At 39.3% G+C, this 121,896-nt stretch overlaps 6 protein-coding genes, 1 non-coding gene and 4 pseudogenes across 8 annotated transcripts; 2 read left to right on the top strand and 9 right to left on the bottom strand.

The window, feature by feature from the left end:
- Positions 1 to 1,412: 1,412 nt before the first annotated feature.
- Positions 1,413 to 10,868, bottom strand: LOC137728291 (disease resistance-like protein DSC1). Its single transcript, XM_068467121.1, has 6 exons — positions 10,375 to 10,868; positions 9,249 to 10,246; positions 4,172 to 4,275; positions 3,771 to 4,079; positions 2,184 to 3,671; positions 1,413 to 2,051 (listed from the first exon to the last, which is right to left on the bottom strand). The coding sequence occupies exons 1-6, from the start codon at positions 10,866 to 10,868 to the stop codon at positions 1,413 to 1,415; spliced, it is 4,032 nt and encodes a 1,343-aa protein (XP_068323222.1).
- A 9,401-nt stretch (positions 10,869 to 20,269) lies between these two features.
- On the bottom strand, positions 20,270 to 22,201 carry LOC137728290 (uncharacterized). Its single transcript, XM_068467120.1, has 5 exons — positions 21,983 to 22,201; positions 21,370 to 21,472; positions 21,099 to 21,177; positions 20,910 to 20,985; positions 20,270 to 20,722 (listed from the first exon to the last, which is right to left on the bottom strand). The coding sequence occupies exons 1-5, from the start codon at positions 22,199 to 22,201 to the stop codon at positions 20,270 to 20,272; spliced, it is 930 nt and encodes a 309-aa protein (XP_068323221.1).
- Positions 22,202 to 41,861: 19,660 nt separating this feature from the next.
- On the bottom strand, positions 41,862 to 44,236 carry LOC137728809 (disease resistance protein RPP2B-like; annotated as a pseudogene).
- A 137-nt stretch (positions 44,237 to 44,373) lies between these two features.
- Positions 44,374 to 52,133, bottom strand: LOC137728808 (disease resistance-like protein DSC1). 2 transcript variants are annotated; one of them, XM_068467579.1, is made up of 6 exons: positions 52,039 to 52,133; positions 51,188 to 51,690; positions 49,994 to 51,092; positions 49,529 to 49,834; positions 45,929 to 49,434; positions 44,374 to 45,820 (listed from the first exon to the last, which is right to left on the bottom strand). In XM_068467579.1, exons 2-5 carry the CDS (start codon positions 51,685 to 51,687, stop codon positions 47,443 to 47,445), a joined length of 3,897 nt encoding a protein of 1,298 aa, XP_068323680.1. In that variant the 5' UTR covers positions 51,688 to 51,690; positions 52,039 to 52,133; the 3' UTR covers positions 44,374 to 45,820; positions 45,929 to 47,442. The 2 variants fall into 2 exon arrangements, with proteins under 2 accessions (XP_068323680.1, XP_068323681.1); XM_068467580.1 differs by lacking the exon at positions 52,039 to 52,133 and having other exon boundaries at positions 51,188 to 51,703.
- Positions 44,505 to 46,424, bottom strand: LOC137728287 (disease resistance protein RUN1-like). The gene is made up of 6 exons (XM_068467119.1): positions 46,346 to 46,424; positions 45,929 to 46,274; positions 45,736 to 45,820; positions 45,562 to 45,659; positions 44,789 to 45,347; positions 44,505 to 44,588 (listed from the first exon to the last, which is right to left on the bottom strand). Exons 1-6 carry the CDS (start codon positions 46,422 to 46,424, stop codon positions 44,505 to 44,507), a joined length of 1,251 nt encoding a protein of 416 aa, XP_068323220.1.
- Positions 52,134 to 55,538: 3,405 nt separating the features above from the next.
- On the top strand, positions 55,539 to 62,988 carry LOC137728286 (protein HIGH CHLOROPHYLL FLUORESCENCE PHENOTYPE 244, chloroplastic-like; annotated as a pseudogene).
- Positions 62,989 to 63,573: 585 nt separating this feature from the next.
- Positions 63,574 to 64,647, bottom strand: LOC137728285 (disease resistance-like protein DSC1). Its single transcript, XM_068467118.1, has 2 exons — positions 64,215 to 64,647; positions 63,574 to 64,154 (listed from the first exon to the last, which is right to left on the bottom strand). The coding sequence occupies exons 1-2, from the start codon at positions 64,645 to 64,647 to the stop codon at positions 63,574 to 63,576; spliced, it is 1,014 nt and encodes a 337-aa protein (XP_068323219.1).
- A 19,915-nt stretch (positions 64,648 to 84,562) lies between these two features.
- On the bottom strand, positions 84,563 to 101,761 carry LOC137728284 (uncharacterized; the record flags this gene model as incomplete). Its single annotated transcript, XM_068467117.1, has 6 exons — positions 101,304 to 101,761; positions 101,098 to 101,212; positions 95,524 to 95,575; positions 95,274 to 95,339; positions 85,576 to 87,786; positions 84,563 to 85,071 (listed from the first exon to the last, which is right to left on the bottom strand). Coding segments are annotated over exons 1-6 (3,411 nt in total), but the record flags the coding sequence as incomplete, so codon positions are not given.
- Positions 89,166 to 89,276, top strand: LOC137730376 (small nucleolar RNA R71). The gene has a single exon (XR_011068137.1). It is a non-coding gene; the product is annotated as a small nucleolar RNA R71 (small nucleolar RNA).
- Positions 101,762 to 102,411: 650 nt separating the features above from the next.
- Positions 102,412 to 106,217, bottom strand: LOC137729348 (disease resistance-like protein DSC1; annotated as a pseudogene).
- A 13,585-nt stretch (positions 106,218 to 119,802) lies between these two features.
- LOC137728283 (auxin-responsive protein IAA27-like) lies at positions 119,803 to 121,360 on the bottom strand (annotated as a pseudogene).
- Positions 121,361 to 121,896: the final 536 nt, after the last annotated feature.

Here is a 121,896-nt window from a genome sequence, read left to right as displayed (position 1 = left end):
ATTAAAAGTTTGTTTTAATTCACAATTGATTAGAAAGAGTTTTAATCGCCCACTGCTTAGATAAAAGGAACCTAATGGATCCCATACCGTGTAAAGTAATAATTGAAGAAAATAACAAAGATGAGTTAGGACAATTAAATAGCTTAATTGTATATGAAAATGACTAATTAATATGTTAATTAATCATACAAAAGGTTTGTAACGGCCTTAAGTTAGTTTGGGTTTCAGGGCCCAAAATGGTTTTGGTCCACAAGGCTCATTAAGTTTAAGTTGTGTTACAAATAAAATAAATGGGCAATTAACCCACTAAAATAAGGGAGGCTAGGCTTGCTAAGAGAATGAGTGGTTTTAGACTTATTACTAGTTTGCCACACAAATGAAGGGAGGTATAAAAGCAACTTTATAACCTTTGCTTCATTAGAGTTTCTTTGAAGAAAGATGAAAGAATACAAGTTCTCACTTTCCCTTTAGGAGGCCGGCCATGTAGGAGGGGTATACTAGTATCTTCCTCATTCTACATCACTCATCTTCCCTCAATCTTTCCTTGGTGTCAGAACTTAGAGGCCCTCTACTTTGGGGGCTTTTGGAGAATCCATTCATCCATCCAAATCCAATATGACATGGAGTCAAGAAGTAAAGTTCCTCCTTCCACATTCATGGAACCAAAAAGCATGGAGACAAACGAATGAAGGCCCTCTCATGTGTGATTAACCTTTGCTAAGCAAAGAGCTGCTTCAAAGGTATAATAGTTTCTCAACTCTCTTTGTGTTTAGAGTTGAGTCTTGGTTCATCACCACTAGTAGGGTTTGAATTTCATGGTTTTAGTTTTGTTTTAAAGTGTATACAAGCATGCTTCTGCCATTTAATTATTAAATGCATATAATATGTTGCTTAATAAACTTAGTTTCTCAAATATTTTCCTTCACCTTGTTCAATTAATAAAATATTATTCGTAATTTATAATCTGCTTCTTCGTCGCGTACTTTGATTTTTCACGACAAGAACCAAATCACAATCAACTCATTCAACATTCAGATCTGTACAATGACCTCAGTATATAAACTGAGTTTGCAAGCTGAACCGCCTAATTGAAACCAATCTCTCAAAAACAAGAGATTAGGATCACAATACAATAAACTAAAATAAATAATTTATCTATAGAAGAAGACAAGATTGATGGCACAAAAGATTCTACACTCAATAGAACTAACAATAAAAATGAACTATATGCATGTGAGTAGAGAACTATATGCTGGGTGGATTAAATGAATGATTTATTTAAGTAATAAATAAATCCTGCAGGTATTATAATGTTAACTGAATGTAATTGATCTATGGTAATCAATCCAACAAAGGCGACTGGCGAATTCCATAACATCCATGCAATCGTGCAACCTGAATATGCAGTGTATCTAACAATCTGCACCTCCATTTTTTCTCTTTCTAGTTATTTGAGGAAGTAGTTCATCTTTTTGGTCCTCAAAAGAGCTAAAGCTATCACTTCCCCAAGCTTCAGTTTCATCACGACGCCTCTTGCTTATAGTATCTTCTCCTACTATTATTTTCTCAGCCACTCGGGTATACAACAGGCAGATCCCACACTTTTTCACCATCAGACTGGAATAGTTAACGGGTCTACCAGAATGATCCTGTTGGTAGAAGTGAACAGAGGCCTCAGTGACATTGTAAAGAGTAGCGGAGCATTTTGCTCCCTCTACAAGCTCAAGGGCATTATACCACACAAACACGTGATCGGAATGAAAATTGTAGTTGCCTCCATCCCAATCTGAGCCAGACACCCTACAGTTGAATTCGTGGCTTTCACCATTATTGGTTTTGAACATGGATTTAAACCCAAACCTCAACTTTTCAATATTGTAGTTGTCGAAAGTAACAACTAGAGATAGAGCGAAACCCAAGAAATCAGTACCAAACCAATTTGGAGGAAGCTTGATATTTAGTGAACATCCTTCATTTTGATAGCTGAACCAATTTGGAATCTCATTCCCAGGACATACAATGATAACAGAACATCCTTCCTCCCCATAATTCTGTACCACACAATCTTCTTCCGAATATTCCTGTACCATGGACGAGAAACCTAGTTAATTGATTGACCAACAAAAATGTGTGTCTGTGAGAGAGAGAGAGAGAGAGAGAGAGAGAGAGAGAGAGATACGTACAGAATCTTCTTCTTCTATAAAGTTAGATGTTGCAGTTGCCATTCGCATAATTCTAATCAGCGCATCATCCATTAGGTTGCTCCATGAATTCTGACTTAAATTTGGGCAATTAGAAAATTTAAATTCCTCGCAAATCCCTGGAAAATATTCATATTCATCCCAACCTTGGGAGAGTGCAGTCTTTGAACTTGAGATTGTCTTCAGTGATATGCAGCCATGTGCATGAAGACGACTAAGTATTGGGAGCTCAGGTAATGAATGAATGCGACTGCAATTGATTAGGTACAGGTGACGCAGTTGAAGGGCTTGTTTGATGCTTGCAGGGATGCTGTCAATCATGGTTCCGCATAGATATAGAGACCGTAATGAGGCTAAGCAAAAGATGGAACCAGTGATCTCTAATATACTGCAGTAACTGAGGTTTAGTTCTACTAAAGAGCACAAACCGACTGAGAAGGGAGGCAATTTTTGCAGTTTCAAACAGCCATCAAAGCTGAGATATTTCAGACAGTTCAAATTGTAGATGCCATTTGGAACAAACTCAAGGTTCTTGCAGTGACCGAGATATAATGTTTCTAGCCCCACTAAACTTCCAATCGACAATGGTAGTTTTTTAACAGCTGTTCTTTCTAAACTAAGATACTTCAGATGTTCAATAGGCTCCAAGATTTCTGGGAAGTACTCAAATTCCAAACAACCATTGAGACTAAGGCGGTAAATTGATTTCAATTTACAAATGCTCGTTGGGAGACTTGCAAGCCTTTTGCAATTTTCCAGTTCAATTTTAATGAGACTAATAAGACACCCAATTGAAGAGGGCAGCTCTTTAATCGCTGTCCCTTCTAAACCAAGAAAAGTCAGACATCCCATGGCCTCCAAGATTTCTGGGAAGTGTTCAAATTTAGAGCATCCACTCAGATCAAGTCGCTCAAGGGATTTCAACTTACAAATGCTCGTTGGGAGACTTACCAGCCTCTGGCAATCTTTTAGCTCAAGTTTTGTGAGACCAAAAAAGCGTTCGATTGATGAGGGAAAAACTTCTATTGTTGTTCCAGTCATATCTAACACAGTTATATTATTGGGAATCTTCGAAAAATTTCCAAGAGATGAGCTGATCATTGGACAAAAACCACCGCAGGAGAATTTCAGCTGACAGTTGCTGCTTGCACATTTCTTAAGCTTTTTCGAAAGGGAAAGGATCAAGCAAGGAGAGCTTTCGTTGGACCCAAATGATAAAGGCAATTCCTCCATTGCACTGCTAACTAAACTTAAGAATTCAATATTGCCTGGCGAAATATTGAGACTCCAGCAGGATCCAAGGTTAAGATAAGTAAGCTTGCCAAGATATCGAAAAACTGAAGGAATTAAAACCAAACTTGTACAGCCATAGAGATTCATAGACTCCAGATTTTGACTCTTCGAGAGATCTGGAAGTTCAGTCAGATGAGTGGAATAACTAAGATCAATAACTTTTAAGTTCCCAAGATTCTGTAACAAATTAAAGAAAAAAGACATGAATCAATAACCAAGCTGGAATTATACTTTCTGCACTGTATTTCATTCAAGTATTAAAATAACCATATATACCTGCTCTTTAGTCCAAAGTTGCTCAACCTTGCTGTACGGCATTCGAAGCTCAACAAGATTTTCTGGAGAAAACTTAGATGGCAAAGATTTCAAAGGATATCCATCCCAGCGAAGCAAACTAAGAGTACCGGGAAGAAACTCAAGACCTTGAGAAAGGTATAATTTGCAGTACTTATCATCATAGATATATTTTGTATCATAAATCTGCAATACTCTTAAATTGTACATCTTTTCGAAGGCTGAAGGACTCATGTCTAGTTCTCTAGCTTCAAGCGTGTTAAAGGATATGCCTTGAACTTTTGCAGTTCCCTGGCAATCAGAAAGATAAATAAATGTGAATAACTCAAAATTTAGCAAAACTACATTTATTAAATAAGAATGTGAATGCATTTGGATCTTACTGTATTATTTTTCAGTACATGGTACGCATCCTCAGCAATGCACAACCTATTGCGTTTTCCAGGCTCTTCAATACATTGTTCACGAACAATTGACCGACCAATTTCTGTTGGAAATTCAAATCAAAACAGGTTGCTGCTAGCTATTGTTGAAAATCAATGTCAAAGTTAGGCATGGAAAGTTAGGCAATGTTAGGTATGGTTGAATAAAAATTATTAGGTGCAATTAATGTGTTTTGTGTGGTAATAAATAATCTTAGTTTAATCATTTGGTTTGCTATAAATACCCAAGTTCTCAAGCATTGTAAATCATCCCATCCGAATCCCACTTCCAATTGTGAAGAAGCTTGTAAGCTTTCTTATTCCAACAGTTTGTAAACCTTTTTCATATATCAAAGTCCAAGTGTTTTGCCAAAGCTTGTTGCTTCCCTCCTTTCTCTATTTCTTTCTTTGTCCGATTTTATTTGAGAGTGCAAAGTGAAAGAGGTGTGATAGAGTTTGTAAACTTATCACCCACATATTTTGGTATTGAGTTAGTAAACTGTAAAATACCAACAATTGGTATCAGAGCCAGAATACCATTCTGGCAGGTGCAGCAGTTATGGCGTCCAACTTAGTGCAACTCCAAGTTCCCACATTGAAGAAAGAAAATTATGAAAGATGGTGCATCCAATTCAAAGCATTGTTTGGATCACAGGAGCTATGGGAAGTTGTCAGTAGTGGGTATGTTGTACCCACTGCCGAGCAAGAAGCCGTATATACTGCGGATCAAAGGAACACTCTCAAGGACTTACGAAAGAAGGACCAAAAGGCGCTGTATCTTCTATACCAGGGTTTGGAAGATTCAACGTTCGAGAAGGTTGCAGAAGCAACAACGAGCAAGCAAGTATGGGATACACTCAGTACAATCTACAAAGGAGTAGATCGAGTCAAGAAAGTGAGGTTACAATCACTTCGAGCAGATTTTGAAACTGCTCATATGAATGAAGGGGAGAGCATCTCCGACTATCACTCAAGGCTCATTGTGATAGTAAATCAGATGAGGAGAAATGGCGAGAGACTCGATGAAGTACGAGTTGTGGAGAAGATACTCCGGTCACTCACATCTAAGTTTGAGCATGTGGTGACTGTCATTGAGGAATCCAAGGATTTGGAGGTGATGAGCGCAGAAGAGCTACTAGGATCCCTCCTAGTTCACGAGCAACGCATTCAGAAGAATGCAAGCCCCACAACGCTAGAGCAAGCTTTGGAGTCAAAGTTGAATATTGACAAACCAAATAAAGGTCGTGGGCAGTGGAACTCACGTCGTGGGAGCTCATCCAACCGTAGCCGAGGACGAGCCCGAGGAAGAGGTCGAGGCTATGCACAAAATCAAGGTCAGTCTCAGGAGTGGAGATCTACTCGAGGAAAGGCGCATATCCAGTGTCACAACTGTAAGCAATATGGACATTATGCCAATGAATGTTCACATAAAAATGGTGAGCATGTCAACATGGCAGAATCAAGTGGAAATACTGATGAAGAAATTACAGTCTTACTAGCACACCATGATTCCAGTAGCCAACAAGATGTTTGGTATTTGGACTCTGGTGCAAGCAATCACATGTGTGGAAAGAAGGAGTTTTTTGCCGAACTCAAAAAAGGGGCCTATGGATCTGTAAGTCTTGGTGACTCCTCAAAGTTGCCAGTTGAAGGCAAAGGGAAGATCAAGATCATCCAGAAGGATGGAAGAGAAGAATACATCTCCGATACCTACTACATACCAGGTATGAAGAGCAACATTCTGAGCATTGGTCAACTGCTCCAGAAAGGGTACATTATACATATGGAGAACATGCTTCTCACTCTCAGGAATGCAAGGAGAAAGCTTATTGCACGTGTTCGAATGTCAAAGAACCGGATGTTTCCGTTGAATTTGAACACAAAGATTGGAAGCTGCAACATCGGTGTAATGGAAGATGAGTCATGGAAATGGCATCTTCGATTTGGCCATCTTAATTTCAATGGCCTAAAGTTGCTGTCAAGTGGAGGAATGGTTCGTGGTCTACCCCAGATTGAAGCCACACGCCAAGTATGTGAAGGTTGTGTGCTTGGCAAGCAAGCACGACTATCGTTCCCTGTTGGTGATACATGGAGAGCAAAGGCACCACTGCAGTTGGTGCACACAGATATATGTGGTCCATTGGATCCCATGTCTTATAGAGGTAATAGGTATTTTATTACCTTCATTGATGATTTCAGTAGAAAGACTTGGGTCTATTTTCTCAAGGAGAAGTCAGCTGCCCTAAAAATTTTCAAGGAGTTCAAGGCACTCACAGAGGCAGAAAGTAACCACAAGCTTGTGGCTGTGAGATCAGATAGAGGTGGAGAGTACACCTCCAATGCTTTCCAAGCATACTGCAAGGAGCAAGGAATTAGGCATCAACTTACTGCTGCCTATACCCCACAGCAAAATGGGATAGCCGAAAGAAAGAATAGAATCATCCTTGACATGACAAGGTCCATGCTTAAGGAGAAGAATTTTCCAAAAGAGTTATGGGCAGAAGCTGTAGCTTGTTCGATTTATTTGTTGAATCGATGTCCAACAAAGAGTGTCAAGAGGATGACACCACAAGAGGCTTGGAGTGGATACAAGCCGAATGTTACACACCTAAGAATTTTTGGGTGTGTTGCATATGCTCAAGTTCCAGAAGCCAAGAGGAGGAAACTTGATGATAGAGGTGAGAAGTGTGTGTTTGTGGGCTATAGTGAAGAGTCCAAGGCATACAAGCTCTACAACCCACTAACTGGCAAACTAGTGGTTAGTAGAGATGTCATCTTCAGTGAGGAAGAGACATGGACGTGGAACAACAAAGAAGTCAGTAAAGAGAAGATCGTCTCCACTGATTTTGAAGAACCAGAAGTTGTACCACCGATTGAGCAACAGCCTGCTCAAACAATCACAACAACTCCAGTGCACAGAATTGCAAGGAGTGGTCCTACATCTAGTGAGGAAAGCAGCTCCTCAACTCCAGTGAGGTTAAGGAGTCTCACAGAGATTTATGGACAAGAAGAAGAAGAAGAAACCAACCTTTTCTGCTTGTATGCAGACAACGAGCCTTTCTCATTCAATGAAGCTGTGGAAGAAGATTGTTGGAAGAAAGCCATGGAAGAAGAGATCCATGCCATCGAGAAGAATGACACTTGGGAGCTGACAAAGCTCCCACCAAATCAGAAGGCTATTGGTGTCAAGTGGGTTTACAAGATCAAACGCACTGCAGATGGGAGTGTGGATCGATACAAATCAAGGCTTGTAGCAAAGGGCTACAAACAGAAGTATGGAGTGGACTATGATGAAGTCTATGCTCCAGTTGCGAGACTTGACACAGTAAGATTGCTAATCTCTCTTGCCGCACATCATAAATGGAAAATTTATCAACTAGATGTCAAGTCAGCCTTCCTTAATGGAGTACTTGAGGAAGAAGTGTACGTGGAACAACCGGAAGGCTTCCAAGTACAAGGAGAAGAAGATAAGGTGTATCGTTTGAAGAAGGCTTTGTACGGCCTCAAGCAAGCACCACGAGCTTGGAACTCAAGGATCGACAACTACCTTCACCAAAATGGATTTCAGAAATGTCTATACGAGCATTCAGTTTACATGAAGAATGGTGAAAAAGGGGAGTTCTTAATTATTTGTCTCTATGTAGATGATTTATTGTTTACAGGAAACAATGAGGCAATGTTCCATGAGTTCAAGCAATCCATGTTCAGTGAATTCGAGATGACTGACAATGGATTAATGTCATACTTTCTTGGCATAGAAGTGAAGCAAGAAAGTGATGGTATCTACATCTCTCAACAAAGGTACATGAGAGACATATTGAAGAAGTTCAATATGGACAAGTGCAACACTGTCAATACCCCAGTTGCAACTGGATTGAAGCTGTCCAAAGGAGGAGAGGGTGAGTTTGTAAACTCAACAGTGTACAAAAGCCTCGTTGGAAGCCTAAGGTACCTTACAATCACAAGACCTGATATAGTTTATGGTGTTGGACTCGTGAGTCGATACATGGAAACACCAAGGGAGTCTCATTGGCTGGCCGCCAAGAGAATTTTGAGGTACATAAGAGGTACTCTAAACTATGGTCTATTTTATAATTTTGGTGAAGATGCAAAATTATTTGGTTATTCAGATAGTGATTGGGGAGGTGACCAAGATGAAAGGAAAAGCACAACTGGCTATGTGTTTTTTCTAGGATCAACAGCTTTCTCATGGACTTCAAAGAAGCAATCAATTGTTGCTTTGTCATCATGTGAAGCCGAGTATGTTGCTGTAGCCTCAACCGTGTGTGAGGCAATTTGGTTAAGAAATCTGTTGAAGTCAGTGTGTCATCCACAAGTGGAATCGACTGTGATTCACGTAGATAACGTGTCTGCAATCAAACTTGCAAAGAATCCTGTTCAACATGGAAGGAGCAAGCACATTGATACCAGGTTCCATTTTCTAAGGGACCATGTGAAGCAAAAGACAATTGAACTTGTCTACTGTCACACCAAGGAACAAGTGGCAGACATCTTCACAAAGCCATTGCCAATTGAAACATTCCGGCTACTGCGTGAAATGCTAGGAATGAAGGCGTTTTGATTTGAGGAGGTGTGTTGGAAATTCAAATCAAAACAGGTTGCTGCTAGCTATTGTTGAAAATCAATGTCAAAGTTAGGCATGGAAAGTTAGGCAATGTTAGGTATGGTTGAATAAAAATTATTAGGTGCAATTAATGTGTTTTGTGTGGTAATAAATAATCTTAGTTTAATCATTTGGTTTGCTATAAATACCCAAGTTCTCAAGCATTGTAAATCATCCCATCCGAATCCCACTTCCAATTGTGAAGAAGCTTGTAAGCTTTCTTATTCCAACAGTTTGTAAACCTTTTTCATATATCAAAGTCCAAGTGTTTTGCCAAAGCTTGTTGCTTCCCTCCTTTCTCTATTTCTTTCTTTGTCCGATTTTATTTGAGAGTGCAAAGTGAAAGAGGTGTGATAGAGTTTGTAAACTTATCACCCACATATTTTGGTATTGAGTTAGTAAACTGTAAAATACCAACAATTTCTTGTAGCAAATCATGCATCTCTAGGCAGTTTCGACTTGAAATTTTTATGAGAGACATATCAACCAGAACTCCAATTCCAGCAGCAAAGAGACCACGAGAATCTGACATTCTTTTAACAAAATCTATATTTGATCCTCTATAAAAGCAAGCTATATCAAGAAATATCTCTTTCTCATTTTCTTCTAATCCATCGTAACTTAGTCTCAACACATTGTGAATTTTTTGGCTGGGAAACTTTTTCAATTTGTTCAATTCAGCTTCCCAGTCTTCTTTGCTCTTGCAGTGAAGGAATGATGAACCCAAAATTTTAAGAGCTAATGGCATTCCCTCTGCATAATCTACCACCATCCCTAACAACTCAGCATAATCCGTCCCAGGAGAATTATTTTTGAAAGCCTTCAGATGAAAGAGCTGAAGAGCTTCTTCACGTGTCAATCCCTTGACCTCATAAATTTTATCGACTTTTTCCTTAAGTATGCGCCTGTCTCTAGTTGTAATAATGATTCTACTTCCGGGGCCAAACTGAACCTGATCTCCAACTAGAAGTTCTAATTGGCCTGAATCATTCACATCATCAAGAACAATGAGGACCTTTGTATTCAGAAGCCTTCTTTTAACAAGTTCTGATCCTATAGATGGTGTGTCGATATTTAGTTTGTCATCATTTAATATCTTTCGAAGAAGTTTATTTCGCAAGTGATTTGGTTCATGCTTTTCTGATTCCTTCCTCATGTTTGCAAGAAAACATGAAGCTTCAAATTTACGAGAGAGTTGGTTAAATACAGCATCAGCAAGAGTGGTCTTACCAATACCACCCATCCCCCAAATACCTACAGTTAAAACATCTAGTGAATGATTGCATAATAACCACTTGATATCATTAATGCGGCTTTCAATTCCAACCAGACCCTTTAAATCATCTGACAATGTTTCGCTCAATTTGGTCAAAATAGCTTCCACAACATTATCAACTAAATCAGCCTCCGTCCTGTCACATATGATTCAATTTGGACAGACAATAGATAGTAAGTATGGCTTAACTAATCTTATTTGCAATATTAGTCGTCAAATCATCACAAGTAGAGAGTAAATACAAACATATACATAGTTACTTACCAAGTTTTGTTTAAATTATCGAACCCAGCTAGATTGGCTGCTTTCGTCAAAGCCGCCCTCCACTTGAGCACCTTGTCAATATTGTCCTGGAAACGTTCTTCAAGTTGAGAAAATGCAGCCCCATATGTGCCCTGCTGATTTCGTACATGTGATGGGTCGATGCTGTAAAAAATGGGAATAACACATTGTCCATATTCCTCCTTGCATCGCAATATATGCACAAGCTCACCCAAACACCATGTGGAAAAAGCATAGTTTTCCGAGAATATGATCACCGAAAGATTTGATTTCGTGATTGCTTCCATAAGCGCAGGTGCAATTTCATCTCCTCTCTCAAGATTGTCATCGATGTAGGTTTTGATTTTCTTCCTACATAAAGCAGCATGAAGATGGCTGGTAAAGGTATTGCGGGTGTCTTCGCCTCGGAAACTAAGAAACACGTCATACTTTTCATGAAGATGGTTGTTAGCAGCAGAAGAAGAAGAAGCAGCCATACTCATAGCCTGCAAAAATGTACCTTGGAGATTGTAGCGTTGTTCTTGCCAGAGAGTTTGGCAACATGCATATCGCATGGGGTAAGTCTCTGATAAGAACAAAGCACATTGTACATAAACGACAGAAGGGCATCAGCAGTTGACGGCAGAATCTCTTTAGTAAGTCTATCAAACATTTTTTTTTTTTTTTGAGTAGTGCTATACTTACCATCTACTTGTACTATTGATTGTGTCATTTCTCTAATAAAGGTAGGGTCTGCCAACGCACGTGGCTCCCATCTCTATCAGAGAGATGATACAAATATCTGGTAAGAATAACATTTTTGTTTTTTGTTTTTTGTTTTATCATGAATAATAGTGTACCTACTGCCACTTAGTATTACGATCTAGTGGTATTCTTCTTCACTTGTAATTGAGAGGTCTTAGATTTGATTATTGCCAAAGGAGAATTTGAACCATATTATTGCTAGCCCATTGTGAGGCTTAGCCTACTCTCCCAATCTTTTAGTGTAGATACTATTGCTTGTTAAAAAAAAAAAAAATAGTCTACCTACTATCAAGGGGTCCTCAAAATAAAAGGACAAGCTAAAAGGCAAACTTTCCGAATTAAGTAGCCACCAGATTGGTGGATATGCGGCCATGACAAGCACGTGACGCAACAAAGGAATGTAACTAGCAGCAGCATTCCAAAGACAAAAGAACTTTTAAGTTTGGAATCAATTGGAAAGGGATCCTCTCCGGACCCCTTCCACCAAAGCGTCCAAACCCACTAATCCGGGCTGATAAAATTTGATCCAACGGTTAGAGTTATTATAACTTTTTAAGGGGTCCCCTATTTGTTGCCGTTGGATCAAATTTCAACGGCCCGGATTAGTGGGTTTGGAGGCTTCGGTGGAAGGGATCCGGAGAGGATCCCTTTCCGAATCACTTCATAACCCACTACAAAAGAGGTTTTCACACAAAACTTCCAACAAAACTAGTTATTAGTGTTGCGGTCATATTTAGAGTAGGAATGTGATTGGGTAAATCCTAGGGAATCTGGGAATGTATTTTATATTCCTATTAGGAGTAGATTACCTATTAAATGTTGTAATCCTATGGAGAAAGATTTTTACCTATCCTACTACTATAAATAAAGGCACAATGAGGTGAATCAAACACACATCACAATTAAATCATTATCTCCTCTCTCTAATTGCCGCCAGCCCTCTTCCTCTCTAAACTCTAAGATCGTTCAATCAAATAGGCCTACAACACGTTATCAGCACGCTCTTGCCAGAAGCTGAGGAACTGACGGATCGTAGGAGAAGGCTATCATCCACAAAATTCAAAGGCTTATAATTGTTTTCTGTTAATCAGGTCCGCTTAAAATAAAAGAAGATATTTGAAACGTCCATGAAGCATGAAAACATTCCCCATGAGGCATGAACCCTTCTATGTTTATATTTTCCTTAAAATATATATATATATATATATATATATATATATATATTATCTGTTTATATTTTTGTCAATATATATATTTGTTTCATGCATCGCACAATTAAATTACTATATGAAATTTGTGAGTCAATGTATATTAAATAAATAAGAAGCAATTAGGGTTTCTCAAACCTTAGTAAAATTCAAAAAAAGAGATAGGAATTATGGAATTATGCTGCAACACTGCTATGGCACTACCGTGTGGGGACCCCCTCTTGAGACAATGTATTGGACTTGTGCCGAAGCCTTTGGGTTTCACTACTTCTGTGGATAACCAAGTCATATGCCTGGTCTGTTTTCTGACCACAGGCCTGCAGTCTTGGCCCACGCCAGTAGTTGTGCTGCTAGGCTTAGACCTTGCTACAGCCTGCGTCTCCCTCAGCCAGCCCATATGGCTGGGCTTCCATGCCTCAACCGACAGGCTACCTTTCGCTGAGCCTTGACCTGCACCCCTTGAAGCCCAAACCAGTAGCTTGGGCTGCTGTTATTTGTCTTCTACCCAGACTCGTGGCCTACAGTCCACTCCCGAGGCCTTTAAGGCCTTGCCTACTCACGACACCCAACCCAAATATTTTTGGGGCTATATTTTTTGACCTGATAATATTATTTAGCTTCTAAAATCGACCCCGTATGGCTCGATTTATTGAATTAATTAAAAGTGACTTGCAGTCCATTAATTTGATAATGAATCCAAAATTATTGACCTAAATATCACTTTTGGATATTAACGATTCAATAATTTTTTTTTATACTTTGAACTATAACATACTTTCATAGTAACGAAGCTCTCACACATAAGTTCTTGAAGAACCTCAAATCCACTGTATTCAAATTAGTATATTGCATTATGTGTTTCTTGCAGGAACCTCTCATTATGAACTAATTGTTCATAAAACTAAATTGAACCTGTAGTTTCAAATTTAGTGTCTTTGAAACCTAAAGTTTTCATTCAAAACTTACCACATGAAACCTGTAGTTTCCATGCATCAATTAAACGAATACATGTCTATAGAACCTGTATGTTCTACGATATATGTCTATGGCTTACCATATGACTAATCACGTTTTTTCCCTCCGTTTTAGGGACATGTCGAACTTGAACAAGCTCGATTTCTCCACTGTAGAAGTCTCTGGAAGAAACTATATGAAGTAGGTTCAAGACGTGAAGCTCCATCTAACTGCAAAGGGTATTAGGGCCACCATCGAGGCACTTATCGCCGACAAACCTGTTGACGAAGCTCAAAAGGCTACTGTAATGATCTTCATTCGAAGACACATCCATGATGCACTGCAGACCAAGTACCTCGCTAAGGAGGACCCATGCACCCTCTGGCTTGCTGTAGTCGACCGTTTCGATCACCAGAAAGACATATACGTGCTTGAAGCAAGACACGACTAGCAGCATCTTCACTTCCAGGACTTTAAGTCCGTGAATTAATACAACTCTGAAGTTTGTAGAATTCGTTCACTGTTGAAATTTTGCAAAGTGGAACTAACTGAATCAGATATTCTGGAGAAGACCTATTCGACCTTCCATGCCACGAATATTGTCTTGCAGCAATAATATAGGGCACAAAAATTCACCAAGTTTTCGGATTTGATCTTTGTTTTACTTCTTGCTGAAAAACAGAACCAACTTTTGATGAAGAATTATCAAGCTCGACCCATTGGCTTGAACGACTTGCCTGAAGCGCATGCGACCAATTCTAAAAGCCATAAATGACGAAAGAATCGTCATGGTCGTGGTAATGGGTGGCAAGCCCCACCATGGGCCCAAGGTCAATAGAGTGCCGCACCTAAGGGAAGAAATGTGACCCAGCAGCATCCACCACTTGCCCCTAAAGACCTAAACTTCAAGAATAAAGGCAAAGCTCTCGTTCAGCCCGTTTCTACTGAACTGGACATGTGCTATCACTATGGATCAATGGATCATTGGTCATGTGTACACCGAGTTTCCCCCGAGGCTATTGCCAAGTATCATTCACGTTGTGAGTTTAACTTTGCACATGTGGATCATCCGGAAGATGCAACTACATCAATGAAGATATCGGATTTTCAGGAGGTGTTAGCTTTTATGGAATAATAAATTAGACATGTTTTTAGGTGTTTACCCTTAGTGGCCGAACCCACTAGGAGTGGCCGGCCCCTACCCCCCCTATTTTTCTAGGTTTATGGTTTAATTTTGAACAATTTTTCTAAGTATTTGGAATAATTTGTTTGGTTTTTATTTGTTTTGAATTATGGATTGTTATTTGAATGGATATTATTTTCTCAAATTGCTTAATTGAAAGAATAGACTTATATTTATGCATGTGACCAATTCAATCAATTTATTTCTAGGTATGTCTAGTGAGGAAGTTAGTTGTTTAGCAGATAGTGCAACCACGCACACCATATTGCGTGAACGACACTATTTTACTAACTTAATACCCAAGAAAGCTCATTTGACAACTCTGTCAGGCCCATCCAACTTGATTGAAAGATACGGAAGGGCACGTATCATGTTGTCTAATGGTACAATCTTGACCATTAAGGAGGCACTCTATTCTCCACATTCCGAAATAACATTGCTGAGTTTTAGAGATATTCGAGCTAATCAATATCATATTGAAACCACTGAAGATAATAGTTCTGAATTTCTTTGTATCACTTCGTACAAATATGGCCAGAAGCATATTCACGAGAAGTTGGAACACCTGCTAAGTGGGTTGTACATCACAACCATTCGCAACATAGAAGCCCACAGTGTGGGCGGCCCTATGCTTGAGTTCCAGGACTCTTTGTTGCTTTGGCATGACCGTTTGGGACATCTTAGACGTGACATGATGCGTCGTATCCTCAAATTTTCAAACGGGCATAAGTTACATCCTTATGTTGGACTCCCGCTATGCAAAGCGTGTTCTTTAAGGAAGTTGAATACTCAACCCTCATATACAAAGATTATTCACGACCCCCCTAAATTTCTTCAGAGGATTCAAGCGGACATTTGTGGACCTATCCAACCAACATGCGTACCATTTAGATACTTCATGGTATTGGTTGATGCATTGACATGATGGTCACATGTTTGCTTGTTGTCCACATGCAACGCTGCGTTTGCTAAACTCCTAACTTAAATCATTAAGCTACAAGTTCACCACCATGATTATATGATTAAGTCGATTCGACTAGATAACGCTGGAGAGTTTACGTCACATACCTTTGACAATTATTGCATGTTAGTAGGGATTGATGTGGAACATCCTGTACACCATGTTCACACCCAAAATGGCCTGGCATAAGCTTTCATAAAGCGCCTTCAATTGATAGCTTGGAATTTAGTTACAAGAACCAAACTGTGGGTATATGCCTGGGGTTATGCAATATTGCACGCAGCTATGTTGGTCCACTTGAGGCCCACCGCTACTCAACCACATTCACTGTTATAGTTGGTCACTGGATACGAGCCTGACGTCTCGCATTTACGAGTGTTTGGGTGTGCCATTTATATGCCAATAGCGCCGCCACTACGTACTAAAATGGGTCCTCAGAGAAAAATACGAATCTATGTCGGTTATGATTCGCCATCAATTGTTCGCTACTTAGAACCCTTGACATGAGATCTCTTTACTGCACGTTTTACGGATTGTCACTTTGATGAGACAGTTTTCCCATTGTTAAGGAGAGATAAGCATGCTAACGTTCCTGTAGAACGCCGCGAATTATCATGGTATGCTCCCACTATGTCTCATTTAGATTTCCACACTGCCCGATCTGAAACTGAGGTGTGATGAATTATAGATCTTCAGAGCATTGCTCAAAGCATGTCGGATGCTTTTAATGATCTAGCAAAGGTGACAAGATCACATATACCCGCTGCAAACGCACCTGCAAGGATAAATGTACCCCACATATGTCAACAACCCACTTGGGAAGGTCGGACCGTCCCCAAAGGTGGGGAGGCCACACCTTCCACGTGGCAAGGTACATTGGCGGCCAGCCAATCATTTGCTCCGACCCTGAAGCGTGGCAGACCCTTTGGTTCAAAGGATTCACAACCCCGGAAGAGGAAAATGACACCAACTAGTGACCCTAGTTTGAATCTGACCATCACTCACTCATCAATTCTAACACATAAGGTTATTCTAAATTACGGTGATGTTTCAGATGAAAAATGCCGGCCTCCTAAGAATCGTGAAATTTCGGTCCACTACGCAGTATTAGATGAGGTTTGGAATAGGAATTAGATGATTGTCAACGATGCATTTGTGTACTCAGTAACTACTGACATCATGCTTAGTGATGACATTGAACCACGTACCATCGATGGACGTTATAATGTTTCGCTACCTTATCAATTTGGTAGTTTCCGAAAAACTGAATATGCAGTTTATGGACGTGGTAACCACGTATCTCTATGAGGATCTAGATACAAAAATATACATGAAAGTTCCAGAAGGACTTCCATTGACTGATTTAAATAGTTCTAGACCATGGATCACTTTCTCAATTAGGTTAATAAGGTCACTTTACGGATTGAAACAATCCGGGCGGATGTGGTATAACCGTCTACATGAATATTTGACAAGTCAGGGTTATGTGAACTACGAACTATGCCCATACGTGTTCTTAAAGAAGTCACATTCTAGATTTACAATCGTTGCAGTTTATGTTGATGACATGAACTTCATCGAGACTCCCACAGAGCTTGAGGAAATTGCTACACACTTGAAATCGGAATTTGAGATGAAGGATCTTGGAAAAACTTGATACTGTCTTGGCCTAGAGATCGAGCATTGTTCAGATAGAATCCTAGTACATCAATCGAACTACACCCAATAGGTGTTGCAATGTTTTAATGAGAATAAAGCGAAGCCTTCGAGTAAACCCATGGTCGTTCGGACTTTAGATGCTAAACGAGATCCCTTCTGTCCAAAGGAGGATGAAGAAGAGATTTTGGAACCCGAAGTTCCTTACCTAAGTGCAATTGGGGCTTTATTGTACTTGGCTCAGTGTACTAAACCCGACATCTCCTTCAATGTTAATCTTTTGGCAAGATACAACAACGTGCCCACACACAGGCACTGAAATGATATTAAAGAGAATTTTCGCTACCTCAAGGGTACTACAGATTTGGGCTTGTTCTATACCCGCGAATCTCCGAGTGTTGCCGCCCCCTAAGGTTTTCAAATTGATTATTGCCTTGTTGGTTACGCATATGTTGGATAACTGTCTGACCCACATAGGGCATGTTCTCAAATGGGCTATGTCTTTACTGTTGAAGACATCGCTATAACTTGGAGGTCTACCAAGCAAATGCTAGTTGTGAGTTCGTCGAACCATGCTGAGATTCTCGCCCTGCATGAAGCATCGCGTGAATGCTTTTGGCTGAGATAAGTTATGGAACACATTCAAAGCACTAGTGGTCTTACATCAGTCGTTGACTTTCCTACGACGACCTTTGAAAACAATGCAACATGCATCGAGCAATTGAAGAAGGGATGCACAAAGGGAGACAACACCAAACACATAACGACGAAGTTCTTTTACTCACGCTAGCAGCAGCAGCATTAAAACATTGAAGTCAAGCAAATCCGTTCCCAGGACAACCTGGCCTATCTCTTCACCAAGTCATTACCCAAGTCTACATTTCAGAAGCTCGTCCAAGGAATCGGTATGCGTAAATTATCTAAGTTGAATCGCTAGTAGTTCTCTTATTTAGAAGTTATGTCTAACTTAGGGGGAGTATCTAGAAGCATACTCACATTATCTTAATGTACTCTTTTTCCTACGATTATAAGCATTTTTCCCACTGGGTTTTTGCTACCTAACGAGGTTTTAATGAGGCACTCATCCTGAGATGATCATACTCCGTTAAGTTCACTACTGTCGTCCTATTTGACGTTTGTTTTAGACATTATACATACTTCTCACTTTTCTCCTTAATCTATGGGTTTTCCCTATGCCTTGGGTTTTATTATAGCGAGGTTTTGCGAGTTTTACTACAAATGCATACTTCACTTAAATTTGAGACTCACGATCACCCATTGTGCCAATGACTTCATCAACTATTTTACCTTATCTACTGAAGATATGATGAGATGGTTTGTTGAGTATTTACACACTCAAGGGAGAGTGTTGCAATCGTATTTAGAATAGGAATGTGATTGTGTAAATCCTAGGGAATCTAGGAATGTATCTTATATTCCTATTAGGAGTAGATTACCTATTAAATGTTGTAATCCTAAAGGGAAAAGTTTTTACCTATTCTACTACTATAAATAAAGGCACAATGGGGTGAATCAAACACACCTCACAATTAAATCACTCTCTCTTCTCTCTAATTGTCGCCGGCCCCCTTCCTCTCTAAACCCTAAGATCGTTCAACCAAATAGGCCTACAACAATTAGGAATATTTTAAAATTACGAATTAGAATTTTTTTTTCTATTTAAGCCTAACTTAAAGAGTTGAATTTTGTAATCTTTCTTATTATTCAATCAATAAACTTTGAGGTTTTCTCATATTGCTAATTCTAGCTTAGGGTATTTCACTCGATTTCCATGTTACTATATTACGATTCGTCAGTTGGTATGAAAACATGTTTTCCCTGCTCCAAGGTGTCCTCAAATTTCAAAAGGTGTACCCTTATGGCATCCAGAAGGGCATGTGTCATCTATGTAGATAATATCACTCATCGCAAATGTGTTATCTATGTGGGTTTCAATTTTCTTCTGGTGCAAAGCATCACGAAGATTATAGTTAAGAAACACATATCGTACTTTTCCTCAGCGGGAATAGCAAAAGCAAAGAACCAGCTGTATCCATTACCTAAGAAAACCGACAAGTCGCAATATGCAAATGCTCTTAGCATAGATTATAGCTATGATGTATCTATGTATAATTCATAACCTGCAAATCCACATAGCACACACAAAAGAACATGTAAACTAACAACACTAGCTAGTGACAAAATATGCAAGTGTACTTTCATTTCTTTATTCAACGCTGTTTGAGCTTACTGAGTCCTAGACATCAAATGAGGCTCAAGAAAGTAAGATTGTATGGCAAGGTCATAAATGTGGTACTTATGTAAAATTGTACCCACAAAACAATTAAACATCTTTGATCAAAGACCAAAGCCACGCGTGAGGCCTTTTTTTTTTTTTTTTTTTTGGAGGGGGGGTGAATTGGCTAATGGATCTCCAATTTCTAAGTCTGTTTCTCTGAAAAGAAAGATTTTAGGGCTTGGTTGCGCAACAAAAGCTTATTGAAAATTGGTATAGAATAAGGTAGTTATAGAGCATAGGGCTGAGCACATGTGTAGAGTTTTCCATGCCATCTGTAGACATTTAGTTGGCCAAGGAGAATTATCCTGAAGGTATTGTTTAAGAGATTATCTTGTGGTATCCTTGATTAGATTTTATTGTGATTCCTTGCTTGATTTAGTTGGTCTTCAATAAGGAAAGCTTAGAGATATAGATTAGTTATTAATCCTATCTTTAATTCCTATGTCTTTTCTCCTTGCCATGAGTAGAGGAGCTTGGCGAAGTTGTAGTCAGCAGCTCAGGCCTTCTCAAGGGTTGAACTGCACGTGGAACGAATGTGAGCCTTTCTAATTTAATGAGGGCTTTTCTGTTTTTTTTTTTATGGGTAAAAGTCCACTTGTCAGTTCTAGGATTTTTTGGATTATTTCTGGCTCATAAATGAGCCCACACTTCCTCTGTTGCTCGCAGGAGGTGTAAAAGATAGAATTTTAGGTTTTGGTGAATATTGTTATGATATTATTCTTCTCACATAGAGGAATATATAAACTTATACAATTTCCTACAAACTAGGAAACAAGTATCTCAAATCTACAAGGATATCAATTACATAATTCTATACCCAAACTAACTCTACATTCCTTATTCCCCAAGGTTGACTCATGCAACATTCCCCCTCAAGTTGGTGCGTATATATCACCTAGGCCCAACTTGTTAAGTAAGTCCCGAAGCACTCTTGTCGCCACTGCATGAGTTAACACGTCAGCTAACTGATCTTCAAACTTTCCGTAAGGAATATCAAGTAACTTAAAATCCAACTTCTCTTTGATAAAATGTCTATCCACCTCAACATGTTTTATATGATCATGTTGAACTGGATTATTAGCTATTTCTCTCACAACTTGATTATCACAATATAATAGCATAGCTCCACATGGTTTGAACCTAATTTCTGTAGGAAGAATCCTCAGCCATAATAACTCGCAAATTCCATGTGTCTTGCCACGGTATTCGGCCTCTGTTGTGGACCTAGCAACCAAATTATGTTTCTTGCTCCTCCAAGTCACAAGATTTCCTCCAACAAATGTAAAGTACCCTGATGTAGAGTGTCTATCAGTAATGTTCCCAACCTAATCAGCATCAGTGTACCCTTTGAAAATCAATCATTTTCCAGGTGCACCTTTCAAATTACTCATTATTCACATTACTGCAGCCATGTGATCCTCACTGGGAGAGTGCATAAAGTGACTTACTACACTAACAGCATATGCAATATCTAGTCTTGTGAGAGACAAGTAAATTAACCTTCCTACTAACCTCTGGTATCTTTCCCTGTTCGCTAGAACTTGGTCCAGGTAGATCGCCAAATGATGATTTTGAACTATAGGTGTTTCTGTTGGTTTACATGCCAACATCCCTGTCACAGACAACAGATCCAGAACGTAATTCCGTTGAGATAAGTAAATACCATCATGGGAACAAGCAACTTCAATTCCCAAGAAGTACTTCAAACCTCCTAAATCTTTCATCTCAAACTCCGAACAAAGATACACCTGTAGTCTCTCTATCTCTTCTTTATTATCACCTGTGACCACCATATCATCCACATATATTATCAACAAGGTGACCTTACCTTCCCTGCGTTTGATAAACAAAGTGTGATCTGCATTTCCTTGTCAGTAACCATATCTCTTCATTGCATCAGTGAATCTTCCAAACCATGCTCTAGGCGATTGTTTGAGTCCATAAAAAGCATGTCGCAATCTACATACTTTGCCTGCTCGATTCTGTATTTCATACCCAGGTGGAAGCTCCATGTATACTTCTTCTTCCAAGTTTCCATGTAGAAAAGCATTTTTTACATCAAATTGTTTCAACGACTAATCAAAGTTAGCGGCTAAAGACAAAAGAACTCTTATAGTATTCAATTTTGCAACTGGGGCAAATTTTTCCTGATAATCTACTCCGAAAGTGTGTGTGTACCCCTTATTAACCAACTTGCCTTGTATCTATCAATGATTCCATCTGCTTTGTGTTTGATAGTGAACACCCATTTGCATCCCATTGGTTTTTTTCCTTATGGTAGTGACTCCACGCTCCAAGTTCCCTTTTTTTGCCTTCATTTCGACCTCAATTGCTTCTGCCCATTGAGGATCCTACAAAGCTTCTTCCACTTTTGTTGGAATTTTGACTCCATCCATTGTATTCACCAAGGCTTGGCACTCAAGAGATAGTTGATGCGTATAGACATACTTTGCAATAACATATCTAACTTTTTCATCCAGAGAATACCTGTCAAGAGGTTTCCCACGATTTTGTCTAGGAGACAATACATAAGTACTTTCAATGTTAGTCAAATTATGAGCATCATCAGATTGAGATAAACTTACCTCATGGATATGCTCGGGCACATGAATGGATACCACCAGATGAGGGTTATTTCTTGAAGTGCTTGGGCTGTCAGGATTTTGAGTTAAAGGTTGCAACTCGCTGCTACACTGCCTACTAGGCTGTGAGGTGTTTTGCATGCTGGGCTGAGAGACTCCTTCAGGCCCACCTGCTATTTCTCTACTTTCCAAGTTCAGCAAGCCCAAATTAGGCTCAACCATGCTATTGAGCTCACAGTCACTCAAACCCAGATTGGGCTCACCATGTTGTTGGGCTTACGGTCACTTAAACCCACTGCTGCTGGATCGCTAAAACTCACGGTTGGCTAGTAGATGCTACCACAGTAGGTGTCACACTCACGTGGCCATCCACCTGCCCAGTTGGAAGATCAATCCAACTATAATCTTTATGTGTGCTTATCTCCCCCTTAAGATTATAGTAGGTTTGTTTAGTGAGGAAAAAAATCTCGTGCTCATAAAATGTAACATCCATGGTGATGTACATATGCTTGGTTTGTGGGTGATAACACCAGTACCCTTTTTGTTGACCATTAAATCCTAGAAAAATACATCGAACTGCACATGGATCCAACTTACTGGCTGATTTTTGTGAAGGTGCACATAGGCCACACAACCAAAGATACGTGGTGACAAATAAAGGGAAGATGGTAACGTCACATGATCAGCAAAAACTTCCATATGAGTGCGAAAATTATGCACTCGGAGGGGGGGAGAGGGGCATTTGGTTCATTAGATAAACGGAGTATCTGAAGGCATCCGCCGGTCTCATGAAGAGTGTCATGCTCCTGGAAAAATTGAGAAAGTTCGATATTGAGATATTCTCCGCCATTATCTAACCTGAGAACCTTAAGGGGAAAAGAGTATTGATTTTTAACCATGCAGTAAAACTGTTGAAAAATTTGTCCAACATCACTTTTATGTTTCATAGTATAAAGCCATATCATTTTGGTGCAATCATCCACAAAGATAATAAACCAACGAACCCTGTGATTAATAGCTACCAGAGAAAGCCCCTCACACATCAGAATGAACTAACTAAAAAGCAACTGTTCTTTTATTGAAACTCAAATGATAAGAAGTACGATGACTTTTTGCAAGAATGCAATCATTACACTGGAAATCAGAGTCTGAAATGCCATGAAATAAAGATGTAAACAATTTTTTCAAATAAGCAAAAGACACATGCCCTAATCGACAATGCCATAACCAGATTGTCTTATTCTTGTTTGGGTGACTACTGCGCACTTGATTTACTCTACTTACCAACACATCATCCACATAACATAACCCTCTTCTCTTAGTATCATACCCAATTATCGCCCAAGTCTGGATATCCTGAAGTAGGCAAAAAGTGGGAAACATTAACACAACACAATCTAATTGCTTAGTAACTTGACCAACATAAAGTAGATGATTGGATAATGACGGAACAAGTAGTGCGTTATGAATAAACAGAGATGAAGTAAGGGAAATAGAACCTGCTCCCGTTACAAGCGCAACATCACCGTTAGCTGTAATGACATCTTCTTTAGACGATAAAGTCATATGATAAAATAATGATGCATCGTAAGTCATATGGTCTATAGCTCCAGAGTCAATTATTCAACTAGTATCTCTTTTGGTGGATGTGATTAAAACAATATCGATTTTACCTAAATCTCTCGAGTTGTCATCCATTGAAATTTGATTGATTAAGGATAAAAGTGGACCGATCTCATTATCTTTGGACGATGCCTTTGAGGTCTGCTTTGTATATTAGGATGCTGTTATTTGGTTGGGCAGATTGGGCCCGGGCTGCCTCGCTGCAATAGTAGTAACCCATCTACCCTCATCAGCTTTCTCGTGTGGGCCCACTTTGGCCCTCTGCTGCAGTTGACAATGTTCCTAGTCCAGCAACTGCCACTTGAGCTTATCCCGTCCGTTTGTTCCCTCGTGCCTTTAACTTCTTCTTCCTCTCCCAGTACCATTATAGGTAACTATGAATTTCAAAGCAGGTCTCCTCAGTGTGTCTCGTTCCATTACAGTGATTGCAATGGAGTTTGTCTTTGTCGATATCTTCCTGGGTACAGAATAATTGAGAGTTTCCATTATACAGTGGACGAGAACTAGGTGCCTTAGTTGCCATAGCCATTGAGGGCCTTGCCATTGTAGTCTTTGTTCCCATCATAGTGGCCTGCCTTTGGGATTCACATCGTACCAAATTGAAATATTCTTCGATTATGGAGATAGGCTTCATCCTTAGAATCTTACTCCGAACTTAGTCGAAACAACTATCTGACCTATCAAGGAAATCATACACCCCATCTTTTGCAAGTTCCTCTTTACGATTTTTCAAGTCCACTCCATACACCATATGAAGAAGACATCTCTTCTCAAGGTCCTACCACACACCCTTTAGTTCGATGAAACACAAATTAATTGGACGACCGTCTTGTCTTGTTTATATAGCCTTGCACCAAAGTTCATATTATTGTGACTCGTCAGAACCATCATAGAACATTTGGGTGACACTCTCCTAGATATCTTTGGCCGTGGGCAAGTCTATAAAGAGGCCAAGTAAGTGTGGTTCCATGGTTTTTAGCAACCACCCTCTCACAATGACATCTTCAGTTGACCACTTTGCACATCCTGGATCATCTTCATTGACTGTCGGGATTTTTCCCGTTAGATAGCCTTGCTTACCGAGATCTGAAGGGTGAACCTTCATCATCTTCGACCAAACCTTGAAGTTCGAGTCGCTGATAGGAGCATTTTTATGCGACTTAATTGGCTTGTTCTCATGCATTTATGTTGTTTTTCCTTAGTTAGTTTAGTGTTTAAAGTCATTTTCGTGCAATTTCAGGTTTTAGTGTCAAAGTATGCAAAAAGAAGCAATTTGGAGCATTCTAGAGCATTTTTGGGCCAAGATTGGATAGTGCAAGCATGGAGGCATAAGGATGGACGAATTTGAAGGCTTGAATTCAGTTAGGGAGCTGCAAGGGGGCCTAAAAAACCTTATTTCTAGAAGGCTTTATCTAATCACACATGGTGCCTAATTTCTAGCTTGTCTCCTAGCCGTCCTAGCTTGTCTCCTAGCCGTCCTACCTTGTCTCCTAGCCGTCCTACCTTGTCTCCTAGCCGTCCTAGCTTGTCTCCTAGCCGTCCTAGCTTGTCACTAGCCGTCCTAGCTTGTTACTAGCCGTCCTAGCTTGTCTCCTAGCCGTCCTAGCTTGTCTCCTAGCCGTCCTACCTTGTCTCCTAGCCGTCCTACCTTGTCTCCTACCTTGTCCAAGCTACACACATATATCCTTTAAGTGTTTCAACTAAGTTCAAAAACCTTTCCTAGCCCTATAAATAAGGCTTTGCAGCAAGGCACTTGGGGGGATCACTCATTCACCCAATTTTCGTCCATTCATCTAGCCACACCACTCTATACATCCTAAAATCCTAAAAACACAATTCTAGCCAAACACTACACCTTGCCGTGCCTATCCTCCATCCAATTCCATAATCCCTGATCCTAAAACACATCCCAACCATCCCATCCACCTTTGTGCCGTAGCAAGGAGAAAGAAGGAAAGACTCTTGGATGCTCAAGCTTCGTCGTTGGTGCATTCTAGGTGTAATTCGTTTTATGATTTCAATGTTTAATTTATTTTCCTTTCATTTTGCTATGAACATGAGTGGCTAAACCCCTATTGGTTAGGGGTGATTTCGAAGCCATAACTATGTGTGCAAGTTGATTTGATAAATTCCAGTTATGAGTTCTTGAATCGTGAATGCAATTGGCTTAACTGTGAGAGTAATAACGTATTTGTGTTTGTTAATTAGGGGTCGACACTTAATTGGCTTGCATGAATATGATGCTAGAATATAAGTTTGTTTCACATAATTGTCACACACTTATATTCACAAGTAGTGAAGGTTGCTAGTCACAATCGCGTTAAGTTCAATTCCTAGCATAAGTGTCATGATGTCATAGTCACAAGTGCTTTGTCAATGCTTATAGTTTTCATTGAACGTAATGATCTTTGATTGTATCTTTATTATGATGTCATGTAAGGAACTTTTGAAGAATGCTTTGGGTTGTCGTATGATGTCATCCAATTCAATAACACAAGGAAAACTTGAGAATTAACTAGTGATGTCATGGTTAATTTGGGGCATTGTCATTCATAATTCTATGAAGGAATAACTGGAAATCGAGTCATTTGCATACTTGTCATGTGTGGAGAAGGAACCCCTAACTAGTCCATCATCCATTAAAAACCCCAAAAACGTTTCAAAATCAGTTTTACTTTGCAATCTGTTTTCTCAACTTTAATTTCGTCCAAATCAAATCCCCCTTTACTTTGAAGTCTCAATTTAGTTAGAAATTGTTTTGGTTCATGTTTTTAAGTGTTTTGAGTCAAGTTTTCAACCAATTTCGTCCAAATTAGTGTAGGTGCTCAAAACTGCCCAGAAAGTGGTTTTTAGGCAGTTTTGAGTCTTCTAGTTGCTGTTTTGAGTTTTTGTTTTGTTTTAGTGTTTTAACTTTGGTTTTTCATTCTTTGAGTCCAAATTAGTGTTTTTAACTTTGTTTTGGAGTTCTTAGGTCAGTTTTCAAGAGTTTAGCAATCCCTCCTAATCCCCGGTTTTGAACGATCCCTACTTACATACTTTGCTACAATTGTCAGAAGAGGGTTTAATTTGTGTGCTTAATATATTTCGCATCAAATTTTTGGCGCCGTTGCCGGGGATTAGCAACTTTGCTAAATCCCTTGGATTGTTTTTGTTTCATTTATTTCACTTTGTTTCTGATTTTGTTTTAGTTTCTGACCTATTTTTGTTTCTTGTTTTTTAGGTACTAGTGCATGACGCGGAGTTCTCAAACTGTGCATGCACATATCTTAGACTTTAACGACGATTTTGAACGTGATTTGAGAAGAAAGAGGAGGCATCCCGAACGTAGTGAACCTAGTTCAAGTTCAGAGGCCGAATCTGAGTTTGAAGAAGTGGAAGAAGAAGTTATGGCAGCAGACAATCGGACCATTAAAGAGCTTTCGGCCTCAGGGTTGGCCAATGCCGCACCATTATGCATTCAATACCCCGCGGCTGCCCAAGGCAAGACCGATGAATTCGAGTTGAAGTCAAGCCTGTTGCACCACATTCCTAAATACCATGGGCTTTCCATGGAAGATCCAAACAAGCATCTTAAAGAGTTTGAAGTAGTTTGTTCAAGCATGACTCCCGTCAATGTTGACGGAAGTATTTTGAAGATGAAAGCTTTTCCGTTCTCTTTAATGGATAAAGCTAAGGATTGGTTATACGAGTTGGCTCCTGGCACTGTCACTTCATGGGAGAGTATGAAAAGAGCGTTTTTGGAGAAGTTTTTCCCAACTTCTCGCATCATTCTTCTTCGTAAAAAAATAAGTGGAATTCAACAAGATGAAGGTGAGTCTTTTCCTGCATACTATGAACGTTTTAAATCACTTGTTGCTTCTTGTCCACAGCATCAGATGAAGGAGGAGCTACTTTTGCAATACTTCTACGAGGGCCTCCTACCATTAGAACGTCAAATGCTCGATGCCTCGGCAGGTGGAGCATTAGTGGACAAAACACCTATGGCTGCCAAGACCTTGATTTCTAATCGAGCGTTGAACGATCAACAATACGAAGGAGTAGGCCAAAGAGGACCCCCACGGCAACATGTTCATGAGGTAAGTTCTACTTCCGACATTAATTCACAATTGGCTAATCTTACTTCTATTGTGTCTCAGTTGGCCGAGGGCATGAAGATGCAAGGACCAATTGTATGTGGCGTATGTTCTATGCATGGACATGCCTCTGAAAAATGTCCACAGTTGATTGAAAATGGTGGATGGGAAAGCGCCAATGCAATTGGGTTTCAAGGCCAAAACCAACCAAGGAACGATCCTTATTCCAACACATATAATCCCGGTTGGAGAGACCACCCAAATTTCAAATGGAGGGAGCCCCAACAATCTCAAAACCAAGGAGGCTTTAGGCAACAACCCCCTGGGTTCTTTCCCAAAACCTACGGCCCACCCCAAAATCAAGCCCAATCCGGCCCAAGTGCCTCAGGTACGTCTCTTGACAATGATGCACTTCTTAAGATACTAACTAAGTTGTCTAATGGGCAGGACGATCAAGCTAAGGCTATGCAAAACCAAGACAAAAGGGTGGATCAATTGGAGAAACAAATGGGGCAAATTGCCGAGTTTATGGGGCAGTTTCGTGAACAAGGAAAGCTCCCTAGTTCCACCGTTCCAAATCCAAAGGGAAGCTTCGAAAGTGCAAAAGCCATAACCTTGAGAAGTGAAAAAGAGATTGGGGCAGATCCTACACCATCACAATCAGGTCCCAAAGGTGATGAAAACTTGCAAATTGAAGAGGAAGAATCAAGCAAACCCATGACAAAGGTGGGAGAGTCTTTGCCGCAAGTTCCTAGTGCCCCAAAACTGTCTAATTCGGCCAAAAAGGGTAAGAATGTGTCAAATTCGGTTTCTACTAATGCTTTTCCTTCGAATGCTCCTTTTCCTAGTAGGTTTATGCAACCAAGGAAGGAAGAAGCTGAAAAGGACATCCTTGAGACATTTAGGAAAGTTCAAGTGAACATACCCTTGTTGGATGCAATCAAGCAAGTCCCTAGATACGCCAAGTTTTTGAAGGAGTTGTGCACCACTAGGAAGAGGATGTCGACCAAGGAAGTGGTAAAAGTAGGTGAGAATGTGTCCGCCATCTTGCAACGCAAACTACCTCCCAAATGCAAAGATCCGGGTAGTTTCACCATTCCTTGTGTCATAGGTAACACTAGATTTGAATCTGCCATGCTTGACTTAGGTGCCTCTATAAATGTTATGCCATATTCCATATATGTCTCTATGAACCTAGGATCATTGAAAAAGGATGGTGTTATCATACAATTGGCCGATAGATCTAATGCCTATCCAAAGGGAGTTTTGGAAGATGTTTTGGTGCAGGTTAATCATTTGATCTTTCCGGCGGATTTCTATGTCCTTGAGATGGATGAATCGGATCATGCACCCTCGCTGCCCATTCTACTTGGAAGGCCATTCATGAAAACGGCCCGGACTAAGATTGACGTGTTTAATGGAACTTTGTCCATGGAATTTGATGGGGAAGTTGTTAATTTCAATCTTTCTGATTCTATTAAGTATCCTAGTGAAGATCATTCATGTTTCTCTATTGATACTGTTGACTCTTTGGCGCAGGGATACCTTGAAGATTTGAATGATGATATGCTTGAAAAAGTCATTACAAGTGGTGTAGAAGTCAAAACCAAGGGAGCAACATCCATGCAACCCCACGGCACAAATACACTATCCTATGCCGTGCCTCCTAGTGAGGATTTTCTTGAAGTAGTTGCTGCCCTTGAGTCATCACCAATACATGATGGTAAGTTTCCTAACAAAGAGTCCATTCCCATTTCGACTAACAAGTTGCTTCCATCCATAATTCAGGCACCTATCCTTGAACTCAAACCTTTGCCAAGCCATTTGAAGTACATTTTCTTGGGAAAAAATGAGACACTGCCTGCCATCATATCATCATCCCTCACGGCACAAGAGGAGGAAAAACTCATGCATGTGTTGAAGGAGTACAAATCTGCCCTAGGATGGACATTGGCCGATATCAAAGGTATAAGCCCCACAACTTGTATGCATCACATATTTCTTGAGGAGGGGACCAAACCAACTAGAGAGGCTCAACGCCGTCTTAACCCTCCAATGATGGAAGTTGTGAAAAAGGAGATAATCAAACTTCTTGATTGTGGAGTCATTTATCCTATCTCCGATAGTCGTTGGGTTTCACCTATCCAATGTGTGCCTAAGAAATCCGGAGTGACGGTTGTGGAAAATGCCGAGAATGAGCTTGTACCCATGAGAATCCAAACCGGTTGGCGTGTATGCATCGATTATAGGAAGATAAATGCCACCACAAGGAAGGACCACTTCCCATTGCCGTTCCTAGATCAAATGTTGGAAAGGTTAGCGGGTCATTCTTTTTATTGCTTTCTTGATGGATATTCAGGTTATAATCAAATTGTCATTGCCCCGGATGATCAAGAAAAGACCACTTTTACTTGTCCCTTTGGAACATTTGCATATCGACGCATGCCATTTGGTTTGTGCAATGCCCCTGCCACGTTTCAAAGGTGTATGGTAAGCATATTTTCTGATTATGTTGAAAGGATTATTGAGATATTCATGGATGACTTTAGTGTTTTTGGTGATTCTTTTGATAAATGCTTGGATAATCTCACTTTAATCTTGAAACGTTGTGTTGAAACAAACCTTGTTTTAAATTGGGAAAAATGCCATTTTATGGTTAAACAAGGTATTGTTTTGGGTCATATAATCTCTGAAAAAGGAATTGAAGTTGATAAGTCTAAAGTAGATCTTGTACGCTACTTACCCTCTCCTACTTCGGTTAGAGAGGTTCGTTCTTTTCTTGGTCATGCAGGATTCTATAGACGATTTATCAAGGACTTTTCCAAGATTGCACAACCCCTATGCCGCCTCCTCCAAAAAGATGTGTCTTTTGAGTTCAACGAGGCATGCGAGAAGTCATTCAAGCATCTCAAAGAGCTCCTAACCACGGCACCCATCATAACTCCCCCGGATTGGTCCATTCCATTTGAATTGATGTGTGATGCCTCGGATTATGCACTTGGGGCTGTTTTGGGTCAAAGGAAAAATAAACAGTCACATGTTATTTATTATGCTTCCCGCACTTTAAATGATGCTCAATTGAATTATTCTACAACCGAAAAAGAACTCTTGGCGGTTGTATTTGCTTTAGATAAGTTTAGATCATATCTTATTGCAACTAAAGTAATTGTTTTCACTGACCATGCAGCCTTGAAGTATCTTTTCACCAAAAAGGAGGCCAAACCAAGGCTCATTCGTTGGATGCTCCTACTTCAAGAGTTCGATATTGAAATTAGGGACAAGAAAGGTTGTGAAAACGTGGTGGCTGACCACTTGAGTAGATTGGTGCGTGAAGAAGAATCCCTCCCCATTTCTGAGACGTTTCCGGATGAACAACTTCTGTCCATTGAGGTAAGTACCCCTTGGTATGCCGATTTGGTCAATTTCTTGGTGACTAAGCAAGTTCCTAACACCCTAAGCAAGGTTCAACGTGATAAATTGATACATGATGCAAGATTTTATGTGTGGGATGATCCATATCTATGGAAATATTGCCCAGATCAGATTATTAGAAGATGTGTGCCAACTTCTGATTTTAACTCAATTCTAGCATTTTGTCATTCTTATGCATGTGGAGGCCATTTTGGTACCCAAAGGACAGCTCGTAAAGTGTTAGAATCTGGTTTTTATTGGCCTACATTGTTCAAAGATGCTAGAATGTTTTGCTTAACATGTGATAGATGTCAAAGAACAGGTTCTATTGGTGCAAAAGACCAAATGCCGCAAACACCCATCTTCAATGTTGAAATCTTTGATGTTTGGGGTATTGATTTCATGGGTCCTTTTCCTTCTTCATTTGGTTTCACTTATATTTTGCTTGCGGTTGATTATGTTTCTAAATGGGTAGAAGCAAAAGCTACCCGTACTAACGATTCTAGAGTGGTTTCAGATTTCATCAAGACTAACATTTTCTCTAGATTTGGGATGCCGCGGGTATTTATAAGTGATGGAGGTTCACATTTCTGCAATAGGACCATTGAGGCACTCTTCAAGAAGTACAATGTCAAGCATAAGGTTTCAACACCTTATCACCCACAAACAAGTGGCCAAGCCGAAGTATCAAATAGAGAGGTCAAGCAAATCTTGGAGAAGACCGTGGGGCCTAACCGGAAGGATTGGAGCATGCGTTTAGACGATGCACTATGGGCATATCGCACTGCCTACAAAACACCCCTAGGGATGTCTCCATTTCGGCTAGTTTATGGAAAACCTTGTCACTTACCCGTGGAGCTAGAGCATAAGGCACATTGGGCCATCAAAACGTTCAATTTGGACTTAGATGCTGCTGGAATGCATCGGAAGCTCCAATTGAATGAGCTTGAGGAACTAAGGAATGAAGCCTACGAGAATGCCCGCATTTACAAGGAAAAGACGAAGGCGTTTCATGACAAGATGATTAGGGGCAAAACCTTCACAATTGGGCAGAAAGTTTTACTTTTTAATTCTCGTCTACGTTTATTTCCCGGAAAGTTACGTTCTAAATGGATTGGACCTTTTGTTGTTACTAATGTTTTTCCACATGGTGCAGTTCAAGTCCAAAGCTTAAGGAATGGGGTGGAATTCAAGGTCAACGGACATAGATTGAAGCCATACTATGAGAATGTCGTGGGGCAGGTTGTGGAGGAGATCTCACTCCATGCCGTGGGCACCAATGGTGCCTGAACATGTTCTTCGTCCGGCTGCAAGACGTTAAAGAAAGCGCTACTTGGGAGGCAACCCATGCCATTCAACAAAGGAAGACCTAGAAAGCACTCCAATTCCAGATTTGCGTTCCTAAACCCTTATCTTTGTTGATTCTTTCTAATCTGCCTATTTAGTTGTTTTACTTGCTGTTTGTGTGTTTCTTTGTGTGATTTTATGCTTAAAACATTGAGGACAATGTTTGATTTTAAGTGTGGGGGGGTAACTAAGTGTTTTTCATGCAAATTCGTGGGATTTTATCACCCATTATTTCAAAACTTGTTCCTTGCTGTTTTTAAGTGTTTTTAAGCAGTTTTGGTGTGTTTTAGTATGTTTTGAATAAAAATCCGAAAATCAAAGAAAAATTTGAAAAATTTGTTTTAAAAAACCCAAAAAAGAGTTGTTTTTGTGTGTTTGTTTGTGTCTTAGGGTACCTTCCAACACAATGATGAGGATTTGGTTTTTAAATACATGACTGTTAAAGAGAGTGATTAACATGGATGAAAGTTTGATTTACTCTATGTTTATGCTTGGTTGTGGTTATAACTTATGAATTCACATGCAATCATAAAAGAAAAAAATCAGTTTTTGTAACATGCTTGAAGGAAGGAACTCAAATTAACGCTACAACCTTGTGAGACTTGAACCTAAACGTTTATTTGGAGAGTTAAAATCTGTGCATTCTTTGTTTTCTAAAATCGTTGCATGATCTCATTATTCTTTGCTTGGTTGCTACTTAGAAGGCGTTTCATCATTTAGTTCCAAACACTAGAAGTCATGCCCATTTCATTCAAAGCATGGTATTGATTAGCATAACACATATTCAAGATGAAGTTGTGTAGTGACCACCACTTTAACCAAAAAGCCGTGTGCCCTACTCCATTATATGTTTAGGTGTTAACCCCATTGAGCCTTGTTTAGCCTTTTCTTTGTTAACCCACATTACCTTCACCTAGCCTAGATTAGGACTATCCATACCCTCGTTCTTAAAGTATAGTAAGCATGATTCAAATGGAATTCCTTTATGGCAGAAACCAAGTGTGGGGGAAGTAGAAAGAAAAGAAAAGAAAAATTCGTAAAAAAAAAAAAAAAAAAAAAAAAAAAGTATGAAAAGAGTTGAACAACATGAGAAAAAGAGTTCCAAGGTGTTGTTTGTTGAAGAAAGGGTCCAAAAAGTTGAATTCGGCCCTAAGAAGTTGTTTAAAGTCTTCCCCTTGTGTTTTTAAGTTAATTTCTGCAAACTAAGTGAATTCTAAGTCTTAATTTCATTACTTTGCTTACTAATGCTTGAAGTAACGTTTGTTTTCCCTATCCTTTCTTTGTTAACCAATACCCCAAGCCCCGTTGCAACCCTTAAACTTCTATCTTGAGTGTTATGTGTTTCAATTTGTTGAGTTTGAATTTGGTATGAGCATATGGTGTCACTGGTTCTCGCATCTAAGTAGTAGCATTCCATTCATGAGATCATATCTAAACATGCCTATTAACTCCGGAAATTGCATTCTTTGTGATACATATATGTGAGCATTCGTTTTTATATCTACATCAATTCTCTCACATATAACTAGTATAGGGTGTGTAGTTAGAAAATCTGAGTGAAAATAGAGTGCAAATCTATTAAGGATAGAAGGAATTCTCTAAGGCATGTTACTACATTCAAAACATTGTTTTAATTGGTTAATTGTGAACTAGTAAGTAGTGACTATGATTAAGCATGTGCTTAAGTGTTAAATTGACTCAAATCTGTGGGAATGATAATCTTTAACATGTCATGTGCATTGGAAACCCCTGAGGCAAACGTTGGAAGGTTTAGATTATGTTTGTTTGTTTTGTCTTGTTTTATTTCTTTGTTTTGCTCGAGGACTAGCAAAAGCTAAGTGTGGGGGAATTTGATAGGAGCATTTTTATGCGACTTAATTGGCTTGTTCTCATGCATTTATGTTGTTTTTCCTTAGTTAGTTTAGTGTTTAAAGTCATTTTCGTGCAATTTCAGGTTTTAGTGTCAAAGTATGCAAAAAGAAGCAATTTGGAGCATTCTAGAGCATTTTTGGGCCAAGATTGGATAGTGCAAGCATGGAGGCATAAGGATGGACGAATTTGAAGGCTTGAATTCAGTTAGGGAGCTGCAAGGGGGCCTAAAAAACCTTATTTCTAGAAGGCTTTATCTAATCACACATGGTGCCTAATTTCTAGCTTGTCTCCTAGCCGTCCTAGCTTGTCTCCTAGCCGTCCTACCTTGTCTCCTAGCCGTCCTACCTTGTCTCCTAGCCGTCCTAGCTTGTCTCCTAGCCGTCCTAGCTTGTCACTAGCCGTCCTAGCTTGTTACTAGCCGTCCTAGCTTGTCTCCTAGCCGTCCTAGCTTGTCTCCTAGCCGTCCTACCTTGTCTCCTAGCCGTCCTACCTTGTCTCCTACCTTGTCCAAGCTACACACATATATCCTTTAAGTGTTTCAACTAAGTTCAAAAACCTTTCCTAGCCCTATAAATAAGGCTTTGCAGCAAGGCACTTGGGGGGATCACTCATTCACCCAATTTTCGTCCATTCATCTAGCCACACCACTCTATACATCCTAAAATCCTAAAAACACAATTCTAGCCAAACACTACACCTTGCCGTGCCTATCCTCCATCCAATTCCATAATCCCTGATCCTAAAACACATCCCAACCATCCCATCCACCTTTGTGCCGTAGCAAGGAGAAAGAAGGAAAGACTCTTGGATGCTCAAGCTTCGTCGTTGGTGCATTCTAGGTGTAATTCGTTTTATGATTTCAATGTTTAATTTATTTTCCTTTCATTTTGCTATGAACATGAGTGGCTAAACCCCTATTGGTTAGGGGTGATTTCGAAGCCATAACTATGTGTGCAAGTTGATTTGATAAATTCCAGTTATGAGTTCTTGAATCGTGAATGCAATTGGCTTAACTGTGAGAGTAATAACGTATTTGTGTTTGTTAATTAGGGGTCGACACTTAATTGGCTTGCATGAATATGATGCTAGAATATAAGTTTGTTTCACATAATTGTCACACACTTATATTCACAAGTAGTGAAGGTTGCTAGTCACAATCGCGTTAAGTTCAATTCCTAGCATAAGTGTCATGATGTCATAGTCACAAGTGCTTTGTCAATGCTTATAGTTTTCATTGAACGTAATGATCTTTGATTGTATCTTTATTATGATGTCATGTAAGGAACTTTTGAAGAATGCTTTGGGTTGTCGTATGATGTCATCCAATTCAATAACACAAGGAAAACTTGAGAATTAACTAGTGATGTCATGGTTAATTTGGGGCATTGTCATTCATAATTCTATGAAGGAATAACTGGAAATCGAGTCATTTGCATACTTGTCATGTGTGGAGAAGGAACCCCTAACTAGTCCATCATCCATTAAAAACCCCAAAAACGTTTCAAAATCAGTTTTACTTTGCAATCTGTTTTCTCAACTTTAATTTCGTCCAAATCAAATCCCCCTTTACTTTGAAGTCTCAATTTAGTTAGAAATTGTTTTGGTTCATGTTTTTAAGTGTTTTGAGTCAAGTTTTCAACCAATTTCGTCCAAATTAGTGTAGGTGCTCAAAACTGCCCAGAAAGTGGTTTTTAGGCAGTTTTGAGTCTTCTAGTTGCTGTTTTGAGTTTTTGTTTTGTTTTAGTGTTTTAACTTTGGTTTTTCATTCTTTGAGTCCAAATTAGTGTTTTTAACTTTGTTTTGGAGTTCTTAGGTCAGTTTTCAAGAGTTTAGCAATCCCTCCTAATCCCCGGTTTTGAACGATCCCTACTTACATACTTTGCTACAATTGTCAGAAGAGGGTTTAATTTGTGTGCTTAATATATTTCGCATCAGTCGCTTAACCGAAACCCGAATGGAATGGTGTTGATGTTGGTAGACTCTGCCATTGCATGAACAAATTTGCGGGTTGTTTTGGTTTTGTTGTAGCTTTGTTGATTCCAAAGGCTACGGGGTTTTGATTTTTGGGTTCAAGGTTTGATGAACACCAGAGTTTTGACGACTAGGGTTTTTTCAAGAAGAGACAAGTCGAAACCTGCTCTGGTACCAAGATAGAATTTTAGGCTTCGGTGAATATTGTTATGATATTATTCTTCTCACATAGAGGAATATATAAACTTATACAATCTCCTACAAACTTGGAAACAAGTATCTCAAATCTACAAGGATATTAATTACATAATTCTATACCCAAAATAACTCAACATTCCTTATTCCCCAAGGTTGACTCATGCAATAGTAAAATCCCAAGTTGAGTAGGCTTGCCAAAAATGGGTTCCTTGTAGGGATGGGCAATGGCTATGGCGAACGGGTAACTGCAGTTATTTACCCATAACCGTTTATACTCATACCCGCATAACTGTTTACCCGCTAGGTAATTGCCTAAACGGTTATATCCATACCCATAACCGTTTATAAACGGGTAACCATACTCATAACCTCGTACCCATTTAACTGTAACCATATACCCATTTATCCATACCAGTTTATCCATTTTTTAACCCATTTACCCCTTTTTGCACCTATTTACATCTTTTTTTAACTATAACCATATACAACTCTAATAATTGAAATAATAAAGACGAATGATAGTTTTAATCAATCAAGGTAATATAATATATTTGCTAATAATTGATTTTTTACTAACAAAATACCTCTCATTACTTGAGCAAGCATATTGGAAAGAAAATTCATGTATTTTCAACACATTTTTCTTCTATACCCAAGCAAGTATTCAATTATAACATCGATATGATTACAAAGTAAAGCTTCTAAAAACTCAAGGTAGTCATTATCTTGAATACTAGATGATTCAAAACTCCAAAATATTTCAAAACTAAACATTTTCGAGCACTAATGCTTTAAGCACATTCAATTATAAAGTCTCATTGACTCATTGTCACCAAAAGAAACCTACAAAAGAAATGTATAAATTGAATTAGTATCCCAAAAGAAATGTTTTTAACCAGAGGTGTTGGCATATAGGAGGAAATATGTATGAAGGATCAAAAAGGTATAACTAGTGAATGTGACCTCAGATTATCCATCATATTCATACCACAGGTCCACAACCAGCTCCCATGGCAGCAATTTAAAAGTGAATTAAACATACCAGTCAGATTCATCACCTAACTACTATGATGCACATCACCATTACATGAACAGGTTACAGTCTTACAGATTAGGTTTTTTGTCTTTTTAATTTTATATATCTATTAAAATAAATGGGTAAACGGGTAACCTTTATAACCGCCCATTTAAATTTTATAGGTAAACGGTTATACTCATAACCATTTAATTATCTAAATGGTTACTCATAACCGTAACCGCGAAATTTAAATGGATGGATAACCGTTGTTACCCATAACCGATGGGTATTTACCCATCCCTAGTGCCTTGATTGCATTGGATTCTGAGCTTTGACTTGGAGTTAAAGTCTTTTAGGAGATAAAGTCTAACTGCCTTATAGAATTTATATAACTCACCTTAAGTAGAGGATTAAATAAGCTAGAGAACAATTGTTTTCCAAACCAGAAAAAAAGAAAACCAAAGGAAATTGCGCCCCCTTACCCAATGTTCTTCTTTGCTTGCCCCATGAAGGGTTGATCATTATCGCACCGAAAGGTAAGAAAAAGTTCATCTTTTTTTCTCCATACTGCTGCCACGGGGTAGCTTGGAATGAGTGGTCCGAGGCCTGCGTGAATGACACAGCAGCAACGGCTGCTTATTGGTGGAGATTGGCACGGCTTGGCTAAAAGGGTTGGCACTGTGAGCTAAAGACTGGCGGGGACCAAGTGTTATGCGAGAGTGAGGAACAGACCACGGGGCCTGTTGGGTTCCAATGGTTTTGGGCCTGTGAGCCTGGTGCGCTGAGCTAGGATACGGCCTGGCAGGTGATGGTGGATTCAACTTGGCGCTGGGGCGTTAGGCTGAGTGTGTGAGTGGGTTATGGGGCCTGTTTGGAAGAAAGGCTGGCATCAGCGTGGGCTGCTACTGTAGCTGATGTTGTTGCTGCATAGGCCGAACATGTGGGGAGCTGAGCTGCGAGCGGGAGCTGTGAGGATGGAGTCAACGCAGCTCGGAGCTGCAAGGCTAAATTGGCGCGACTAGGAACTGTGTTATGAATATCACATTTAAGAATGGAAAAACAAACTTGGAAATCAAAAAATAAAATAATCAAGATAAATAACATTAACAATTAATGTGGTTCAGCTATGTGTGCCTACATTCACATAGTAGAAAAAAATAATTTTTCACTATATCAATAATGAGTACAACAAATAATCTTGCCAAACCTCTAACATTAAGACTTGATAAAAAATCTGAAAGAACAAGAACAAGAAATACACTTTTATGTCTTTTCTTTTCTCTCCCGCACGCTTTACCATTCTCTCACTTTGACTCCTTAGTGGTATACAATTTATTGTTTTTCTCCAATTTAAAACTAGTGCAATAGCTCATTTTATATATGCATAATAAGGTCTTCTTCAATAAGAATTACTAATCTAAGTTGTGAATCTTTCTCCAATTGAGAAACCAACTCTATTTGGGAAAATAACTTCAATTGGGTAAACAATTTAAATTGGGTGAACAACTTCAATTGAGAAAACAACTCCAATTGGAAAAACAACTTCAATTGGGTAAACAACTTCCAATGGGGAAACAACTCCAATTAGGATAACAACTCAAATTGGGTAAACAGTTCAATCCTCTAAGACTATAGTTCACAATATAATTAGGGCAACTCGTCATGGACTGAAAAAACCAACAGGTTGCGGGGTTGGAGTGAGCTCGGCTAGGAGTTGCAAAGTTGAATTGGCATGGATGGGAGCTGTGAAGCGAAAGTTGACGTGGCTGAAAGCCTAGGATCAGAAAGCCGACGCGATTAAGAGTGTTGGGAGAGGCGCAGGTTGGAGCCACGAGAGATGCGTGATGCCTCACTAGAAGGTTATCTTGCTTGTTAGACCTTTAGTTGAGAAGAAATCAAAGACTTCCTCTGTTACTTGTGGGAGTTATGCTACTTCAAGAAAGTTTGTTATCGAGCTATCTCCTTTAAAGGACCAAAAAAAAATAAAATAAAATAAATTACTGCTGAGTTTGTTAAATATGTCATTTCAAAAGAGCTAAAGTCTTGCCTGAGAAGATCATTTAACACAAGAGTTCATTAAGAGCTAAAGTCTTAGCTGAGAAGATCGTTCAACGCAAAAGTTCCTTATTGGCCCATTGTCTGGTTTTGGAGGTAGAATGAAGTGTCCACTTGTGGCTAAGTTTGGATCGGCTTCTAAAAGGCTCGCCACTATGAGAAGTGGGAATGAAAGTTTGTCATTTTGGAAAGTGGATTTAGCTGCTTAAGAGGCGTTAAAGTCCTCTCTTTCTGCTGCTAGCTTGTTTGAGCTGCTTACTAAGAATAAAGAAATTGCTCGAGTTTGATTTCTCACTTGCTATAGATAAAGCAGTTGAAGGTGAAGTTGCTGAGACTAAAGCTGCTGAAGATGAAATGATGGAAGTGCGTGTTGTTGAATTTCGATGGTTTTCATGCTAGTTATCAATTTGCTAGAAATTTAATAAACTACTTTCTTCTATTTACTTCATCGTTGTTATTTAATTGACTAGAATGTTCTTGAAACTTGGTTTGCTTGAAGCTTCTTCCAAAACTTTAGCCACAGAAGTGCGAACTATTTGCGTGGCTTTGATAAAAGTAAGCGTCTTTAGCAAGTGTGTCTAGGCTGTGAGTTTTGACTTTCTAGGGTGTTGAACTGCTAAGTTCACTATGTCCTATTGCCCCTCAAGTCATGTGATACTAGGGTTTCCAAGTTGGTTAACTTCATTGCTTGAACGAAAGTCATCTGGAATGAGAACCTAAGTGTGTGATTGAAGCGAGGTTCCATGGACAGTGTATTATGAGCTTATGGGATCTTGTACTTCACAAGACCAAAGCATGTGACATAGAAGGTTGAATAAGTAAGACAGAGATCAAATCGAAAATTTTTGTAACTTCTATGCTCTATATTGTTGGTGTAGGACAATATTGGTGGCATGGAAGGTTGAATAGGTCTTCTCCAATAGATCATGTGAGTCAAGTCCTTTTTACAGAACTTGACAAGTGGTCGGATTCAACAAACCTCATAATTGTATTCATTCACATACTTAAAGTCTTGGAAGCGTAAATGTCACTAGTCGTGTCTTGCTTCAGGCAAGAAGATATCTTTTTACGATCAAAACACTCTTCCAAAGCAAGCCATAAAGCTCTTGGACCCTCCTCAGAGAGGTACTCGGTCTGCAGTGCGTCATGCATATGTCTTCCGATGAAGATCATGGCAGTGACTTTGTTAGTTGTGCGAATCGGGTTATCCATCTCAGCTTCAATGGTAGCCCTAAAGCTTTTTGTAGCGAAGTGGAGCTTTATCTTGAACCCACTTCAGGTAGTTTCTTTCCAAATACTTCCAAAGTGGCAAAGTCAAGTTTGTCAAGATTCGACATGTAACTGCAATGGAGGGAGTAAAATCATGGTCAGTACTATGGATAAAAACATCCATAGTCACAAGTAAAACATTTGGGTTCTATAGACATGTTTGGTTTAAATTTAGTATGAAATACTTTGGGTTTCATCGGTGTATGTTTAATGAAAATTTTGAAAATTTCGGGTTTTCATGGTACTATATTCGGAACTTGAGGTTTGAATTAAAAGTATGAACTTCGAGTTCATAACTCCTACAAACAAAAGCGTATATACAAGGTAATATATGTATAAAGAAATTAAATTAAATGGGTTAACAAAACCCAGGCCCAAATGTTGGGCTACAAAAGGAAAAGTGAAAGCCGAGTCCTGGAAAATAGGGTTTCAGATTTCATATGAGCTAAACGAAATAGGCCCAGAAGAAAATAAATAATTTTCTCACACTCGGATTAGAATGCAAGTCCATTGGGAGAAAATAAGTGAGCTGAAAGCCCAAAACATAACAGGAAGCCAAACTGGGCTTTTGTTTTTTAGGTCTGCAAAAGGGAAAGTTCCAGGCCCAAACAGTGGGCTGGGATTGAGTGTAGGTTGAGCATAGTGAGGCCCAAAGGCCTTGAGTCGGGTTAAGGCCACCCAACGACGCTAGGTGTGTTGCCGTCGAGGAAACCAGGGCAATGACTGTTTGGTCAGGGTTTCTACAGGAATTTACGTCACAACAGTATTCATGATGTTGTATAATATACTACCTTCAGAAACGACAATAGAATACTTTTTCCAATAAAGTCATGATAGACACAATGCTAGTAAATTTCAAATCAGAAACTTATCAAGAAACTAAATCAGAAAATTTCAAAAAAAAATATAATGAAGATGCTTGAAAACTTTGAGTTTTAATGATAAGGACAAAATAAATGATAAAATAAATAGTATCAGGATTGACCTTTTAATGTAAAAATACGATTTTTCGTTAAAATAAACAGTACCGTAGACTTTTCGTTAAAACTCTTAATTTCAAATCCTATAGTTGTGTGAAACAGACCTTAACATTGTGTACTGTGGATTTCACAGTATTTACAATTGGCTCTACAACAAGCATATTATAAACATAACTTTCACCCCAAAACTACAAACATAATTCAAGGAGATGACCCCCCATCAAACTACAGTCGGGTTATTAGATCGAACAATGACTCGACTTGCTACAGGCTCGTCACACTGGCTTCAGGTTCATGACTTCCACTTGCTTCAGACTTGTCATGTCCCGTATCTTCATCTACTTTTACTTTCCATAATCATGACATCAGTTTCAATTTCTTGGCATCTTCGGCATACGACAGGCTGATACCACACTTTTCCACTTCAAATAGGAACTGGGTTGGCAGGAAAGACTCATTGGCCGGAAATGAACAGAGGCCTCCGTAATAAGTCCGTAAAAATCAGTGGAGTATTTAGTATCTTCTTCAAGTTCGAAGGCGTTGTAGGTCACAAACACGTGATGTGGATTGAAATTGGAATCGTACCATCCTAAATAGAAAGAACAACTGATCATTTCATGACTTTCACCATTCTTAGTTATGAATTTGTACTTGCATCCGAACTCCACACCATGTCGAACCTGGCAGTCGTTATAAGTAACAACCACAGATAGAGTAAAACCCAAGAAACCATTGCGAAACCAGTTTGGGGGAAGGTTGATTATTATTGAAGATCCGTCATTTTGATTGCTGAACCAATTTCGAATTTCATGCCCCGGACATACAATGGTAACCAAAGGCCGAAAAGAGTTTTCCTGTAACATTGATGGACAATTGGACTATATATTTTAGATCTGTGAAAAAAGACATTGTATATTTTAGATCAGTGAAAAGTAGCAACAGAGTGGAGAGAGAGACGTACATCATATTTTTCTTCTCTTAACTTCGGTGACACACTTGCGGCTCCCAAGATTCTAAGTTGTGCATCAGCCATTATGTTGCTCCGTGCATTGTGCTCTAAATTTATGCAATAAAAAAAGTTGATTATTTCTTGACAAAACTTATCCCAACCTTGTGTGAGTGTTGTCCTTGAACTTGACACTGTCTTTAGTCATGTGCAACCTTCTGCTTCAAGATATACTAGCACTGGGAGCTCTGGTAAAGACTGAAGCATCTTGCAATTGGTTAACCACAGGCGAGACAGACGAGGTGCTTCTTTGATGCATGCAGGTATGCTCCTAATCAGGGTTTCACTCAGATTTACATCTTTCAATGAAGCTGAGCAAACGAGACTATCAGGGATTTCTGATATACTGCTGCGACAGAGGTTTAGTACTTCCAAAGAGATCAAACTGACAGTGCCGGAAAGTAATTCTTTGAGTTCCTGACAAGCATCAAAGTTGACAGTTACAAGATTTTTTAAATTGTAGATGCTGCTTGGGACAACCTCAAAGTTCCTGCAAAGATGGAGATCTAATGTTTGAAGCCCAATTAGATTATCAATTGAACAAGGAAGCTTTTTAACCGCAGTCCCTTTGAAACAAAGAAACTCCAGATGTTCCATTGGCTCCAATATTTCTGGGAAGTATTCGAGTCTAGAGCAACCAGAGAGATCAAGTCCCACAAGACATTTCAACTTCCAAATGCTCGTTGGGAGACTTTCAAGCCTCTTGCAACCTTTTAATTGAAATGTTTTGAGAACAGGGAGAAACTCGGTCGATGAATGTAGCTCTTTAATAGCTGTTTCTTCTAAACTAAGAAACTCCAAATGTTCCATTGGATCCAAGATGACTGGGAAGCATTCAAATCTAGAGCAACCAGTGAGATCGAGTTCCTTAAGAGATTTCAAATTGCAAATGCCAATTGGGAGACTCTCAAGCTTTTGGCAATCCTTTAGTTTAAATGTAGTGAGACTAAAGAGGTGCGCCATTGATGATATATGCAATAATTTTGTTGATGTCCTAGCCAAATCTAATACACTTATATCCTTGGGATGCTCGGAAAACTCGCCAAGAGATAAGCAGTGATCTAGACTAAAAGTACTGGAGACTTTCAGATTGCAAGTGCTGCTTGGAAGTTTCTCAAGTTCTTTACAATCCTCAATATTAAACTCAGAAATTCTTTCATTAGACCGAACTGATAATGGCAACTCCTTTATACCAGAGCTTCGTAAACTTAAGAATTCAATATTGCCTGGCATCTCCGGGAGATAATTGAGACTCTTGCACCATCCAAGTTGAACTTAGGTAAGCTTGTCTAGAAATTGAAAATACGAAGGGATATCAACCAGACTTGTACAACCAAAAAGATTTATATACTCGATCTTCAAACACTGAGAGAGATTTGGAATTTCAGCCAAATTGCTAGAGTAACTAAGATCAAGCACTTTTAAGCTCAAAAGATTCTGTTACAAATGAAAGAGAAATAGTAAGAATTAATACTTTAGATTGAACAACATTCTGCCCTGCATGTTATAAGAAGTAAAATAAGCATATGTACTTGGCCTTTCTTCCAAAGTTGATCAACAATATTTTCTGGAGAAAATTTTGATGGCAAAGATTTGAAAGGAAAGCCACACCAGTAAAGATAACAAAGAGAATTGGGAAGATGTAGAGAAAAGTTTAATAGGCCAAAGCTAGAATTATGAACATTTAGCAACTTCAGTTGATTCATTTTTTGAAATCTGCACGATTCAATTGTTGTTCTTCAATCTCAGATATGTTAAAGGATACAGCTTCAACAGCTGAAGTTCCCTGTCAATCAAGAGCAAATTATAAATTTGAATACAATACACAACAAAAGTTAACCAGAATTACATTTATAAGAATTTAACTTATTATAAATGAGTTTCTAATAGAAAGTTAATGACATTTTGTAATGTTAATGCATTTGGCTTATACCGTATTATTTTTCAATACATGATAGACATCCTTAGCATTGAACAACCTCTTACCGTCTTCCGTTTTCCAGGCTCTTCAAGGCATTGTTCACGAACAATTGCCCAACCCATTTCCTGAAGCAAATCATGCATCTCTATGGTTTCCCGGGTTGAATCATTTGATATGAGAGATTTGTCAATGAGAACTCCAATTCCAGCTCCCGCAAAGAAACCACGGATGCCTAACATTCTTTTTACATACTCTGTACTCTTCCCTTTGTTAAAACATGCTATATCAAGAAATACCTCCTGCTCATGTATTTCTAATCTATTGTGGCTTAGTCTGAAAGCATTCTGAATTTCCTTGCTAGGAATTTTTTTCAGTTTGTTGAACATATCTTCCCACTCTTCTTTGCTCTCGCATGGAAGGAATAAGGAACCAAATATTTGAAGAGCTAAAGGAATACCTCCAGCATAATCTACTACTCCTGCTGACAACTCTGCATATTCTGAACTAGGACAATTGTTTTTGAAGGCATACAAATGAAATAGCTGCAGACCGTCATCTGGTTTTAATCCCCCAACCTTATATATCTTATCATCTTCAACAGTTTTCTTAAGCACGCTCCGATGTCTACTATTTATAATGATTCTACTAACCTCCAGCTAGATGATCTATTTGCCTTGAATCACTCACATCATCAAAAACAATGAGGACCTTTGTGCAGCTGAGCCGTTCTCAAACAAAAGTTGATCCAATGGACAAATCGTTTCCCATTAGTATGTCCCTAAAAAGTGTTTTTTTCCAAGAGATCTCGTCCATCTGCTTGTTCTGATCTCTCCCTTACATTTTTGAGTAAACAAGCAGTGTCGAATTAGAAGAAAGTCCGTGAAATACAGGCTCAGCAAGGGGTGGTCTTGCCAACACCACCCATACCCCAAATTCCTACAGTGGAAACAACAAGTGAATCATTAAGGCATAATAAAAATTCAACTTCCTCAATATGGCTTTCAATTCCAACCAGGTCGTTCAAACCAAATGACGATTTGCGAATCAATTTGGTCCAAATATCGTCGACAACTGTGTTAACTAGATCGGCCTCAGTCCTGTATATATGATCATCAAGGACATACAATAGTTAGATCCCTAAATGAAACTTGTATGAATCAAATGGTCACAAGTAGAATTGATACAAGTTATACAGAATTAGTTACCCTTTTTTGTTTGAATAATCAAACCCAGAAAGATTGGCTACAGTCATCAAAGCTTTCCTCCACTTGCGCACCTTGTCCATACTGTCCTTGAAACGGTTTTCAAGTTGAGCAAATGCATCTCCATAACTTCCCTTTTGTTTTCGTACATCAGAGCGATTGATGTCGTAGAAAATGGGTATAACCAACTGCCCATATTTTTCCTCACATTCAAGTATATGGCAAAGTTCAATCAAACACCATGAGGAAGACGTATATTTCTTTGAAAGAATGATCACTGAAAGCTTGGACTTCTCAATTGCTTCTGGCAGGGCAGGTTCAATTTCGTCTCCTCTCTCAAGTTTGTAATCTATGTAGGTTTCGATTTTCTTGCGAAGGCATCATGACGATGGCTGGTAAAAGTAAGGCGGGTGTCCTCACCTCTGAAACTAATAAACACATCATACTTCTCGCGATGAGAGGGTCTCGATAAAGGAGGAGAAGAAGAAGATGAAGCCATATCTCCCTATCCACAACCAGCACACCTACAAGTCAAAACATGCAAATTGGCTGTATATGAATGAGAAATGAATGATTTTTCGACAGATAATTTATGCAACAGCAAAAGTCAGTTGGATTACCTCCGGAGTCCAGACCAAGATAGAAGTTGCAAAATATTACGACCAAAACAACCTACTTAAGAAGACGTTGCACTGATCACGAAGAAATTCAGCATGAGAGCTAGAAAGCAGTTGCAGAGATCCCTTTATGTTTTAACAATTGTAGTTGACTATTTGCACAAGAACAATGTAGGAAAATCACCAGACGTTAACAACCAAAAAAATTAAACTTCAAACTAAAATTAAAAAAAATAGAAAGGAAACTTCCAAGGAATTCAAGCCATCCAACTCTTTACTATCTGGTGGCAACTCAACAAAAATGCTCAAATTTAAAATTATCATGACAACATAACGAGGCCCCTTTCACGCAGTTTTCAAACATTTTTCTCTTGTTTTTCTCTTAATCTCCACATAGGCATCATATGTAAAAGAATGTAAAAAAAATTCAAAAGGAGATGTGACCCATGATCATCTTCTTTTAACAAAGAATAAACAAATTGAATTGAAGTGTGAATTGTGAAACGTCTTCTAACAAAAAATCCAATTAATACACTATTTGGTATTTCAACTAATTCCGTGAAATGTTTGATGTAGAATACGTACCTTAAATCGTATTACAATCGAATTTCAGATGGAATTGATTTGTTTTATTTCTTTTGGTACATGGGAGGGCAGAAGGCATAAAACAAGAAATACTACCACAGTTTTTAAGTTAGACTACTAAGTCTACAATAGTTTTTTCTCTACGATCGAGCATAGTTGATCTTGTACCTCAAGTTTAGTTCTCTTTCGGGTACTGGTCATCCCCTTGTTTCTTGTAAGGGCTCAAAGTATCACTTCCGCTTGCTTCAGACTCATCACAACTTCTCAAACTTTTAGTATCTTCTGCTACTCTTAGCTCCGTCAAGCGACATCAGATTACTTAGTATCATCGGCATACAACAGGCGGACTCCACACCTTTTTATCTTCACTGTGTATGAGTTAAGTGGTATGTCATGATGATCTATTGGGTAGAACTCAACAGATGCCTCAGTGACACCATCGTGAAGAGCAGTAGAGCATTGTGCTCCCCCCACAAGGTCAAATGTATTATACCACACAAACACGTGGTCCGAATTGAAATTGTAGCCGTTGCTTTCTTCACCTTGGGTTTCACCCCACAGTCGATCACACAAACAACAGCTATATTCATGGCTTTTACCACTATTCCCTTTGAGTGTGGATTTACATCCGAACTCCAATCCTTGTTCAACATTATAGTTGTCAAATTCAACAAGAAGAGAGAAAACGAAACCCAAGAAGTCTGACCCAAAACAATTCGGAGGAAGACTGATATTTATCGAAGATCCCTCATTTTGAGCTCCGAACTGATTAGGAATTTCATTTCCCGGACATACAATGGTGACTAAAGAATTTCCATCCAATGATTCCACATTGTGTGATGCCGTCATTTGCATAATTCGAAGATGTGCGTCATCCATTATGCTGTTCCACGCATTCTCATCCAATTTCAAGCAACCAGAAAATATAAGTTTATCGGGGATCCTTCCATAAACTCCATGTTCATAATCATCACAACCTTGTACAAGCTGAGTCCTTAAACTTGACACTTTCTCCAGAGAAGTGCAACCATGTGCTTCCAGCCAACGTACCCCTGGGAGCTCAGGTAAAGATTGAAGGCTTTTGCAATTATTTAACAACAGGCAAGACAGCCGAGAAGCTTGTTTGATGCTTGCTGGTATCCACTTAACCATGGTTCCTCTTAGATCTAATCCACGTAATGACGGTAAGCAAACGAGGCGATCAGGGATTTCTAATATACCAGAATAACTGAGAGTTGCTTCTTCCAAATTGTTCAAGCCAAATGAGGATGAAGGCAATTTTTTAAGTTTAGAACAGCCATCAAAACTAAGAGTTCTAAGACAGTTTAAATTGTAGATGCTGCTTGGGACAAACTCAAGCTTCTTGCACAGACGGAGATCTAATGTTTCAAGCCCAATTAGATTTTCGATTGATGAAGGCAGCTCTTTAATTGCTGTCCTTCTTAAACTAAGAAACTCTAGACGTTCCATAGGCTCCAAGATTTCAGGGAAATAGTTGAATCTACAGCACTCTTTCAGGTTGAGCTTCCAAAGGGATTTCAACTTACAAATGCTCTTCGGGAGACTCACCAACCTTTGGCAATTTTTCAAGTCAATGATTAGGAGACGAGAGAGATATTCGATTGATGAAGGTAGCTCTTTAACTGCTGTTCCCTTTAATGAAAGAAACTTCAGATGTTCCATAGGCTCCAAAATTTCTGGGAAGCATTCAAATTTAGAGCAACCAGTGAGATCAAGTCCCTCAAGACATTTCAACTTACATATGCTTGTAGGGAGACTGACGAGACTTTTGCAATCTTTCAGTCCAATTTCAGTAAGACCAAAGAGACACTCAATTGATGAAGGCAATGTTTCTATTGCTGTCCCATTCAAAAATAACTCTTGTATATCCCTAGGAAGCTCCGAAACCTTGCAAAGTGATGAGCAGCCCTCTATACTAAACCGAAAGGGGAATTTCAGCTTGCAACTGCAGCTTGGAAGATTCTCAAGGTCTTTACAAAATTCGATATCCAGGTGAGAAAGATTTTCGTTTGACCAAACTGATGAAGGCAATTCCTTTATTGCAGTCTCTGACAAATATAAGGTTTTAAGGCTGATTGGCAACTCCGGAAGATATTTGAGATTTGAGCATCCTCTCAGCCCAAGAAAACTAAGTTTGTCAAGATATTGAAAATACGAAGGAATTTCAACCAAACTTTTACAGCAACCAAGATTTATATGTTCAATTTTTCGACTCAGAGAGAGATCTGGAATTTCAGTCAGGCGTTTGGAGAAGCTAAAATTGATCACTTTTAAATTCGCAAGTTTCTGTAGAAAGAAAAGAGGAATGACAAAAATGCATAACAAAGCCAAATAATTTCCACACTAAGTTTTTGACAAGAACTAAAATAAGAATATGTACCTGGCCTTTACTCCAAAGCTGTTCGACTTGACTGTGGGCCATTTGAATGTTAACGAGATTTTGTGGAGAAAAATTTGATGGAAAATATTTCAAAGGGTATCCCTCCCAGTGAAGATAACTAAGCGTATCGGGAAGAGACTGAAGACCTTCAGGAAGGTACAATTTGCTGCACTTATTGTCCAAGCTAGAAGAATTATAGATCTCCAGTACTCTCAGATTATACATCTTTTTGAAGGCTGCGGGATTCAAGTGTATCTCTTTAATCTTAGACATATTAAAGAATATGCATTCAACCATTGCAGTTCCCTGACAAACAAAAGACCAGAAGTATAAACGAGGATGCGGTAGACAACAAAATATTCAAGATTTTTAATCATAAATGAATTACTTCTTGGTGTCTTTCATAGAATTCAAGATTTTTTTTTTTATATATAGAAAAAGAAAATGAATGCATTTGGCTCTTACCGTATTATTCTTCAGTACATGAGAGACATCCTCCTCAATGAATAACCTACTGCGTTTTCCGGGCTCCTCAATACATTGCTCACGAACCATTTCCAGTCCCATTTCTTGTAGTAAATCATGCATTTCTAGGCAGTTCATCTCTGAAATTGAAATGAGAGACTTATCAATGAGAACTTTAATACCTCCCGCAAAAAAACCACGAATATCTAACATTTCTTTTGCAAGACATATATCCATCCCTTTGTAAAAACATGCTATATCAAGAAATATCTCCTTTGCATTTTTTTCTAAACCATCGTAACTTAGTCTCAACACATTCTGAATTTTACGGTTGGGAAACTTTTTCAACTCGTTCAATTGATCTTCCCAGTCTTGTTTGCTCTCGCAGTGAAGGAATAAGGAGCCCAAAATTATAAGAGCTAGCGGTATGCCTCCGGCATAATCGACCACCATTCTTGACAACTCTGCATAATATGACCCCATAGAGTCATTTTTAAAAGCGTGCAAATGAAAGAGCTGAAGAGCTTCATCACAGCTTAATCCCTCAACCTTGAATATCTTGTCAGCATCAGCCATTTTCTTAAGTAGTCGTCTGTCTCTAGTTGTTATAATGATTCGACTTCCTCGACCAAACCGAATATCATCACCAACTAGAAGTTCCAATTGGCTTGAATCATTCACATCGTCAAGAACAATGAGTACCGTTGTACGACTGAGCCTTTCTCGAACAAAACTTCGTCCTATAGATGGAGTGTCAATATTTAGATCTTTTTCGTTTAGTATCTCACGAAGAAGTACATTCCGCAAGTGCTTTAGTCCATGTCTTTCTGACTCCTCCCTCACATTTGGAAGAAAACATGAAGCCTCAAATTTAGAAGTGAGTCGGTGAAAAACAGCTTCAGCAAGGGTGGTCTTGCCAATACCACCCATTCCCCAAATACCCACAGTGCAAACATTTGGTGAATCAATGCATAATAATGATTCAATTTGCTCAATTTGGATTTCAATTCCGACCAGGCCCTTTAAGTTGCTTGACGATTTGTGATTCAATTTGATCAAAACATCTTGGGCAACTTTCTCAACAAAACCGGCCTCTGTCCTGGAAAATATGATTGTGCAGCACAAACAGTATGTATTTAGTATGCCTTAACAATTCTTGTAGTAGAAACTGATACAAGTTAGAAAGTTAGTTACCCTGTTTTGTTTGAGGCATCAAACCCAGAGATATCGGCTGCAACCGTCAAAGCAGCCCTCCACTTGAGCACCTTGTCCATACTGTCCTTGAAACGTTGTTCAAGTTGAGCAAATGCATCTCCATAACTCCCCTGCTGTTTTCGTACATGGGATGGATCTATGCCGTAAAAAATGGGCACAACAATCTGTCCGTATCTATCCTTGCACTCTAGTATATGCGCAAGTTCCTCCAAACACCATGTGGAAGAAGCATAGTTTTTTGAGAAAATGACGACCGAAAGCTTTGATTTTTCGATTGCTCCTAGAAGGTTAGGTGCAATTTTATCCCCACTCTCAAGCTTGTAATCAATGTATGTCTCAATTTTCTTCCGAACTAAAGCAGCATAGAGATGGCTGGTGAAAGTATCGCGGGTGTCAACACCTCTGAAACTAAGAAACACATCATATTTTTCTTGACAGGCGACATCCGAATCAGAAGAAGAATCAGCCATCTTATTCATAAACTGCAAACCCACAAGTCAAAGCATCATACTTTCACCATAACCAATCTCATTTTTGCCAAATTCATACATAATACATATTGATTTTACCATTTTTTCTTTTCAATTACTGAAATAAATTACAACGAAGATCCTCTCCGGATCTTAAACCAGAAATTTGCCATCTTCTTTACTATATTAAAGATGCAACAAGAGATTGTGTTGTCATAGAGAACTGTCGGAGGGTAAATAAAAAGTTAAAAATTGCAGGGAGATTAAATGCTAAGTAAGAAACAAATGTAATTAAGGAAGGATGAACTGCACCTCAGCCTCAGGAAATTATTAACAAGTTGAAAGTTGCAGAGGGATTACCTTAATTTCCACTTTCCGGGAAGAGGAATTGTATGCAGAGATTTGACCAGACTTGGAACCAGAAGTCTTGTAGTTTGGATGGCTTGCTCACTCATCCTACACCAAACAACCCGTAACTTGAACGGGTCGGGTCGGGTCGGGTCGGGTCGGGTCCCAACTAAATGATATAGTGAAAAGAGGTTTTTTTTTTTTTTTTTTTTTTTTTAGTTTTTTTTGGAAGAGACAATACTGTAATGTTAAGTGGTATGGTGAAACGGGTTGTGACATGTAGCCAAACTCCATCCTCGTCATCATGCATTACCATCACGGCTTCATTACGTCGTCGTTAAAAGTCTGGAAGCCCCCCTCCCAGATGTTGAGTAATTCTAATTTAGTATTTCTTATCAACTTTATAAATTTATTTTTCACTCTAATTGTTTTCTTGGCCTGTATTTGTTATTTTGGAAGTAGTTTCGAAATGTAATGTATAAGGGCTCGTTTGACAAGTATTTTTAAATAAATGAACGTATTTTGAAAGAAAATATTTTTGGATTCCAAAAGCACTAATTATGTGCTTTTTGATGGAAGTACGCCAAATGTTTTTCCATAATTAACTTGTATTTTTATTAAATATTTGGTTTCAAAATCATTTTATTTAAAAACGTTTTCAATTGCTTAAAAGCTCTTGCCAAACAAGCCCTAAATAACATCCACCCACAACAAAAAAGGGAATTTTTGAAAATAAAATTACGATTTGTTGCTTATCTCTTTCAATCCCCACAAAATGCTAAGATTAGGAGGGGTTAATCCCTTTCATGGCCAATCCCTTGTAATCCCTACAAATGAGAAATTATTTGTCTCCGGCTCTTGGTCTTCCCTCATACCTTGAATTATATGAATTTTGCAATTCAACCGATTCCAATGTATCATACGCACGAAACGAGCAATAAGGAGAGTTTACATTTTAAATGATGAAAATTTGGACAGCATGCATACTAGATATCTAACAGAGAATTGATATCTAGCAATAATGTGCTTCTTGTTGAAAACACTTCAAATGTTTTTCCAGAATTAACTTGTATTTTTACTAAAGCTTGGTTTCAAAAATATTTTATCTAAAAGCGTTTTCAGTCGTTTAAAAGCATTTGTCAAACGAGCCCTAAATAATTTCCACACAAACAAAAAAGAGTGTTTGAAGAAAAAAATCAAGATTTGTGGTTTATCTTTTTCAATCCCCAGAAAATGCTAGGATTAGGAAGGTTAATTTCCTTCATGGCTTCTAATCCCCCTTCAAATGAGAAATCATTTGTCTTGGACTCTCGGTCTTCCCTCATACCTTGAATTATATGAATTCTGCAATTCAACAGATTCCAATGTATCATATGCACGAAACGAGTCATAAGGAGAGACTATACATCTAAACTACTATTAATAGAACCTTGGTTGTCAAAATAGTGTAACAATTTAATACATGCATGCTAGATATGTAACAGGGAATCGAATATCATTTGAGAGGTACATGACCAAATTGGTGTAACAATTTAAGAAAAAGGATCCTCTGACGGATCCTTTTTTTGGGGATTCGAAAATTCCGTGATCATAGTCTTTCATCGTATATTGTGTAGTCAGTTTTCTTAGGTACTATTTATATTTAATTTTAAATTTTAAATTTTAAATGATTTTTGACCGCATGATGTATAATTAACGGACATGGTCCCAGGATCTCCCGGATCCCCAGAAAAAGGATAAAAAATCGGACACTTTCTCTACTTCTTTCTCCTTGACTAGGATGCTCTCCCCTCCTCCTCCTCCTCTCACATTCTCTTATTTTGTCTTTCTCTTGTTATAAAAAATTAATATAAGATGTTAACATAACTTAACCGTGACTGTTCAAATATGAGAGGGAACATAAAGGAAAAAAAGAGGGGAAAGAATCCAACTTCTTTTCTTCCTCCCTCCAACTTGATAACCTCAGCACCTTGGGAGTACAACAAGCAGAACCCACAACTTTTCACCACCCATTCGGAAAACACTAATGCTTTAAATTGATTATATTGTATTGTGAGGATAAATAGTTATAAAATAAAGTTGTTGAGTGTTTGGTAACTTTTTTTTTTTTTTTTTTGTCAAAGTACTTTTAACAAAAATAATAGTATCCGAGTGTTTGGTAAACTTTCATATAAAATTGTTGTAAATGTAAAATGACTAAAAAAGATATGATATTTAATGCGATGTAATAATTGCCAAAGAGAATAATGGAGGAGCAAAGATTGTAATTTTATAAAATATGCCAGGATATACTTGTCATTTGAAAATTTCATTAAATTGACACTATTCACTATGCTTTGATAAAAAAAAAAAAAAAAACACACACATTTTTAGAAGCATGGTAGACATTGCTTCTACTTTTCTATGCTTTTTTACCATCATTAACATCATTTTCTTAAAAAAAAAAAAACACTTATTTTGTTTTATTCAAACACATTTGATGTTCTAAATTTTTAATAAGCTTTTTTTTTTCCTTCAAAAAACACCACAGCCCCAAACCGTCCTAACAAGAGCAGCATTTTATTTGTTTTCTTGGTAAATCAACAATTGAGCATTTAGCTCCCTCTACAAGTTCAAAGGCATTATACCACAAACACATGATGAGAATCTAATATAAGCTTATAGGACCAAAACATTTCGACATCCAAACACGGAACATAGTAAGGTGATAGACAGAGAAAGCTTAGTCCACTTTGGAGAATGACGTGGCAACACTGAGCTCAATCGTTCCATCCCTCTCTCTCTCTGTAAAATGCAAGGGCGGGATATGATCAATCACGCTCAAACTGGAAGGGGGAAAACTCATGGTTTTGGGATTTCCGTATTAAATAAAATTCATAAACACAACGCCACCCACGCCTACATGTATGCGATTTATGTTTGATTGTATATGGTCATGGATGGTGGTCTTTCCAATACTACATGTGCAAACACCTTTCCAATCATTAATACTTAATAACGATTCAACTTGCTTGATAGACAACCGTTCGCAATGCAAGGAATTTAAATTTGATAAAATCAACTCAACTCTTGCAAAGACTCGTTTTCCTCAAATTTTCACATCCTTCCTTTGTCTCGGCTAATTGGGCTTTGTTTGGAAGTCGGCCCAAAGTGACCTTGAATATGCCAGGGTTGGGTCGGGTCGTATGACAAAAATAGCTGCGACAAGTGGCAGAAAATCCTAGTCCACTTTGGAGAATGACGTGGCAACACTGAGCTCAATCGTTCGAGAGATTTTTTAGTGTGACCATCATACGAGGTGGTATACCACATATCTTCATATAAATGGTAGAATATGTATGTTAAAAGGTTAATAACTTAAAAATTAAAATTTTTCTTTACTTACGTAAAAACACGTGGTGTACCATTTATGTTGCTTCCAACTAAAAATTTCTCCAATCGTTCCATCCCTCTCTCTGTGTAAAATGAAAGGGTCTGTCCATACAGAGACAGACAGAGTGAAAGCTTTGAAAATGGCAATGGCTTGGAGGCTTCCCACCCTGGTGGCAACACCAGGAAACCTCCATCACCATGACTCCGAAACGCCATCGTTCCAAGCCTCGCTCTCATGGTGCCGGACTTTAGCTCTAGACCATCTCCTTCCTTCGTCATCTTCTTCCACCTCTACCGCTACTCATTCGTATCCTCCCTTCAACAGGAAAGCTTTCATTTTTCCACTTTTATTCACAAATCCCAAAGAAACCCATATTTTTGTTTACAAACTTGAAAAGAACCCATTATTTGTTTTCAAATTTGAAAAGAACTGCATTTTCAGTTTTTGATTTGTGAGTGCAGGACCAATACGTGGAGTTTCATGAAATATGCGGCCAGGGCGGGAGCTGGGGCTGTGAATCTTGCTCGGGGGACACCGTCAGACCTCCAGCATACTGGTTGTCGGCGCCACCGAGACTCTGGGGTGGCAGATTGTGAGGAGAGCAGTTGATGAGGGATATGTTAGGTGCTTGGTTAGGCCGAGACCAACCCCTGCCGATTTTCTAAGAGATTGGCGTGCTACTGTTGTCAATGTAATTCCAATTCACTACTCTTAAATTTTTTCTAAGAGATTGGAGTGCTACTGTTTGTTGATTTGAGTCTTAATTGCGCCATGGGACGTCCAGAAGATCCCATAAAAAAGGTGATTTTTAATGCCCAACTGTTGAAGCTATCATTGATAAGCAGAACGAGCAGTTCATTCGTTAAATGATCAGTTCGTCCGTTACAAACGTAGATCAAAGCATATCGTGAAGTTATTTTATATTAGAAAAGGTCTGTGGATTGTTCAACCTTTTAAAAAATGCTCCGATTCAATTTAGAGATTCGTGTATCCATCTAAGGTCATGGGGTTATTTTATATGTTGCAGTCAACATTACCGGACTTATCTAACCATTTTTTCCATTTAGGTAGATTGGGAAGGAAAAGTTGCTCTTATACAATGTGCAAAAGCAATGGGAATCCAAAAATTTGTTTTCTATTCCATCCACAACTGTGACAAGCATCCTGAAGTTCCACTTATGGAGATCAAGTATTGCACTGAAAAGTTTCTCCAGGATTCATGCATAAATCACATCATAGTTCGTTTATGTGGATTCATGCAAGTAGGTTTCACTTAAACTTCCTCTCTTACTATCTTGTTACTGGCATATCCGGACTTGTGCTTCACTGTCAGCTTGATGTTTCAAATTAATTTCCGTATCTTCTTATTATTCTTAATTCTCATATGGCACTCCTCCAACCCTCATTCACTTTCTTTATCAGAAACAACAATTAAACCAGACAGAGTTATAAGAATTTGCATGTATAAAAATCATTCAAAACACAGGCATGCATCTAAGCGCGCACTCACCCTGAAAAGGTGCGCATATGCATGGAGAATGATCATACGTTCGGAAAGGAATCTTTCCAAGGACATGATTTCATAAAACAATCAATAATTATGTATGCTAGTTATCCTTCTGTCATTACAGTTTCTTGTGTTTCGTTGTGAGATGGAATATCTATTTTGATGGTAGTACTAGCTACTAAGTGAAAAAGGCTTATCTTTACGTTTTATTCTCAGGGAATTATTGGACGGTATTATTGAAGTATCTATTATTATTGGATGGTAGGGTTTGTCTAGTTGTCATTGTTTAGTTGGTGATGGATAACAACTCATTGTCATCTTACTTTCGGCTAGGGTTAGCTGTTTGTTGTTTACTTTAGGCTTATTTAAGAACAATATTCCCTCATCATGTAAAGCTAGGTATTAGTTTAAGTCTTCACTCATGCTTGCTGAGCTGCCATTCCTGTCCGCACCATTCCTCCACTTTCTTTCTTGTATTCCTCTCCTATTTATGGTTGATCTTGTAAACTATTTTATGATATGAAACATACATACATTTGTCAATATGGTATCAGAGCAGTGATTCCTCTTGGACCTGCTTCTGTGTTCTTCCGAAAAACCCACCAAATCCAAACCAGTTGAGCCATTATGGCCATACCAGCAGAAAAAACCTCAAAAAACGAAACCATGGATACCAATCCAATTCAACGTTTGAGCTCTGTGCTTCTAAACGAATTCAACTACCTGCCTTGGTCACGAGCCATTTCTCTCGCTCTTGGAGGACGTGGAAAGCTCCCATTCATTCAAAAGGATGACATCATCCCCGAAACAACTGCACCGGATTATGCAGCATGGGTATCCCAAGATCAACTTATCATGTCTTGGCTGTTAAACTCTATGGAACCAAAGATGGCTGAGATTTTCAGCTACTCAGTATCATCTCACCAACTTTGGAATTCCGTACGAGACATGTATGGAGATCTAAACAATGCTGCGCGAGTCTTTCAGCTGAAGAAAGATCTTACGGAATTACAACAGGGAAATCTCTCTTTTGTTCAACATCTTGGCAACTTGAAGGCCAAATGGAATGAATTGGATCTCTATAGACCTCATACCACGGACACAACCATTCTTTTAAAGCGTGCTGAAGAAGACAAAGTGTTCCAGTTGCTTGCCAGCATTGGGCCAGATTATGAAGACCTTAGAAGCCATCTCTTAATGACACCTGAACTTCCCACTTTACAGATGGTCTGCAACGTTATTCAACGTGAAGAAGTAAGGAAGAAGGTCATGAACGCAGACATGGTCGTTGGAGAATCAAATTTTATGCCATCAGAAGCAAGAGCCTTCACCTTCTCCAGACCATACAAGGGAAAACGACCAGACTTAAAGTGTTCTCACTGTGTGAAGATAGGTCGTTCAGGTATTGGACACATAAAAGAGAAGTGCTGGATTCTTTATCCTGAACTTAAACCTAAGTTCAATGACGATGGAAGAGCGCCAAGAAACCAAATGAAGCCTGCCTACACTCCTAGAGGAAATCTTGTTTGCGACAATGTCTCCAATAATGTGATAAACTCTTCCTCTAGTCCCATTTCTCTCATAAATGAATTCGCTAACTTCTTGCAACAGAAACAAGGAGCAACAAATCATGAAACTCCTTCAGCCATGCTCGGCAAGTTTGCTGGCTTCCTCGAACAATCAAACTCAGTGTCACAAAATGACATGCCAGGTATTATTGCAACTATCTCCACTGCTTTGGATCTTAGTAGTAGTTGTGATTTTTGGATAGTTGACTCAGGAGCTTCAGATCACATGACTAACGGTGCATCTTTACTAAATGATTTTCAAAACTTTTCCACTCCTTCTTTTGTCTCCGTAGCTAATGGCACCAAAGTTCGTATAGTAGGCAGAGGGAAACTCAAAATCTTCTCGAGTAAAAAAGAATCCCTTGTCATGCATGTCCCTTCTTTTCCTTTCAAACTATTGTCAGTAGGAAAAATAACACATTTGCTAAATTGTCTTGCAATTTTTTCAACTCACTATGTGATTTTCCAGGACCAAGTTTCGAAGGAAACGATTGGTAAAGAGTTCTTCCTCAATGGCCTGTACTATGTCAAATTCTCTTCAAGTTTCCCAAAAAGTGTCTACGTAAACTCAAGCACTGTAAACAAGGAGCAGCTGTGGCACATGAGATTAGCTCACCCTTCTTCACATGTTATGTCTTTTCTTTTTCCTAGTTTCTGTAAAGTGATTCCAGATTGTGAAGTTTGTCAAAAATCTAAGTTCACCAGGTTACCCTTTCCCCACTCTCTCTCTAGAGCTACCAAAGCCTTTGAAATAGTCCATTCTGACATTTGGGGACCTGCCACCTTAGAGTCCTTTGATGGTTACAGATTTTACATATCGTTCATTGATGATTTCTCTAGAACTACTTTTGTGTATTTACTTAAATTCAAGCATGAAGCTTTCCAGTGTTTCAAAAATTTTCATAAATTAATTCAAAATCATTTTAACTCTAAAATTGGCATCTTAAGGTCTGATAATGGGTCTGAGTACACTTCCAAAATCATGACAACTTACTTAAGTGAGCATGGAATTTTGCAACAAACAAGTTGTGTAGGAACGCCACAACAAAATGGCATTTCAGAAAGAAAGAACCGAGATTTGCTTGAAAAAACACGATCACTAATGTTACAAGCAAAAGTTCCAAAGAAGTTCTGGTCTCAAGCTATACAAACCGCTGCATACATCATCAATCGTCTACCTAGTAGAATCTTGAAGTTCAAATCTCCTTACCAAATTCTCAAGGGGAGAGAAATTGACATAAGTCATCTCCGTGTGTTTGGATGTGTATGCTATGTGCACATTCAAACTATTCACCGAGATAAACTTGATCCAAGGGCTATCAAATGTGCATTCGTAGGTTACTCAACTTCCCAAAAGGGATACAAATGCTACGACTCTAAGACCAGAAAGGTATGTGTATCCAGGGATGTGTGTTTTGATGAAACTCACTCCTTCTTTCAAATGCATGATGATGAACCTCAGGGGGAGTGAGTTTCATCAAAACACACATCCCTGGATACACATACCTTTCTGGTCTTAGAGTCGTAGCATTTGTATCCCTTTTGGGAAGTTGAGTAACCTACGAATGCACATTTGACTCATATGAAGTGTTTCCTACCCCTCTCTTCCTTGATGATACAAAGCTGTCAACACCGCAAAATGAAGCTGTTGAGATAGAGCCAGCTCCTGAAAGTATGGAAGCAGATAATGAAGAAGTCATTCTCGAAAGGAGAGAGCCTCAACTTGAACAACCTCCTCCTCCACGAAGGAATCCTGCTCGAAACAGACAACCTCCAGCCAGGCTTGATGATTTTGAAATCTACACGCCTAGACATCCTATTGGACAAATGGTTTTTCATAGCAAGAGCTCTCCATCTCATGCTGTCTTTGTGACCAAGTTATCCCAAAATTCTGAGCCTCGATCCTTCGAAGAGGCACACCAATCTCCTGTATGGAGGCAAGCCATGCTTGAAGAACTGAAGGCACTTGATGAAAATCAAACTTGGAGCATTGTTTCTCTGCCAAAAGGTCAACGTGTGGTTGGGGCAAGATGGATTTACAAGACTAAATTTCACTCAGATGGAAACATAGAGCGGCACAAGGCAAGGTTAGTTGCAAGGGGCTTCACACAAACCTTCGGAGTAGATTACAAAGAAACCTTTGCCTCTGTGGCAAAGATGAACACAGTTAGAGTGCTTCTTTCGGTGGCTATCAATTCAAACTGGTCTCTACATCAAATGGATGTAAAAAATGCCTTCCTACATGGAGAGTTAGAAGAAGAGGTATACATGCGACTACCACCTGGTCATGAACGAGAGAAGGAACAAGGAATAACCTGCAAGCTTCACAAGGCTATTTACGGTCTCAAGCAATCTCCAAGGGCTTGGTACTCAAAACTTAGTTCTGTTCTTATGTCATCCGGCTTTAAACGAAGCAATGCAGATTCTTCAATGTTCACTAGGATTGGTACGCATGGAAGATTGGTGGTACTGGTTTATGTTGATGATCTTATTGTCACGGGAGATAATCCTGAAGAAATAACTGCTCTCAAAGCCACATTACATTCGACCTTCAAAATCAAAGATCTTGGCAGACTTCGATACTTTCTTGGAATCGAAATGGATCAATCTCAAACTGGTTTGTTTCTAAATCAACAAAAGTACGTTCTAGATCTTTTAGAAGAAGCTAATATGATGCATTGCAAGCCTGCCAAAACACCACTACCAACAAATTTCAAGGATGAAACCTCAGGCATCCAGCTTGAAAATGCATCGGAGTATCAAAGGTTGGTAGGAAAACTTATCTATTTGACTATAACCCGACCTGACATTGCTTATGCTGTTAGCTTTGTCAGCCAGTTCATGCATTCTCCCTCATCTCATCATTTACAACTAGTTAAAAGGATCATTCGATACTTGAAAAGCTCAATATCTACTGGGATTTTCATGCAAAACAACGGACACTTCACCATTGAAGGATACACAGACTCTGATTGGGCAGGCAACGTCCTTGATCGCAAATCCACAACTGGTTACTGCACTCTTGTTGGTGGTAACCTCGTTACGTGGAAGAGCAAAAAGCAATCTGTTGTAGCTCGGTCAAGCGCAGAAGCTGAGTACCGTGCAATGGCATCGACTGCATGCGAACTAATTTGGCTAAAGAGGTTGCTACGTGATCTTGAAATCATCTCCTCCAAACCAATTCTTCTTCACTGTGACAATCAAGCAGCAATGCATATTGCTGCCAACCCCGTCTTCCATGAACGCACAAAGCACATCGAGGTTGACTGTCATTTCGTTCGCAACCAAGTTCAGTCCAAGCTATTACAAACTGTATTTGTTCGTTCCAGTGATCAACTTGCCGATGTGTTCACCAAGCTTCTGCCTTCTGCACAACTTGATCGTCTTCTCTTCAAGCTTGGATCCAGAAGAACTCTCGATCCAGCTTGAGGGGGAGTATTGAAGTATCTATTATTATTGGATGGTAGGGTTTGTCTAGTTGTCATTGTTTAGTTGGTGATGGATAACAACTCATTGTCATCTTACTTTCGGCTAGGGTTAGCTGTTTGTTGTTTACTTTAGGCTTATTTAAGAACAATATTCCCTCATCATGTAAAGCTAGGTATTAGTTTAAGTCTTCACTCATGCTTGCTGAGCTGCCATTCCTGTCCGCACCATTCCTCCACTTTCTTTCTTGTATTCCTCTCCTATTTATGGTTGATCTTGTAAACTATTTTATGATATGAAACATACATACATTTGTCAATAGGTATGCAGTATTGCAGTGCCTATATTAGAAGAGAAATCAGTATGGGGAACAGATGCCCCCACAAGCATTGCATACATGGACACCCAGTTTAATCATGCATTGACCGTTTCCCTGGTTGATTTTAGAAATACTTTCTTTTTGTTTACCTCTCGTTATGGTATCTGATTTTTGGTATTAGGATGTAGCTCCTCTGACCTTTATAGGTTTAAGAAATGAGAAAGTCAATGGGAAGCTTCTCACATTTGCTGGCCCTCGCACTTGGACAACCCAAGAGGTGAGCGAGAATGTTTACCACCAGAGGCCCTTCATTGTTCTTTCTTCCTCTAATTTTTACACGCTGCAACTGAACTTAAGGCCAGCTCCTACTGTGCCTCACCGTCAATGTAACCAAGGTCTAGGGTTTTTAAAAGTGCCTTCTTGCTTTCAGGTAATAACATTGTGTGAAAGGTTTGTGGGGCAAAAGGCAAATATAACAAGAGTCCCAGTTTCTGTCTTGAGAGTAACCCGTCAGCTAACAAGGCTTTTTGAGTGCACAAATGATGTTGCTAATAGATTGGCATTTTCAGAGGTAAGTTCTTAAAATGAAAAATGTGAATCTGATCAAAGAAAATCGTATTTCAGAATGTTTTATTTGCACTCATTTGTTTCTTTCTTTTTGTTCGTATGTTTATGAGGAAATTAGAAACAAGCTCAAAGGCCTTGCACTTTTTTCTTTTCTCAATATCTTTGATTCTATATCAAATTTTGTCAGTATAGTTATCAATGACAAAGAAGGCAAGTAATTTTCTCAATATCATTGAATTTTTTTTTTTCCGTAAATGTTGCTTATTATTTTCTTCAACAGGAGTTCCAATGAATTTTATCTTTGTTGTATCTTTTGTCAATGATTTTGTTATGGGCTTCGATTTTTGAATCAACAGAATTCTTTGGTTTGTATAACAATCTTAATTGATAGGTGGTCTATTATGACGCAGGTATTAGTTATATTTGTAGAACTTAATGAATACTTTATATTTCTTAAACAAGGACTGCCTGTTGGTATGAAATTTCTCATCTCTTACTCCTCCCTTAATTAGGATGTAAATAGATTTTAAGATAGATGTAGACAATTCTAATATATGTCACACGTTTAACATAGAATTGTGGTTGAATACTGGATGAACTACTCAATCTTTTATCTTTAAATTATTTTTTACATTGAAGTTTAGGAGAGCCCTAAACACCAACAACAGACTAATCACTTCGACTTGCATCTGGCTCGTCACTTCCACTTGCTTGCTCAGACTCATCTCTTCCACTTGCTTCCTCAGACTTGTTTTCTTTTGCTTCCTCGTTGCTTCCACTTTCTCCCTCAGAGGTCATCGCTTCCACTTGCTTCCTCAGATTCATTGCTTCCACTGGCTTCAAGGTCACCACTCCCACTTGCTGCATGCTCATCTTGTTCTTGTCGCGACATGACATGACATTTTAATTTCTCAGCATCTTCAGCATACAACAGGCACATCCCACACTTTTCCACCGTAAGGAATACCCACTCTTGCCGGAAGTGAACAGAGACCTCAGTGACGCGGTTGTAAAAAGCAGGGGACCATTTTGTTCTCTTTTCATATTCAAGGTCTTTATACAATACGAACACATGCTGTAGATCTGAGCAACGATATTTAACTACATTGCCAATTTCTAAATTGAAATAACAATTGATTTCATGACTTTCCCCCTCTCCAGTTTTGAAATTGTACTTGCATTCAAACTTCACATATGGATCAAAGAGATCGGATGCAACAACAGTGAGAGCGAAACCCAAGAAACCTTCACGAAACCAATTTGCAGGAAGCCTGACATTTATTGAAGCCCCCATATTTTGATGTACGAACCATTTTGGAATTTCATCTCCCGGACATACCATTGTAACTAAGGGTTCATAAACTCTTTCTGCAACAGTAATTCGCATCATGTTACTAAACATTTACACAAAGAGAGAGAGAGAGAGACGTACGTAATCCTCATTTTCTTCTTTTAACTTTGAAGATGCAGTTGCCACTCGCATGATTCTAAGCTGTGAATCAACCATTATGCTGCTCCTTGCATCATAACCCAACCTTCGGCAATTAGAAAAGTTAAGTTGCTCTCGAAGCAATTCATTTCTATTCCAACATTTTGTAATTGCATTCCTTGAACTCGACACTGTCTTCAGTGACTTGCAGCCATTTGCTTGAAGACGACTGAGCATTGGGACCTCTGGTAAGAGCAAGCCCAGCGTGGGCATTTGCTTGGGGGACAGGGGACAGAACAGGGGCCCGAGGCCCCGTGGACCAGCTCCAGCGTGGGCAAGCCCGAGTGAAGGTGGAGGCCCTAGCTCCGGGCCCATGGAGAATTGCCAGCCCGAGAGCCTAAGGCCATGTGACGTCAGCCTGGCGTCAGGCATTATTTAATTTTTTTTGTGTCAGGCGCGTGCACCCCACTCGCGCGTGGGGGCGCGTCGCCGACACAAAATCAGAAAAAAAAAAAAAAAAAAAAAAACTTTTTCAGTTACCGTTGGGAAGCCACGTGGCTTCCCACGGTCCGTTCAATCTCAACGGTTATTTAATTTGGACCGTTTGATCTCAACGGTCAAAAAAATAAAAAAGTCTTATTTAATATCCACCGTTTGATCTGAGATCAACGGTGGATATTAATATGCTTTATAAACAAAAAAATAAAAGCAAAAATAGTTTTAAAATTAAGAAAAGTTACCGTTGTGACACGTGGCACAATCTAGAGTGTTGGAATTCAAATTTTTTTATATCCAATGGCAGAGATTAATTAATTGAATAAAAATTTAAAAAAAATCTGAATTTTTTTTTAAAAAAATTGTTTTTACTTTTCTATAAATACCTTCTCATTATCATCTACCTTACACAACAATTTCATATTTTCTCAACTACTTTCAATCACATTCCTTTCTGTATCTCAAAGTTTGAATCCATTTTTTTTCAACAAAATGACCATTGGTGCAGGTACGAATTGGTCGCTTATTGAAGATGTTGCGTTGTGTACTAGCTGGGTTGAAGTTACTCATAGTTTGCTTACGGGTAATGAGATGCAGTTGCGAGAAATGTGGAGTCTTATTCATACCAATTATCTTGAGAAAATTGGTGGGCAAAGAATCAAAGAATCGATTTTCAGTCGTTGGAAATTACTTAGCCAATCATTTAGTACATGGAGAGACGCCTTGGCACAATCTAGTAGTAATATTCGAAGTGGGAAAAATTACTCGGATCAGGTAACAATATATTATTTATTTGATACCCAAATTTACATTATAATTATTTGTTTGTATTATTTATTTGTTACCTACATAATTTATTATTTATTGTTTGTATTATTTTTTTGTTACCTACTTACATTATAATTATGTTGTTTGTATTATTTATTTGTTACTTATTTTCATTATAATTATTTCTTCTCCCGCATTGTGTAGGAACTTCAAGCACAAGCTTGGTACGCTGCCAAAACCAAAAGCAAAAATAAATCATTCAACCGGTGGGAATGTTGGAATATTGTCAAAGATTGTCCTAAATTTAGAGTTGTGCCAGTCGGTCTAGAAGTGCACATGAACAACACCCCTCTCCACTCTACACCCGATCATGTCTCGCATGTTCATGAAGATGATGCAGAAGAAGTGTCCGAAACGCCCTTCCCTGAATAAGCGTCGGGTTCGACCCGTTATCCAATTAGGCCTCATGGTAAGAAGGCTTCAAAGAGAAAAGAGAGTGCTTCCAAGAATGATTATGCAAAGTTCATGGAAGAACTTACTTGCCAAGGTGAATTGACTTTGGCGAGGGAACTGGCGAAATATGAGGCTGATAAGGTTAGAGAAGATGCAAAAGCTGCAGCTATTGAGAGAGAATTTCAGGCTAATGAGAGAGAAAGAGAGCTACTTAGGCAAGAAAGGGAACATGTTAAAGAAGAAAGACGGGCTCAACGAGATCGTGAGATTATGAACACGCCTTTAGAAGGGAAGTCTTCAAATTCTAAATTTTTTTGGAAGTCTGAGAAAGCGGATGTGGTGCGAAGGAGACGTGCAAGAGAAACGATAGCAAGCCAAGGTGGTCTTAGCACCACAAGAGAAGATCATCCTAGCACCACAAATTGGTTAAGTGATGATGAATAGAGTACTTTTTGTAATCGGAGCCCATAATTTTCCAATCACTTTGGGTTGTAATTTATTATTTATTGTTTGTATTATTTATGTTGTTTCCAATTTATAGAATATTTATTCAAATTAATTTGGTAATTTATTTATACTAAGAGAATATTTATACTAAGAGAATATTTATTGAAATGACAAAAACACACCAAATAAAATTACATAAGCATACGGAATAATTAAAAACTCACTAAAAAAATTACATAAAAATACCAAATAATAAAACACACCAAATAAAATAGCATAAACATACCAAATTCAAAAAAACACACTAAATGAACTTAATTATCTTCAGCTTGTTTCAATGCCCACTGGTGCTCTATCAAGTCAATTTGTCGGGCATTGTGCATGTCTGACATTTGAAATGCAGTATATCGTTGAATGAGCCTTTCATTGTAACGTCCATCTCTTTGTAATGGCTCATGTTGCACGGGCTCATCAGTGGCATCATGAGCACAATATATACATGTTCTTGAATTGTTCATCGTGTCTGGCTCATATTCATCAATGGCTTCATAATCGTACTCATCTTCCACAATCATGTTGTGAAGAATGATGCACGTCATCATGATGGATCGAAGTGACTCTACATCAAACAATCTGGCAGCACCCCTGACGATCGCCCAGCGAGCTTGGAGGATACTGAAACAATGCTCCACATCCTTCCTGCACCCTTCTTGACAGCTTGCAAAGTGTTTTTCCTTTGCACTTCGCGGACGTGGCACTGTTTTGACAAATGTTGACCATCGCGGGTAAATGCTGTCAGCTAGGTAGTATGGCCCCTCGTACATACGTCCGTTGACCTCATACGTGACTTTTGGTGCCTTTCCTTGCAGGACATCGTTGAACACTGGGGATTGGGCAAGGACGTTGATGTCATTTTGAGCTCCCAGGACCCCGAAAAAGGCGTGCCAAATCCATGTATCAAAAGATGCCACCACCTCCAGAATGATACTTTTTGCTCATTTTCTGTCCCCATAAGCGCCTTGCCATGCACTTGGACAGTTTTTCCACGTCCAGTGCATACAATCAATGCTTCCAATCATCCCAGGAAAACCACGCATCTCGGTCTTCTTCAACAGCTGTTCCAAGTCCATGTTTGTAGGTTTGCGGATGTACTCAGCGGTGTAGATTGATTCGATTGCTCCGCAAAACCTCATCAGGGACTCAAGAATGATTGATTTCCCCATCCTCGTTATCTCATCCGCTTGGTCTGCAGATGCTCCATATGCAAGCATCCGCAAGGCAGCAGTAATTTTTTGCTCAGGCAGTAGACCCATAGCACCAAAAGCATCTTTCTTTTGTACAAAGTAAGAATCATGGTTGGAAAGAGAAATCATGATTTTGTTGAACAAATGTTTTTCCATTCTAAAATGACGTCTAAAGTACGTATCAGGGAATGCACTATTAGGAACAAAATAATCATCCAAGAGTTCCATACCTCGTCGTTGCCTGCTTCTATCAAGGTTTTCCGGAACGGCTGGGCCTGCAGATCTGAGCCATAGCTTGGATGACTCGACAGGAATGTGAGGCTCTGCCCATTCTTACTTCGTCATCTCTCCTTCTACGCTCCTCATCCTCTTCCCTCTCATTTTTTGCCCCCTGGTGATTGAACATTGCTTCTGATTGGTTAAACAATTCTTTCTCTTCCTGATCGAGTTCCCACATCATCCTTGAGGAAGAAGAAGACATTGTAAGAAAGAAATAGAAACTATGAATAATGATACAGATTTTTGTGAAGAAGGAAGCAGAAACTATGAATAATGATAGAAATCTTGAGAAAATTGGTGTGAGATTTGTGAGGATGGATGGTGGATTATATGGAGGGTTCAGAAAGGATTAGGTTGTACATAATGCCACGTGGCATGCCGTCATTCGTTACAAATCTGATGGAAATCTATCCTTAAAGATTGTGAACAGATTATGACATGTGGCATGCCGTCATTCATTAAAAATCTGATGGAAATCTATCCTCAAAGATTGTGAACAGATTATGACACGTGGAGCGACGTGATTGGTTAATAATATTATCAGAAATCCATCACCAATAATTGTATTTTCGGATAATGACACGTGGCATAACGAGTACGATTAAAAAATTTATCGGAAATCCATCCCCAATAATTGTCTTTTCGGATTTTATGACAAGTGGTGCAACGACAACGATTAAAAATCTTATCCGAAATTACAAATAAAATTATTTTGTATTATTTAATAATACTTCAGATAATGACACGTAGCGCAACGAGAACGATTAAAAATCTTATCCGATATTACAATTAAAATTATTTTGTATTATTTTATAAAAAAAAAAATATTAATATTTTATTGCCTATTGCCAGGGCTATTGAAGTGTAACGGTGGAGATACAAATGCTATTGCCATGGCTATTACTATTCATTAAGGACAGTTACTGTTCATTAGGTGGATTGAATAGTGCATAGCCTGGGGGGAGGGCTCCAACGCTGGAGTTACTTTAAAGGTCGAAGGCTGTTGCACTCGATTAAGCATAGGCGAGACAGATGAGAAGCTTGTTTAATGCTTGATTCAAACTGATGATGGCAACTCCTTTATGCCACTGCAGCTTAAACTTAAGAATTCAATATTGTCTGGCATCTCTGGAATATACTCGAGATTCCCGCACCATGAAAGATCAAGATAAGTAAGGGCCTATTTGGTACTCTACTTGAATCCAATTTTTTAAACTTAAAAACAATTTTCAAGTTTTAGGAATTAAAAACTTGTTTGGTAAGACTATTTTCAAAAATTGAACTCAAGACTAATTAAAAAAATATAGTCTATTATCTAAAAACATAAAAAGTGAGTTTTTAAATTTAAACACACTCATTTCTTTTCTCTCCCTCCTCCCCTCTCGCTCCAAATCTCTCTCTTTTCTTCTTTCACTCTCTTTTTTTTTTTTTTTTTTCTTTTTCGTCTCCCTTTTAATCCGCTCTTTTCATTCTCTTGATTCTTTCTTTCATTCCTTTTCCTCTCTATTTGATCCGATCCTCTCTCTTATTTTTCTTTCCTTCAATCATCTTTTACTTTTTTTTTTCCTCTTCTCTCATCTTTCTCCTTCTCATGCGACCCCCTCTTTTTAGATCTCATTGTCTAGTTTAAGTCGTAAGATTTAAAATTTTTAAATCGCCAACCAATCTAGTTTTTGAGTCTTAAAGAAAATCATTTTCAAGAAATGTTTTGAGAAATGATAAAAAATTTCAAATAGGATATCAAACAGACCCTTAGTTTCCAAGAATTCCTAAAACAATTAAGCCAAGTCATCAAAGCTAGCTAACTTTAATTTCAAAAATCAATCAAAGTTGTTGAGCAATTGCTTCGAGACAAAGAATTTAGGGTCTGTTTGGTAGTGTACTTGAATCCAACTTTTTAAACTCAAAAACAATTTTCAAGTTTTAGGTCTTAAAAACTTGTTTGGTAAGACTATTTTCAAAAACTGAATTCAAGACTAACTAAAAAATATAGTCTATTTTCTGAAAACATAAAAAGTGAGTTTTTAGAGTTTTTAAGCTTAAACTCACTCTTTTCTTTTCTCTCCCTCATTCCAAATCTATCTCTCTCTTTTCTTCTTTCTCTCTCCTCTTTTTTTTTTTTCTAACCTTTTTCGTCTCTCTTCCAATCCGCTCTCTTTATTTTTTAGGTTCTTTTTCTCACTGATCTTCCTCTTTATCTCGTCTGGTCCTCTCTCTTCTTTCTTTTTCCTTCAATCATCTCTTACTTTCTTTCCTCTTCTCTTTCTACCTCTCTTGCAACCCCCCTCTTTTTAGATCTCTTTGTTCTACTTTAAGTCGTAAGATTTAAAAATTTTAAATTGAAAACCAATCAAGTTTTTGAGTCTTAAAGAAAATTGTTTTCAAGAAATGATAAAAAAATTCAAATAGGATACTAAACAGGCCCTTAGATTTTGGAGACTAACAATCTACTATAAAGCTTTAGGATTTAGAAAGGGCGTTGGTTTTTGGACTTGGTCCACATGGGTGTAGTATGAGTATTAATTGATATGGGTTACGATCTGGTTAGATTAAACGACCTACCAATTGCCTATATTGAGACAGATCCTTGAGTATCTCTCCACAGTCAAGTAGCTTGGTTAATCGGGTTGGGTTGGGGATGGATGGGCAAATGATCAACCCAACTCAACTTAAGCAATGACAGGTTGAAATTGGGTTGGGTTCGGGGTGGGTTATAACTAATAAAAACCTGCTTATTCGGGTTTAAAGTCAAGTTGGACATGTGCGAGTTCGGATTGGCCCAACCCAAGTTGTACCCTTAGAAAGAAGCTAGAAAGAAGACATTGAACATGAAAAGCATCATTTTTTTGGACAAAGTATGGATCATGGTTGCAAATAGTAGTCATGATTTTGTTGAACAAAGATTGTTGCATTCTAAAACAACGTCTAAAAATATAATCAGGAAATAAACTGTTGGGGATAAAATAATCTTCCAAGAGATCTTTACCTTGTCTTTCCCTCTTTCTATCCAAGTTTGTGGCACGTCTGGGTTTGGAGATCTGACCCATAACTTCCATGACACGACGGGAATGTGAGCCTCTTTGCCTTTTATGTTCATCATCCTTGTCCTTTTCCATGAAGAATGCCTCATCTCCATCATCTTCGAGATTGAACAATTCTTCTTGTTTTGCCAACAATTTTTTCTATTGCTCATCGATTTCATACAATCTCATTGAAGAAGACATTGTAGAAACTCAAGATTTAAAAATGATGAAGAAGGATTCTGAGCTAGTTTGAGTTTGATGTATGAAGTAGGATGGATGCAGGGTTTATATGGACAAAAAAAGAAAGGATGAGGTTGTAGATAATGCCACGTGGCACTATGTGATTGGTTGAAAATCTTATTGAAATCTTTTCTAAAGGATTGTAAACAGATAGTGGCACGTGACACGTGACGCGTCGGGATTAGTTCAAAATCTTATTGGAAATCTATCCACAAAATAGTACTTTTGGATAATGACACGTGGCATGACAAGATTGGTTGAAAATCTTATCGTAATCTTGGCTACAGGATTGTAAACAGATAGTTACACATGGCTCATCAGGATTAGTTGAAAATTTTATGGGATCTACCCACAAAGTAGTACTTTCGGATAATGACACATGGCATGACAAGATTGTTTAAAAATCTTATCGGAAATAAAAACTAATTTTTTTTTTGTTATTTATAAAAAAATAATAATATTTAATAGTAATTGACTAGACTTTGTGTCATCGCATTTTTAAGGGGTAGAAATGCATTTGGCCAATTACTGTTGGGGTCAATTACTATTCATTTAAGTGGATTAAATGGGCTGGGTACCAGTGCATTTTTAGGGATTAAATGGGCTGGCTGCCATTAGAATCTAAAAATTCCCAAAGGTAAAATCTCAAAACCTAATGCTGAGGCCCATTAAGGAACATAGAGGAATTACAACCATAACAAATATATTGAAATACGCAAGAAGTCCCTAACACCAAGAAATTAAGATAAAAAGCTCTTAAATCAACCACCAAAGTCAAATCAGCGATTGTTTCCATAAAAGAAGTAAAATTGGATAAAAAGGTACCTGATTTCGTTCAGAAAAGCTTAAACCAAGACCCCTAGAGCAATTGGGGTTGTAATTCAACGTAATAGGATTGCTGCAATATCAATAATTTATCAAAAGAACAGAAATAGAAATCAAATAAATGAATATCTGGGGATTGAGGAAAGGTAAAATCTGAGACCAAAAAAATGAAATTTTATAGAAATATGTTGGTTGTTGTTATTGAAACTCAAGGCTTTCTCTGGAAGCTTTTCTTAGACATTAAGAATTGTTAAATGAAGAATACAACCACTAATATATAGTATTTGATTATTTACACTCTAACTAACCAAAATAAAATACATTACAACAAACATATAACAAACTAATAATAACATTTGTTATGACTTGGCATTGTAGAAACTGAAACCTGTTTTTGGACAAGGACTTCGTATGAATATCAGCATTCTTATCTTGGCTACACACATATTGAACTTTGATTAAATTGGCAAGAACCAATTCCCGGATATAGTGATAATCTTTTTCATCCTAAGCAAGAGATATGGCTAAAATGTTATCACACCAGAGAGCGGGTTTAGCTGACATGGGAAAACCAAAATCTTTCAATACTTTGCATATCCAAGTAATCTCTACTGCAGTTTGAGCCAATGACCTATATTCTGCCTTAGTGGATGAATGAGCCATTGTTGTTTGTTTCTTTGCACACCAGCTAATCAAGTTAGAACCCAAAAATACACAAAAACCACAAGTAGATCTTCTATCAAATGTGCAACCAGCCCAATCTGCATCTGAGTAGGCAGAAAGATGTAAAGAACTTTGTTTAAACATAAGACCCTAAGAGATAGTGCCCTTGAGAAATCTTAAAATTCTCTTTGCTGCTTGCATATGGGTAAGTGTTGGTGCATGCATAAACTGACACACCTGATTTACAGCAAATGAAATATTAGGTCTAGTCCAGGTAAGGTACTGTAGGCCATCAACTATAGGTCGATATTCAGTGGGATTAGGTAACAGTTCACCACTGTGATCCAATTTTGTAGAACTGAGGGGTGTACAACAGGGTTTAACTCCATCCATATTGGTCTTTTGTAAAAGATCAAGCAAATACTTGCCTTGATGAAGAAAAAGACTATATTTGGTTTTGTGAACTTCCAAACCCAAAAATTAGTATAAGGGTCCTAAATCTTTGACTAGAAATAGGGTACTCAACTATTAAATGAGTTGTTTGCAGAGAGAATCATTGGGACCACTGATGAGAATATCATCAACATAAACCAGTACAATGATCAAGGTTGGGACTTTAAGAACAAACAAAGAAGCATCTGAAGTTGATTGAGTAAAGCCAAGAGATTTAAGTGCTTGAAACAACTTATCAAACCAGGCACTAGGGGTTTGTTTAAGACCATATAAATATTTCTTAAGCTTACACACATGATTAGGAAGAGATGGATCTTGAAACCTAAGAGGTTGTACCATGAACACTTTTTCTTCCAAATCCCCTTGAAGAAAGGCATTGCTCATGTCTAACTAATTAAGAAACTAGTTGAATTGAACAACAAAAGTTAACAAGATTTTGATGGTGACAAGTTTAGCTACGTGGCGGAAAGTTTCTTGATAATCCAAACCTTCATTTTGATGAAAGCCTTTGGCAACAAGCCTGGCTTTGTATCTTTCAATGGAGCCATCAGGGTTCTTCCTAAGTCGGAATACCTGTTTACATCCAACAACATTCTGAGAGGATGTAGGAGGGATAATAATCTAAGTACATGTGGATTGAAGTGCATTGAACTCATTTTGCATTGCCAATCTCCAATATGCAAATGTTGAAGCTTGCAAATATGTAATAGGAATCACTTTAATGGAATGATGAAGAGGGTGTTTAGTTGTACTAAGTGCCTTTGGTCTAGAAATACCATTATTAGACCTTGTGATCATGGGATGTACATTTTTAACCTGCTATATATGTGGAACCTGTTGTTCAGAGAAGTGACTGGAGTTTGTTGTCACTTGACAAAATTGAAGCAGATGAGGGGTGTGTAAGACAAACTGAAGTAGTGGTTGAAGTACAAGGTTGAGCAAGAGAGAAAATATATAAGGGTAGAGAAAACTCCAAATCAATATTCTAAGATGAAGGAAAGGGAACAGAAGACACAGGGTAAGGAGAACCATGAAAATGAAATGTAGTCTCATTAAAGACTACATGTCTTGAAATATAAACCCTTTGTGTTTCTATATCCAAATATCTATATCCCTTATGTTGTAAGCTATATCCCAAGAAAAAACAGCTTTTACTTTTTCCATTAAGCTTAGATGACACATAAGGCTTTAACCATGGAAAACACAAACAACCAAAGACCTTGAGCCTGAAGTAATCTCGAACAGTATGAAATAATAACTCCCAAGGTGATTGTGTAAGCCTAGAGATTGACAATCTGTTAATAAGATATAGTGCAGTAGTGAAAGCTTCAACCCAGTATTGATGAGGAACATGTGATTGAACCAATAGAGTTCTAGCTGTCTTAACTAGATGTCGATGTTTCCCTTCTACACAACCATTTTGTTCTGGTGTATATGGACAAATCAATTGATGAAGAATTCCATGAGTATGAAGATAAAATTTAAAAGATGAACTGGTAAACTCACCCCCTGAATTAGAACTTACAATTTTGATTTTATTGCCAGTTGTGTTTTCTGCATAGTTTTGGAAGATCACAAAAGTAGAATACACTTGAGATTTGACCTTTAAAGGAAAGAGCGAACTATACGTGCTAAAATCATCAACTATGAGTAGATAGTACTTAAATCCACTCACTGAAGTTACAGAAGTAGGACCTCATGAATCATAATGTAACAATTCTAAGCTATGAGTAGTTGATGAAATGGAAGAACCAAAGGGTAACTTGTGATTCTTTGCTATAACATAGTCAGAGCAAAAGAAATCCACAGTTGATGTTCCTTTGACTGCAAGTTTATTAGTAGATAGCAGTCTACGAAATATAGAAGAAAAGGGATGGCCTAACTTACTATGCCACAGCCTGAGAGGAGCTTGAACACTCACAAAAGCATGAGAAGAGCTAGAAGATGATAAACCAGGGGGAGAAGAGTTTTGTAAAGGATAAAAATATCCTTAACTAGACCTTGCAAAAACATCTTCCCCGTAGAATGATCCTTTACAATGGATCTATCAGAATCAAGAGTCAATGCACAGTAGTTATCTTTAAGAAACAGATAAGCAGACAACGGATTATGCTTCATTTTTGGAATATGAAGAACATTGGACAATTTAAAGGTAGCATGAGAAGTATGTAATGAAGAAGAACCAATATGGTGTATGGACATATCTTTACCATCACTAATATAGACTTTGTCCTTTCTAGTGTATGGTGTTGGTGAGTTGATGTCGGCAATGTCATTTGTGATGTGAGAAGTGGCGCTAGAATCAATGAGCCAACATAGAGATGGTTTGGAGCTATAATGAGTACACATGGCTGTAAGTTTTGCAGGTGGAATTCTTCTAGAAATGTCAGGATTCATGCGATCGAAGCAATCAATGGCCTCATGACTTGTTGAACCAAAAATCTGATGGATGATATGATTTCCAGAGAAATTAGAACCATGAAACCCTTGATTCTGACCTCAATTTGAAGAATTTCCATGAAAATTGCCCTGAGAACCACAATTGTGATGGAAATGATTGTTGTTGTTGAATTGATATCTTCGATTGTTGTTTCTTCCACCATTAGAGTGAAATCGGGAAGAATTTGGATGTGAGAATTGATTTTGAGTGGCAAATGCTTGAGGTGGTGGAGTGGGAAACAAAGGTGCTTAGGACTCCACAGAAAACGCCTGAAACGGTTCAGTATTGGATGAGATCTTCTTGCGACGAGACATGAAGAGTTCTTTGGTGAGAATAAGTCCATGTAGTTCATCCACAGAAGTGGATGAAAGGCGAATCATGAGTGAATCAACGAACGAATTGAACTTATCTGGTAGACCAGACAGTGTTGCCATCATTAAATTACGATAGGAGATCGGTGCTCCAGTAGCAAAGAGAGAATAAGAGATTTCTTTCAACTGTTCCAGATAATCTAGCATAGATTGAGAGCCTTTTTGTATGGCTTAGAGATGAGATCAAAGCTGGTGAATATGAGCATCAAAAACACCACGAAAATGTTGCTCAAGCTTGATCCAGAGATCTCGAGAAGAAGATACACCAACGGAAAAGGGAATTACATCTTCATAAAGTGTATAATTCAACCAGATCAGAAGATTCTGATTTCTCATACTAGATTTCAAAAGTAGGATTGATGGAGCAATCTGGGAGAAAATGCGGTAGATACAACTCAGTTCCATCAACGTTCCAAGAAGCTTGTAACGATGGAGAATCGGTGCAAATAGTGCATGCCATGGAAGATAATTGGATCATTTGAACTTGATTGGAACCATGCTTCCAGTTCTGAATCGTAAGAGATGCATACGAATTCGACGAATTTGTGAAATTAGGGTTTGGAGAAGAGGAATTTGGTACTTGATTTTGAAGCGATTCATGCTGAGATGATGAATCAGAAGGAGAAGCCATGGCAGTTGAGATGAAATCCTTGAAAACAATCAAGAAATTAGAGATGCGAAGCGAAGACGTTGAGGATTGAGGAGGCCGAAAGGCAAAAGGCAAATGAAACCATAATGTTGTATAAATATCAACAATCAATGATAATTTTGTATACGCTAATATATAATAAATGCGAATTTATTATAATAATTTATTTTAACAAATTTATTATAACAAATGATACCATAATTTTGTATACGCTAATATCAACAATCAATGATAATTTTGGTAATTTCTTTTGTTAAAGCCCGTGTAACAAAAAAAAAAAGGTAGTTATTGTTTAGTAAAATTTTATATAAAATTGTTGTAACTATGTTTTTTTTTTTTTTGGACAAAAAGTTAGAGTTCATTAAAATTTTAACACAAAATACAAAGCCAGCCAACGACCCAAGATAAACAATGGGAGGCCCAAAACCACAACGACAAGGGCCTAAAAATCGAAAATAGATGCCAAAGACAAAACAACCTAAAATCCATCTTGAAGAAGCAGCATGCCGCTGCCAATCTCTCACGAGTAACCACCAGAGTGACAGCCATGTAGGAACCAGAGTGAAGGAGGATCCGCAGAGAGTCAAGCACAACAAAATTAACCAAAACAAAGGAGGAAAATCCACAGCAAAAATCAGATCTCAGAGCGCTAGAATCGACCAAGCTATCTAGATATGTCCTGCCAACCACCACATTTGCAGGAAAAGAACCAAGTTGACATAACATAGGGGTAGGGAGGGCCAAGGGGATGTGTGAAACACCTTTACTATGACAAAGGCTGCATAACACCTCGGCCAAATTTTCCATCATGTCGGTAAAGCAAGGGGCAGTGGCGTAGAGATCTACATCTCAAATCGAGTCCAAAACTCAAATATCTGATTTTTGGTAAGGATAAAAGGGAGGTAATGGAGAGGTCACAGATGGAGGTGTCGGTAAAGGAAAAGGGGGGAGATGGATGCGAGAGGAAAAAGTTGCAAAACTTGGCTTAGATTGTGAAACATGGGCATAAGGAAGGAGGAGAAGAAAAGTAATGCAGCAAAACGGGAAAATCATAGCTAAAGCCAGTTAAAAAAAACGCCCAAATAACGGCGAAAGACACTGAGAATGTGACCTCACAAACTGACAACCATAGGTAGCGGCAGGGAAGGACACAAACAAAAAGACATAAAAGGAGAATAAAAAGAGGGAGAGTGCTTGGCGACCCCAACCAAAGGAAGTTATCGGCGGCAAAAGCAGGGAAAGATGGGTTATGTGCAAGAGAGAATAGAGAGAGCGGCTAGGCTTTGTGAGGAAGACATAGCTTTATTGAACGTGACTCGAAACTTCTTGCATTTGCTTCTTTGAATCCTGCTATAACTATGTTAAATGACTAAAAAATGTATGAGAGTGAATTTAATATAATAATTTATTTTATTTTTTAATTTATAATCTTTAATTGCTGCCTATTTAATATTTTTATCTTCTATATCTCTCACAATTTTCACATTAAAAATCTCCATTCTTTCTCGAGGACCAAACACCTCCAATCCCCAACTTGGCCAATCCAATCTCTGCCCCTCAGGTACGTTGTAGTTTCGGTACATGCACACACTGTCGAAGATGCTTCGCCTTTGCTAGAAAGTTTATGGGTCGTGCAAGTATTAGAATCACAATCCTTAGCTAGAAATCAACCTAAGCTAAGCAGTTATGGTGGCAATGCAATAGAGAAGAAGAAGTTGGAGTTGGGATATTCTTTCTATTAATTCAAATCTAACCGTTACAATGAGTGTTGAGAGATATATATACCACTAGCTAGCAATCCAGTGTGTGATTGCCAGCTGTACAACTTCTACAAACTTATTGAAATAACTCCCTAGCAATCCAGTGTATGATTGCCAGTTGTACAACTTCAACAAACTTATTGAAATAACTCCCTACAATACTTGGCCTATTACAATTAAACCAAGGATTCCAGATCATTACAATTTAGTCCCAAATCTCTTACAATTTAACCTTTTAACTATAGCTAATTATTATTCTTGTGATCAAAGTAATCACAGATATGAAATTCATAACAACACTCCCTCCTTAAGAAAACCTTGTCCGCAAGGTTCAAAGAGAAAATTCAGGAAACTTGGCCTGGAATGCATCGAAGTCCTCCTAAGCAACATTATCCTCCTCTTGATCTTGCCACTTAATTGAGGTTTTCCTTCTTCGTGCTAGAATATGTTTAGTATAATGGCACAAGTAAGGGTGTCGAATCCCCAGGGACTAATTGGATCTATATAATCACTTGTTTTGCAAGAACTTTTTACTAGAGAAATAAAACTAATCAATGTAGGCAGATTTGTTGTTGTAACTTGAAAGCATAAGGAAATGAAGTAAACACAAATAAATGAATCAACAACTAATAAAATGAGATAGTACCAATGGAGATGAAGCTAGGGATTCGATTTTACCATTGCTAACCCAAGGCCATGTTTGTTAAATCAGTTTATACTCAGTCATCTACCTATTTCTTGAGTTTGTTTCACTTAGATATGATCAACCATATGATGTGTGGATTTGATCAAATGTCTTTAATCATGAGCCTAATTGTGATGTGCAACTTTGGTTCCTAATCAAGAATATGTAGTGCACAAGAAACTTTCACAAAACCAAAGGGAACACTCAGCAGGATGTTTGCAAAACATTCCCTTCATTCATTCACATATCCACCAAGATTATGCATGATGTGTGCTTTAATCTTGGCTAAACAACCTGTGGTTAATTCAAATGATGATCAAGCATTAAAATCAACACACTAAGTCACAATTAAATCGGAGAATGAAACAAGAAATAGATAAATTAAATGAGAATTCTGAATTAACTACATGGCAATCTTGCAAGGCTACATCGAATCCCTAGAGAGAGATTAGTTACACTTCATGTTTACAAAAGGTTTGACATAAAAATATATAACATGAGTGAACATAGGATTAAGAAGAAAGAACCCTTGAAGCAAAACTGATGTTGAAATCCCTTAAGAGTTGCTTTCAGTGTTGGTGCTCCAAGTGTGTTGTAAATGAAGGTGGAGCGGCTAAGGTTGAATGGTTTCTGCAAATGGGAGAGTGTATGGAATGGAATGAAGCCGAGAAGAGATTGTGTAGAAATGGAATGGGAGCTTGCGGCAAAGGGGAAGATTGGATGTGTTTGTGGTGTCTTGTGTATGAAAATGAGATGTGATTTTTGTGTATGAATGCATGGGTTTTTATAGGGGGAATGGGAGAATATGTGGGTGATTGTTTAAGAGTGAATGTGGTTGTTATGATTGAGAGTGCATGTGGATGAAATAATGATGGAAAAAGAGCTAGGTTGTTGGTGTGTGAATGCATGTGTTGAATTTGTGATGCAATGATGAAAGAGTAAGTGCATGTGTGTGTGAATGGTGGTGCAATGATGAAATGATGAAGTAGGAAGGTGGAAATGCATGTGGCTAAGGGTTGTTGATTGGGCTAGAGGTTTTGCATGGCTCAAAGGATTGTTTGATTGGGCTAGGCCCTTTGTTTTATGTCCAAAGTGCATACAAGGCTTTCAAATTCGTCCAACACTTTGGCTCCAAGCATATGCTATCCATTCCAAGCCCAATTTTGCTCCAAAATGCTCCAAAATGCATCTTTTTGCTTCCGTAGCCATATGAACCTAAAAACACACGAAAATGGCTTAAACTACTAAAACAACTATGAATTAACAACATAGATGCATGAAAACAAGCTAAGTAAGTCGCCTAAATATGCTCCTATCAAATTCCCCCATACTTAGCTTTTGCTAGTCCTCGAGCAAAACAAAATAATAACAAATAAACAAAACGACACTAAACAAGTAAAACACAACCTAAACCTTCCAACAACCCTCTTAGGGACTTCCAATGCACATGACAAGTTAAAAATCATTATTCTCACAGATTTTAGCCATCTTTACACTTAAGTACATTCTTAATCATAGTCACCACATACTAGTTCACATTTAAGCAATTAAAACACATTTCAAATGTAGTAACATGCTTTAGAGAATTTACTCAATTCCTTACTAGAATGCACTCTATTTTCACACAGATTTTCTGACTACACACCCTACACTAGTTATATGTGAGAGATTGATGTAAACATGAAAGACTAGTATCTCACATATGTTATAACAAAGAAAGCATTTTCTGGATTTACAATAATGACATGAATATGATCTCATGAATGGAATGCTACTACTTAGAATGAGAACCAGTGATTCCATAAGCTCATATCAAATCCAAACTCCACATTATTGAACACATAACGATCAAGATAGAAGTCAAAGGGGTGTAACGGGGCTAGGGTATTGGTTAACAATGAAAGGTGAAGGATAAACAAACATTCTTAAAGCAATAGTGAACAAAGTATTGAATTAGGCACTTAGAATTCCCTTTAGAGCGCGGAAAACAACTTTTAGACTAATAGGGGAAATTCAAACAACTCTTATTTCACTTTTCTTTTTCTTTTTTTTTTTCAATTTTTTTTTTTTTTTTTTTTTTAGCCGTGCCTATGGCACAACAACTCTCATCAATAATCCTTCCCCCACACTTATTTTCTGCAACATATTAATCAAAAAGGAATTCATTTTCCGTCATGCTTACTATGCTTTAAGAACAAAGGCATGGATGGTCCTATTCTAGGCTAGGTAAGGATAACATGGGTTAACAAAGAACATAGGCTAAACAAGGCTCAAAGGGGTTAAAACTTACAACAAATACGAAATATGGGAAGTAAGGCTATTTGGCTATGGTGGCAACTACACAACTTTATCTTGATATATGTTATGCAATTCAATGCTTTGAATGAAATGGATATAAGTTCTAGCATTTAGTTCTAGCATGATACAATTGCATTCTAAGTAGCAACCAAGCAAGGAATAATGAGATCATCCAACAACTTTAGAAAACAAAGAATCACAGAAAATAACTCTCCAAAGAATGTTTAGGCTCAAGTCTCACAAGGTTGTAGCGTTTGTTTGAGTTCCTTCCTTCAAGCATGTTACAAAAACGAATTTTTCTTTTATGATTGCATGTGAAGTCATACATTATAACCATAACCAAGCATATACCAAGAGTAAATCAAACTTTCATCCATGTTTATAACTCTTTTTAACCGTCATGCAATTACAAACCAAATCCTTATCATTGTGTTGGAAGGTACCCTAAGACACAAACACACAAAAACGACTCAAAACACTCTTTTTAGGCTTTTCAAAACATTTTTTTTTCAAATTTTTATGTGATTTTCGGAGTTATAAAACAAAACACACTAAAACACTCTAAAACAATTTAAAAACACCTTAAAACAGCAAGGAACAACATTTGAAGTTATGGGTGATAAAATCCCACGAATTTGCATTAACAACATTAGTTACCCCCCCACACTTAAATCAAACATTGTCCTCAATGTTTTAAGCATAGATTCACACAAAACATAAGTAAACACACAAAAAGCACTTAAACATACTAAACATGGCAAAATGTAATTAACAAAGAGAAGAGTTTAGGGACGCAAATCTGGTTATGGAGTGTAAATTCCCTCTTCTCCTTGGTGATTGCATTGAGGCATTGATCTTGGTGATTCCACAGGCTTTCTCTTGAACTGGTTTCCGCCCATCGTTGATTTTCCTTTGTGCTACATAATCTTGAACTGGGCAGCAGGATTCTTTTGGTCTTCCCCGAAGGTCTGAGCTTACCCCTTTTATCTGTTTCTTTGTTCAATCTTTGCAGGAGTGGTCCCTTCTCTGGAAGTGTATCAACCGTTGAAGATGACTACTCGAGAGCAATGCTAGGTAAGCAATCAGGAATAGATTCCAGGCAGTTGGCTCAAGAACAGAAGACTGACTCCAAGTGCTGGCTGATTGCTTCTTTCACTTTGCCATGCGAGTAAGAACAAGGACAAAGAAAAAGACAGGGAAAGAGCATGATATGAGATACTTTTGCTTTTGACCTTAATGATATGAGATACCTTTGCTTTTGAAGAAGCGGTGAATGAATCAGCACACTTCAATCCGCCGTTTCCTCCTGGGTAATCTGTACTCCAGGCATCCGGTATCATCTTTGGGGAAGAAGAAAGAATTGAGTATTTCGAAAGGCTTTGCTAGGAGTGCGCCCTCAGAGGTGAGGGAGAGTTGGGCATTTTCTTCAGGTTTTCCTTGCCATAAAAGATGAAGGTCGACATATATAGAGATAATAACAAGTGGTGGTACCATTCTTTTACCCTTGTCGACAGACGTTTTGATCCCGCAAATCCGGCTTTTTGAAATATTGGCGCCTCTTCGATTTCTGAGCAGGCGCCCCTTCGATTTCTGAACGACGCCCCTTCGCTTTCTGAATGACACGTGGTAGTGCAGATGCGGCTCCTTTTGACAAAGCTGTACGCGTCTTCTGAAAAGCAGAGAAAGCGTCGCCGGACTTTGCGCCTGTCGGCTAAAGATGTGTAGTTGTGATGATGGCCTCCACGTGTTTTCTGAAAAGAAGAAATCTTTTGACAAAGTTGAACACGTCTTCTGAAAAGCCGAGAAAACGTCGCCAAAATTACGCCTGAAATTCCGGCTTTTTGAATCGGTGGACGCGTCGCCTTGGCTTTTTATAGAGGTATCGATCACCGCCAACAAACACACACTGAAGATTTCCCATTCTTGAAAATCGACTCCGGCCCTTTGAAATTTAACTCCATCCCTTCTCTTTGAACACTTTTGAAAAATGGCAAACCCATCGAACCTTAGCTTGGAATTGAGCCTTAACAGTGATACGGGCGCGCCGCGTCAAGGTAACGTATGACGCCCTTCTTTCTTATCTTCTAACGGTCTTCTTACAGGTGAAGACTCCGTGATGCAGGACGCCACAACAGCTACAATAGTAGCTAGGAACCTCCTCACTCCAAAAGATAGTAGGCTGCTGTCAGGACGGTCCGATGAGTTGGTCGTTCAAGAGTCCCTCGCACTTAGTGTTCAGTGTGCGAGTTCTGTGTCCAACATGGGCCAACGCCTGCTTGCCCGCTCCCGTCAGGTGGAATCATTGATGGCAGAGGTGGAAAGTCTTAAACAAGAGATCCAGCAGCTTAAGTACGAGAATAGAAGTTTGCATGTGCTTGCAAATAACTATTCGTCGGGCATGAAGAGGAAGCTTGATGAGCTGCAAGAATCTGAGGGTTGAATTCACAGTGACCGTCAAAGGCTTGCCGATTATCTCCAGAGGCACCTTTTTCCTGGGTCATCCAGCGCTTGGCCAAGTATTGAGGCCTGGAATGCTCTAGCTCCGATGCCTTCCGCTCCGATGGCTTCCGCTCCGATGCCTCCCGCTTCTATGCCTTCCGCTCCGACGCCTCGTAGTGGGGCTTCACGTAAACAACCTTTGTGAAGCTCCATCTTTCTCCATGTTTATTTTTTATTTATTTATTTATTTATTATTATTTTTTTTAATCAAATCAAACGGCATGGAATTGATCTTTGAATGGAGGGTGATACTTGAAATGATCCGGTAATGGTTTAAATTCTAGAGTGGATGCCTGAATCATTAACAACATATTAGTATAAAAGAAAATTGAAATTCGGGGAGGCGGCTTACCTTTGTGCTCCGACATGAACTTACAAATAAACACCCCCTCGAAAGTTATGACATGTCCCGTGTCATAAAACCCTTTTTCAAAGCAACCCAATAGTTTGTCTACAAACATAGCCCTCATATACATTCGTGTAAGCAAAAACACACTTAACCACAACTAACACAAGGCAAGTAGGCAAAGAATATGGAATGGTGACAACATAAACACAAAATGAGGAAAGAACACAAACCACACTAGGTTGCCTCCTAGTAAGCGCTTTATTTAATGTCTAGGCAAGACATGGTAGCTTGTTCACGGTGTTGTAAACTCAAGAAAATCTACAACTTGATAAACTTGCTCTTCCTCCACTTTCTCCAAATATGGTTTCAATCGCTGCCCATTGACTTTAAAAAAGGTGCCATTCTTCATGTTCTCTATCTCCACAGCTCCGTGGGGAAATGTTTGTAGCACCTTAAATGGTCCCACCCACCTAGACTTCAATTTACCTGGAAAAAGTCTCAAACGTGAGTCATACAACAGTACTTTCATACCTTGGTGAAACTCCTTCCGTAGGATGGCCTTGTCATGATAGAGCTTAGTCCGTTCCTTGTAGATTTTTGCATTCTCATATGCTTCATTTCTGAGTTCTTCCAACTCATTAAGTTGGAGCTTCCTTGCTATTCCAGCATCCTTGTAATCAAAGTTGAACTTCTTGATGGCCCAATATGCACGGTGTTCAAGCTCCATTGGCAAATGACAAGTTTTCCCAAACACAAGGCGATAAGGACTCATGCTAATGGGGGTCTTATATGCTGTTCTATATGCCCATAGTGCATCATTCAACCTCAGTGACCAATCCTTCCTTGTAGGGCTTACGGTCTTCATCAAAATGTTCTTGATCTCCCTATTGCTAATCTCCACTTGTCCTGAGGTTTGAGGATGGTACGGGGTTGCCACTTTGTGGTTGATGTTGTACTTCTTCATCAAGGATTCAAAGGGTTTGTTGCAGAAATGGCTGCCACCATCACTAATAATAGCTCTTGGGGTTCCAAACCTACAAAAAATCACATCTTTAAGAAAATTCAAAACAACCTTATGATCATTAGTTATTGTAGCAATGGCTTCAACCCATTTGGATACATAATCTACTGCCACTAATATGTATAAGTAACCAAAAGAGGATGGAAATGGTCCCATGAAATCGATTCCCCAAACATCAAAGAGCTCCACCACCAAAATGTTGTTCAATGGCATCTCATTTCTTCGGCTAATGTTCCCCATTTTCTGGCACCTATCACACTTAGAACAAAAATCAAAAGCATCTTTGAATAAAGTAGGCCAAAAGAAACCAGATTGTAAAACCTTTAGAGATGTCTTTTTGGCACCAAAATGTCCTCCACATGCCAATGTATGGCTGAACATTAGAATGCTTTGTTGCTCACTCTCTGGGACACACCTCCTAATGATTTGGTCAGGGCAATATTTAAACAAATATGGTTCGTCCCAAACGTAGTGCTTTACCATGGCAAGGAACTTCTTTCTTTCCTGAAAAGAAAGGTCATTTCTAATTATACCACAAACAAGATAATTAACAAAATCAGCATACCATGGTTCTTTTTCTTGAATAACAAGGAGTTGTTCATCTGGAAATGATTCATTTAGAGGCAAAGGTTGTCCAACTCCATGGTTTTCATTGAGCCGTGACAAATGGTCAGCCACAACATTATCACTTCCCTTCTTATCTCGAATTTCCAAGTCAAACTCTTGTAGTAAGAGTATCCATCTAATTAAGCGTGGCTTAGCATCCTTTTTTTTCATCAAGTACCTAAGGGCTGCATGATCAGAAAACACAATAACTTTAGATCCAACAAGATATGACCGAAACTTCTCTAAGGCAAAAACAATAGCAAGCAACTCCTTTTCAGTTGTGGAATAGTTAAGTTGAGCATCATTTAGAGTCCGGCTTGCATAGTAGATCACGTGTGGGAGCTTGTTCACCTTTTGCCCTAAAACTGCACCAATAGCATAGTCAGAGGCATCACACATTAGTTCAAAAGGTAAAGACCAATCTGGTGCCATAATAATAGGGGCCGAGGTTAATTCATGTTTCAAAGTATTGAATGCATCCATACAAGCTTTATCAAAATGAAATACAACATCTTTAGCTAACAGATTGCATAATGGACGAGTGATCATTGAAAAGTTCTTAATGAAACGACGATAAAAACCCGCATGTCCCAAAAAACTTCTTACTCCCTTCACGGTTGTGGGAGCTGCCATATTGGTGATGATGTCAATTTTGGCTTTGTCCACCTCCATTCCTTGGCTAGAGATTACATGCCCCAACACAATTCCTTGTTTCACCATAAATTGGCACTTTTCCCAATTGAGAACCAAATTTGTTTCCTGACATCTTTGAAGTACTAAAGAGAGATGGTTAAGACATTCATCAAAAGAGGAACCAAACACTGAAAAGTCATCCATAAATACCTCAATGAATCTTTCTACCATGTCAGAAAAGATTGCCAACATGCATCTTTGGAATGTTGCTGGAGCATTGCAAAGTCCAAAAGGCATTCTTCTGTATGCAAATGTGCCAAACGGGCAAGTAAAGGTAGTTTTCTCTTGATCCTCCGGAGCAATTGCAATTTGATTGTAACCTGAGTAACCATCAAGAAAACAATAGTGTGAGTAACCTGCCAATCTCTCAAGCATTTGATCTATGAAAGGCATAGGAAAGTAATCTTTTCTAGTGCTAGAATTCAACTTCCTGTAATCGGTGCAAACACGCCAACTAGCCGTGGGTTTTGTGGGCACAAGCTCTTTGTTTTCATTCTTCATCACCGTGATTCCCACCTTCTTAGGTACCACCTGAATAGCACTCACCCATTTGCTATCAGAAATGGGATATATGATCCCCACATCTAACAACTTCAACACTTCATTCCTCACAACTTCCTTCATGTGTGGATTGAGCCTCCTTTGTGGTTCACGGGTTGACTTTGCTCCTTCTTCCAAAAGAATCCTATGCATGCACATGGTAGGGCTTATTCCCTTGATATCTGCAATAGACCAACCAATAACTGATTTGAACTCTTTTAACACCCTAATTAGTTTATCTTCTTCATTTGGGGTGAGGTCAGAAGTTATGATAACTGGAAGAGTTTCAAATTCAGCTAGATATGCATACTTTAGATGTGGTGGAAGTGGTTTAAGTTCAAGTTTTGGTGCCTTAACAGTGGAAGGGGTTAAATGTGACCTCGATGGTTCTAAAGGCTCTAAAAGAGGTAAAATATTCAAAGGATACGGTGCCAATGCTTCCAAGGCAGCTACCTCTTCCATGAGTGCATCTTCTTCATCAAACTCATCTTGAGATTGACTCAAAACAGTTTGTAATGGTTCATTAGATTGTGCCTGCAAGAACTTAGAGAAAACAAGCGAATCAAGCACATCAATGGCATAACAATCAAGAGATGAAGAAGGATGTGAAAGAGACTCAAACACTTTGAATTGAACGGTCTCTCCTAGCACTGTCATAGTGAGGAGTCCATTTTGCACATCAATGATGGTCTTGGCCGTGGCCATAAACGGTCTCCTAAGCAAAATAGGCAATTCTCGGTCATGTATAGGAGCTTCTTCCATGTCCAACACTACAAAATCCACAGGCAAGATTAGTTTATCAATTTGAACTAGAATATCCTCTACTATACCTCTTGGATATTTCACGGATCTGTCCGCAAGTTGTAATGAAATGGTGGTGGCTTTCAATTCCCCCAAACCTAGTTGAAGGTATACGGAATAAGGCATTAAGTTGATGCTAGCACCTAAGTCAAGCATCGCCTTCTCTACCTTCTTGTCTCTTATGGTGATGTTGATAGAAAAACTTCCTGGATCCTTGAGCTTTGGTGGAAGTTTTCTTTGCAACACGGCACTTACATTCTCGGACACCACTACCTTCTCATGTGGTCCATACTTCTTTTTGTAGTTGTTTAACTCTTTGAAGAACTTCCCATAAGCTGGCATGTTCCTAATGACATCAAGCAAAGGTAAGTTAACATTCACCTTACTTAGAATATCAAAAATCTCCTTAAATGACTTATCCTGCTTGCTCTTGGCAAGTCTTCCAGGGAATGGTATTGGTGGAGTGTAAGGTTTCTCGGCCTTGTGAAGATTTGGTGCTTCAAACGAGGGAGTAGCATGGCTTGGTTCCTCATTTGGTTTCTCATTTTCTCCTTGAGTAACCTCTGCATTCACATGATCAGATTCATTAGTAACTTCATTGCCAACTCTATTATTGATAACCTTACCACTTTTAAGTGTAGTGATTGCTTTGGCTTGCTCTTGGTTCCTTTGGAGTATCACAGGTTGGCTTGGAAACTTTCCAACCTCTCTTTGGCTCAAGGCATCTGCAATCTGCCCCAATTGTGTCTCCATTTTGGTTAGAGCCGCCGAATGTTGTTGGAGAGTGCTATTGGTGGTTTGTTGGAATTGCAAGGTATTTTGGGCTAACAATTTAACCGTATCCTCAAGAGTAGGTTTTGGTTGGAAGTTTTGGAATTGATTGTTGTTCTTCCACGAAAGATTGGGATGATCTCTCCAACTTGGGTTATATGTATTGGAATACACATCATTCATTGGCCTTTGATTGTAAGAATTCATGAGGTTCACTTGCTCTTGGACATACTCGGGGTAAGCCTCCCTAGATGGACATTGATGAGTACGGTGGCTTGGTATGTTGCAAATGGCACACACTTCACTTGCTTTTGGCACCATGTTGAGCACGGATTCAAGCTTCTTTTCTAGGTTAGCTACCTGCAAAGAAAGATCATGATTAGAGCTTGTTTCATATACTCCAACTCTCTTACCCCTTACATCTTTGTGTTGAGCATTAGATCCCAACATCTCATAAATGTTATATGACTCTTGAGCATTCTTTTTCTTCAAAGCTCCACCTGCTGCATTATCAACAGTTGATTGACATGTTTGGGTTAGTCCATCGTAGAAAATTTGCATTTGTAAGTGAAGAGGTAACCCATGGTGTGGACATTGCAACAAAAGGCCTTTAAAGCGCTCCCAACACTCATTGAAAGGTTCTCCATCATCTTGTTTGAAGTTGAAGATTTGTCCCCTTAATGTGGCTGTCTTTTGAGTGGAAAAGAACTTTTCCAAAAACTTCTTAGCCACGGCATCCCATGTGGTGAGTGAACCAGGTACTAGAGTCATTAACCAACCCTTGGCCCTATCTTTCAAGGTGTAAGGGAACACTCTCATCCTCAGATTTGCTTCACTTACTCCCTGTAAAGGTAAACCACTCACAACATTGTAAAATTCTTTAATATGAGCTAAAGGATCTTCATTAGGTAAGCCATAAAAAGAAGGAAACATATGGAAATGTGAAGATTTAAGATCATAGTTTCTAGCTTCTGTGGGCAGCAAGATGCATGAAGGTGAATTTGGTATGATTGGTTGAGCAAAATCCTCCAAAGCTCGAAGATCATCTTGGTCGCCCGCCATCTCTTCTTCTCTTTCCCAATTAAAGTGCTCCGATCCTTCACTTGTTGGACTAGACGGTTTCCCTTCCTCTTCTTCACGGACAATGGAGGAACTTGTTGGCACAAAGCTTTCCAAAGTGTTGCCCTTTAACCGTTCAATTCTTTGGCCTAATTCAGCAAGTCTATTTGACATATACTACCTGAAACAAGATAAAACAAGTTTGAATAAAAATCAGAAATCTACTTAAAATGAAAAGAACAAGGTTTAATATCAAAACAAGCAATTATAAGGGACTGAAATCAGTCCCCGGCAACGGCGCCATTTTAATTGAGGTTTTCCTTCTTCGTGCTAGAATATGTTTAGTATAATGGCACAAGTAAGGGTGTCGAATCCACAGGGACTAATTGGACCTATATAATCACTTGTTTTGCAAGAACTTTTTACTAGAGAAATAAAACTAATCAATGTAGGCAGATTTGTTGTTGTAACTTGAAAGCATAAGGAAATGAAGTAAACACAAATAAATGAATCAACAACTAATAAAATGAGATAGTACCAATGGAGATGAAGCTAGGGATTCGATTTTACCATTGCTAACCCAAGGCCATGTTTGTTAAATCAGTTTATACTCAGTCATCTACCTATTTCTTGAGTTTGTTTCACTTAGATATGATCAACCATATGATGTGTGGATTTGATCAAATGTCTTTAATCATGAGCCTAATTGTGATGTGCAACTTTGGTTCCTAATCAAGAATATGTAGTGCACAAGAAACTTTCACAAAACCAAAGGGAACACTCAGCAGGATGTTTGCAAAACATTCCCTTCATTCATTCACATATCCACCAAGATTATGCATGATGTGTGCTTTAATCTTGGCTAAACAACCTGTGGTTAATTCAAATGATGATCAAGCATTAAAATCAACACACTAAGTCACAATTAAATCGGAGAATGAAACAAGAAATAGATAAATTAAATGAGAATTCTAAATTAACTACATGGCAATCTTGCAAGGCTACATCGAATCCCTAGAGAGAGATTAGTTACACTTCATGTTTACAAAAGGTTTGACATAAAAATATATAACATGAGTGAACATAGGATTAAGAAGAAAGAACCTTTGAAGCAAAACTGATGTTGAAATCCCTTAAGAGTTGCCTTCGGTGTTGGTGCTCCAAGTGTGTTGTAAATGAAGGTGGAGCGGCTAAGGTTGAATGGTTTCTGCAAATGGGAGAGTGTATGGAATGGAATGAAGCCGAGAAGAGATTGTGTAGAAATGGAATGGGAGCTTGCGGCAAAGGGGAAGATTGGATGTGTTTGTGGTGTCTTGCGTATGAAAATGAGATGTGATTTTTGTGTATGAATGCATGGGTTTTTATAGGGGGAATGGGAGAATATGTGGGTGATTGTTTAAGAGTGAATGTGGTTGTTATGATTGAGAGTGCATGTGGATGAAATAATGATGGAAACAGAGCTAGGTTGTTGGTGTGTGAATGCATGTGTTGAATTTGTGATGCAATGATGAAAGAGTAAGTGCATGTGTGTGTGAATGGTGGTGCAATGATGAAAGAGTAAGTGCATGTGTGTGTGAATGGTGGTGCAATGATGAAATGATGAAGTAGGAAGGTGGAAATGCATGTGTTGAATTGGTGGTGCAATGATGAAAGAGTAAGTGCATGTGTGTGTGAATGGTGGTGCAATGATGAAAGAGTAAGTGCATGTGTGTGTGAATGGTGGTGCAATGATGAAATGATGAAGTAGGAAGGTGGAAATGCATGTGGCTAAGGGTTGTTGATTGGGCTAGAGGTTTTGCATGGCTCAAAGGATTGTTTGATTGGGCTAGGCCCTTTGTTTTATGTCCAAAGTGCATACAAGGCTTTCAAATTCGTCCAACACTTTGGCTCCAAGCATATGCTATCCATTCCAAGCCCAATTTTGCTCCAAAATGCATCTTTTTGCTTCCTTAGCCATATGAACCTAAAAACACACGAAAATGGCTTAAACTACTAAAACAACTATGAATTAACAACATAGATGCACGAAAACAAGCTAAGTAAGTCGCCTAAATATGCTCCTATCACCACTACACCAAAATTTACACACCTACAGAGGCTCCCTTCTTGTAAATTCTCCTAGCTATCACAGCTTTGGGACTATTTTGAGCCAAGCCATCTTTCATAACCTGAGGCAAAATAGTTTGAGCACTAGTGTGATCACCCAATTGTTTCTTAAGACAACTCACATGAAACACTAGATGTATCTTAGTCCCCAGTGGCAGTTTAAGCTTGTAAGCCACATCACCAATCTTCTCAAGTACTTCATAGGGCCGATAGTACCTAGGTTGTAGATTGTGATAACTGTGAGGTGCTAAGGTTTGCAACTGGTATGGTATCAACTTCAAGTAAACAAAATCACCAATTGTGAAATGTCTCTATGTCCTTTTCTTGTCACTGTACTGTTTCATCATATTATGAGCCAGCTCTAAGTTAGTTTTTAGCACAGATAAGTTCCTATCTCTTTCAAGTAACCTTTGCTCTACTGTATCAACTCTTGTAGTGCCCATCTATAAGGGATTATGTGGGGTGATGGGTATCCATAGACTAGCTCAAATGGAGTATATTTAGAGGAGGTGTGACAAGAAGTATTGAAGCACCATTCAACCTAAAAGAGCCATTAAACCCACTGCTTTGGTTGACCTTTCACAAAGCATCTGAGATAGGTTTCCAGGCATCTATTCATCACCTTAGTCTAGCCATCACTTTGTGGGTGATACTTGAGCTCATGCACAACTTTGAGTTTTGCAATTTAAACAGTTCTTTCCAAAATGCATTAATGAAAATGTGGTCTTTATCACTGACAATAGAATTAGGCATCCTATGCAACTTGAATACGTGATCTACAAATAGATGTGCTACTACAGTGGTAGTGTAGGGGTGTGACAAGGGTACAAAATGAGCATATTTTGAGAGCTTGTCAACCACCACTAATATCACAGTTTTTCCCTTACAATTAGGCAAGCCTACTAGAAAGTCCATGCTAATGTTAGCCTATACCCTATGAGGAAGCAATCCAGGGGGTGAGATAGTTTCAAATTTGTTTTGTTGACAAAGTTAACACTCAACAACAAACTTCTTGATGTCGTTTTGCATTCCTTCCCAATAGAAACTCTTCTTAATTCTCTAGTAAGTTTTTAAGACCCATTGGTGCCCAGATGCAGGAGTTGAATGATGATCCTCAATGATCTTAGTTCTCCAATCAGAGGAAGGACTTAAAACCATTCTTTGTTTGTAGCACAGAAATCCATTGTCAATAGAATACTTGCCCAATGTTGAACTTCCAGAGCCATCTTGGATAGCTTGAATCACTTCTTTCTTTTTCTCAACAATCCACTCATCTTGCTTATTACTCATTCTGAGCTCATCCATCCATCCAAAGTATCAATATGATATAGCAGTACACTCCGTGTCCATGTCTTTTACAAAAATAGAAGATTCATGTAATTGAGGTGTCCTTTGAACTTTAGAGAGTGCATCAGCAACTACATTTTGATGCCCTTGTTTGTATTGGATTTCATAGTCATACCCCAACAGTTTTGACACCCATTTCTGTTGGAAATGAGTATTTGCCCTTTGGTTTAGGAAATATTTAAGACTATTATGATCAGTCTTGATGATAAAGTGTCTTCCCTAGAGATAGTTTTGCCATCTCTTCACAGCATGTATTATGGCAATCAACTCTCTCTCATATGTAGAGAGAGCTTGATTTCTGGGACTTATAGATTGGCTAGTGAAAGCTCTAGGTCTCCGTGATTGATGTAACACAGCACCAATACCACATCCAGATGCATCACATTCTAACTCAAAAGTTTTAGAGAAATCTAAAAGAGTAAGAACCTGTGGTGAAACCATAATAGACTTGAGTTATTCAAAAGCCAATGTAGCATCTGAATTCCACTCAAACTCATCATTCCTTGTTAGTTTGTACAAGGGTTGACATATCTTCCTATATCCTGGCACAAATTTCCTGTAGTAGCCAATGAGTCCCAAAAACCCTCTTAACTCTTTAACATTTTTGGGGGTAGGCTATTCCTAAATTGTTTGCAACTTGGAAGGGTCGACAACTACACCATCACGGGATACAATATTCCCTAAATAATCTATAGAAGCTTGTCCAAATGAACATTTTGATTTCTTGAGATAGAGTTGGTTATCTCTAAGAATTCCCAATATAAGCTGCAAGTGAGTCAAGTGGTATTCCCAAGTCCTGCTATATATCAGAATATCATCAAAGAAAACTAACATAAATTTTCTGAGATATGGCTTGAACAAATCATTCATAAGACTTTGAAAAGTGGCTGGTGCATTGGTGAGCCCAAAAGGCATCACAAGGAACTCATAATGCCCTTCATGAGTTCTAAAAGCTATTTTTTCCACATCTTCTGAGTTCATCAAGATTTGGTGATATCTAGATCTTAGATCTAACTTGGAGGAGTACTGTGCCCCATACAATTCATCTAGGAGGTCATCTATCAAGGGAATGGGGTACTTGTCCTAAGTGAAACAATTTTCTATGGCTTTGTTGGCCTTGAAATCAAAGAATCTCCCCAAAAAACACAGTAGCCAATAGTCAAGCAGTGAGTAATAGGACAACCCGCCTAATTGAAATCACAAATAGTTGTTAACATTATTGGATTGTTAGAACGAAATAATAAGCCTTGACCTGGAGTAGATTTCAAATAACGAACAACACGAAGCGCAACATCCATATGAGGAATTTGTGGGTCATGCATGAAACAACTTAGAACATTTATAGGATAGGTAATATCCGGCCGGGTTATTGTGAGATAAATTAATCGTCTTACTAGACATTGATACTTTTCAAGATCTTTGAGGAGTTCCCATTTGTCGGACAATTTTGTATCATCCATAGGAAATACAATGGGTCTTGCTCCCATAATCCTTGAGAATCTCTAATGCATATATTACGTTGTGAAATGTAAATGCCACTTTTGGATCGAGAAACCTCAATGCCCGGAAAATACTTCAAATCACCAAGATCATTAATCTGGAAGTGATTGGGGAAAGAAGATTTCTTAGAATCAATTACAGCCATGTCATTGCTTCTAATCACAATATCATCCATATAAATGAGCAAAGTTGTGAATAAGTACCTGACTTTTTCGTAAACAGTGAATAGTTAGCTTTGGATTGTTTGAAGCCAGCAAAAAGAAAGGCATAAGAAAATTTGGCAAACCACTGGTGATAAGCCTGCTTGAGACCATAAAGGGATTTGTGGAGGTGACATACAAGGTTCTTCCCCTAACGCCGAAGACCAGGGGGAATAGACATATAAATTTCCCCATTTAAATCACCATGCAAGAAAGCATTATCAACATCTAGTTGATGAAGGGAGCAACATTGACTAAAGGCAAGGGCGAAGAGACAACACACAGTGATCATCTTAGCAGTGAGAGAAAAGGTATCATGGTAACCAATACCTTCAGCCTACGTAAAACCCTTAGCAACCAAACGAGCTTTGTAGCGTTCAATGGAACCATCAAAATTATGCTTCAGTTTGTACACCCACTTACAAGCAATAGGAACTTTTCCCTAGAGGGGCTCGTAGTCAAGGTCCAAGTACGGTTGGCATGTAAAGCACCAAGTTCCTTGTCCATGACACGGTGCCAATTAAGATCACTCACAGCCTCTGCAAAAAAAGATGGCTGAACACACCGACTAACAGAGTAGATATATGAAAGATGGCTCCACACACCAACTGACGGAGTAGATATATGAAAGACGATTGTGAGATAAACAGTAGTAAGAAAGATAGTTACAAATGGGATACCATGTACCTTTTACAAAATAGTAACAAATGGGATACCACGTACTTTTTACTGAATCGGGCTGCGAAGTTAAGGATGGATATGGTGGCAGAGTCACCTGCAAGCAAACATAGTCCTTAATATGATAGAGGGACATAGGGACGGGAAGAGGTATGAGTGGGTTGTAATTGGGCATCTGGTGTTGTGGGTTGTAATGGGGCAACATGTGGTGTATGGGCTAAGTTGGTAGTAGGGAGTAATGAGGCAGTGGTGTGGGGGAAGATTGGCGTGTGGCCTAATTTTTTGTTTAAATTGATTTTTGATAATCAATTTTTTTATAACACGTCATCAAATATGTGGGTCATATATTTGTTACATCGTCACATAACAGTCAAATTAACGATTTAACTAAATGACATATGAAATTGCAACAAAATAAAAGTTTGTGTATAAAATTGAAATATTTTAAAGATATTGTATGAGGTTCAAATCCGAGGGGGTAAAATGTAATTTACCCTTATTTTTTTAAATCAACAAAAAGAAAACATAATTCAAATTTGTCTTTAATTTTCTCTAATTTCTTCCTCCATACACCTTGATTTATTTTCTTTTATCATAGGGCAAAATGAGTAGGGGAAGACTTATGAAAACTTGGAATATTGACTTTAAGAAAAGAGATGGAGAAGTTGGAGCTAACAGAATACTTGATGCAAAATCGAGCGTAGTGACGTTTTAAGATTCATACAGCTGATGTCACTTAATGAGATAAGTATTTGTCATTGTTGCCCATGCTTTTCAATAGCCATGGAACATCAAACGATGGTCCTTTACTTCTCCTTCATTTCTTGCTCCCTCCAAAATTTCAAAATTTTGTATTTGGTTTTCCGTGGAGAAAATTTTCCTCTGCAAACTAATTAGCTCTTCAATATGCGAATTACAAACATAATTTTCACCAAAATTTTTACAAGCATAATTAGATTGAAGCCATTCAACTTCTAACAGAAACCTATCATACTTATCACTCCTATTTCTTTTATTTAAAAGAACAATATCACTTCCACTCCAATATTGCTATCATAGAATTATTGTGAATATATTAAAGAAGAAAAAAAAATATATATATACAATAAGCTAGAGGGGACATGAAATAATACCCTAACAAAAAGGTAAAAAACTATTAGAAACAAAAAACAATTAAGACAACTCCTAAGAGAAATGAAAATTTGGAAGTCCTACAAGATTATAGCAAAACCCATAATTGGACACAATGGACAAGAATCTCACCATTGAACCCCAACATGATCAACACCATAGTTTGCCAAACAAACCACCAGCTGATTTCTTTTTCAACAAATGTGAGAAAATAGAATATGCATGGAAGAGAGAATAATACAACAATTTTTTCTAATCAACCAATAAACGACAAGGCACCCTGAGAAGATCCATTAGAGAGAAGACGCATAGAGAAAATGCATAGAGTAAAATTCTCTATCTTCCTTACCACACCTCTCATTCCTCGCCTCATCTTCCAAACCCTTCCTCGACCGCCTCTTCAATTCCACCCACTCCACCAATTTCCCCTCTTCCAACGTCGCCCTTCTTCTCTGTCGCAGCCATATCAAAGGCTTCTCTCCTCATCCTCCTTCCTCCATATGTAATACTTGGTGGGTCTATTTTCTGAGCCAAGTCAGAGCTTTCTTCAGCAAAATCATCGATTGGTAGCAATGTGATTAAGAATCAGTATTCTAGTAAGGAATCACAACCAAAATTGAAAAGCTTTAGTATTCTTCAGAAAATCTGAGAAAACTAACCCGTGTTTTAAATAAAGTACTTGATGATGATAATTTAGTCCCACTTGGTGATGTATTGCCTCAAGAAATTGGTTCAGGAGCTGATAGTGATTTGTGATAAATTCTATGAATACGCGCATTTGTGTACATTCTGATTATTTCAGTAGTCACTTTGTGTTGACAAGTTTCTGGGCTCTATATGGGGCTAGATGTAGCCTAACTTTTTGCTACCCAAGAATTAAAATTGCTAGTATTTGATAAAATATGATTTCATTTCATAAGGGAATAATGTTACACTTTTAGTATTTATATACAAGTATCTTGTAACTACTAAGGAAAACAAACACAACAAACTAACAGATTTCTTAACCATTATGTAATATCTCTAGATGGTGTAGTTACAATATTGCCCATAATATCCCCCCTCAAACTAAACTGAGGGACTTGAAGTCAAAGTTTATCACGGAGGAACATGAATCTTGACTTGGAAAGAGACTTGGCACAAATGTCAGCCACCTAATCTTAAGTACAAATAAAATGCACATAAATATGTTTTGCCAAGACTTTTTCCCGAATGTGATGATAGTCTATTTCCACATGCTTTGTCCGAGCATGGAAAAATAGGGTTCTTGGCAAGGGATATGGTAGAAATGTTGTCACACCATAGTTGAGGAGAACTAGGCAAGCAATGGCCAATATCAACCAACAGTTTGCATATCTAGGTAATCTCAAACGCAGTGCTGGCAAGAGATCTGTACTCTGCCTTTGTGGAAGATCGTGCTATAGTTGGTTGCTTTTTAGCACTCCAACGAATCAATGAATTTCCCAGAAAAACACAATAAACTCCAGTTGATTTTCTATCTTGAGCACAATTGGCCTAATCAGCATCTAAGAAAGCTGTGATGGTGGGAGTGGTGGAACACTTGGAGGAGAACCATAAACCAAGATCAATAGAACCCTTAAGGTACCTTAGGATTCGCTTAACTGCCTGAAAGTGTGAAATTATCGGGTTATGCATGAATTGGCATACAAGGTTGACTGCAAAACTGAAATCTGGTCATGTCCATGTAAGATATTGAAGAACACCAACTAATGAACGATACTCAGAAATATTTTCAAGTAATGGAGATTCATGATCAAGTTTAGAGATGTTGAGTGGTGTACTGCAAGGTTTGGCCCCAGTCATGTTGGCTTTAGATAACAGGTCCAAGATATATTTGGTCTGAGATATGAATATGCCTGATGATGATCTTTTAACTTCAAGTCCAAGAAAATAATGTAGAGGTCCAAGATCTTTGATTGGAAACATGGAGCTAAGTTGCTGAATCACTTTTTGACAGGTTGCAGAATTGGGACATGTGACCAAAATGTCATAAACATAGAATAGGATGAAAACCACATCTGGAACCTTTTTGATAAATAGAGAACGGTTACTGTTAGAGCCTACAAAGCCAAGAGAGTAAAGAGCACCATAAAGCTTCTCATACCAAGCTCTTGGAGATTGTTTTAAACCGTACAAGGATTTATGCAATTGACAGACATGAAATGGCTTAGTTGAATCTTCAAAACTAGGAGCCTGTTGCATGAAAACTGGTTCAGTAAGTATACCATGTAAAAAGGCATTGCCGACATCGAGTTAGTTTAAAAACCAATCATATTAAGCTACAATAGTGAATAGAAGCTTAATAGTAACTAGTCTAACTATGGGATTGAAGGTTTCAATGTAGTTTAGACCTTCCTGTTGATTGAATCCCTTTACAACTAGCGGGGCTTTGTACCTGTCTGTAGTTCCATCGGGCTTTCTCTTGATTCGAAAACCCATTTGCATCCTATAATATTCTGTGATCAAGACTTAGGGACAAGAGACCATGTGCCAATGTTGATAAGGGCATTGACTTCTTCTTGCATTGCTTGGCTCCAATGAGAGAACTTTGAAGCTTGAAGGTAAGTTGTAGGTATATAATCCACTGAGAGTTGAGAGGGTAGGAGGTGTTTAGTGGCAGTGAGGGCTTTAGGCTTGAAAATGCTAGACTTGGACCTTGTTTACGTTGAATGAGTGTTGATGGGTTGGATAGGGTTGGTGGTGATGGGTTGTGAGATTGCCATTGAAGAGCTTGAAGTTATATTGGTGGAATTGATAGGTGAATTGGTAGGTTGAATAGAGGAGGACGAATGAGGTGAGGTTAAATTGGTATGAACAGGTGCAAGAGAAGAAGTAAATGTATAGGTAAAGATGGATGAAATGGTTGATATTGAACTAGGTTTAAATTTGGAGAAGTAGGTGAAGAGGTTGACATATGGTGAAATAGGAAGCTTGATTCATTGAATAGAACGTGCCCGGAGATATGCATTTTGTTGGTTGCAGGATTAAGGCACTTGTAACCCTTATGATTCAAACTGTAGCCTAAGAATACACATGCCTTACTCTTGGGATCCAACTTTGAGGAAAAAAAATTGTAGTTTGGTGCTCGATGATACAGAGATTCCCAAGGAGATGATCTTGATGCAGTGGACAATTTGTTAATAAGATAGATTGTTATGTGAAATGCCTCAACCCAGTAGATGTGAGGTACTTTAGAAGCTGCCAAAAGAGTGTGAGTAGTTTTAACTAAATGGCGATGCTTGCATTTTGCACACCCATTTTGCTCAGGGGTGTGGGGGCAAGTGAGTTGATGTTGAATACCATGTGTAGCCAAGAAAGTTGAGAAATGAGTACTCAAGTACTCTCTACCAGAATCAGACCTTAGAGGAACAATCTTTGTGCACAGAGAGTTTTCAACTAGAGACTTATATTGCATAAAAGTGGACAGTACATCAGAGTTGCATTTCAAAGGATAGAACCAGCAATATCGAGTATAGTCATCCACAAAAATGACAAAGTACTTAAAACCTTAAGAATAAGCTATAGGTGATGGTCTCCAAACGTCTGTGTGAATGTGTTCTAGAGGCTTGCTAGTTGTACAATTTTCTAAGACAAAAGGAAGCCTAGAACATTTTCCTAATGCACAATCTAAGCAAAATGATTAATTTATATGAGATAAAACTGAAATACAAGATTGAGAGGCAAGCTTATTGATAATCTTGATAGAGGGGTGACCCAATTGTTGGTGCCAAACATCTCTTGAAGCTTTCACTGATGCAGTGAGTGCTTTATGATGACCAATTGTAGAAGTGGAGAAAAGGAATGGATAAAAACTGTGCTAGACAAGTCTTTTAAAACGCATCATCCCCGAATAAAGATCATTCACAGTGAAGTGAGAGAGATAAAGATGCAGATAATATTGATTATCAATCAAAAATTGATTTACAGAGAGAAAATTATGTTTCAAATCAGGCTCATATAGGACTTTATTGAGTTCAAAAGCACTAGTAGAAGTATTCAAAACAGTAGAACCAGAGTGAGTGATGGGCAAACATTTTCCATCACCAATGTACACTTGTTCGGACCAGTTTAAGCTTTCGGATTTTGCAAAGTTGCATAAGAGTTGGTCATGTGTGAGGTGGCATCGGAGTCCATAATCCAAGTAGGATTTGAAGATAAGGCGTTGGCAACCATTGCTGAATGAGAGGGTTTTCCACCATAGGCTGGATTCATGCGATGAGGGCAATCACAAGCCTCATGATCAAATTGATGACATATATTGCAAGAATTTTTCTTGTTGTATGAAGAAAAATTATTTTGACTTTCACGATTATAACGCTAATTGTTGTTGTTCTGGCGATTATAATTGTTTGATCTTTGATTATTATAGGATATGTAATTTCCACAAGTGAAATTGCCACGATTGTAAGTGTGATCCGCTCCACGACCTTGATTGTTGAAGGTAGAAGAAGCCTAAGCAACAAACGCCTGAGGGTTAGAGTTTGGTGCAGGAAGTGGAAGAATACCAACAAAAGTATCGAGAGCCTGAAAAGATGATGATTCAGAGGTGATTTTCTTGTGATTAGCCAACTGGATCTCTTTCCTAAGAAGCAGACCATGTAGTTCATCAATTGTTGTAAATTCGAGTTGAAATTGTATAGCATCAACGAATGAATCATATTCAGGGGAAAAACCTGACAGAGATCAAATCTGAATCTTCAACCGGAGAACCAGCACCATCAAGGGCATCAACAATTGCCTCATTTTGTTGAAGATATTGAGCAGCAATGGAATCACCTTTGTTAACATTACGAAGGTGAGAACAAAGCTCATGGATGCGAGATTGAGAAGCCGTGGCAAGTCTTGATTCCAATTTCGCCCAAAGTTCACGAGTCAAATTCACACCAACTGTATAGGGAATTAGGGATTTAGAGAGTGTGGAGTTGATCCATATGAGAATATTTTGATCATTCTCATACCAAGAGACATAGGCAAGATTGAGGATGCGATTTCCCGAAGAATCAAGAAGAAACTGAGGCGGTGCTGCCATAGATCCATCAATAAGACCGGTAAGATTGTAGCGACGAAAAACTGGAGCAAAGAGAGCACTCCAGGTCAAGTAACTGGTGGTGGTGAGCTTGATTGGCACCATAGATCCAATGTTTTGGATCGTGATTGAGGCAGAGATTGAAGCAATGAGAAATTGTTTATTTTTAAGTTAATTATGTATGAATTACTTGGAAATGTTCATATGAATTTGGTATAAACTTCAATAGAACTTATATCTGCATGTTGAATTTGGTGAAAACAGAACCCAATAATTCCACTTCAGTTGTTATTTCTTAATGAAAGAAACTAATACAATAATTAAGGGTCCCTTTGGGACCCGATTCTGTGCGGGTTAGAATTATTTCCTTAAAACTATAGGTACCAAAATGTTCGGGAGATCTACTAAGAAGAGGAAAGTGAGTGAAATGGGAATGACATGGACGTTGATGATGAGGATGACTACTGTGCAACGAGTCAATCTGAAAGTGAGTGAAATGGGAATGACATCGACGTTGTCTGGAGAAAAGTTTTGCTCCGGACATGCCCAAATAGCTTGGGATGTGGCAAGACCAACAATCTGAGAGAGAACAGGTTCCGTAGAAGTCGCACGAAGTAAAGGTTTGACTTGACCTTCCCATAGAAGGTAGTTGGTATCTATTAGTTTGACAGAAACAAGGGTGGCAATGTTTGGAGTAGGAGGAAGAGAAGAAGAGGAAGAAGCAGCCATGGGGGAAGGCACTAGGGATTCCAAGATCGAAACTTACTCAAATGTACATGAGTACAATATTTATACATGAACTGTCCTCATAACCATCGTAGATTAATTACAACATAAATGACAAATGAATTACATAACGGAAAGTGGTTAAAAAGAACTTGTAACAAAATAAAGTACAAATAAATTGCAGAACGAAAAGTGGTTACAAACAACTCATTCAATAGACGATTAAGAGGGCGACTCCCTCGCAGGTTCCATTTGCTTCCTCTGACTCATCACTTCCACTTTCGTCCTCTGACTCATCGCCTCCACTTGCTTACTCGGATTCATCGCTTCCACTTTCTTCATCAAGAGCCATCTCTTCCACTTGGATTAGTTGTTTCCACTGGCTTCAGGATCAACACTCCCACTTGCTGCAGACTCATCTTGTTCTTGTCGCGAAATGACATCAAATTTTAATTTCTCTGCATCTTCGGCATACAACAGGCATATTCCACAATTTTCCACCTTATAGTTGTACCGGAAAGGCTTCGTTTCGAAGTGAACAGAGACCTCAGTGACACGGCAGTAAAAATCCGAGGACCATTTTGCTCCCTCTTCATATTCAAGGTCTTTATACAATACGAACACGTGCTTTGAATCTAAATTGCAACCATCACTACTTTCACCCTTGCACGGGACAAAGACAGGACAATCGATTCCATGACTTTCACCCTCTTCAGTTTTGAAATTGTACTTGCACTCAAACTGCATACCTGATAGATCTTGACGTCCGGATGCGACAACAGATGGACCGAATCCCAAGAAACCTTTTCCCGATTGATCTTGGTGTCCGGATGCCACAACAGATACAGCGAATCCCAAGAAACCTTTTCGAAACCAGTTTGCAGGAAGCTTGACATTTATTGAAGCCCCCTCATTTTGATGTACGAACTAATTTGGAATTTCGTATCCCAGACATACAATTGTAACTAAGGGCTCAGAAAACTTTTGCTGCAACATTAATTGACATCATGTTACTTAACAGAGAGAGAGAGAGAGAGAGAGAGAGAGAGAGAGAGAGAGAGAGAGACATACGTAATCTTCCTTTTCTTCTTTGAACTTTGAAGACGCAGTTGCCACTCGCATGATTCTAAGCTGTGCATCAACCATTATGCTGCTTCTTGCATCAGCATCATAACCCAACCTTCCGCAATTATAAAAGTGAAGTTGCTCTTGAAGCAATTGATATCTATTCCAACATTGCGTAATTGCAGTCATTGAACTTGACACTGTCATCAGTGACTTGCACCCATCTGCTTGAAGACGATTTAGCACTGGGAGCTCTGGTAAAGATTCAAGGCTCATGCACTCGATTAAGCAGAGGAAACACAGCTGAGAAGCTTGTTTGGTGGTTGAGGGTACGCTCCGAATTTTGGTTCCATTCAGATTAATAGCCAATAATGAGGTTGAGCAAATGAGATCCTCAGGGATTTGTAAAATTCCGCTATGACCGAGGTCTAGTACTTCAAGAGAAAGCAAACCAACTGAGCCAGTCGGTTGAGGAAAATTTTGAAGTTTCCAACAGTCATTAAAGCTGAGAATTTCAAGATTTGTTAAGTTGTAGATGCTACTTGGGACAACTTTAAGTTTCTTGCACCGACCAAGATCTAATGTTTGAAGGCCAACTAGATTTCCAACAGACTGGGGAAGCTCTTCAACTGCTGTCCCTTCTAAACGAAGAAACTCCAGGTGTTCCATTGGCTCCAATATTTCAGGGAATTTGTAAAATCTAGTGTAACCTGTGAGATCAAGTCGCTCAAGAGATTTCAACTTACAAATGCTCGACGGCAACTCCTTTATGCCACTGCCGCTTAAACGTAAGATTTCAATGTTGCCTGGCATGTCTGGAAGATACTCGAGACTCTTGCACCATGAAAGATCAAGATAAGTAAGCTTGTCAAGATCTTTAAAATACGAAGGGATTTCAACCAAACTTTCACATCCACAAAGATCTATGTGCTCAATATTTGGACTCCCCAAGAGGTTTGGAAGTGCAGTTAGACATTTGGAATAACGAAGTTTGATCACTTTTAAGTTCATAAGATTCTGTAACAAATTAAAGAGAAACGGTAAGAATTAACAACTTAGTCTGAATAAGTTCTACACTACTAGTATCGTTCACAAAATCTATAATAAACACATATACCTGGCCTCTATTCCAAAGTTGCGTGACTTGGCTGTCCGGCATATGAAGCTCAACAAGATTTTCAGGAGAAAATTTTGGGGACAAAGTTTTCAAAGGATATCCAAAGTTTTCAAAGGATATCCCTTCCAGGAAAGATAACGAAGAGAATTGGGAAGAGAGAGAGAAAGGTTTAATTTGCAGTACTCTCTAGAACTGTCAGCATTTTGCCACATAGAATCTTTCAAGCACACGCTAGAATTATCAACATTGAGCAATCTCAGATTATACATATTTTCGAAGTCTGCACGATCCAAGTTTTGCTCTCCAATGCTGGACTCGTTAAAGAATATGGCTTGAACCTTTTCCGTACCCTGACAATAAACAACAAAGCATAAATGTGAACACATTAACATGCAACAAAATTTAATCAAAACTACATTTGTAGGAATATGACTTATTTATTGTAATTGAGTTTTCTCTAGTCGTCTTCTCATAGGAAGTACACGGTGTCATATTCATCTCTTTCTTTTCTTTATTGTTTAAAAGCAAAAGTGAATGCACTTGTGGCTCTTACCGTGTCATTTTTCAATACATGATAGACATCCTCAGCAATGAACAGCCTACTCCGTCGTCCAGGCTCTTCAATACATTGTTCGAGAACAATTGCCCGACCCGTTTCTTGTACCAAATCATGCATATCTATGGTTTCCCATTCCGAATTAATCGATATGAGAGACCGATCACGGAGAACTCTAATTCCATCTGCCGCACATAAACCACCATGCATTTGGCCAAAATTTGCCATTTTTTTTACATCTTCAATATGATACCCTTTATAAAAGCATGCTATATCAAGAAATATTTCCTGCTCATGTCTTCCTAATCTATTATAGCTTAATCTGAACGTATTTTGAATTTCTTCATTGGGATAATTTCTCAGTTTTCTCAATACATCTTCGCACTCGTCTATGCTCTCACATGGAAAGAATAAGGAACCCAAAATTTCAAGAGCCAGTGGAATGCCTCCAGCATATTCTACCACCCTTTCCGACAACTCCATATATTCTGCTGTAGGAAGGTTATCGTTGAAAGCATGAAGTTGAAAGAGCCGAAGAGCGTCATCAGTTTTTAATTTCTCAACCTCATATATATATTTTTTTTATCACTAACAGCTTTCAAGAGTACGCTCCATTCTCTACTTGTTACAATGATTCTACTTCCATCGCCGTACTGAAGATTATCTGCAGCTACATCTTTTATTTGCCTTGAGTCAGTAACATCATCAAAAACAATGCGAACCTTTGTACGGCTGAGCCTTTCTTGAACAGAAGTTGAATCTATGGAGAGATTTCTTCCTTTAAGATCTCTTTAAGAAGTGTCTTTTGCAATTGATCGATTCCATCTTTTTGCTCTGATTTCTCCCTAACATTGTAAAGAAAACAACAAGCTTCGAAGTTAGAAGAGAGTATCTTGAACATAGCCTTGGCAAGGGTGGTTTTTCCAATACCTCCCATACCCCAAATGCCTACAGTGCAAACATCTAGCGAATCATTAATGCTTAATAATGATTCAACTTGCTCGATGCGGCTTGTCATTCCAACCAAGCCCTTTAAATCATATGCGGTTTCACGTTTCAATTTAGTTGAATATCTTCCACAACTTCTTCAATGAAATCAGCATGTAAAATATGAATATGAATGACGAGCAATATAGAGTAAGTATTACCTTCACTAGTCTATAAGAATTGTTTAAATCAGATAGTCATAAATAGAAATTAGTTTTTACTAAAACCCAATTTAAAAACAATGTACACGCACAGTGTATTGACGTTTTTGCCTCTGTTTCATAGTTTAACTTTTTTTTAATTTTTCATTTTGCACAGTAAAATTACTAATATGCCCTTTGGCCCCGCTGTTATCAATTTAGCCGACGTGTGGGTCATTTGATATTGCTTTCTTCCAGTGTCGCTCCCTCCTTTGGATAAGAGATTTTTCAGTGCAATCGGTATACAGGGTGGTACACCACGTTTTATTATTCAAATAATGAGATATGTGTGCTAAAAAGTTAATAACTTTAAAAATAAAATTTCTCACCCCTTATATTAAAACACATGATGTACCATTTGTGTTCCGTCGTAACTAAAAATTTCTCCCCTTTGACATCAATGTCTCTTATTTTTGTTCCTTTTTATGTGCTATGGAACCAATTTCAAAACCAAGATTGAGATTAGAAGAATGAGGAATTAGCATGAATATAAGCCGATTCAGTAGCAGCAGCGAAAGCAGTGAATTTTCAATTGTAGATCAAGATTCGTTTATGACGGAAGGAGATTTAGTCCCTCTGCATGCGAACAAGGTAAAACCCACCACTCCACCCTGCTCAATCTCAAAGATTCATGCATTCTTAGCTCAATTCAGCTTTTGGGTCTGTTCATGTCGCTATTAATTGTTCTGGATCTGGGCTAATTTGCACATCCATTTGTTTGGTTACCGAAAAAATTCACATGAATTACAAGTTTTGCTTTAGTTGTGATAAGCTAAACACCTTCTTATGGTCCCTATGCTTTTCTATTGTCGATCAGGGCCCATCAGCCCTTACCACTAAGAGGCAGTCTGTCGGGTCATATGGCCATGTTCACCTAAGGTGGTTTGACCCAACAGCCTTGTAGGGGGTGCAGGCCAAGTATGCTTGTCTAAGGAGATCGACACCTTCTTGTTCATCGTCAAGGGGTTATCAAGGGGGCGACATCGTGACAAAATCCTCATAACCGAGCATGGGTAAAGCATGTGGTTGGGGCATTCTATCTTCAAGTTGGGGTGTATATTCTCAGTATGTAACAAAGTAACTAAATTCTTTCATGAAACAATACCGACTGTTTTGTAGACTCCATTTGCCTGCTATCAGGGCAGGGGCTCGAGAAGCTCTTGGATGAAAAAAAGGAAAACGCTCATCATGAGAGCGACATGCAGCAACTGAGGGATGCTCTGAAGGCCAAAGAGTTTGAGCTCACCTCATCCAGCAAGGCAGTAGATATCATTAAGAAGGAAAATGCTTGGCTGCTGCAAAGGTCTGAGTACTTGGGGAGAGAGCTGGGGAGGATTTTACAAGCCAACTCTGAACTGCTCCTGAGATGGTGGAGCCGAAGACGTTGTCTCATATCCTGCAGGAGGAAAACAAGCACCTGTAAAAGGCCTTCGATGACATTGTGTCCAGCAGCAACTTGGACATGGATGACTTTTTTGCTAAATCCTGCAGGCGCTGAATTCTCTGCTCCATTTCGAGTACAAGAATACAGAGTTTTATAAGAAGGTGAAAGCGGTTTGCCCCGACTGTAATTTGGATGTCGGGAATGAGAGGACTCTAAGCAGGAAAAGCCGGTGGATGAGACCTTGGTGATCGAGGAGCCCACGATTGTTGTTCCTGCAGCCCAACAATTCCATGAGTGCCCTACAGTGTTCATTCCAAAGCATACCCGTGAGCCTCTAGCACCTCGAGCAGCATATCTTTTTAACCTAGACATCTAGATAATTTAAGAGCCTATTCAACCAGCCCCTATGTTTGGGCTACTCTCCATATTGCCAATTGGTTTTATGGTCGAACCTCAACTTTTTCATGGCATCAGAGCAGGTTGTCTCATATGTGAAGTCAAATGGCCACATGCGCTCCATGTCATCCCATTGTGTTGTCCACATGTTAAGCTTGAAAATTCGCCACACGTGAGGAGACGTGTTGAGAATGAGTTCCACATTGATTGGAGGAGGGACCTTGTATGGGCTTATAAGAAGTTAGGCTAAACCCTATATTGCCAATTGGCTTTATGGTGGAACCTCACAATTTTCTTCAAGCTCGTCTAGGTGCTCGATTCGTATTGACTGCCTAATCTCTCCCTCGGACGCTAATGCCAGCCTTGCCAATCTTCTGGTCAAGAATTCTCTGCCATGGGGATCTAGGTAATGGTACACCCCAAGAACTGATTTACTAACACTCTTGCCGCCTCCACGTAGGTGCCATGTTTCCCTCTCGAGATTGGACCGCACCATTTATCTAATTCACCACCAGCTGTGAATGGTTGTTAGAGCTGGACGTGTTTGGCCCCTAGCTTCAGAGCAAGCCATAGTTCCGCCAAAAACGCCTCGTATTCTTCCTTGTTGTTGGATGCTAGGAATCTAAATCTTATAGTATATTCAAACTCTATACGGTTTGAATGAATCTAAACCCTATGCAACGAAAAATGTCGTTTAATTGGTTAATTACTAGTTCGGAATCACTAAGGACGAGGACACGGGCTGCTCTTAAGTCGTGGAGGACGTGAAGGCCGATGATGAGAGCTTCGTACTCGGCCTGATTATTCGTATAGCTGAAATCTAACTTGAGAAAGAAATACCATCGGTAATGGTCGGGGGATTGAATGACGATACCAACAGTAACCGAGGTAGCAGTGCTAGATCCATCAAAGTGCATCGTCCAGTAGTTGTCGCGTGTTTGGACGAAACTGATGTCGGCTTCACTGCCCCTAAAACCATAAGGAGAGGGGTACTGGGCCAAAAAATCGGCTAGGGCTTGACCTTTAACGGAGGGACATACTGCAAACTAAACTCGGATAATGCCATAGTCCATTTCCCAATTTGGCCTTTGATGATAGGCCGACTAAGCATGTAACGAATAACATCTGTTTGGGCGATGACTTGGGTAACTGATGGGAGCATGTAATGTCGAAGTTTGGTCGCGGTGAAAAATAAAGCTAAGCAAAGTTTCTCGACGGGTGAATAATTGATCTCAGGTGAATTCAAATTCCGGCTGCGATAAAAGATAGCTTGTTCGCGCCCAGCATTATTATCTTGCGCGATGAGGCAACCGATGGACTCATCGACTGCCGAAATGTACAGCTTGAGAGGCTTATCGCGACGAGGCGATACTAGTACTGGTGGCATGGCAAAGGAGACCTTGATTTATGTGAAAGCCGCTTGATGTTCTTCGCGCCACTTAAACTTGTCGGAGTCCTTAAATTTTAGGAGTGTAGAGAATGCTTTCATTTTGCCTGCCGAATTAGCTATGAAACGGCGGAGAAAATTTATCTTCCCGAGCAATGATTGGAGTTGCTTCTTGGTCGTCAGGGGTGGAGCGCTAATGATTGCACGAACATTATTTTCGTCGACCTCGATGCCACGATGGTGCACAAGAAAACCCAAAAAATTACCAGCCGATACACTGAAGGCGCATTTGGCCGGGTTCATTTTGAGATTATGTTGACGCATACGAAGGAATGCTTGCTGAAGATCATTCAAGTGCGTTCGACGGCTTTTCGATTTCACAACCACATCATCGATATAAACTTATACGACCGTACCGATCAAATCATGGAATATCGTATTCATAGCTCGTTGGTATGTGGCGTCGGCGTTCTTGAGGTCGAATGGCATGACATCCCATTCGTAGGTGTCAAGTGCCCTGGGCAACGAAATGCGGTCTTGTGAATGTCAGTTTCAGCGATAAAGATCTAGTTGTAACCGGCATGGCCATCCATGAAGGACAACATTTCATGATTGGCTGCGGCATCAATTAGTAAATCCAAGATTGGCATTGTGTATTCATCCTTGGGAGTCGCCAGATTTAAATTACGAAAATCAATGCAGATGTGTAGGCCTCCATTTTTCTTTAACATCGGGACAATATTGGCGAACCATTCGACATACCGAGTGGTCTAAATAAACCCTGCTTTCAAAAGCCGAACTAATTCGTCCTTTATGCCGAGCTGCACTTTTGTCGAGAACTAACGTGGGGGTTGTCGGAAAGGCTTACAACCCTCTTTGATGCGTAACTCATGTTCGACGAGGTTTCGGTCAAGGCCTGGCATCTCATGATAATTCTACGCGAAACAATCTTTAAATTCATGGAGCAGTTTACAAAGCTCGACCTTCATGGGGAGAGGCAACAACGCATTGATAAACAACGGTCGAGGCTCATCGGCTGTGCCAACATTTATTTCTTCTAATGGGTCATTGACCTGGGGCCGATTGTCCTCGAGTTCAATCGGTGTAGCCTGAACTTTGTCGAATGATAAAACGGGGCCGTTATCCACTTCGACCAAAAATTCGATTAAGTTTATGCCCGAGTGTGGTTGCTTGGCAATGGCATACCAATGAGCTAGCAGACGTTCCATGGTGGATGAAACTATGGCCTGACGCTTTTCTTGTTTGGCGGCGTCAGTCATCAGCGTTGGTAATTAGATCTGCCAAGCCGAGTCTCACCAAATCCTGTTGTACAATCTTGGCGCCTACCTCGATGGCTTTCTGAACTGAAATTCGAGTCGGCCATCTGTCCTTATTAAAACCCTGGAGGGTGATGTAACCGACGTGATAATAACGAGCCTAGATCATGTTAGTTTCAAACAGCTGATTATCGACTGGATGAACTACGACCGATTTGTCGTCCCAAAAGATGAGAACTTGGTATAGCGATAAAGGAATGCAACTTGTTTGATGGATCCAATTGCGGCTGAGCAATGCATTATAGTCTATCTTTGAGTTAATTATAAAGAATGCAGTCATGTGGTTGCGATCTACGACGCTAACTTCTAACAAGAGTACTCCTTTTGTTTGAGACTTGTCGCCGATGAAGCTGCTCATCGTAATCCCTGATGGTATAAGCTCGTCATTGGAGTGACGTAATGCCTTCATGATGTTGATTGTGGCTCCACAATCGACAAACATCTTGAAAATAGGATATCCTTCAATATGAGTCGTGACGTATAACAGCTTTAGATGTTGGAGATTAACAGAAGGAGAGCGGGGAAACAATTCGGCCAGAGCTGCCTTAAGTTTGTCATCTTTACTGATTTCCCTATTTTCCTCAGTAGTGATGAAATCCACTTGTGTTGCTTCTTCAACAACCATGTCCCCATCCAAAAAATTTGCTGATGGGTTCTCGATTGAAATTCAGCCGGTAGGACATAAACCATATTGATTTCCATATGCTCGAGGACCGAAAGACCCATCAGGTCTTGGTCGTCGACTTCCAGATTAGTAGATGTAGTATTAGTCTTTGGAGTGTCTTCAATTGGATCATTTAACGCCTCGGTATGTACCTGCTCCTAGGGCGCATGGACTGAATCTATTCTATTATGATCATCTTCTTCGGGCCTGTTTATTGTCGAAGAATGATTTCGTTCTTGTAGTGCTTTACGGGCTCGTTCTTCTTAGATGATTCGAGCGTTCCTTATGTCCAGGTATGCATCTAAACGCGCCACACGATTTACCTCATCGGCTGTACGGCCGAGAAGACTTTGAAATGATATCACAGATACTAAAGGTCTTCGAGTGAAAAAGGTAACTCGGCGATGTCTATATCTGTGTATGGGTCAACCTCAAACCCGAGGACTCGAGCCTCACGTATATGCTAGAACCTAGCTTTCATTGCCGGATCGGTGGTTTTCTGGATAATTTGCTTAGCATTAGGGCGAGTTAGTGCTAGGTCGAGGGCTTCCTGACATGCCTTGGGCAGTCCGTAAAAGTCATTGGCAGAATATTTCTTATGAAATTCCCGCATGTACTTTAAGGATTCATCGAGGAATGGAGGGTGCAGACTGCGTCGTACTTTTACTAACGGTTCCTGCAGTGGTAATGGGGGTAGTTTACTTTCGGCTTCTTGTTTAAAGTGCTCGAGATGAGCTCTCATCTCTCCAGGCCGAAGAAGGAGCTTGTTGCGTTTCTCGGACTCTTTAATGGTGGTTTCCAAGTCGCGACGAACTGCCTTTTTCTCTTGAAGTAATTCGGCCATAATGGTCGGGGTAGGCCGGTCGTCGCCGCTTCATACTGCCTCTGTTGGCTACCACCGGGTAGTCAAATTAGCTTAGGCTTCTTGTCGTTGAGCCATGCAATCTACCTGCTGGCGACGGCGTTTTTGAGACTTAGATAACGTCGTATACAGGCCAGTTGGAGAATTGTAACTATACCAACGTTGGTCATGCGGCTTAGGTGGCTTGAAGGTTTTTCGACCTATTGATAAACTCGAGCTGTCAGAGTTGCACGAGTAATAATCCTCATTACAGAATGGCGCATCAAAGTCAAGACGTCCTCTGATTGGGGTTGGGTCTTTTGCTTGTACCTGTGGGCCGAGTCTTTCAAACACTTGTCGTCGTTGACCGGCACCGAGTTCCTTCTGCGGTTTTGCTGCGGCCGTGAATGGCGGACATGAAGTTGGTGCCGGAGATGCTCTCTTTTGAGGTTCAATCTGTGTTTTACAGTGGTTGCACAAAATCATTAATTCATCAGTTTCTTCGGAACTAGAACCTGATATGGGTTCAATGATGGCTGGCCTTGAAGACTCTGTGGCTGGTGCATTTGACAATAAGTCAATCTTAAGTCTCGGTTGACCACCCTGCTTACGGACATGTTGTACAAGGACGAATATGGCCTTCCCTTTTCCTTTATTTTTAGGAAGATGAGAATCCACCATACCAATTGTCGTCGAGGGGAAGGGATTGGCGTCAACCGCCATCTGTTTCTCACTGTTTCTCAGGGAATTTTAACTGACCCTTTTTAATCCAACTTTGAATCGCATCATTGAACATGACACAATTATTGGTAGCATTCTTGTTTGAATTTTGGTACTTGCAATATGTTTTACCTTTCAATTTTTCGACCTTAGGGATGTTGTGTCCCGATCGAAGTTTGATGATCTTTGCTACCAACAAGTGGTCAAAAATTGCATTGGCCTTGGTGATATCGAAAGTGTAAACTTTCCATGTTTTAACCATCTCTTCAGAGGCCGAGCAGGTCTTGGCATCTTTGGGACTGATTTGAGCTAATGCCTTGCAAACGTATGGTTTATCTATCACTATTTCAGCCGCGTCCACACTGGCGTATTAGGGGTCCTTGCTTTCGACCAATGCGTAGCTGACCGTGGGATTCTTGTATATTGTTTCCTGAGATGGGGACTTTGATATTTTTTCCTCTCGGAGCAAATAATCATATTGCTCAACGTGCTGAGCAAGTTCATACATATCTCGAATATTTGCCCTTAGGAATTTCTTTTTGTATTCTACGTCCAGGCCGTTTAGGGCAATTCTGACGAATTCAACTTCAGGGAGAGGTACTCGGCACCAATTCCAGGCCGACTGAACCTTGTTAAGTTCCATTGGTGATTCGTCTAAAGCTTCAGCCATCCTACCCAACGATGAAACGGACATTTCCATTCCTGGTCGATAGAATTGTTCATGGAATTTCTTGACCAATTCCTCCCAACTCTGGACGGAGTTCGATGGGATATTGATGTACCAAGCAAAAGCTGAACCTGTTAGTGAAAAGTTGAATAGCCGTAGTTTATGGAAGTCGCTATTAACGTCTCCACATTGCATAGTGAACCGAGCCACATGTTCTAACGAAGATAAGGACGATTCTCTGGCGAAAAGACTGAAGTCGGGGATCTTGAAACCTTTAGGGTATTCAAACTTTTCCACATAAGCCAGGTACCGATGGATGAACTTTGGGAACTTCGGCCCCTTTTTTTAAGGCCGAGTTGATCATTCTTTGGACCTCGATCATATTGACGGAAGCTGCTTCTACTCCCTGGTCAGGCCCATCAGATCTACTGCTTGATCTGCCTCTTTTTTCCAAGCCAATTGGTTGTAGCCGAGCGGATCCTTTCTCGGCTTGTAATGGAACATTCTTAAAGGGAAGCTGTCGAGGTTGGCCAATGTGGCCATCTTCGAAGGCTTTACTGACCAATAATTCAAGCATCCTGGTCTGTGTATCACTATTGCTTCGTATTGCGTCAAGCAAATCATTAACTTTCTGGCCAATCGACTGCTCGACCTGCCGAGATTGTTCATCAAATCATCTTTGAAGAAACGACCTAGTTGGCGGATCATAACCCTCCCCATCATCTTCATCGCAATCTTCCACTATTCCTTCGACAAAACTGCCTGCTGTTTGGTCAGGAATTTCTGGGTTGCAAGGCTATCCGCCGAGACAAATTTCCTTCTCTCGGCGTGTCGCACTTGTAGCCTCGGGTGGCACAACAATGAGGGGATTTTGTGCCTGAGACAAATCTTGTCCAGGGCCTTGCACTGGTAAGTCGGTTGTTGACTTTCCCATGATTTTTTTCTTCTTTACGGACCGTGTCTCAATGGTTAAGAACTCTGAATGTCTAACACAATGTCCCACTGGGCGTGCCAACATGTTGACCCTAAAAATTACAAAGCCTACGTGGCGGGCAGGCCATGTAACTAATAAGCTAACTACGTCATTCGGTTGAATGCGGGGCGTGCCAACTCGTCGGCCGAGCTCGGCCGAGGAGTAAAATTTGTTGATGTTGCATTGAGTGCACTGCTGACTTCTTGATCTTGTGATTGCGACCAAGGAAGGAACAAATCTCGGCCTTTAGATTCTCAAACCTGAAGACAAGGCTGCTAGTTCTGCAAAGTTCACGAATCGTCAGCATCAGATTCGGTTACGGTGATTATATTCGTGAGAGTATAAGCATGTCGAATCGACACCAGGCTATATGGACACAAATATTCAAAGGTAATATGTGTCTTGATGGTAAATGTGGTTCGGCCCTCAGAATACCGAACTCTGAAACTCATTTGGGAGTATCTAATCATAAAACCACTCGGCGTTTAATACGTCGAATGTCGTAACTCGTAACTTCTTACTTCGCCGAAAAGGCTAATAAGATGACCTCTGCCAATAAGGATTCGGAAGCCCTTCTCGGTCGAGACTTAGATAGGTAATTTGATGAGCCAATGATTTTTTTCCATGTTTCAGAGTACGGTTAACCAACATGTTAACTAATCGATTACGATAAGTTAGATCAGATTTTGCAGTTTTTTCTTCTGCAGTACCTTGGCATGACACGAGTGTGAAGGTTCAAGAATCAGTTTTCTTTTTATAAGGGCTAAAAGATTTCATTTCAATTGGAATTTAGTTATTCACCATGTACAAGGATCCCCGCTAAGCATCCATGACTGAATGGTTAAAGCGCCCAACTCATAATTGGCGAATTCGTAGGTTCAATTCCTACTGGATGCACACCAATAGGACCCTCCAATAAGTGAAAGATTCAGATAGTTATTGTAAACACGAAAAATTCCTGAAAACAAGAGACAAGAATAACGTGTACAAAATATATTTTATGTTTAATGATTTTGGGGTTACAATCTCTTTGTAATTTGATCCTCTGATTCTATCTTCGTAGGGTGTAGGTTTGTGGATGAGCTGTTGATCCAAAGGGCCGTCGGGGCTTGATCTAGGGATGAACAGTTGATGAACGGATCTTCGAGGGCTTTTGAGCTTGATCTTGAAGACTGGGTGTATGGATTTCTTCAAGAGGCCGTCGGGGCTTGATCTTGAGGGTTGATGAATGAGCGGATCTTCAAGGGCTTTTGGGCCTAATCTTGAAGACTGGGTGTATGGATTTCTTCAAGAGGCCGTCGGGGCTTGATCTTGAGAGTTGATGGATGAGCGGATCTTCAAGGGCTTTTGGGCCTAATCTTGAAGACTGATTGGATGTGTGGATTTGTTGAGGTTGTTGATCCAAAGGGCCGTTGGGGCTTGATCTTAGGACGAACGGATGATGAACACTTTCTTCAAGGGGCCGTCGGGGCTTGATCTTGAGTCGGTGGAAGTTCTTCAAGGGCCGTTGGGGCTTGACCTTTGAAGGAGGATTTGACGAAGAACGAAGAGTGTTTTCTTGATCCTTCGGGATTTGCTTGAGAGCTTTAGAGTTTCGAGGCTTCAAGGTTTTGGTGTGATGTAAATTCCCTTCCTTCTTTCTTCTCTTCTTCCTTTCTTTCCTTCTTCCTTTCTTTTCTTCTTCCTTTCTTTTCTTCCCTTGAAATGAATGCCTTGGCCTCCTATTTATAGAATTCCAAAACTTGATTTTTTGGATTTAAATAATCAGATGAAATAAATCATTTCTGCCAGATATTGACACGTGTCCTATTTGATGACCTTTCCAATTTATTTCGATTTTTCGTTGAGTCACACGCTACATGTAAAATTTATGTGACACGTGAGCGTTGAAATTTTAATTATTGGTTAACATTCATTTCACCGAAATTTCGATGTCTACAAATGCCCCCACTTCAAGGCGCGTCGTTGACATGTGCTTGTCACGTGTAGAAGATGCGTTTTGAAGTCCCTTGATGTAGATGTCAACCCAAGGGCCGTCGAGGCTTGATCTTGAATTGAGCTGGCAATTTCTTCAAGGGCCATCGAGGCTTGATCTTGAGTTCGACTGGAAGATTTTCTGGTTTCCTCCCATCGTTGATTTTCCACAAGCTTAATCTTGAACTGGGCTGGAAGATTCTTTTGGTCTCCTCCGAAGGTCTGAACTTACTCCTTTTATCTGGAGTTGAATTTGATTCAAGGGTGGTGAACACTTGATTTTGAATCGGACTTGTGATTTCTTCAAGGGCCATTGAGGCTTGATCTTGAACTGGGCTGGAGGATTCTTCTGGTCTCCTCCGCTCGTTGATTTTCCTTTGTGCTACTCTTGAACTGGGCAGCAGGATTCTTTTGGTCTCCCCCCGAAGGTCTACGAGAGGTTTCAGGATATGGCAGGCAAGTACGAGGTGGAGGTGCTGACCTGTTTCTTTGTTCAATCTTTCCAATTCGTATTGAATACGAATCGGAAAGATTGAAGTTTCCTTGTCCCTTCTCTGGCAGTGTATTAACCGTTGAAGATGACTACTCGAGAGCAATACTAGGTAAGCAATCAGGAATAGATTCCAGGTAGTCGGTTCCAGATCGGAAGACTGACTCCAAGTGCCGGCTGATTGCTTCTTTCACTTTGCCATGCGAGTAAGAACAAGGACAAAGGAAAAGACAGGGAAAAAGCATGATATGAGATACCTTTGCTTTCGAAGAAGCAGCGAATGAATCAACACATATATTTGTTGTGCTTGTCTCCACATGCTTCGATGTATCATTTTCACTTGCCTTACTTGCTCCCCTTTGCAGAAGTGGTATTTCCTTATTTAGCCTCTTCTCTTGTAGTATTTGTCCTCCGATGCAGGAGTTCAATGCAACATTTGCATTTAAATGGTGCTTCACTTCTTGGTGGCAACTGGTTTGAGTGGAGGTTCCGACATATTGCTTTCTCTGTCCTTGTCTTGGCAGGTGAGAACAAGGGCAAAGGAAAAGATAGGGAAAAAGCATGATATGAGATACCTTTGCTTTCGCCCTTGATGATATGAGATACCTTTGCTTTTGAAGAAGCGGTGAATGAATCAGCACATGCTTCAATCTATCGTTTCCTCCTGGGTCATCTGTACTCCAGGCATCTGGTATCTTCAAAGGTTGAATAGGTTTTCTTAAAGGAAGAAGAAGAATTGTGTATTTCGAGAGGCTTTGCTGGGAGTGCGCCCTCAGAGGTGAGGAAGAGTTGGGCATTTTCTTCAGGTCTGCCTTGCCATAAGAGACGAAGGTCGACACATATAGGGATTTCTTAATAGCAAGTGGTGGTACCGTTCTTTTACCCTTGTCGACAAACGTCTCTTCGATATCTGAACGACGCCTCTTCGATTTCTGAACGACGCCTCCTCGATTTCTGAACGAGCGCCACTTTTGACAAAGTTGCACGCGTTTTCTGAAAAGCAGAGAAAGCGTCGCCGAACTTTGCGCTTGTCGGCTAAAGACGTGTAGTTGCGATGATGGCCTCCACGTGTTCTCGACTTTGTCAGATATCTTTTGACAAAGTTGAACGCATTTTCTGAAAAGCCGCGAACGCGTCGCCGAACTTCACGCAGGAAAATCCGGATTTTTTTTTTTTTGAATCGGTGGTCGTGTCGCTTGGCTTTTTACAGAGGTATCGATCACTCCAACATACACACTCTGAAAATTGCCCATTCTTGAAAATCGTCTCCGACCTTTTGAGAATTATCTTCATCCACCCATTCTCTCTGAACACCTTTGAAAAAATGACTAACTCATCGAACCTTTGCTTAGATTTGAGTCTCAGCAGCGATCCGGTTGCACCCGGTCAAGGTAATGTATGGCGCCCTTCTTTTTTATCTTCTAACGGTCCTCTTACAGGTGAAGACTCCGTGATGCAGGACGCCACAACCGCTACAATAGTAGCTAGGAACCTCCTCACTCCAAAAGATAGTAGGCTGCTGTCAGGACGGTCCGATGAGTTGGCCGTTCAAGAGTCCCTCGCTCTCAGCGTTCAGTGTGCAGGCTCTGTGTCCAACATGGGCCAACGCCTACTTGCTCGCTCCCGTCAGGTTGAATCGTTGATGGCAGAGGTGGAAAGTCTCAAGCAAGAGATCAAGCAGCTGAAGTATGAGAATAGAAGTTTGCACATGCTTGCAAACAACTATTCGACGGGCATGAAGAGGAAGCTTGATGAGCTACAAGAGTCTGAAGGTCAGATTCAAAGTGACCGTCAAAGGTTTTCGTCTTTCCTCCAGAGGCACATTTTTCCTGGGTCTTCCAGTGTTTGGCCAAGTATTGAGGCCTCGAATGCTCTATCTTCGATGCCTCCCGCTCTGATGCCTTCCGCTCCGAGAGTTTTGCCAAATAATGGGGCTTCACGTGAACATCCTTTGTGAAAGCTCCAATCTTGTATTTTTTTTTTTTTTTTTTTTTTTTTTCATGCTTGTAATTTCTTGAAGATTAATGGACATGCTTTATTTTATTCAGTGTATCGTGATAAATACAGATAAAACATATACATCACCGTCCATCATCATTCCTTTTTATTTTATTTTATTATTTTATTTTATTCTTTTCTTTGCTTTCGGTGGCGCTGTTCCACCATTCATTTATATATATATTTCATATGGTGCCAGAAGCACCTCCATTGTTTTTTTCTTTCTTTTTATTATATATATATATTTTTTTTTTTCTTTTTGCACATGGTTCCAGAAGCACCATCATTGTTTTTATTATATATATATATATATATATATATTATATATATATATATATATATATTTTTTTTTGGTGGTGCTGTCCAGCCAGATTCCATTATTTTTTTTTCTTTTATATGGTGATCTGCAAGGCTGAGTTTGTGGGTGAAAACCCAGGCCGAGTCCGAGAGAAGATGGAGGAGATCTTTGGGTGTGAGTTGACAAACTTTGATTTTGTCAATCACATTCAAAGGCAGCAGCAGAGGCAAGACGGATGAGATCTTTGGGTGTGAGTTGACAAACTTTGATTTTGTTGATCACATTCAAAGGCAGCAGCCATGGTGGAGGTGCAGAAGCAGAGGCAAGCAGATGTGAGTTGACAAACTTTGTTTTTGTTAATCACATTCACAGGCAGCAGCCATGGCGGAAGTGCAGAAGCAGCCAGAGCTTGAAGCAGAGTGTAAGGCGTCGAGCTTCACGATCGACTAGTCGTTTGACAGCGGTCACTGAAGTTCTTCGTTGATTTTGATCATGGTGGCCAGAATAACGAACTCGAGGTAGTGCAAGGCGTCGAGCTTGAAGTGGAGGAATTGCAGTGGCGCTAAGTGATGAGCAGAGGTTGCCCGAAATTCCAATCACATCCATGTCAGGGAAGTCATTCTGGAGGAAATCCAAAACGTTTTGCACACCTTTGGAGACCATGTTCATTCTCATAGCATCACCAGTGCTGCAGGTGAATCTCATGTACAAGTTCTTCCCAGCGATGGCACACTTAATTGTCTGAAGCCTCCCACAGGTCTCTTAGTGAACATCTGCCAAGGAACATCGCCAACAAGCATCCAGTCATCATCCTTGTCCTCGAAAGTCAGAACAAATTCAGAACCATTGAGAAGATCCATCAATCGACTCGCACTCAGACCATCTCGCTCGGGAAGTCCATTAGAACTGCACTGCCCAATGGTGAAGCAGCTAAACATCTTCTCCAGAGCCATGGAAAGTTCAGTGTAGTTGTTGTAGGTTTTAAGGTCAACTTTTCGCAGGTATGGAGCGCCGTCCATGCTAACCTTCACATAAAGGCACCCGGACCCTTGTTTACCCGCAGCGTCATCGTTGTTTTTCGCCAGACTAGAGGCCATGGAATTCTTCCGAAATGATCGAATTGGGGGCCATCCTACCACCTGTGCCTTGCAAGAAGGAGAAGTAGCAGCATGCTCAGAGGCCAGAGTGTTCTTCTTCTCCAACTGAGCTGCTGGCTTTGGCGACAGAGGAACGGAAGAAACCTCCTTCTTGGCTAATGGAGAACCCAAGACTCCTGCTTTACCCACATCAACCTCAGATCCATTACTCATGGTAAAAAACCTATTTCTCAGAACACCCATCAATGGCGTCAGAGAATCCCCTTTTTGCCCCTGACACAGGGTTCTTTGGAGGGTTTGGAGACAACGCAGTTGGCTTGTTATTCTCCTCCAAATCTTTCCCAAAAAATGAGACCCCAAGTCCAAGCCCTGATGGTTTTTTTTCTGTCAGGAGAGTGGGACCGTTGTGCATTTTGACTTCGACTTGACGACGCCCATCACCGTCAAGATCGTGATGTAGAGGAACAGGAAAGTGGCGATGAACTCGGCGATCCCAGCCCTGTAAAACGACCATGACGTCAGCTCACCGGGCTCGAACAGTGGAGTCGGCGGTGGCTCCTTGTAGTCTTTCCCTTCGTCCTGGGTCTGCGCCGAAGTACCGATTGGCCGCCTCTCCGAGAACTTGTTCGCTCCCAGCCTAACATCCTCTTCCTTGCCCTCCATTCTCGCTCTCGAACTCTCGGCGACTGATGACCGTTGGATCTTTGTGATCTGAGAGTGTGAGTTGGTGACTGGTGGTGGAGGCCACCTTGCTCCGGGTGTGCGCACCCTGTGTAGCAGGTGGGGTTTGGCGGAGTGAGGTAGCAAAGCTGATGCTTCACTTCCATGGTAGTGGAGAGGTTGCTGGAAGAAGGTAAGAGAGACTGGCCTTGAAGGAAGGCAGATTTGATGGGAATCAGAGAGCTGCTGCTTGTGAAGGTACAATGAGATTGCGGGGAGAAAGCAGAAACGCGGATTGGGCTTTGAGGGCCAAGCCTGACCCTGGGGGAGGAAGCAGAGCTCCTTGTACAGCAAGCTCAAAACAATGTGTGTTTGAGAAGGGATGGGCCTTGCATTTGGGCTCTTCTTTTTTAGGATCTCGACTTATGTTTTCCTTGATTCAGCACGGATTTTAAGTGTAGAAAGACCCACTCTATCATATATATATATATATATTTTAATACATAGTAACATATGCATTTTTTTTTTTTTTTTTTTTTTTTGGGGATAGAGAATATATATATATATATATATTTTTTTTTTTTAATACATAGTAACATATGCATTTTTTTTTTTTTTTTTTTTTTTTTTGGGGATAAAATTGACTTTCTTCCATCACTCATTTATTTATTTATTTTGATGTGACTGTACTTGAAGTTTTGAA

This window comes from Pyrus communis, chromosome 3 (genome assembly GCF_963583255.1).
Source record: "Pyrus communis chromosome 3, drPyrComm1.1, whole genome shotgun sequence".
NCBI lineage: Eukaryota > Viridiplantae > Streptophyta > Magnoliopsida > Rosales > Rosaceae > Pyrus > Pyrus communis.
Note: the sequence above shows the minus strand (reverse complement) of the source record. Positions and strands in the feature narration are given on the sequence as shown.

Bases quoted from the DNA above. Each gene is read 5' to 3' on its own strand.
- LOC137728808 (XM_068467579.1), bottom strand. From the start codon at position 51,687: ATGAATAAGATGGCTGATTCTTCTTCTGATTCGGATGTCGCCTGTCAA. The intron at 51,093-51,187 runs GTAACTAACTTT...CATATTTTCCAG, and splicing joins GATGCCTCAAACAAAACAGG to GACAGAGGCCGGTTTTGTTG. The intron at 49,835-49,993 runs GTAAGAGCCAAA...TTTGTTTGTCAG, and splicing joins ATGTACTGAAGAATAATACG to GGAACTGCAATGGTTGAATG.
- LOC137728285 (XM_068467118.1), bottom strand. From the start codon at position 64,647: ATGCCTGACGCCAGGCTGACGTCACATGGCCTTAGGCTCTCGGGCTGG. The intron at 64,155-64,214 runs GTCTCTCTCTCT...TTACTGTTGCAG, and splicing joins AGAAAATGAGGATTACGTAC to AAAGAGTTTATGAACCCTTA.
- LOC137728290 (XM_068467120.1), bottom strand. From the start codon at position 22,201: ATGGTTGAGCCTAATTTGGGCTTGCTGAACTTGGAAAGTAGAGAAATA. The intron at 21,178-21,369 runs GCAAAGTATGTA...TGGTGGTCACAG, and splicing joins TGAAATACAGAATCGAGCAG to GTGATAATAAAGAAGAGATA. The intron at 20,986-21,098 runs GTACTTCTTGGG...GTAAACCAACAG, and splicing joins AAAGATTTAGGAGGTTTGAA to AAACACCTATAGTTCAAAAT.
- LOC137728291 (XM_068467121.1), bottom strand. From the start codon at position 10,868: ATGGCTGCTTCTTCTTCTTCTGCTGCTAACAACCATCTTCATGAAAAG. The intron at 3,672-3,770 runs GTATATATGGTT...AATTTGTTACAG, and splicing joins AACTTTGGACTAAAGAGCAG to AATCTTGGGAACTTAAAAGT. The intron at 2,052-2,183 runs GTACGTATCTCT...TGTGTGGTACAG, and splicing joins TTATAGAAGAAGAAGATTCT to AATTATGGGGAGGAAGGATG.
- LOC137728287 (XM_068467119.1), bottom strand. From the start codon at position 46,424: ATGGCTTCATCTTCTTCTTCTCCTCCTTTATCGAGACCCTCTCATCGC. The intron at 46,275-46,345 runs GTGAGGACACCC...AAACCTACATAG, and splicing joins TGTGTTTATTAGTTTCAGAG to ATTACAAACTTGAGAGAGGA. The intron at 45,348-45,561 runs GTAAGGGAGAGA...TATAAATAGTAG, and splicing joins CTGCTTGTTTACTCAAAAAT to ACATCGGAGCGTGCTTAAGA.